Raw genomic sequence first — 130,876 nt, 5'->3', positions numbered from 1 at the left:
TCTGAAGGTAGATCGAGACCCGTGTCCCATGGCTTCTACTGGTAGATGATCGAATCGGTTCACTATGGTCGGTCCCTGCGGTCGGATCACGGCAAGATGTTAGCCGCAAGCGCAGTTGAGCAAGGGTGGTACGACAAGAGATGATTATCAGCGAGAGGTATCTTCAGCAAGCGGTATCTTCAGCAAGAGAGCGAGACCCGCCGCGTCCCTTATATAGGCACGCGGCGGCTCCCTTAACTGGCAACAAGGCATCGTCGTTGTTCCACTAATTCTTACACGAAGCGTCGAAGGAAAAATCTAGAGCCTTCGAGAGTGTTCGACGAGAGAAAAGTAGGAGTAATACCCTTGGGTGATCTTACAGTATATTATATTTCGGGTCGTAAACTTGCTCGGACTTAACGTGTTTTGTTTGTAAACATTCGCTCGAGTACCCGTCCCGGTCCGCACGTGCGGGTCAGTCTAGGCGCACATGCGGTACGTCGGACAGCGCGTATGACCTTTCTTTTGTTTGAAATTCATGGGACTGCATCAATCCCGAACACTGTTAAATAAATGATAAACTAATATTATTTAATTCAATACATTATAAAATGAATCATAAAATTAAGTACTTGTATTTATATTAGTTGTGACTTAGAAAATGAGTTATTTTTTAAAAGTCATTTCTTAATTATCATTTAATTAAAAAAATAAATATAAATGTATATATATACTCATGCTATTAAATTATATCTGATTCAAAATGGTTGATAAATTATGTTTAGGATTAAAGCAATTTCTAAGACCGTTGGATCTCGGAATTGTTGATCCCTCTAGCTTTCAAATTTCTGAAACATTTGTAATGTTTTGGTTTCAACGTCCTACAATGTTTTTTGAGCCTCCATATAGAAACGTAGATTGGAATTCTCCTATCTTGTACAACTTTGTTTTCCTAGCGTTCTCGAAACTTCTCGAGCGTTCGCGAGCTAGTCTAAACTCTGAATAGCAACATCTATCCATTGTTGCCATCTACCTAAATTATCACGTGGATACATAAGGCAAACACGCAACAATAGAACAAATAAATAAAAGAAATCTTCGGCGTGACTATTAAAATCAATATTAAAGACGTGTTGTGATTAGTTAAGGTACAAGAAGAAGCTCAGCGTAAAATGATTTTTATGACATTAAAAAGATATAAAATACGAATTGATAGTGATCAAAATAAGTAGTTCAATATTTAAGAAAACCTCTGCACATTAAACATTTTTTATAAAATCATTGTATTTTATTATTTACTAAACATACAATTAATAAACATTTTTTCAAATATATTCATTCAGATATATTTATTCTCGCATATCAAAAAACGTGCTCATTAATTTCTGGTGCAGTCAAACGAGCTTGTTGTTTACTGCCAAGAAGACGGAGATTCAGAAAGAGTATCAGATATAAGTAAACTATCGAGTACAAATTTATTTCCTAAATTTCACTTCAATCCAAAACCCTTCGACAAACACGTGCGACAACAAGCAATTGGCGTACGTGCGCATTCGGCATCTTAAGACAATGCGTACATTGTTCTCAACAACTCCGATCGCGTTAGCCAATCGATAGCGCTCCCAGAGGACCTCCCATATCGCTAAATCCCATAGAAGAGAGAGAGGACCAATTGTAGACGCCTCCGCTTCAGATACTTTCCCGATTTAGCATGTTCAAGCCTAAGCCCGGAAGGAAGTGGAAATGAAGGCGTGCATGATCGATCATGCTGCCTAATGGCGCGCTTTGATTGGAGACAAGAAAGAAGAAGGGATCCGTAGTGGAACCGGGTCAGAATGTACCAGCACTCTTTCTCACGAAGAGTCACGACTTATTCTCAAGAAGGAGAAACAGAGAAAAGTCGATCATCTGAGTCTTGTAAAATAGCTTTCTATTTTTGTGGTTCATTATCCAGTTACATTTAGTCTCCTCAAGCATTTATAGTCCAAGGAGCGAGATTCCCGTCATCTTATTAAGAGAGACAAAAGAAAGTTCAATCTACAGAAGTGGAAGCAGTTCGTGCATGGAAGCTTCTCATTCATGCCTGTGAGGAGAAACTACTGTGGAGATCACACTACAATTTCCAAGTAAGTCATATCATTAGTGTTTGGTTCTTCTCTTCACGGCCTACTCATATACGGATCGCAGGCAGTTAGTGTCCAGAAGTTTCCGCGTATGCTTACTTTGCAAGACCAGCAATTCGCGCCTATCAGTGCGCACAATTCCTCTAACCTCTATCTCAGGCTCGTGCTAACGCACACGGCTCAGTATATACGGGCAACTGCAACACGAAGGCTCACGTGTGCAGAAGATTGCTCGATGTCGCACGAGCTGGGTTTCAAGTTACAATAAATTATTGAAAATGTTTTTCTACTCGATTGTTTTCGTATATCTGACACTCTCGAAATGTTCTCGGATAAACATACTCGCCGAGTTCTTCCTAGATAAGAACAAAGGTCGTTCATTCCGCTTTCCGAAGTTCAATATTTTTCTTGAAATGATAGACTTGGAATTTTTTGACGTCACGTCAAATATCGGTATAGTAACAGACACCGGATCGCTACCGGCGCCGAAAAACTAGCTTGATAATATTTAAGGGCTGCGCTTGCCACGCGGTGCTCAGCCTTTGTCTCGATCCTTGTCTTAGTCGCAGTCTCAGTCTAGCATAATAACGATTACGCAGTAACACGATGAGCTCACTATTCAGTCTTCAAGCTTCTCTCTACAGTCATCACACACTGTAGCGATACACGTACGCAATACTCAAACAGTAAGCATTCTAACAATACAATAGTGAAGCGACATTATCAGAATTCGTTAATCAAGCTTAAACGAATAACGCGCTAATGCTAACATAATCGAGAGTGAATTATCGAATCATACTATATATATTAACGGATCAGACCGATACTAAGATAGCAGCAAAACGGTCCCCCTTTAGAAAGCTTCGGTACGACAGTGGCGGCTCTCACGGATACTACTACGGCGGCACTTCTCGGAAGGGAAGGAGTCACTCCTCACATCACGGAGAGTATACACACTGTCCTCAGCACGTAAACCAATTGAAGAAACTTCCCCAAATTATTTGCTCACACCATCATTCATACATTTTATGATCATTAACTATTTATTATATTATTACATTTAATAAAGGAAAGACAAGAAACACTGCATGTATTATTGAATAATTGTTTGCCCCTTCCACTTGCCAGCAACACCTCCACCCACTATCAAAGGGAGGTTTATTAGTCTGACCCAGGCACATACACTTAATACATATTTATAATAATAAATTATAATAATAAATAATAAATATTATTAATAAATTTATAATATTTTCCATTCATTTATAAAATATATTTTCAAATATCAATAGATTAATTTGTAAAATGAGATTTTCGTCATAAGACATAAATAATGTTCAATTAGTAGTGTCTGGGGTCAGGCTAAAAACCTACCTGCGATGTTGGGTGGCAAATGCAATTATTCAATACTGTCTTTAAAGTTTATTGTCTTTCCCTTCATTAAATATAATAAATATAACAATTAGATGATGGTCATAGGTGTCTGAATGAAGGTGTGAGTGAATAAATAGATGAAAGTTTCTTCAATTGGTGTAAGTGACGATGAAAGTGTATGTGTACTCTCGTTAGAATGAAGTGCAATTGCTTCTCCTTACAAGATGAATTGCTGCAATAGTAAACGCGCAACTGGAGGGGCGAGTAAGCCGATGCTGCCTTAGCCGCCGGTGCAGTGTGAGCGCCGTTGTTGTCGATGTGGTGGAGAAGATGTCCGTGTTGCGTCACTGCTTGCGTGAGCGGGAGGTTCACTCGTAATCGCAGGTGTAGTGTAAATGCCGGTAGTGTGTGTTACTTACGTGAGCGTTGGGCCGTCTTTATACTTGTGGCTGTGAGTAACGTCCGTGATGCGTTGCTGTTTACGTAGGCAATGAGAGCCGATATAGTTGTGGTCGTAAGGAACGTCTGTGATGCGTTGCTGCTTACGTTGGCGATGAGAGAAGTTCTTTAGATTGTTTGATGTTTGAGATGGCTATCGTAATGGCGATTGCAGGTAGAATGGCGAGCCCGTCGTAAAGAGTGCGTGATTAGTACTAGCAAGAGAGATGCGCGTCAAGCGCTGCTCTTAAATATTCTCGTACGAGCTTGCGACACCGGTAGCGACATTGTACTATAGTTTGTACTGCTATTTTATTAATAAAGTATTATTTGTATCAACATATAATATAAAATATAACAATTCTAGAATATATTTTACAACAAATGTTCATTTTGTTAAAGTATTATTGTCATTTAGTATGAAATATGATAAATTTTGTTCTCAATGTATTTGTTCAGGCGATATGATAATTAAGCCGTTGATTTATATAAAAAAATTTAGCTATTACAAAGTAAATCCTTTATAGATCGGCGATTCATTATTATAAATATTAGTAATAACATGTATTAAAGGTTATGTTAACTGTATGGTTAAAGTAGCGAATATCAGTTTAAACCAGATCATAATCAAAAAATTTCACAGCAATGAAAAGATAAAAAAGAAATTCAAACATGAATTTAATTAATTTAATTTATTCAATCAATAAATTTCAAAATCAATTCGGAATGACTAGTCCGCGTGACGTAACTTTTGCTGAGAATAGAATCAGTAACGACTATCATGAAATATATAATAATACTACAGTAAAAGTGGGATAATAATATTGAAATATTGAAAAGTATATTTAAATAAAAATTTGATTAGTTACAAAATTAAAGGAGGAAGTATATTTACAGTGAAAAAAATAAAAATAAATTTACTAAAATAATATCACAGGGCGGCTATTTTTATAAAATATAATTACAAATATTAATAACCCTGTAAATTCTAGTCTAGCTGGAAGCGTATTGTAGATAGCAGGGCCCCGTAGGAGGCTCCTCCCCTCGTAAGCTCCACCCAATATAAGGGAAGATTAGCCTTATTGGAGGAGCATGGCAAATGGCGGTGCTTGGTAGAGGTATTATCAAAGTCTGTATCGCTGAAGGCATACCGCGAGCGAAGTTGCGCTCCGTAGCAATAAAATGATAATTATCCTACTGGAGATGCATGGCAAATGGCGGCGCCCTGTAGCGGTATAATCAGTATCGCTAAAGGCTTACCGCGAGCGAATTTGCGCTCTTTAGCAAGAAAATGTTAATTAGTCTTGCTGGAGGCGCATGGCAAAATGGCGGCGCCCGTTAGCGGTATAAATGAGAATCAATATCGCTGAAGGTGTACCACAAATGATTTTGCGCCCAATGGCAATAAATGATAATTAATTATTAGCAGTGTACCTTGCACAGATCCTTTTTGACGGAGGCGTGTAGAAAGCATAGAACTTCACCAGATATGACTTGCACAATTTCTTCTAGACTCACTCAACAAAACTGGTGGTTCGGCACGCGCTACTCTTAATATATGCGAGCGCGTTGTCGTTATTCTGGCAGTAATGACTTAGTGTTACTATGCCGAAGTTCCCGTGTGACGGTAGAAATTTCACTTCCAGAAATTTCTTTCAAATTGTCGGAAGGCAAGCTTTTACCAGTTGGAGACTTCTACTATAGTTACTATGCGGATAATGGGTGAACATTACAGAACATTCTCAAGCAAAGGCTTTAATTTTATCGAGAATTTTCGTAGGCAACGTTTACGACATTGTGAGCTATAACTATTACAAATTTGTAGAATTGATATTTTAATGTTAGGTGCTCCAATCCTAAACAGCAACAAATATAAGAAGAGTGTTCAAATATATTATTAATTTTCTTAATCGATTAGGCAATAATATTTAAACTTAAACAATAAATATTTTAAAATACGGATTTTGATTTGTAAATATTCAACTTAAAGAATATCTTTTTAAAAAAATTAGAATAATGTTTTAATAAATAAACATTGGTTATAAGTAATATAAGTAATAATAATATATAATAAATAAATAAAAGCATTCGATTGAATATTTGATTTTTTCATATTTACTCTCAGATGTAAACTAAGTAGATATTTCTGATTATTCAAGCTATAAGTCACATTGATCCAATTAAGCAAAAGGTGTATCAGACAACAATAAAAATATAAAATATTACGATTGTATTCTAAAAAACATCTTCAGTTGACTTTTTAATCGCTATAGAAAAATATAATTACATATATTTAATTGAAACGTTAATATGTATAAAAACGTTAATATAAAATAATTTATACGTTAATATATAATTTATAAAGTAATTATTTGCAGTCATAGTTAATTTCTAAATAAATTAATTTGTTCATTAAAAATTTGAATAAATTATTTTTACAATAATTATTATAAACTACTATTAAAATCTAAATATATTTTTATATAGTATACTTCTAAACAATTATGTATAAAAATATTGCATTAGCGTGCAATAAAGATAAAAATTTAACATAAGTAAATTCATCAATAAAAATACAGATATTGGTAATAATAGTAGTACTTAATACGCAACATAATGCATTTAGAGGTCCCTTTTATAAATTTTTTTATCGTTCAGTATACAGTTTTTTATGATTATACAAAATTAAGATTTATAGAAAATTAAGGAAATTAAATTATTGAATTTTTGTTATTTTATATATGTTAAACGTAAGATTTAAAATGATTGGAAATATAAATTTTATATAATAATATATAATAATAATATAGATAACTGGATATACACACCTAGAATTATATAAAATATATTAAATATTATTGAATTCTTATTTCTGACTTCATACTAAAATTATATATTACAATAATACATAATAATACATAATAAACAAAAATGTAATTATAAAGAAATTTTTCAAATTATAATTTATTATTTATAAATTATATTCATTAATTTATTATTAGCATTTGGATTATATATATATATATATATATATGCACACCTACATATGCCTACTAATTTATTATTAGCATTTGGATTATATATATATATATATATATATGCACACCTACATATGCCTACATGCACATGCATATATACACATATTTTATGATAGCATAAATTTAACAATGGATATATAAATATTTCTAATAAAGTGCTGTTATATGAATACGAATAGTTTTAGTTGTGTTCAATATCGACTAACACGTGGGAAGTAACATATTATTATAGATCACATGTAGCTATTGTTTTATATATTTCTTTAATGTATTTGTTAAACATATTTTGTAAAAATGGCTACTCCCAATAAAAAACGTGGAATTCAACGTAAAAATAACGAAAAAAGTAATAAAATCGAGATTGAAGAAAGTGAAGTCGATTTTGTAGAAGAGGTTCGTTTAACTTGGTTCTTTTTTAATTCACGAAAATATGTGTTCGTGTAGTGATTTAAATTTGTTATCATGAAATATGTACAAATCAACGAATTGAAAAATACTAAATTGATAAGAATTTTATTTTACGCCAAATAAATATTTAATATTTTAAAAACATTTGGAAAAATATGTGATAAATAATAATAATTAATTAATTTATAATAATTATATTGATTAATAATAATTAATAATGTATTCTTCTTGTATTTGTCAAGTATCGTAACTTTCTCAAATATTTTTTAACGTTGGTTTAATCTAAAATTATTAAATATGTATGATTATTTATAATTTCATTACTTTTGGAATGAAACATACATTTCAAAGTTGCTCATTATTTAATGTTTTTGAATTATATATATATAATTCTAAACAAGATAACCTATAAAATAAAATTATTTAATTTTACATGCGTTATTGAATTATATATAATTTCTAATTTTGTTTAGGATACAGAAATTCAAGTAGATTTTGAAGGACATATTCCTCAGGATCCAGATTTTCATGGAATAAAAACTTTATTACAACAACTTTTTCTAAAAGCTCAGATAGATTTATGTAGTTTAACAAATTTGATAATATCTCAAAATTATATTGGATCGGTTGTTAAACAATCACCTGATTTTCAAGAATCTGATAATGAGGATATGAATGATGTATTTAGCATTACAACAGTTGTCAATCTTTCTGATAAACGGGTGAGTATTTTATATTATATATGATTGTTATTATTTTCTTCAATAATTCAATAATACTTTTCAATTATTAATTAAATTAATTTTTGTTTTCAGAATGATCTGTGCATTCAACAGTTAAGAAACTTATTAAAAAACCTTACTAATGAATATGCTATGTATCCAACAAATGCCATAATTCAAAATGTCCTTGAAAATGATTCTATAGTTGTGGGTTTACTAATCAATGAGCGCATTGTCAACATTCCAGTACAGATCTCTATACCACTTCTTGAAAATCTTATATCAGAAATTGAAAGTGCAATTAATAAAAATATGCCATTTCACTTTACGTATTATATACTGATTTGCAAACAATACAAAATAAATAAAGAAAATCAAACAAAACAAAATAAATTCAAAGGAAAAGATACAATACCAGAATCAAATATAATTTGGAGCAATCCAGAGGAAGAGATATTTGCTCAAGAAGCAACATGCAGTTTTGAATTCAATGTTCAGAAGGAAACGGATAGTGCTTTGTCAGGTAGATGGACGGAAAATGATTATGAAATGATACCTTACAGACAAGTATTATTAATTAAAGCTTCAAAATTGCAACAGATACTAGAGAAAATTAAGATACAGCTTTCATGAATTTATATGTACATATTCTGTTATATTTAAAATTATTTTTTTTTACAAAAAGTTTATTTTCCTTTTGATTGCATGTAATAGTAATAAATAAAACAATATGATAATATTTTGCATATATAATCAAGATGAACATTTATACTTTCCACAAAAAAATTTATATGTTTATAAAAAGAAAAGATATATACTTGTATTTTACAACATCAATATATAGTATTAATTTCTTAAAATTATTAAATGTTAATATTATTTTAAGTATATTGATTACAGCTGATGATCTAATTTTTGCTTCTGATTGTTTTTATTCTTTATGTTACACAATTGATTTTATTTTACAATAAAAATTATTTTTAAATATTATTAATCAGGTATAATTAACAGATCTAATTAACTTTTTTTCAGTTTTATAACAATTTATGTACAATTTTAGAAAGTATTTGACTAGACTTATTTTTAATGTAAACATAAATTAATCTACAAAAAAAATAAAGTAAAAATCCATAACAAATTCATATAATTTTATTTGAGTTTTCATAAATTATTTTATTTTACATTTTGTTATAAATGATTGTGCAAAATATTGTGAGATGAATTTAAATATTTTCATTATTTCATATTTTTACAAATAAATATCATTTAAGCGTGAAACAATTTATGTTTATAAACACGTTAAAAATGCTATTACATAATTTATTACCAGATTTAACTCGTCTTATATTTACTTCTGCTGGTGCCAGTATATTGTTCTAAGTATTGTTTGTTTTGTATTTATTTGTAATTTGAATTAATTGATTTGAAAAATGATTCTCTTTTTTTTTTATCTAAATAACAGTAACCGCAAATTTGTCGAATAATCAGCAAACTCTTCGTAATTCAACGGTACATACGGAATTTTATTTAAAATTTTAGTTATAATGTGTTTACCGAGATTTTTTTGAATAATTAACTTTTTTAGATAAATGATATTTTGCTTGACTTTTATTTAATAATGTATACATTTATCAAAAATTGAATGCCGTCATCTCTAGAATTGATTATTTTGTTAATTTTATTATTCAGTTTTTGACAATATTTATAATTTTTATTAGCAATCTTTTTTGAAGATAATTGATTCCGTTTACAGTTTTTTAAATATTCTTTATCAACATTTGAATCAGTATTGTGTACTGCATTTGTATACTTTTATTTTTTTAAACTATTTTTAATGATCCTATTAGATTGTCTTTTGTATTTCTTTTTATTTCAATTGCGGTTTATTTTTTATATTTATTTTTACTATAGAATTTAATGTTTAACAAACTATTTTATGTAGTTGTACTGAATTAAAAATCATTAAAAAAAATTAATCTATAACTATTGAACTATTTTTTGATTGATGATAAAAAAAATGTTGATGCTTCCTATTATATTCAAATCTTTTATATCACAAAATTCTTTCTATTAGAATTGAGACAAGTCGATTTTTCGAATCGAGTACTCTTAGTCCTCAGTACTTAAGCACTTCTACATGTAATTACCGTTTTACCGATACCAAAAGATACAGTCATATTGTCCGATAGATATACTACGAAAATTCCTTTGTTTATAGACTATTCTGTTGCATCACATCTTTTCTTTATGTATATAAATACATTTATATATATATATATTTAAATTTTTTTTTCGTAATAGAAACAGACAATAAATAATTGGTATTTAGCAACAACTTTAGAAATTTAAAAGTAAGTTATAGTAAGTCCTTGACATCGAAAGAATGTGCGATCCGAGACTAATAATTTAAATACAATTATTTACAAATTTTATTAAATAGTTTTTGAAAATTTAAATAGAAGATTTTACATTGAATTTATGCAACCTTTTGAATTATTATTATTAACTCGGTGAAATGAAAGATCAATTTATCTAAAATAAATCTTATTTTATACAAGAATTAATAAAGCATTTGCAATTACAGATTCTGAAAAAATGTGTTAGTTTTCGTAATTTTATATTAATTATATGCTATATAACAACAGAAAATTATATAGACTGTATCTGTAATTATTAAGTATTTAAATAGAACTATGTTTGAAGTTCTTTGTATATAGTTTAGTCTTCTTAAATATAGTTTTAATCAATTCAATTACTATTTATTATTAAAATTCATTGGAAATGTATTATCTATATAAAAGTGAATTGTTCAGGATTGGCGCATCCACCCAAAACAATTTATAATTCAATTAAAATTAAATAATTATAATCAGAAAAATTCGCTATGAAAATTCTCGGCAAACGTTAAAGCCTTTGCCTAATAAAGTCCTGAAATATATCCGCATAGCAACTACGCAAAAGCCTCGAGCCGGCTAAAGCTTACTTTCCGAGAATTGAACAGAATTTCCAAGAACTGAAACTCTAGCGACACGCGAGAAGGCTTCGGCGTAGTAATACCAAAGGTATTAGTGCCAGACTCTAAATCTACGCAACCATATAAAAAGAGCAGCACAAGTCGAAGCAAATCGGTCTTGTTGAGTAAGTTAAAGTGAAATAGTGCAAGTCATACCTAATAAAATTCTACACATCTGTCTACGGGAATCCGTGCAAGGTATACTCATTTGCTTACATTATTTATTGCTGGCCAGCTAGCGGTGCGTCCTCCGCAACTTGACTCTTGACAGACCACATTGAGGGCGCCGGTATAGCCGGGCATCACTAGTAAACTATTTATATAATTTATTATTATTGCAGCGCAGCGCCGACATTATCAGTAAGTCCTCTATATCTTGATTATTATCAGATCGCTAAAGAGGGCGCCGATACTGTCTGGTAGCCCCGTAATTCTTATCATTATTGCAGCAAAGCGCCCACATTATCGGTAAGTCCTCTGTAACTTGATTATTATCACACCGCTAAACAGGGCGCTGATACTGTCTGGTAGCCCCCGTAATTCATATCGCAAAAGACAGCGCCTATTGCTCACGCATCTCTCGAGAGCTTAACTCCCAGAATTACCGTTACGTTCCGCTAGTACAATAAAACGCCTGCAGTATAAAAAACCAGTCTCTCCTTGCACACTCGGACGACGTCCGGCAGTTTCTTTGCCAACTGTCAGGATCACGACGAGCTCAACAATTCTCATAACGATCAATAAAAACAACTATCAATTGTAACATAACCTTAAATAAAAGTCACTAAAACCAATTGTGCTTGTACTGAATTGATGCATTAACCTATCACTCATCCCTCTTTCCACCATTAAATCGGTGGTACGGTTTAATCCAACCACCTTGGTCTCCTGACCATCGGTGGCTGGAATTCCAAACATTAATTATTTGATTTATTTAAAAAAATACAATTCTTTAATTTACTTTTTTGTTAATAACTGCTTTTATTTATTAAATATTTTTTAACTCGAATAATTATAATTTTTCATATAATTTTTTTTCACTTAAAAGTGAACAATCAGTAGAATATAGAACAATGAAAATAAATATTTAATGACATTTACAAACGCACCACATTAATATAAACTTTTATTCTTGAAAGAATATTTTTTAAAATATTTTATAATATAAAATATTTAGAAATAAGATAAAATCTTAAAATAATATAATATTTATCCTAGGAATTGCCGTTATATGACAGTATGGATCGAACTACTAATCTTAAAATATTTCCAGATAAATATAACATTTGTCTCGCATTTAAAAGATTTAGAACTAGACATTTAAATACATCTGAATCCTTTATATTAAAGTAAGCTTATTAATAACAGCGAACCTGTTCCGCGGATATGTGATAATTTTTTTCCAACATTTGGTCCTTCGAACTGGATAGTAGAGCTAATGCATTACTTCAGTATTAACACAGGGATGGACGTGTCATTTATCTAAGAGTGCACCATTAAAACTTTTATTATTTCAAACTACTATTACCAACTGAGCTGTTCCGCTACAAGGCCAAGCGTCAACTCGCACCAAGGAATTATCTCGCTGGCAAGTAGTCAATTGGTTCTTCTTCTAGGACACTAAATCATTATCACAGAAAATGCCAAATCACAAGAATAAGGAACCCGAGAATTCCACGAGCCCTGACGCACGGATAACGACAGAAGCAGAACACCGCATGACTCGCAGCGCAATCGCAGTGCGATTATTCACCGTACTCACGTTGAAAGCTCAAGGGCAATGGAATCGGATCAGAGCAATTAAGGTGATAGGGGAAGAACTTCCAAAGCCCCATTTGAAATATTTCCATAGAAGAAGTCCAAGGCGCACGAAAACGAGTCAACGAGCTTCACAAGGCGTTTAATAAGGAACGAGCCTAGTTAAAGGATTCATGACCAACAACCCTGATACATCAGGAATATTTTGCAAAGAATGCGCAAGGAGAAGAATTCAGGAGCTACAACCACGTACAATCCGCACTCGACAAGCTGCGTTGGGAGATAAGGGAGGCAGCTCAAACACCATTTAGAGCCTCAAAATCATCCAAGGATGTTTCTTCCAATGAGTCTTGAGCCAAGAGCCGAGAGCCGAGAGGTATGAGAATTCGCGATTGTACGTGCAATCCCACTTGCAACAACTCCTTGCCAACACTACACAAGTAGAAGATGAGGCTGAATCACTAGAAGACCTCATTCGTGACGCAAAAGATCACTAAAGAGCTGCAATAACTAGAACTGGAAAGAAACTTCTGGAACTGCATAACTGTCCATCAACTAACGCAACGACTCACTCATCGTACAAGAGAACAATGGGAAGAATCACTAGGCGAGTCCAACATCTATCCCAAATTCGAGTAATTAAAAACATTTATAATGACAAGAGTGAGAGCGTTAAAAAATAAAAAACGAGTTGCTACAATGCAAAGCCGTACCCAGACACAACCATCCACAAAATGATCAAGGAGAACGTACTAATCACCTGTTGCAATGACTTTCCAAGGCAAACAAGGATGCCAAACGCAATAGAATATAGAAACAATCAATAGAATATAAAACAATGAAAATAGATATTTAATGACATTTACAAACGCACAAAATTAATATAAATTTTTATTCTTGAAAGAATTTTTTTTTAATGTTTTATAATATAAAATATTTAGAAATAAGATAAAATCTTAAAATAATATAATATTTATCCTAGGAATTGTCGTTGTATGACAGTGTTGATAGAACTACCAATCTTAAAATATTTCCAGATAAATATAACATTTGTCTCACATTTAAAAGATTTAGAACTAGACAATTAAATACATCTGAATCCTTTATATTAAAGTAAGCCTATTGATAATAGCGAACCTGTTTCGCGGATATGTGATAATTTGTTATTTATTTATTTAAATGCTGTATATAAAAAATATTGTGATTATATCTTACATAATGCAAGAAATAAGTTTTGATCTTTATTGTGAAACTTCTTAATAAATTCTATAATTCATCGTAGGCAAAACTTTAATAAAGATTAATCCATGTACTACTCTAAGTTTGTACAACTAATGACTTAACCTCACTTGTAATTATGTATCTCCCTATTGTTTTTTCCCCTCATTCGGAGAATCTAGTCTAATTTCCTGATCTTTGCGTAATAATCCTATTACTTCATTCATACTCTTTGTATAGATATTTATACAAATTTTTAATGTTATTTGTTTAAATTTTGAATGATTTCCTTTTATTTGAATAATTCGTGAGAAAGTATTTAGTTGCTTGAAGCAGCCAATGTTAATAATAGGATTAATTACTTTCAAATAAAACGTTTAAATTTTATAATAAACGTTTAGTTTTCGTCATACGCCATGGGTAATCAGCTGGTAGGAATAGCTCCAAGCCAAATTTTTCCAGTTGAACATTATTTGACAGATCACAGTGATCTTAGATTTGATATAAGGTAGGCAATAAATTAATTGAATTGTCAACCACTTACTGAAACTTAGCTGAAATCATACTCATGTATAAATAGTTAATTTACAAAAATTAGACAATTTTAAACAATTAATTAATATTAATGTATTTGAAAATTCATTTCATAAACAGTTTTTAATTCCTAATTGAAAGTTTTAGTTTGTTTTTATTATATTACTATAAATATATTGTTATACTTTTTAATTAAGTTTTAAATTTTATCAGTTTATTTTGCTGGTAATCTTTTGTTTATTTTAAAATTTTTGTAAATAAAAAATACATTTTGTTTATATATTTTATAATTTTTTTTATTAATGATATAAGGCTTTATCTTATAATAAATAGCTTGGGAAGTACAAGATTTTTTAAGGTAGCTAGAGCTCAAAGTCAAGAAGGTTTACTTGTAGTGAAAGTATTTGCAATACATGATCCTACTTTGCCTTTGCTATCCTATAAAGATAAATTAGAAGATATAAGATCAAAACTAGCCTCTGCTGTAAATTGTTTACCATTTCAGCGAATGATTGTAAATATTTTTTTCTATTTAATTATGTTTTATGTTATTAGAATTATTTAAAAATTATGTTAAAATAGTTGACAGAAAAAGCTGGCTTTATTATGAGAGAGTACATGAAGTATTCTCTATATGATCGCATTAGTACTAGACCTTTTTTATCAATTATAGAAAAAAAGTGGATTGCATTTCAAGTATTATATGCTTTGCATCAAGCACATAAATTTGGTATCTGTCATGGAGATATTAAACTTGAAAATATTATGATAACTAGTTGGAATTGGGTTCTTTTAACAGATTTTGCGAGTTTTAAACCAACATATTTACCAGAAGATAATCCTGCTGATTTTTCTTATTTTTTTGATACATCTAGAAGAAGGTAAATATATAAAATATATTAAATTTTATTTACTTTGTTTTTTATAATTGAATTATTAAATTTCAATTATATATTCAATTATATATTAATATATGTTTGATTATACTTTCATAAAAATTAATAATAAATGTAGAATATTCTTTTTAATTTTTTATTAAATTTTCCCATAGAACTTGCTACATTGCACCTGAACGTTTTGTTAAAACATTAACTACAGAGTTTAATAATACTTTACTTTTTCCTGAACAAGAGCTTAAAACAGGTGATTTACATCCAATGATGGATATTTTCTCAGCAGGTTGTGCTTTAACAGAATTATATAATGAAGGACATCCTCCATTTGATTTTTCCCAACTTTTGGGTGAGTTATTAAATAAATTTAAGAAACTGTCAATATTAATTTTTTTATGTTATTTATTAATTTATCTAATAACATTTTAAATGTATGATAACAATACATGGTTATTTCTAATAATGTTTTTATTACATGAATATTTTGATTAAAACTAGTTTTATAAATACAATAAAAATTATTAGAATAAATATATATTTGTATTATTTTAATTTTACTTAAATAAGAAAAAAACAATATTACTAAGATGGAGATTGAAATATTTAAATATTATCCAAATTTATATATTGATTTTTAGCTTATAGAAATGGTGAATATTCTGCAAATAAACATCTTGATAATGTAGACGATTTAGGGATTAGAGAGTTGTTAACTTCGATGATAGAAAAGAATCCAGTGAATCGCAAAAGTGCTGAACTTTACTTATCTCAAGCACGTGGAAAAGTATTTCCAGAATATTTTTATGGATTTTTACAATCATATATGCAGATTTTCTCAGCTGCCCCCATTCTGTCACCTGATGAGAAAATTAACAGATTGAAAAAAGATATTAACAATATTACTAATATGTTTAAAAAACAAAATAAAATAAAGGAACAAGTCTTAGAAAATTTTAAGTTAAGAAATGATAGAAACATAAACTTTGAAAAAGTTATTTTTGATCATAGTAAAAAAAATATTATTACAAAGAATGATAGTGAAAAGAATTTAGCGAAAATTAAAATAGAGATAAAAGATATTCCGAAATTAAATGCATCAAATTCTTTAATAAATGATAACTGGGACAATAGTGTAAAAACAAAAAATTGTAAAAACAATTTAGAATCAATTAATACCGAGGAAGGTTTAGTTATTATAACTCAACTTGTCACCTCTTGTATACGAGGATTACATCATTCACAGTCTAAACTTCAAAGTCTTGAAATATTACTTGAGTTAGCTGATAATACATTTGAAGAAACAATTTTAGATAGAATTTTACCTTTCATTGTCAGTATATTGTTACGAATAATTAATTCTAATTAATTTTAATGTACCAAATAATACAATGTAAATAAGTATACAAATGCAATATATATTTTTAATACACTTTTACTTTAAATAATAATTAGCTATTATAATTTTTTTATTTAATAATTATATTTCTGTTTTAAATTTATATTTTTACCTCAGTTTCATTTAGTTCACGACCCATCACCAAGAGTCAGAGTATCAGCTATTCATACATTAACAAAATGTCTTTATCTTGTGAAAACGATTCCACCATCAGATATAAATATTTTCCCAGAATACATATTCCCTGGATTAGCTCACCTTACCCAAGATGAGGCAGTAATTGTCAGAGCTTCATATGCAGAAAACATTGCCCATTTAGCTCATATTGCCCTTCAATACTTGGAAAAATCTCACGTTTCAACAATAGAAAATAAAGAAATATTGAGATCAAGTTATGATATTGAACTTCAGACTTTGCATGAAATGGTAATGTACATTGATTGTGTGATAATTTATAAATTTGTAATTAATGGATAATTTAAAAAAATTAAATAACAGGTACAACAATCAGTGTCAATGCTATTAACAGACCAGCAAAATTTAGTAAAACAAACTTTGATGGAAAATGGTATAAATAAGTTATGTGTTTTCTTTGGTAAACAAAAAGCAAATGATGTTTTATTAAGTCATATTATTACATTTTTAAATGACAAAGATGATAAGCAATTAAGAGGATCTTTTTTTGAATGCATTATTGACGTAGCTGCTTATGTTGGGTGGCATTGCAGTCCAATATTGATGCCTTTACTTCAACAAGGATTGACAGATCCAGAAGAATTTGTAACAACTAAAGCTATTAATGCAATGGCTACATTAACAGAACTTGGACTTTTACACAAATCAGCTTTATATCAATTACTTCTGGAAACTGTAGTTTTTTTAGTAAGTTATTTTAATTTTTAGTATTAAATAATAAAAAAGAAAGACTATAAGAATAGAAAACTTATTAATATTTAAATTTTTAATGATATAATTTATTTACATTAGTAATAAAATTATTTAAAAAGTTGATAATTATTTATTTATCAAGAGACTTAGAACGTTATTGTATATTTTTAAAATGAAATCTTGTTTTTATAAATTAATTTGTGAACTTTTCACACCGTAAATAATATAATTAGAAATAATTTTTCTTATAAAAGCAACAAGGTTTTAATTTAATTTTATAGGTGCATCCTAATTTATGGATTAGACATGCAACTGTTGGATTTATATCAGCTGCAGCACGAACTCTCAATATAGTTGATGTACAATGTAAAGTTCAGCCAATGATACAGCCATATTTAAAGAATCATCTTATACAAATAGAAACAGAAGTTTTACTATTAGAAGCATTAATCAGTCCAATACCTCACATAGTTTTTGATTCTGTAATAAAATACCATGATATCGAAGAACTTTTTCATGTTTTTGAACAAAGACAAGCTGCCAGAGCTAAAGCTATCACTGGTATAGTTCCACAATACAATGATATGAGTACAGCCTTACGTAATGTAAGTACAAGTTAAAATATTAAATTATTATAAATATTATATAAATATATAAATAATAAATAATTAGATATGCATAAATTTTATATAATTGATTGGTATACGTTTCGTACACAACAAATTTTGTTAAATTTTTACAGGATTTATAATTTAGCTTAATTTTAATTTATGTCGTAGGAATGTTATTTTGAGGTTTTTATTTATTTAAATTATGTATACATAGTACTATTTAATTATTAGTAAAAATGTTCAATGTTAAATAAATTTGAAGTATTGTAATATATGTAAAGTAGTATTAAATTATGAAAGCTGCGAAGTAAAAATTTGAAAATTATTCATTTAATAAAGATAAATAAACAAAAAAGTACAAATATAAAATAACAGAAAGAAAGATGTATGTATTTGTCAATTATTTATAATATATAAAATTATAGCTGTTTAGGCGTCTAAATTCTGAACCCATGACTGAAACTGTTGAAGATCAATTAATAATGATGAAATCTCATTTGCTGAAAATTAATAAATACCGTAATTTAGTAGATGCTAAGTTTCAACTCTCACCTTCAGATGGCAAAATAGAGCTTGGATCAATGAAACATAAAATTAGTCACCATATTCTTATACTTTATCCTGATATCAAAGGAGACATAAGTCTTCCATCAATAAAAAAATTAGATCGCAAAACATCTGACAGTACTGCTACTTATGCAACAATGAATCAGGAATGGCGCACAATGTTTGCTGCTCATAATATGCAGGTAAACTTTTATTTAAATGGCTATTTAATTTATTATAATCTGAATGTGTAATTAAATTATTATTAATTTTTTAGAAAAAATTTACTTACATAAACATGTGGTATAGAAAGACCATTTTAGATATTAAACATTAATATATTTACTTTATATATCTTGAATTTTTAAAAAAGATATATATTTGTATTTGTACATCATAATTGTACAAAACTCAAGATATATAAAGTAAATATATTAATGTATAATATTTAAAATTGGTCTTTCTAAACCATTTATTTATGTAAGAATATTGAATTTATAAGATTTTATGTATTTTTTTGTCACATAAGTTATATGTGTAAAACTAATGAAATATATTTTTACAAATATAATTTTTAGTTTATTACATTTATCCTTATTTTGAATAAAAATAGTCAACAAATACTAGCACATATCTAAAATGTACGTATTAATTAAAAGTACATTTATTATTATTATAACTAACAATATTAATATTTTATTATTATTTATGAATAAAATATTTCGCTAAAATTAATATTTAATTAATTTATTTATTTTATAATGCAATAATTATGTTCGTTTAGCATTCTGTTGTAAAAATTTCTGATATGTCTACAAACAGTGGTAGCCCATGTCAAAGTATTCATAGTAGTGAAATTTATCTGTCTCCACAACATAGTTTAACAGAAACTATGACTAGTATCAATGATCACTCACTTCATGAACGTTCTTATATACAATGTAAGTAGGTCGTAATGACTTTAATTTGTAGTAGCATTTCTGTATAGGTATATATTTATAATGTTCAAATCTCTGTGTACTATATTCTTAAGTTTGCATGATAGAATTATAAACAATTCATAAGTTGTGTTAGTTATAACACTTTATGATCTTGTAGACAGATGTGCACCTTGCCGATTAGAACTTAGACAACTTATATACAGAAAGCAAGAACAACATGCGTCAGGCATAAGAGCTCAACATTGGGCTGACAATATTGCTTGGCAAGCGGGTATATACTTTTATAATACTTTTACATTTTTTACAAATTATTATAGTTATTTAAATCAAATAAAATGATATTTATAAGAAAAATAATTATAAAGATTGTTATAATATTTTGTTATTTTCATAAGTAAATAATGTATTTAATTGTGATCATAATTTTATGACAATACTCAGTTTTATTATTAGCCTTGATAATAATAGTATATTATTTTATATACAGAAATAAAATAAAATAATACAGGTAGCATACGCTAAATAGTTTAGACTATACATAAAACATTTATTTTATAAATAAATTTATATCTTAATTAAAAATTTAAATAAAATTAGTAAATGTTTATGGTTATTTTTGGAATAACTTTTTTTAGAAACTTTACTTATATTAATTTTTTTATTTATAAGCTTAATAAATTTTTAATATGATTTATATAATGTATCAAAATTAGTATTTTTTAAAATACATTAAATAAAATAGTAGATTTCACAAATTCTAAATGAAATCATATATATTTTTAAAGGTTGTAGGTTACTGCCTAGTGGTTGGCGGCCACGTGGAGCTCTTATAGCTTATCTTCACGAGCATAGAGCAGCTATAAACCGATTAATTTCAGTGCCAGATACTAGCCTCTTTGCAAGTAGTTCATCAGATGGTTGCATTAAAATTTGGGATGCTAGTAAAATGGAAGGACGAAACATAGCTAATCGTTCACGGTAGCTAATTATCATTAACTTTATTTAAAATTTGTGTTTGAGTTTTTATCATGAGAAAAAATATTTGTAAATCATTTAATAATTACAGATATACAAAACATATTTTTTTTAAATCAAAAGCTGATAATGGTTTATATAATTCAATTAAAATTATCTGTGCTCTTTTATTATTGTGTACATTAAATAAATTCTATTAATATAAATTGTAAATTAGAAATCTAATAAATCTTTAGTTAGGAATTTAAATTGAATTTTAATAAAATTAAAAAAAAGAACATGATTCTTCACAGGCAAACTTATGTGCACAGAAGTGGACCTTTGATCGGCCTTGTTGTTTGTGAACAGGGCCAATCAATAGCAAGTACTGCTAGCCAGTCAGGCACTATTTTCGTACTAAGAATTGAATCTAATTCTAGTAAAATGAATGTTACATACTCTAGACAACTTGATTTACAAGAAGAAGGCTGTGCTGTAGATCTTCAATATCTAGATTCAGGATCACAATCAGTATTAGTTTATGCAACTCTTTACGGTTCACTGATAGGTTGGGACTTGAGATGTCCTGGAACTGCTTGGAGATTGGAAAATGACTTGAAACATGGTGTTATTACTTCTTTCTGCATAAATAATTATCAGCAATGGTTGACACTGGGCACAAGTTCTGGAGTACATATTTGTTGGGATTTAAGATTTCAATTACCAATTAGTAATATTAAACATCCCACTGGTAAATAGATTATTTTTGGTAGATTATATTTATTTGATGTATACTCAATATTTAAAAATATATAATATATTGAAATATTTTGTATACATTGTCTATAAATTATAGGAGCACGAGTTAGAAGAGTCATAACCCATCCGATAGAACATTCCTGGATAATATCCGCAGTTCAAGGAAATAATGAAATATCTATGTGGAATTTAGAGACAGGTTTCCGTCAAATGGTTCTATGGGCATCAAGTGCACCTCCTTTGAGTCACTCACAAGGTGGACACAGCGTTTGTGCTATGCATTCTGCATGCATAGATCGTTCAGGATTTTTACTGGCTAGCGGTACCGATATGAGATTACGATTTTGGAATTTACAAACACCAAATGAATCCTACGTTGTTCTACCTGCAGCTAACGATTCCCTTGCGTCAAACTCTTTAGCATATGAGTAAGCATTACATTTTTATTACATTACACTATATATTGAAAAATTATCAATGTAATTGAAATATGACATTTATGTGTCCTAACTGTGATGACAACATACTTTTTATATATATAACATTTTATATTTTTAACTACCTCATTTTAATGTCGTTTTTGATAGTAATAATGTAAGACAGAAGAGTAAGTAAATTCTTTACAATAATCTGTATAAATCATGATAATCACAAGATAATTCTACAAATAGTATTAAATGATTATTCTGTTGAGTAACTGACTCAATTATATCAATTGAATAAAGTTGTAATAAATCTTTTCTCAGTTATTTATATGTAAGTTTTAATTAGTGGACTGAAATAGCATGAAAAATTATGACTGTTACTTTTTAATTTATTTTATTGTCTGATATGTAAATAATTTTTTTTGTTATCTTATAATATTCATTCTTAATAAGTATTCTTACAATATACAAAAATGCTCTGCTAATACATTCTAGAGCAATTATAATGCAAAAACAGATAACTAATATCTATGTGATAATGTAGATACAAAATTAGCTGTAATGAATTTGAAAATTTATTTATAGTAATTTTGACACTATGTACATATAACTTATCTTATCTATTTCATAGTTATTTTATCATATTTCTATTAAATATTTTCAAACGATGACAATAATTCCATACTGCTTTATAATAAAATGAATATTATTTTCAAATATATTTTATTTAATGATATTTTGGTTACATCATTTAATTATCTAATACTTTAGATGTTTTCATTTCTGTAATAAAATAAAAGGTATTTTGCTACTCATCTTGACAGAATTGATATTGTGTTATTTAAATTTTCAAAAATAAATATTTATATTAAAAACGTTTTTTGATTTTTTTTAATTTTAATTTAATTAGTTATATTCGTGAAAATCATAAATTATGTACCTTATTTATTTTCTTCTATTTTAGCAGTTGTAATTCATAATCACTAATTTCAGTATTTGAGTTTAAGTTTTATTTGATTATTTCTTTTTACACATATGTATATGTATAATTAATGATCTTAATTTATTTAGGAATTAAGAACTTAAAATTGGCTAAATTTAGTTTTTTGTAATAAAGTTAGTCATAATCATAAGCAACATAAACAGATGATACTATTATAATCTTAGTGAATTAGAGAGTCTGAATAATATCAATTAATAGTTTATACATCAGTTGGAATGTAAAATTGACTATTAAGGTATTACATCAATGTCTGTATCAAGAATATTTCTTATTAACACAATGAATCTTTATGAGAAAATATTTATTGTCACATGTTAAAAACAAAAAAATATTTGCACTAATTTCTATAACAATTTCTCACACTATTTTTTCATAAATAATGAAGACAATACTAATCTGCTGCACTTCAATTAATGTATAAGATTACATGTAACTTAAATCTTAACCTTTTGACAATATTATGTTTTTAAAGGTTGAGATATTTGATGAGATATTACTTTCTTATGGAAAGAATTAAATGAGTAACTATAATAAAATATAATTGTTTATGATTGAAAACATAGTTTGTTAGACTTAATCTCCCTATTTTCAAAAGTCCAGAAAAAAAATGAATAAGAGCACAAGTGAAGAGATTTTTTGAAATGTACATAAAGCATCTTTGCAGTGTTTACAAGTATCTTAAAAAAGTAAACCTATAAAAATGCACTTAGAAGAAATTTTTACTATTAATAATATGTATAGTAAAATTGTAATTGTCTTATTTATAATATTTATTTGCTTAAATAGTGAGATAGATTGATGTATCGAGATTAAATTGAATATTTCATCTAAATCAAACCCTAAAATTAGCTTCTTATTCTCAAATATTTTGTCAAACTTATTCCAAGCAATTGCAATTAGTTATTAGTACTTTGAAATAAGTTCTGTTGTGTTATGACTTAATAAATCCTTAATATATTCAAATGTTTTTAATCTGATCTGTTGACACTCTCAATCACAATTTACATAGACTTAACTCAGAATATAAAATGACTTTTTTTAATAACCCCTAGAGCCAACTAAGTGGATACTGTATGAAAAAACTAATAAAACTAGACTTGTAAATAGTTTAAATGGTGCCCAATACACATTATAATTTTATTTTTATCGACATTTAACTTATTTGGTTAAAATAATATTGACTTGAAACAGTATGACATTATTAATAATTACAAATTTGTAAAGCAGGTAGTAAAATTATCAATGTACTTTTTATTATTGTTAACAGGCAAAGGCTGATAGATGGAACAAATGTAGTACAAGAAGTGCTAGCAAGTGGAATAAATGGCCAAAATTCTAATAGTACTTCAGGTATTCGTAGTCGAAATATTGAAGAAGGCGGTCCTGGCCCAGAGACACTTCATCCTGGTCATCATGATACTATTTCAGCAATCACTATGTCAAATACATGTATACTTACCGGTAGTACAGATGGTCTGATACAAGTGTGGAAGTGATTTTAAGTAATAAAAAAAAATTATTTATATTCTGAGCAAAAATCATATAAGACTACAAAAAATATAGGTATATTGTATTTAGATATAATAAATATGTTATATAAATTGCTAATTTCATATAATTCAAATATAATTATATAAATGAAATCCATAAGCTTACTGATTTCAAGTACAAAATGTTTTAAAATTAATAAGTTAATAATAAATTTTTTGCATAATTTTTTTTGATAAAACATTTTTACTCTACAAATATGGACAGATTAGATATTTTTATTTTTATTTATAGTCTTAAGTCATTGGTTTTTATAAATTTTTAAAAAGTAAAATTTCAAATACTGATTATAATTCGTTTTTTTTAATAAATAATAATAAATTAATTTTTAATATTTGTTTTTTATAGTCTTTCCAATTAAATTTGTATAGAATATTAAAATTTATATTATTAAAATTGATAAAAATGAAAAATATAATTTATAAATATAATAATAAATAAAACAACAAATTATGCAATTGAATCAATTAAAGTTAATTTCAATATCTCGTGTTTATTACATAAAAAAGTATATAGGAAAATGTACTCATAAAAATTGGATTTAATCATAATATACTGAAAATTTTATGTCAAAATTTTATTTAATTTAATAATATATTTCATTATATACTATGTATACATATACTTTTTAAAAATGGTAAATATATTACAAGATTTTATGAAAATTTTAATTCTATTTTGTAAATGACTATATTACAGATGAAAGCAGTTTTTAAAATATAAATAATATTTAATATAATAGTTTTGATCAAATAATATAGTAATACTTTTTATTTATATATTGATTACGAATAAAAGCAAATAATTATGTGATATATTTATTCAAAGTGTTTTATATCAAACAAATTTTCAATTACTAACTTTAAACAGTATAAAAATCAAGATACTATCAAAACGAAAAAAGAAATTCTACACATTTTATAAATGAGCTTTGGTCAAATAAGTTATAAAATAAATTGGATTAAATTATGTGGTTTTTTACTTTCAAAGAGGTAAGAAAACTAAGTTTTAACATTTTAAATTTAAAAAATAATAAATTTAGTAATTTCAGTTAGTTAATCAACCATATTTTTCCAAATTTTTGATGAAAAAGATTGTTCATTAATTAATGTGAATAATCATAGCTGGAAATTAAGGGAATTTGTTTAGTATTTTCAATTTAATAGATAGAAGATGCAGAGTTTCACCCATAATTATACCTTTTACTATGATATAGTATTTTTAAGTTAACAATTTTATTTTAAATAGAATTAATAATCTAGTTTGTAAATGGAAAATTTTTTGTGATACTCATCATAAAAGTTAGACTATTGTATTATATTATTAGATTTAGTATATTCTGTAATATCATATGTTTAAATTTTCGTATCCATCAATATTGACATTTTACAAATATCTATGCATATTTATCAATGATTTTTATGGATTACGATATATTAAAAAAATTATTATCCCAATTACTTTTAATAAAATTCAGGCATTTTAATGAAAATGCATAAAATTCATTAGTATGATTAGTACATGCAAAATAAAAGCAATAAATAAATATTAAATTATTTTTAATATTTACCATAAATTAAGGCATTTTATAAAATAAATATACTATATAAGTCAGCGTTTATTCTTGAGAGAAAATTTTAAGCCAAGACTTTATTGATAAATGATGAGTTTCATGCATAAATTTTTTATAAGAAAATTGCTAAATAAACCGATTTTAGTGGAAGATTAGGAAATATCTGTTGTATTCTATTACTGCTTGAATTGTTTTCGTGTCTTGAAGTTCATAGATATTTTTTGTCTCTTGAAAATGATTAAAAAGTATAATTACAAATATTATATTTATTTTTTATATTTTAATTTAAAAATAAGCGTTAATTTTTATAATACAAAATAAATAAAATAAATATTGACAAGATACAAATGAAACACATTTGACTGAAAATAAAAAAAAGATATAAAATATTTTATAAAAAATAAATTATTGTAAAAAAATTGTATTTTATGATGCAATCTTTTATTTACAAATAATTAAAATATATTATAAATTTTGATACATAAAAAGTGAAGTAAAAATAACCATGAAATATTATTGACCATATAATACTGTCGGTATTAGTATATAATATTAAAAATATATGATATAGTCATTATCAATATATAATATTATCTATATGGTGATTGTATTAATGAAAATATTTTTATTTTGAAATAATTTCACATACATTACATAAAATTTGAATATTACACTCAGTAAAATTTAACTATTACCTGTGTACAAATCAAAAACCAAGGTGGAACAATTGGAAGAATGACTGCATAAGAAGATCTTTGTAATTTCAAATCATTTTTCTACAGTACAGAATACACCAATTAAATAAATTTTTGTTAATCCTTTAAATGTTAATAATATGTAATATACAATATAAAATTAATACACGACAAAAAAGTAGTAATTTCCAAAATTTGTTAAATCTTTACAAATTAAAAATTATAATATATAATTTTTCCATAGACATATAATTATTGTGAAAACTATTATGTTAATAAAAAAATAATAAATACTCATGGTAGCACAGTTATAACATTTTTATTCTTGTTGTTTATAATGTTATTATAATGCATTAAAAAGTTGGAATATAGAAGCAATGTAAAAAGTATTTAAAAATTCAATATCATTTATGTTATCAAAAAAACATTCATCTTATTAGACAATTTTTTGCGCTTTTATAATAATATTAATTTTAAAAATTGGTGAAAATCATACTATTAATATATTAATTAATTTTTCTATTCAAATTAATATATTAATTTGGAAAGAACCATATTTATTTTAAAAAATTGATAATTTAGATTTATTAAGGAAACTAATGTTAACTTCTATAAATCTAATAAATGTTTTGATATTTGTTAAATTTAACGTTGATTAAAAAAAAATCTGTTTATTTATGAATTTAAAAAATTAAGAAGTTTCATATATATTTTACTTATGTAATAAAATAATATATTTTAGCTTTCTAATATTAATCGATATATTTAGAAATATATTAAATAATATATTTTTAAAACACAATGAAAATTTTTTAAATATATATATTAAAATTAAAATTATAATAATAACACAATTTAAACATTATTCTAAGAATAAACATGTTAAAATAAAAAATTATTAAATAAAATGAAAGAAACATGTCTATAAATACATAAATTAAAAAATGTTATAATTAAATATTTGAAATACAAAAATGCACATATATATATGTTACAATAAATTATTTTAATATTGTAATTGTTTTCTAGTTTATAAAAAATGCCTGTAATTTTTTATAATAATATAAACAGCAAAAATTTACTTTCCAAAAGATTATATACTACAATATATCTATTTATTTATTTTAACAATTAAATATTATAATTTATATTGGATAACTAATGAACATAATTATAGAACCTTTTCTAATTTTTCTATTTTATTGAAATCTAATAATTTGGGTTGAATAAGATATTTACAAATGCATTTGTCAATAACCATATTTTTCCATAAATTCGAATTTATATACAACAAAAAGAAACATATTTTGCATGTAGAATTTAAAACAGAAAAAACAATTGATAGCCATTTAATTACTTTAATACCTGAGTCTTAAAAAAATAATGAGTAATAATATATAATAGAAAATTTCAAATAAAGTTGAAAAAAAGAAAAAAGACAATTAAAATAATAAAAAAATATTTAAAGAAAATCTTATAATAAATTATATAAAATAATTTATAAAAACAAGCAGTTAAATAATGAAATTTAAAATACAAATTAAAACTTACTCTAAAGAACTAATGTCTTAATAGATACATAACAAATAAATAAAATAATATTTAGAAAAAATAGAATAAAATGAATAGAAAGTAAGAAAACTTGTAAATTTATTTTAATTAAATGAAAAAAAAAACAAATAAAAATATATATAGAAAAAAATAGAAAATAAGGATATGAATAATAAGTATTCCTTATATTTATTTCATATAATTTTTTTTTTTTGCTTGATAAGATAATCAACAGTAATTTAGAATAGAGTATTAAAATTTGTAGTTTTATTTATTAGTATTTATATAAAATTAATTCATTTGATAAAAATTTCATGCTTAATATTTTTTTATGTACTATATATATTATGATATAAATATCATATTTAACTATATTGATAATTAATTTTGTTAATGTAAACAAATAAAATAATGTTTATAATGAGAACAATCAATAATAATATAAACATCTTTATCTCTTCAACAGCTAGTTTGTCTCTACTTAATGAGAGTATTTTCTTCTGATTAATAAAACATTTAAAATCTTATTAAAACTTAAATTTCTATTGCTTAATGTGCACTGTAAACCAATTAAGTAAAATACCAACATAATTGATATTAAATATAATTATTTTAAAGTCATTTGTATGAAATTTGTAATATTACATATTAGTTTTTTAATTATATGAATAAAATTGAATCATTTCAACAATTGTCATTTATATTCGCTAATTTTAAATAGGAAAATTTATAATAATTATAATAAAATGTATAACTATAAGTCAATTATATTTAATTGTATATAAAGGCTATTTATTCAGAATTAATTAAAAAAAAATATTACAAATTTTCCCTCAACTCCCTCTAATTTATTCTTATTTTCTTTTTAAAATTGAGAAATAAATTATACGATTTGGGAACCGATACTTAATATAAAAAAATTATATAGATATTAATGAATTCAAGTATATATTCAATTCTTATAAATTGGTCTTTTTGTGTTCCTTATTTTGAAATAAGATAAAGTTAATATTGCAGATAAACCTAAAACCAATAGTTACGAACATATTATAGACCACTTAATTTATTAATAGTAAACATTACATTTTTAAGATTTTATTGATAATTCTTACTTAATTTCCATTTACATTATTCATTAATTATCTTACTGTGAATATCTTTTATTAAAGAATTGATTATCAAATGTAATTGATTAATCCGTAACTGAAGTTATGTTACATATATTCCATATATCAAGATACAAAATTCCTTTTGTTTACCAACTTTTCTTACCGTACTACGTATAGATTATTGTCACCTTTATTAGACGAACACACACAAAGGCGTATATATATATATATATATATATACATACATAAATGTAAATAAATTTTTCTTAAATATAGCATTTTATAATTTTATTCTTTAATCTTCATATTTCTAAATGCTATAAGCACATCTCTTTTTGTGCATGTAAAGTTTATTTAATACTTTATTACAATTTATATTTTGTTAATACTACATGTATTGCCAATTTTTATTTTCTATCGTATAATAAAGTAATATATGATATTTTAGTATTATAAAATATATTCCAATATTCTTTTTTTTTTTACTTTCATTCTATGCAAATATATAACTACTAATTTGGTATTTACATTATGATAATTATTTTCTTATTCTGCTTTATACCTTATTTAATACTTTATAATATATTCAGTTTTTTTAATTTTGATATTGTTAAATATTGTTAAATTGCTGCTGTATCCTCTTTCTTTTTTTTTGAAATATTTTTTATATTTTTATAAAAATTGAATAATAAAATATAATTCTATTAAATATTAAAATTAAATTCTATAAAATAAATTCTATTTGAATTACATTATGAAACTTTACATATATATTTATTTTTCTATATTTATAATTTATATATGAAAAATACTGTTTTTTAATATTATTTATAACTAATATATATTGATAATTATACAATGAATATAAATAACTGCATAAGTTTTAAATTTACCCCTTTTTTCGTTCTAATGTTAATACAAATCAGAATAAACAATATTTGTATATATTCTTAGAATATAAATATGAACATTTACTAAACGTATGCATGCATTGTTGTTATAAAATTTGAAACTTTAAATAAAGAAAAATACATGTAGAACTTAAGCCAAATTTAACAGTACTTACTAAAAGTATTTACATTACTGTCTGAAAGTAGTTATTTTTTATGAAAAATTAAAAAAAAATATATTTAAGGCAGTAATGTGGATGCAATAACGAGCTTCGACTATGAATCAAAACAAAATATACAAATAGTGCTGAAAGATGTGTGAATAATTTAAATCGTGTATATATAAAACTTTCTTTTAATTGCCTTAAATAGTGATAAATTGATTTAATCCACAATAAATATACAATCTCACTCAAGGTTTTCTTATAAATGTTTGCTGATAAGTAAAATCATTTTTTATCTTTAACGCTAATACAATATTAAATTTAAAAGAGTGTTCTAGTAGTTTATAGACTTACAATAAAAAATAAGGAAAAACAAAATCTACCATTTAATTTGTAATTCGATTATTAAATATATTTTCAACGTTTCACATCACAGACAACAAATGCGATTATTGAATAGATTTTCGAATAATTACAATAAAATAGTTATACATTATAGTGAATTAAAATAATTATATTTAGTTTTATATTTAATAACATTATTATGTTAAATAAATTATAATATAATATCGCCGCTGTTCCCGCAGTAATGAGAATTTGGCGGGGACTACCAGGCAGTATCGGCGCCCTCTTTAGCGGTTTGATAAGAATCAAGTTGCAGGGGCCTAACCGATTATGTTGACGCGGGGCTGCAAGAAATTATGTGTAGTATTAATAAATTGTTGGAGATGCCAGTCTATGTCGTTGCCCTCAAAGCGGTCTGACTATCATCACGTTGAGGAGGACGCATCGATAGCTGGTCAGCAATATAGAATAATCTATATAAACAAATGAGTATACCTTGCACGGATTCCCTTAGACGAGTCCAACTTTCACTGGTATGACTGGCACTAATTTCACTTGAATTACTCAATAAGACTAATTTCCTTCATCGTTCGATGCTCCTTATATATGATTGCGTACATTTAGATGGAATGATACTTCCCCGTTGTCGTCAATCCACAGAATCCGTTGTAGGTTCCAGTAGTCCTTATGAACCTTGATTTGCCTGTACATCTTTGTAATGTCTGTTGAATATAAGTACTAGTGTGGGCGTTTCCAAATTAACACATCGGAGATTTCGGGATTTAAGTTGGGTCCAGTGTGCATAATGTCGTTGAGTGATACGCCTGAGCTGGTTTTACTGGATCCATTAAACATTACCCTTAATTTCGTTGTAGCCCTGTCTGGTTTGAGCACACCACGATGTGGCAAATAGTAGTGAACCTTGTTAGAATGGGACAAGGGCGGAGCTCGCTTCATATGATGGAGGTCCTTATATTCCGTCATGAACTGTTGGTACAATTGACGATGGTTATCATCTTTCGCCAAGCGCATCAGTAGGCTTCGTAGGCAGTGATTGGCTGTGCTGAGGGAATTTCCAAGGGCTTCAGTTGATTCCTTAAGTGTTATATGAAACGTATAGAGTCCCATGCGGTCCCTTGAATGACTTCAATTGTACTGGTCCTCACACCACTGCTCATCAGGTGTGTATAGATGATCTGGGTCCGTTGTTACCTCTTCCTGCACCCAAAATCGGGTCAATAGTTCAAACAATTGTTCGTCGATGTTGATGATCGCATGTAATGCCAGTGGTGTTCCGCTGGAGGTTGAATTCACCGGACCAACCACTGACCACCCGAATATGGACGGTTGTGCAATAGGCATTGACGGAGAGACAGAGATGATAGATGTCTGCTCCGAGCACAATGTCTACTGGTCTTGATATGAGATATTGTGGGTCGGCTAGTGCTAAGTCCCTAAGGTGTGGCCACTCTAGGCTGGTGACTACGTAATTTGAATGAATGGACTGCAGGTTGAAGGATACCACGCCCTTTGTTTTTGATGATGGAATGCCTCCAATTCCTTGCACGCTGATGACGGAATACTGTAGTCGTAGTCTTAACCTCTTGATTAACTCCTCAGTAACAAACGTGATTTCAGAGCTTGTGTCGATAAGAAGTCGAGCTTGAAGTGTGGTCGTTGTTAACGTTCTCCTAACCAACGCCGTGGCGAGCAGGGTTTTCGCAGCCTGTGGAGTGGTTGATTTGACGATTGCATTTTCTTGTCAACTTGGGAGCGCAGTAATGCTCGACGGTGCCCTTGTGCTTCGGTTCGGAATTGAGTGTAATAGTGTATGGTGTCACTCTTGATACTTACCGCATGTCCTTTTGGATCCGCATGAGTGAATTGGGTGATGCCCCAAGCATCTGTAGCATAGTTGATGTGTTCTTCTGACCTGGAGCTTGTTCTTAAGTGACAATTTCTGGATATCTGGACATGCAGTTATGATGTGTTGCTGCTGGCAGTATGAGCACTTGTCGTTTCGTGAAGAAAGATGTCGATTTTGTTTTGTGTGTACCGACTGATGAGTGAAACACTTGGACTGACTCTTTTCTCCTTAGTTTGGATGCTGAATGGGTTTCTCGTGGTGCTATACGACTCTAGTTTGTAAACGCTCTCACCTTTGTCATCATGAACGCATAAAGTTGTTCATTCTTGGGATAATTGGTAGATCTCCCTAATGATTCCCCCCATTGTTCTCTAATGTGTTGAGTGAATCTCTGCGTTGCTTGATGGACCATAATGCAATCCCACGTGTCTTCCTCTAGTTTTAGCTGCCGCAATCTTGTCAGTAAATCACTGAACGAAACCTCCATTGCATCGGCTTCATCTTGAACGCGTGACGTATTGGCCAGCAGTTGATTTAGATGTGATTCGATGTATAGTCTTCAATCCTCATACTTTTCTACTAGGCTGTTCCACGCTGTTGCAAAGGAGCCATTTGTTTTCTGGATCGTTTGATGCTCCTTATATATGATTGCGTACATTTAGCGTTATAATTCTTGGAAACGCTGGTGAATTCTCTGAAAGCAAGCTTTAGTACGTTCGAGAAGCTTTCTTTGTTGCTATGCGAACATAGCACGCGGCTTAAATGTCCAGCGAAATTTTCGTAACGTATAATTCAAATATTACGCCTTAATATAAATATAATGTATCGGAATCGTATTGTACCAAACGATAAATTATTTTTTTTGTTAGGTAGTTCAATCCTTAACATATACTAATAAGTTTAAATCTTCTTGAAAAATCTGTTATGCTGCTATTCAATATGCACAATAATTGTTGTTTTTTACTTAAAATTTTAAATAAGAAAGAATTGAAAAGAACCTATTGTTATTTTTTGTTTAATATTCAAATTTTTTTACAATATAAAAAGACATAATTTCAAAATATTTAATTAGAAATATGTATATATTAATAACTTTAATATTTATATATAAAAATAAATGAAATTAGTAAATATATATGCAAAACAATATCATTTTAATTTTACGTTAATGAAGTCACGCATGAAAAAATATATTTAGAAACTATTGATTAAAATATTAAATTTAAAACAATAAATATATAAGCAAGTTATGTCAAATTTGCTATTGTTGATAAATTGAAAAAACTTTATATTTTTTTTCAAGCAAAAAAATATTGATACTTAGTGTAATATTGAATAGGACACATTAAAAAGGCCGATAAGCTTGAGCCTCAACTATGCATATCTCAAACAATTGTATAACTCGGTAATTTCCTTTGTAGCTTCGTCAACGAACCAATAAAATCACATTACTGTGATATGACATTAATGTGATAACTTAATATGTATTTTTAAATATATACCATTAAAACATGTAATTATATCAATAATTTATATAAATTTTTTAAAATTGTATATTAAAATAATGATTTATAAAGACAAATCATTTGAACAAGTTTCTCAAGAAATTATCAAAAACCATCTTAAATTGACAGCTTTAATTCAGGTTAAATTAAGTAAATTATAAACATTAAATTTCCTTTTACTAAATATATTATAAATTTATAGGATATACAACAATGTACAGGCCCATTAGAATATTTAAATGAGCTTAATGCAATTGGTAGAGACAAAATTACAATTCTTAGGCATCACATCGAACAACTAACAAATCTAACTAAATTTGAACATGATAAAAAAAAAAAAGCTGAATTATTATCAGATATTGATAATCACAGAGGACAATTATCTACAGCAATAATTGCTTTTCGAAAAGCAAATATAAATACTGCTTGGGCAATAAATAAACTGTCACGAGAACATTTGTTATCAATGCCAGTTAAACAACAAATTTTAATGCGAAGAAAGAAAGATCAAACTAGTGTATCAAAAGTATCTAGGCAGACAACAGATCAGCTTTTAGACATTTCAAAATATTTATTACAAACAACACAAAAAAGTGGAGAAACTTTAGACACTTTAGGTCTATATTTATGTAAATTATTGTTATATTATTTATTATATTCTATATAATTTTAATAATATTTGTTTTAGTTGTTTCATCAGACAAGGTTTTTAGTACAAGAAAAGAACTAGAAGATCAACAACAAGTTATAGTACAATCAGGAAAATTATTAGGCAAATATGGTAGACGAGAAATTACAGACAAAGCACTAGTAATATTAGCCTTTATATTTTTTCTTGCTTGTGTATTTTATATTATACAAAAAAGATTATTTTAAGATAAAGTTTCTATTTTATTACAAATGATTAAAGATTTATTATTAAACTGTCGCTTAATTTTTATAATGCCTGATATTATTTAATGTGTAATAAGAAAATTAAATTTTTTATGAATTTTTACAAAGGACTATAATAAATAACTCATAATTTATTTATAGTTATTTTATGTATAGTTCATAAGTCTTTCTTTTATCAACAATTATAATTTTGCAATTTTAATAGAACATCAAATATTTTGATAATTTTATATTCATTTTATATACAATTTAAACATGATATAATATATATTAAATAATTTTTATCTGAAATATTTAAAAATAATGTTATCTTAAATTAATTATCAAGTAAAAAAATAGTATTGTAACTTAATAAAACCGATAATTAATTTTAAGATAAGTAAATTATTAAATATTACAATTATTTATTGTCAGAAATGCAAAATTTCTTTTACAAAAGTATATTCAAATGAAAATACATAAAATATCAAGTTAAAATACAGAAGGCAATGAAGTATAAAGTATTAATAGAATTATTTTATTAAACAATAAAATTTGTATATTTTTAAAGATATTGAATATTCTAAAATATCAATTTCATTAAGTTATTAATATCATTAAATTAATGAAATAAATATATGAAGCAAATAAAACATTTTCAATAACTCAATTGCATAAATTAAAAAAAAAATTAAATTTCTTGTTTAAAACAATATTTTATTTATCTTATACTTTTCACATCTTAGAAGAAATTATCAAATTAATAATTCTTAGATCACTCATTAAATTTAACAAACTCTAAAATCCAGTAAATAAACTTTTTAACCAAAAATGAATTTTATATATTTATACCCAAATACATTTTATTTCTTAATTTTAATTCTATATTTATTAATTAGACTTAATTATATATATATATAAAATATTAGAAGAAAAGTATTTTTGAAACCCCAAAGAATTGATCAATTATTAACATAAAACAAAAAGAAATTCAGTTATTTCAATTAAATACTTTTATATATATAGATATATACTTAAATTTGTTCGTGTATCTTTTAGCATAAACATGTATATTTTATGAATTTCTTAAATTTAAATGAATAAAAATTATTTAAAATATTTAATGGTTTCATTTATTTACTAATATATCTTTTATTCAAATATAATAAAATTTGTATTAATAATTTTTTATATTATTACTATGAACATATTATGTGAGCATAGACATCATAGATAAAAATTTTCTTTTGACCACAAAAATATAATATAGAAGTCTTTTAATCAATTTTTCGTTCTTTAAAATTTCTAGAGTTTTATTTTATATGTTGTAGATAAATGTTATCAGTATTTTATATTATTATATTTTCAGTAATTAAAAACAAATTTGTAGATAAAAAATATATCGCTTTGTCATTTCTTAAACACGAATAAATGAATAAATAATTTTCTTCAAATTATTAAGATTTTATTCTTCTATCTTTCAAATTCATAGTTCTAAAACTGGCATTGAATAGTTTTGCCAATGCTGTGAAAGCTATCAAATGTTTGATAATGGCGTCAATTCATTAATCTATAAATAAAGATTTCAAATTGTAAGTTTATCAAGTACTATTGATTCTCGAAAAAACTAATTATTTAAAATGAAACTTATTTAGAAAAAATTATTGGAAGACATTAGATTTATAAAAAACCAAATAATTAAATTATTTTGCTATTGAAAAAATATTAATTTCATTCTTTGCACTTTTGAATAAGACAGACGTGCATTATTTTTATTAATAAACTCTGATTATAAAGTTTCTAATTTGAATACAAATTATAAATATAAGTATAAAACATTATTAAAAAAAAAATAAAATATAGATAATATAATATAATTTGATAAAAATGGTATAGAATGCTCATGTAAATTTCATTGTAAAAATTCTTTTACTTAACCATATATTAGCTATTACCTAATGATGGTAAGTTTTCAATAAGAATTTCAACGCATGCGCGTCATGTAGTAAATGTGTGGTAAATCATTATAACTAATTTTAAAAATTCTAAGGAGAATAGAAATAGAAACAATTAAACTGTAATATTTAAAAAAATGTGTTCTACATTTCTAAAGATAAATTTAAAAATTGAAACAGTATGCATATTTGGATATAAAAGATAAAATAAATATGTATGCATGCATATGCGTATTTTATTATTCGAAAATTTATAGACAGCTATTAAAGTTGTAATATGAGTAACATTTTAGAGCTCTCATATTTAATACAAATTCATGTTATCTAACAAGGTATTTTCCATGTTTATTTTTCATTAGAATTAAATTAAATAAATTAAGAAAAGTCATATTTTTAATATTATCAGTAGTCTGTTTTTATTTTTACTGACAATAATAATTATAAATAACTGGTTATTAATACAGTTTGTAATATATATTAATTTTTTAATAGTGAACATAATGCTATGTTGATTATATAAAAGAATATTTGAATTTAAAGTTATAAATTTTGGCAGTTATACTAGTTTTTTTCCATTTACAGATTTATTTATATAAAATTATAAAGTTATGAGTGCAAGAACACATTTACATTCACGATGGAAAAAGAGACATAGCAAACAAAATAATACAAATTTAAATATGAAGAATTGCAGTATTTCTAATAATACATGTTTATCAGATATTGTTACAAATCCTTTCAAAACTCAAAGTAACGATAAACAAGAAGATGTATACATTGGTTGGGATTTATTTTTTTTTAATGAAAAATATAATTCTTCGATACTTCAAAAAGTTCAAGCAATGCAAATGTTTTTTAAATCTAACCCAGAGTTAATTGATCTAAAGAATTTAAAAAGTATTTTTAAAATTGACATAAATTTATTGTATAACAGTCCAATATTATTAAAAAATTGGTTTGACTTCAAATCTGAATTAAAAAATAAACCAGAATATTGTTTAAATTGTATAAAATTGGCAATATATAAGAATAAAGTTAATGAGCTTAGGACAATAACTAAAATTATTGATAATGAAATTAAAAATTCAAATGTTATAGTCAGAATTTTAAACTATGAACCAATAGTATCTTTAAAAAATATTAAAATAAATTACTATGGAAAATTAATAACAGTTAGAGGTTGTATTATAAGAGCTAATAGGTCTTATCATATGCCTTTATTAGTAATATTTAAATGTAATAAATGTAATTTTTCATATGCAATTAAACAAAAGAGTGGTATTTATGTACCAAAATATAAATGTGATTTCTGTGGAAATATGAAATTTGAAGCAGATTTAAGTTCATCTTATATAAAAACTATTCCAATTCAAATTATTCGTCTACAAGATCATTTTCATGAAGAAAGTGATCAAGGACAAATACCTAGAGTAATGGATATAGAACTTTGTGAAGATTTAATAGATACTTGTATGCCTGGAGATGATGTGACTATAACTGGTATTATTAAAATGCAAGGTATAGATAATGGTAAAACAAAGTTTAGTACAATATGTTCTCTTTATATAGAGGCAATTTCAGTTGTCAATAATAGTAGTAAAATGCAGATGAATGGATCTTTAAATATTGAACTAAATACTTATGACTATAAATTAATTAAAGATATTTACCAAAATACAGATGCATTAAATCTATTAGTCCATTCATTATGTCCAGATATATATGGACATGAAATGATTAAAATGGCATATCTTTTAAGTTTATTTGGTGGTAGTTCCAATCATGTCAAAATACGAAGTAATATACATATATTGGTTATTGGTGATCCTGGCTTAGGTAAATCTCAAATGTTACAAACTTGTGCTCATGTTGCTCCTAAAGGTATATATATATCTGGAAATTGCAGTACTTCATCAGGATTAACAGTTACTTTAATTAAAGAAAGTGGGCAAAATGATTTTGCTTTGGAGCCTGGTGCTTTAGTTCTAGCTGACGGAGGATGTTGTTGTATAGATGAATTTGATAAAATGTCAAGTCAGCATCAAGCTCTTCTTGAAGCTATGGAACAACAATGTGTAAGTGTTGCTAAATCAGGTGTTATGTGGTCTTTACCATCTAGGACTTCAATTCTCGCTGCTGCTAATCCTGTTGATGGATGTTATAATAAATCCAAAACATTAAGTAATAATTTAAATATGAGTCAATCCCTTTTGTCAAGATTTGATCTTATATTTCTTTTGTTAGATGAACCAAATAAGGAAATGGATAATTTTTTATCTGGACATATTATGCTAATGCACAATAATAATGAAGAAATAATAAATCAAAAATATAAAAGTAATAGTAAAGAACAACATAATCAAATGAATTCATTAAGAAATAGATTGATTACAAAATCACAATTTTCATCTCACACTGTGCCATCTTCTCTTTTACGTAAGTACATTTTATATGCACGACAGTATGTAAAACCTACATTATCAAGTGCATCTGCTACAGTGTTACAAAAGTTTTATCTAAATCTACGTAAGAATATAAATTTATCAAAAAGCATTACTTCGTGTAATAGACAGTTAGAAGCACTTATTAGATTAACTGAGGCTAGAGCAAAGCTAGATTTACGTGAAGAAACAACAGAACAAGATGCAATGGATGTTATTGAATTGATGCAGAATACTATACTTCCTTTAAATTATAAAAATCAAGATTATACATTTTTACAATTTACTAAAACTTGTAAAAGTCCTACAAAAACATTTTTTAAGCTTTTGGTTAACAATACTAATAAAAGAAATAATAGCTTATATTCTATAGATGAATTAAAGAATCTTGGAGTAAAAGAAGGACTAGTTGAAATTGATGTATCACTTGCAATTGAGAAATTAAATGATCAGGGATACCTAATTAAGAAAGCTAAGAATTTATATCATTTTTGTACTAATTAATATAAATATATTACCATTCATTATGTATATATATATATATATATATATTGTTTTTTTAATTTTTTTAATTTATTGTAAACGACAGATAAATTAATTAATATTTTAAATTATATTTTGCACACATTTTTATTAAAGAATTAAATCATTTGTAAAAAATTAAACAAATATTTATTTGTAAAGTAATATCAATATCTAATATGATTACAGTAAAAACAGAATTACATTAAATTCTTTAAAAAAAAGTTTTTAGTTAAATTAGTTTTTAAAATAAACATTTTAAAAACGTGATAGTTTTAATAATTTTAATATATGAATTAATATTTATTTCTATTATTCAACACTATAAATAGTTTTTAAGAATACTTTAAATTGAAAAATAATAAATTTCCATTCCAATTTATAAAATAATATATCGAAAGACATAAAAAGTAGTTATTGAGTATTAATTTTTATACTAATTCAATTTATACAACTAACAAACATTTATTCATTATTATTCATATAATCATTAATTTTATGACAATTTACCAGTTATTGTTAGTATAAATTCAAGTCTGTACATTTAAAATGTATTCAATGTTGTAATGATGCAATAAATAAGCAAAATTTTACTATCATTGAACTGATCTTGACAGTGCACTATAGAGTAAAATTTATTAAAAACTATTTTAAAAATAAGAATAATTAGTTAACGCAAATTATTAATCACAGCTGTTGTGAATTCAGTTGTTGAACTTTGCCCACCCAAATCCTTTGTGAGATATTTTCCATCATTAAGAACGCGATTTAATGCATCTTTTATTTGTTCTGCATAAGGTCTCAAATTAAGATGGCTCAAAAGTTTAACAGAACATAATATCATGGCAGTAGGATTGGCAACATTCTTGCCTACAGCCTCAGAATAAGTGTGTCTTGCACCCTGAAATAAATCAGTTTTAAAATTAAAAAATTTTATATATTTTTTGAAATTTATTATTAATACTTAATTTTTAATTTTATAAAAAGCATACAAATTAAAATATATAAGCATAAAATACGTAATGAACAAATACCTCACATTCTATCTTTATAAGCTGATACAATGTCTCGCATAATTCATGATAAATAAATAATTACTTAATTAATTAAAAAAAATTAACTGAAAATGTATTAAATTTGATTTTACCGGTTCAAATACGACACACTCAGCACTATAACTAGCTCCAGCAACAACACCAGCACCACCAACTAATCCTGATGCTAAATTGTCAACTATATTACCATATAAATTTGGTGTAACCATTACATCAAATTGATGTGGATTAGAAACCATTTGCATTGTACAATTATCAACGATCATAGTTTCAAATTGAATTCTAGTTTTAAAAAAAATATAAAATTACATACAATAATAATACAAATTTTAATAATGAATTAGAATTGTTATTAACATTTTACATACCTAGGATAAAGCTTAGCGATTTCTTGACATGATTTTAAAAACAAACCATCACCAAGTTTCATTATATTAGCTTTATGAACGCATGTGACTTTTTTACGCCCATTTTTGACTGCGTAATCAAAAGCAAATTTTGCAATTCTCTGACTTTTAGTGGCAGTAACAATTTTTAAGCATTCTACAACTCCAGGAACAGATTCATGCTCTAAAGCAGAATATTCACCTTCTGTCTGTTCTCGAATAATTACGCAGTCTACATTTTGGTGTCTTGACTTTATTCCTGGTAATGATTTAACATGGACTACATTAGAATAAAGATCAAGTTCTTTACGTAATTTCATATTCAAGGTTTGTAGTTCTCCACTATGAGAATGATCAGGACTAGCCAAGATTCCCTGGAAAATGCTCAATAATAATTAAACTTGTTTACTATTAATTACTACATATAAGTATAAATTTTAATTTATATATGATTATATTAATAAAAATTATAAAATATATTTAACAATTATTTTAATTACATTTTCTAATTAAATAAGAAAAATACTAACTTTTAAGCACACTCCATTTTTAGTAATACTGCTAGATACTTTTTCTAATGGTGCACTAAGCGTAGGATTTACTTCGGAGAGAAAATATGGTTCAAATTCAACTGGAACATTTGCAGCTTTAAATACATTTTGTATACATAAAACTAATTCAGGTCCTACACCATCGCCTGGAATTAGTGTACATTTTGTTTTATATTCTGGTTCAATAACCTGAGAATAAAAAAAATATAAGGATTTTTAATTCTAATTTGAATTTTGAATATCTTATATTAATTTTTATATTTTTCAAAATAATATTACAATATCTTACAGATTCTAGAAACTTTGCAGAACCAATTTGAATTGTCCTAACTGGATTTATTAAGGAAATCTATAAAAATTATATTACATTAATTTTGTTAAGTAATGTTGCTATTAACATGAATTTTACTGAATTAAAGTATTATATCTGATGTCTAATTATCTTAATAAAAATTGGTTAGTACATAATATACATAAATTCAGTATATATAGTAACTTATTAATATATTTATTTTATGACTCTTAGATACAAAAATGCATAAATCCACAAAATAATAAAATGTAATATTTACAATTGGAATTATTATAACCCCAAATTAAAATTAACCATACTTAATATCTTGAAAAGCCATGAAATATCTTATTGTTAAAATTTATAGTTATAATAAATTTCAAAGCCTTCAGGTAATGACAAGTACGCTTTATTTACCTGAGATAATATTTTAAAACTACTCTTTATTAACAAAGTCATTTTTTCCGGGAAATCTCAGATGAAATAGCAGAAATCTACCTATTCCTATTATTTATTTACGAAGTAAGCAATTCGTATTTCTACACTCGTAAAGTTTATGAAAAATTTTCGTTGTTGACAAAAATAAAAATATTCTTATTCTCTAAATGTACGGTAAAAAAAAAGGTCTTCAGTGTTGTACCAAATTAAAAATAGTATGTATTTTTATTTATAATTTTAATATTCATGGTTGCATTTGTTATTTTTCTCTTGTTATTAATGTAGTAAGAAAAATGAAGATCTCGAATGGAGGATACTTAATAAATTATATGATTAGTTTGTTGGCTTGGTTACGAGAGATTTTTATCATCACTAAATAGAAAAGTAGATGTTCAAATAAGAAGGATCTTCTTTAAAAGAAAAACAGCAACAAAAGGATTAAATTCGTATCTTACAAAATATATTTTGTGCAAAATATTAATAATATAATTTGAAAATTGAATATTTTTAAATTTTAAAGCCAAACAAATTTAATAAATAAATCAAATATCAAATATAAGATATTTGATAATAAGAAAGTAAATTTTATTTCAAAGCTTTAAAATGTCACAAGAAAGACAATGTGAGTATATATCTAAAAAATAATCTAATAAACGCTTGTTTAATATTATAATTTTCTTTAATATTTAATATGATTAAATATTATTTAATTTTTTCTTATGTTTATACTTTTTATTTTATTTTCAAACAAATTATATATAAATTTATAATGATAAATTACCAGAAAGTATCTTAAATATTATTTTTTATTAAGTTAATTAAATAATACATTACTGATACTATTTCATTTATTTTATAAAATATGAAACAGTAGACTTATTAATTAGTAATTATAAAAAATTTAGTATTGAATATGTAAATTAAAAAAAGTTTAAATGAAATAAATATTAAGTGTATCATACAAAAGAATTTTACTTTTTCAACTTTTATGAAATTGAGACAAAAATAAGATGAACCTGTTTATTTGGAAATAAATTTTTATTATAAAAAATGGTTATAAAATTGAAGATAGTCAAGATTTTTATAAAAGCCCATATATAATTTTAATGTTTTTGTTTAAAAAAATAATTGATGAAAATATAATTAATACAATTCTAATGCATTAGTTTTTTTATTTAGCTATATATTAGGTATAATTGTTTGGATTTATATAAATATATAGTACTTATGTGCATTGTAATAGTTTACGTTATTGTTTGCAAATTACTATTTATGGTTATTATATAATAAATGCTTTATATAACATTGCTATATCATTTAGATAACATTAAAACAAAACAAAGTTTAAGAGAAAAAATATGGATTCATATGGTAAAAGAAGATCTAACAATGTCGTCTCGTAATTTATGTAATAGAATCCCATATTTTAAAGGAGCTATGGAAGCTACTCAACGTCTTAGTGAATTAGATGCATTTAAGAAAGCAAAGTTACTAATGATTAGTCCAGGCAAATCTCAAGAATCTACGATAGTATTATCTTTACAGAAAGGAAAAGAAATATTGATTCCTAGACCAAGATTAATGGATGGCTTATTTCTTCTTGTTAAAAATGCTGATGTTACATCAGAGGAGACCCAAAATGTTGTTATTAGACGTAGTATGAAACAGATAGAAAGTCCTATTGGATTTGATAAATTAAATCTCAAGGCATGTAAATGATATTACATTATATATTAAATGAAAATGCTCTTTATTATTTAAAATTTATAGTTTTCATTAAGTTTTTTAATAAATTAAGGTGGATATGCTTGTTTTGGGATCAGTTTGTGTTAATAAAACTGGTTGCAGAATTGGAGATGGTGAAGGTTTTGCTGATTTAGAATATGCAATATTATCAAAAATGAAAGCCGTAAATGAGCATACTATTATTATAACAACAGTACATGATTGTCAAATACTTGATAATGTTCCAGATGATATTTTTAATCAATATGATGTACCTGTAGATATAATCATAACACCAACACAGACTATAGTTGTTAATCCTAAATTTAAGAAACCCACTGAAATTATTTGGTCTGCAATTAGTAAAAGAAGACTTGCAGCAATACCTATTCTTAATGAAATCAAGCAATTAGAAGAAATGTTAGTTCTGCTTTATACATTTTTATATTAAATATTTGTTGTACACAAATAATAATTTGATTCTAACTTGAATATTATTAAATATCATTTAAATTATAATTAACAATTTTTTATTATGTAATGTAAAACTTAACAAAATTTATTTGTATTTATGCTTTAGGGAACGAAAAACGTTGGATGTTAAGGAAATAAATTTAGATTTAGAAACTCATAAGCAAGAGAAACTTCATATTAAAAAAATAATTAATAAAATACAACCAAGACTAAGCCATAGAAAATTAATTTCTGATTCTATAATTAAAGAAAATCAAAATGACAAGGATATTAGAAAAAAATCTTTTCTGAGAAAAAGGAAGTTACAAAAATCTAAAGATAATGATAATGATGATTTTGGAAACAAAGTAAGCTGTTTTAAGATTTATTAATATGTATTCTTGTATTTATTTTTCAACGGTATTTTCCGATTGAATATTTTAATTACTTACATGAAATTTTTATTTTAGTGTATTTTCAAATATATCAATATTATTAGTTCATTATACCAATTTTACAATAAGTAATAATTTTAAATTTATAGTAAATAACTATTTTTTTACACAAGTGAGAAAAAAGTTATTTGATAATACATAACATTAATTTTGCTTTCAAAATACTTAAAATAAATTCTTTATATTTTATAATCATTTCAAATAATAGTTCTATTCCATATAAAACGTTAATTATTGGTTCGTATGTTTTGATAATTTATAGCTTTATACATGACTGGATGTTACAGAAATGAAAAACTAAATTAGTAATTAAATAAATTATAGGTATAGACAATTTATCCTATGATTTCTGTCCGAGTATTTATACAATTCTTTTAGACAGTAAAAAAGCAATCAGGATCGAAATCAAAGGTACGTCATCGATCTGGAGGGGATCGAAATCAATCAAACTTTTCGTTACGCCTGTCGAATATTGCATCCACAGTGCGGGTACGCGATCTGAAATGTGCTCTGCAAGAACGTGGCGTTAAGCCTAATAATATAGCGTGGTACGGACAACGTGGCTTTTGCTACTTGCAGTTCGGCAAGTTACGCAAAAATACAAGTATTGACGATCAATCTGTTCAAGTCGATTCAATCATTGCGAGCCTCCAGCAACTCAAAGTCAGTGAGAACGCCTTCATTCTTGTTGAGCCAGCAAAACCTGTTACACGAATCGAAGTCACGAACGTTAGTACTATTTAGTTTATTTTCAAACCTTTTTTATTTGCCAATCTTTGTATCTGAATATTATGTATATCTTTGAATTATAATATAATCATTCGTTTTTACACCGTAAATTTTCTGTAATAAAACTGATTGTGTCAGCTCTGAAAAATAACTTTAATTTTTCAAAATAATTTAATTTTATTAACTATTAAATTAAATTAAATTAAATTAATTTATAATGTATTATATACTTGCAATGCTTGCTACGTAATTGTCAGATTTAGTTATAAGTTTAGTTATAGTTATATATATTTATAATTATTTAAGTTGTATATTTCCTGAAGAATAATTTATTATTAAATAAATGGAGTAATCGTTGTAGTTATTGTTATTACATTTATTTTATAAATGTATTATTTCTCATTAATTTATTTTTTTTTATCATCAGTTTGATGTGTTGATTAATAATAAATATCGTAATAATAAATATTTTTTCTGTTTGTGAATGCAACTTCTCATGATATTAAAAGTTTCCAATTTACCTTAACAATAAAATATATTTTCATATTTATATATATCATTAGTAACTTCAACTTCATTCTTTTCTACTCTGTTTCACAAAATTAATTTTTTTTGTTTTTAACAAATAAACTAATTTAGATTTTTGCTTTAATATATTCTTTATATACTGATATTATTTTATTGAACATTGCAACAAAATTTTGTAAATTATAAAATTAATTAACCCTTTCACGTTTTTATATTCTCAGATCTGTCATTGAACTACTTGTAATAGTTAGTCGATCAGTCGCTTAACTATGGTATAATTATATTGATTTCACTATACGCAATATTTGAAACCTGAAAGGGATAAATGTCGAATAAAAAATGAAAAAAGATTAACTAAAAAAATGCTATTTCTTAATGTCTCGATGTATAGTTGTAAACAAAATGACAATAAAATTTATATATACAGACACTTGTTACTGATTTTGATTTGATCATGACATTCAAGTAGAAGCCTGCAGATATATATATATATATGTATACACTTTTTTTAAAATAATTACTATATAAACGACTTTGAAATTATTAATATACTTTTTGTATGAATGGAAATGCACTTCGACTTATAAAAGCTCTGAAAAAACCTCTTATTATAATGTATAAACTACAGTCAATCCACTCTTCGGAAAATAATTGAATAACTACTTTAATACCAATGTGAGTTTTATTTTATTCTCTTCTCATACCCTATCCATTTATAGAAATTATTAATATTTTATCATTTTTATTATACATGAAGACAAAATCAAGTTTTCCTAAGATATTTCAATTAAATTTAGTACTCTAAGTATTTAGAACATTTTTTTAAATAATTGAAATAAATGCATATTAGCAAAATATTTTTATATACCAAATATTAATTTGCATTTAACGAGTTGAATTATTTTAAAAAATTATAATTTTCAAATTATTTTTTACCATTTTATTATTTTTTTTCATGTGTTATTTAAAATATAATGAATTAAAAATAAATAAATATTAAATTTAAATTCATCGAGAATAATAAGTTACGCATATACAATATGATATAGTATTATTTATTTTATCTGAGAAATCTAATATTTTCGGTTATATATTATATATATATGTATTCTTTAATATATAATAAAAAACTTGTAAGTACTCCTAATTATAAATGTTTTATTTATTAATTTTGAATTTATTTATATAGACAAATATTTTTAATCTAGGCAATAATAATTTTAAAGATTTCATTATTACAATATCATATATTTATGTATTAACTATATAAATTAAAAGATTTATAAATTTTTTAATGTTTATAAGAAATAAAAAAAATAATGAAGAATATTGTATATGTAAAAATAATTAACTATAAGGCATCTAATATAAAAGAAATTCAATACTTCTTAAAATACTTCGAAATGGATTTGACTATTTAGACTTTATATATAATACTGTATCACTACATTCTTATTAAGTGAATGATATAATTTATCATTTTCATTTAAAAAAAATTTGTTTAATATATATTATTTATTTTTCATTATACAGTTTTATAAAACTAGAGTAGCTCATCAACGATTTTATAGAAATAAGTTATCTAAATAAAACAAGTTAAAATAATTATATAAAATAAATTAAATTTATAAATAGCATAAAAATATTTAAAAACTGAAAGGTTAATGTTTGAAAATTGTTCGGGATTGGATCAATTTCGAAGAAAAAAACGAGCTCTTGGACTCATGTTTGTAAACATTGATTCTGCGAATTTTCGTATAGTCTACGCCTTATTTTCTAGTGTCCAACAATATTTCCGTATAGCAGCGTAGATTGAAAATTCCCGAACTTTCCAACTTTCCCTTCTGGACGTCTCGAATATTCTTGAGCTTCGTTCTGACATCATCAAGACTTTCGGCTAGCAATAACATGTATAAGCACTGTTGTCAGCGTTTTAAGCTGCCACGCGAATATTTAAGGGCAGCCACGACTCACCGAGGCTCACTGTATTTTTAACGATCATTCACTCGTCAGTTATTTCTCATAGTATATCTCAATCAATCAGTCATCAATTAATACAAACAGCCACTAAACTCCGCCGCACAAGAGTCAATCAATTTACAATATATACGCACATAATTCTGTCAGACCCTGCAATAATAAGCCAGTAACCCAACAGTGAAGCCATAATAATTTATAACCATTTAAATGCGCCATAGTTGAGCAGTCAAGAGCGCTGATTGCATTTCATTAGTGCATATTAAACTAGAAGCCCACCACCTACAAACTCATCACATAATTAGGTAAGACATGAATTTCTGTGAATTTAATTAAAAGGGCAAATAGTCGATCACAAAGCTCGTGCGAACGGCTGAAGGTGTACGGTAAATTTTTGAATACGTTACCATCACGTGGCACTACACGAAGAAGTACCAGAGATGTATGACCTCTTACTTTCAGTGTAACCATTTAGTACCAAACACAATATAGAATCAGGAGATTTACACCTATCGCGTCATGTAGTGCATACCAACGCCATGTGACAACTACCATCAAGATCTCATAGATTCTCAGTACCATCTTAGAATCATATTTATGTGTAGTCTGCAAATAAATAAAGAAAAAAACGCCACGATATGCTATGTGCTAATATTATATAAATACGCCTTCCTCTTCCACTTGCCAGCAATCCTCCTACCGAACATCACTGGGAGGTTTTAGTCTAATCCTAGACAAAAATAGTTTAATAAAGGACATACTGAAATATATTAGCACAAAAAATATTACAAATTTTAACAGTATTTACAAGTGTTTTACTGATACGCAATTATGCAAATTTGTAAAGGAATTTGATAATAAATGAACATATCTTCATATATTAGTGAAATAAAAGTTCTTTCCATTCATTTTTCATACTAACAGTGAACTGAATTACTTTTATATAGAAAAACTTTCATTTTACTAAATAAATTATGCTAATTAATTGGGATATTATATTCTACAAATGTTGATATCGTATATTTCCTAATATAATTTAAAAATAGTAATATTTAAAATTTCAAAAAAAATTATAAAAAAGTATATTTGGGTATATAATAATTGGTTTATTATATATTTTTGTCTTTTTTGATCGTGAAATTGAATATTGCTGATTGGTTAAAAAATATAAAGGAACGTTCGAAATGCGAGGACAGTTATTTGTGTTATTTTTATTATTTATTTATTTGTTATTTCCTAAAAAAATGTTTGCATACGCGTATGCGTAGTACTTTCTTCCCCCCAAATATATATATATATATATATATATATATATATATATATATATAGAAGTACGCTCTTGACCTAAGTTTGATCTGCTTTTCTAATATTACAAAATAACCACGTTAATGGGAATGACTAATAATGACTGAGATTTTATTTAATACATTCCATTTTTTTTTCTCATCTTTTTTTTATAAAATTATTAATCGTGCGTTTTTAGTTAAACTCTTAATGTCAATAAAGGATAGGAATAGGATAGAAAATTTTTATATAATGCAGGAGAAATTACTATAAGAAAAAGGGAATACGTTGAATATAGAAGGAAACAATATAAATGTTTGATCCAATGATGATCCACTGGTCGAAATTCCTTTTGTATGTGAAAGGCTGTTAGAAAAAGGCAGGTGTCGGATTTGGTTTTGATTGAAAACAAGAAGACGATCAAATCTAAGTAAGATTTTCAAGTTATCTTCTTTTTTTATGCTGCACGTACAATAAAAGCTGCTTTTACACAAGTTGTAACAAGTTTACACAAATATTTTAATAATAATATAATTTGTGTATGTTGGTGCATTAATAAATTAGAACATAATGTTTTTTTGTGCAGAAGAATTACTATATTAGAAATATAATTATTAACTAATTTATAAAATATAATTTATATAATATAAAATATAATTTATAAAATATAAAATATAATTATACACAATGAATATTCTTAGTTCAACGATTTCAATCATTTTATAAATGATTATAAAGTTTTTCAATAATAAATTTTCAACTATATAAATGAATATCAATATTAGAATATTTTCCATTGTTCATGAATAATATTTTTTGATGTCTTATTGCTTGAAACTTTTGTAAACAAATGAAATATAAGATTTCCCTATGATAATGACATTCTGTATTTGCATAAGCCATGACTTATCGTCTTACGGGAATAGTACGTTATTCTGTTTTATGTAGCAATATGAAATTTATAGATTTTATAACAACAAATTTTTATTAACAATTCTTAAGTTCCAAACCTGGGAAATAGTGTTTCTAATTAAAACTGTAGAAACCAATATTATTATGGGACCAAAGTGTATAATTATAAAGATCAAGGATTTTTAATATTTTAAGTAATTAATTTCAAATGAAAATTATTTCTTTTCTGTTTACATATTTTTGTATATTAAATGTATTGATGCCAGCATTATAATTTAAAAATATTTAATTACGCTAATGAAGAAAATATAAATATTGCAAATATTGTATATAAATTCTAACTATGAATTATTTATTTCTAATAAAATTTTTCTATACAATTTTATTTAAAAAAATATATAAATTGTATATTTTTATAGTACTTTTTATCATCTAAAATAGAAATTCAAAATGTGTTTGTTGGATAGTTTTTATAATAATAAAATTATTTTTATATTAGAATATTTATTGTTGTATTCCTCAATTGTATTCTACAATTTATTTATATATACTACTTCGCCTAATATCAATTAATTTTATTTGTTTTAAATTTAAATTGGTAAACCAACATTTACATTTATTTTGCAATATTTCTCCACTTTAATAAAAAGATGTGTTAATAATATGTCCATTACATATTCTAATTTCCTTTATATCTTTTGTATTACTATATATTTCTGAATAATATTAAAAGTTTTTATGGTCCTTTATAAATTTTTTCATTTTTGTCAAAAGTATAATTTCAGAATTTCGAGTAAATAGTGCTTTATTATTAATAATGGCGCCCTTTAAAAAGAAATTTAAATGTATATTTATAAATCAGTTACTAGAATTCTATTGTTAAGACAATTTTATAACTTTAACTTTTTTGTTATTGTTAATCTACTTATCTTGATAACTATGATATGATTAATTAGTTTTTTTTTACAGTGCAATACTTTATTTATTAATTGTGTATTTGTCAGTAATAATTTACAATAAATATATCGATTACATACCTTTTTCTGTAGTAAATACCGCCATAGTTTTGTATCATTATTTTTAAAAACAATGTTATCTTATTATATTTGTTATATTTATTGCACTGAATTAGGTAAGATTATTACATACTGAAGATATTCTTGACAAAATTCACCAAATTGAAATGTTAACTTTCAATGTATAATAGTTAATAAATTAAAACATTAAGAAATTTTTAAGATTCAAATTTACTAGTATAAATTATAGATAAATCAAAGATTTTTCATTGTTTAGGTTTATTTAATAATTATAAAAATATCTAATTTAGAAATTAAACACTATTTTGGAAACTTTTGGTTTTATACTTGTGTATAAATGTACGTACAATAAAAATAAAATTCATCTTACAGAAACAAACTTTTCAACAAAATATAGTTTTTATATTTTATCTAATATAATATTAAATTTTTTAATTAATTTCATATTTAATCTGAATAATTTAATATGTATAAATTCGTATTTTTTAGAATGCCTAATGTAGATAATGCCGCATTAGGTAAACGAACGTTTAATATGCGTCCAGACATAAAACTAGCGACCGCGGATGTAACATCAACCATAACAGCGCCATCAATCAGCAATCGAAATGATGATATGTTGATAACAAAAAAACCGTGCTGCCGACGAAGGACTGTCCACTTTACCGTTTTCCTAGCCGTTTTTTCTACGATACTCAGTCTTCTATGGATATATACGTTGACAGCCGAGCTTAGGTGAGTTAATAGCAGTACATTTGTATCGCTTGCATCTTATTGATTATAATAAATAAACTATTTTTTGTTATTTCCGGAACACAAATATCTTAATTTGTTTTAAAAAAATATTTTTTGGACAGTAAAGTAGGAGTACAAATATGCGTTTTTCTTTAAAAAGGTGTATGGTAGGGTATAAATCAAAGAATCAACATCTTGTATAGAGTAATCTTATTTAAATTGATTAAAGTATTATTGCATTCTCTAATAAAATTTTATTCTTATACTTTGATTTTAATTAGCTTTAAAAATTTATGAAAATCTATGAAGTGTCTTAAAACAGAAATACAGAGGGATAGCCACATAATATGGATAAAACCATTCATGGATTATAAGGATTGTAATATATCATCATGAATTTATCAAACAAAAATATTAGAATTTTTGTTTAATAAAAAACATCTCTCTTTCATGCATAAGAATGTAATACATAATCTATGTAATAAATATCTAAGTAAAAAAAAAAAGGGTTAATGCATATAAGGTAACTACAGTGCAAATCAAGTTAACATTGAATGATTTATTTTGAAAACAGAACTATATATAAAAAAAATGCTTGAAACAACATTATAAATGTTAAAACTTTTAAAATTGATAATAATAATACATCATCTTTTGCTATTATTTTAAATTTCATTTTCATATCTGGCAAAATATACATTAATTAGAAAAAATAATCGTAAAAAAAAAATCTTTTCTATAAAAGGAATGTAAATATATTGTCATAAATTATTTAAAAAAAAATTTAATTTATGAAAGATAAATAATTTCATTTTATAAACTTTATTTCCTTTATTTGCATGAGTACAACTATAGTATAAAATTACATTTTATACTAAAAAAGATATTGAAAATTAATATTTTTCTATATAATAAATATATTATTTTATTTATTGCAGCATTTTTATTTATTTATGATACATATACAGTAAATTTTGTACCTATGTCAAAAATTGTTCGTGGGAAGGTATATTCCGATACCAGAAGAGAAACGTTGCGTGTACACTTTTATCAATTCGTGTGGATTATCAATGACTATTGTAAATTATATATTGAAGTATCGTTACTAAGCAAAACCTCATCGTTTAAATCCTTACGCTAGATTTGCAATAAGAAGACAAGGAAGGAAGGTATCTTGCCTTGTACCAGCTATAATTGCAAATGATAATTAATGTTAAAATTGAATAGATTAATAATATAATAAGATTCACTTGAATATTGCAAAGCATTATTTCCATAAAATAAAACAATGAAATTTGATTTCACATTGATTAATATATACGTTACTATAAATTATATGTAATTTAAAATTATAAATAAAATCTAAAAATAGACAAAATATGAAATATTTTTTTAACTATAAATCATACTATTTTATAATTATCTTAATCCATTAAATTTTATTATAATATCGCATAAATGTAAAATAGTAATAAATTAACACAATAAGGAGAAAGAAAATGATTTTTATATTTACGAAAATGTTATAATAAAAATTGAAAGATTTCTTTGTATTTAAATTGATTATTTTATTTAAGTATTGAAGCAAGATTTATTAGATGAATATTTTATCATTAGGATGATATGTTCTATTATTTCTATACATATTTTACATAAACTTAGAAATGATTGAAGTTTAAGTATTACATAAATCTTTTTAATAAAAATATAATTTACATATAAGTGTATGCTAAAAAATCTTATTTAACCAAAGCTTGTATAATTTATTAATAAATATAAGTAATACATGTTTAATAATAAAAATTAATAATATTTAATCATTATATATTCTTATTCTAAAATATTTATAAGTTATTTTATATATACATTGTAATAATTATATATTATTTAATTTAAATTAAAGAATCTTTCTTTTTGTAATACTGTTATAGCTTAATGGATCATGGCCAAATTAGTGCTTTTATCTAAAAGAAACGAATTTTATGAAAAAAATTACATAGCTATGACAATTAGAATAGCAATATTTAGCTATTAAAAAACTTGACACTGCTTGAACCACCAAAAGTAAAGTAGTTACATCTAAATATTTAGTTTTAACAGTGTTCTCAAGTATTCTGAGGAATGTAGTACAGTAATTTTGTAATATGAAATAATATATTCTTTCTTAATTTCTAATTTTCCATTATATTCTCTCTCTTCATTTTTACATTCTTTTACAATTATATATATATATATATATATATATATATATAACGTTACTAAATAGGAAATCGATAATTAAGATTTAAATAAAAAAACTAATAATAATTTTTTTTTTTAATATCGTTTTTTATATATTAATTGTATTAAAACTGCCAAAAACTACATTTAATTTAAAACATAATAACATTTAAATGTATATTGAGGAAAAATAAAAATATTTTATTTATTAATAGTTAACAGAATATTTCATTACCTATACACTTAGAGGCTATTGTTTTCAAATTAATTATAATATTTAATTATAAAATGCTTTTTCAAAATATAAAAGTATTAGTAAACTGAAACAAAGTTTGTTTTATTTTTTGTAGAAGAAAGGCATTCGACGTGAATATGACGAAAGATTATGTGCTTTATAATATCTCTATAGACAACCCAGATTTAGTAGCATACATAAGGAACATTCGATTAAAGACATCTCATCAAGACTTGTTAAACGCTACTCGAACGCCAGAAGAGCAGTTTGTCGTCAGTCAACTACAGGACAAACGTGAGGGAGTTTACTTTGAGTACCTAAGCAGGGTAAATGCGCGCGCGCACGCACACACACACACACACACACACATATATATATAATATTTTTGTTAAGAATTTCTATTAACTATTGTTTAAAAAGTTTTGCAAGAGTTGATATAAAATTGATAGGAATACAAAAAATAATTCTATATTACAAATTATAAAATATAAAATATTGCTTTTTCCTTTATATTCATAAAGGCTGGTGCCATTTCAACAACAGCATGGCTTGAATGGAATTTAAATTGGCGAGGAGTTATTGTCTTTACTGATCCACGAAATAGAAGTAGAAGAAATCCAAAAACAATTGTGTTTCATGCTTGCCTTAGCACTGATAAATACATCAAAGAGGTATGAGTTAATATTATAATATAATAATTTTCTTCCATTTACTCTATTTTTAGTTTGTCACCCCTCCTCTATATATATATATATATATATATATATTTACTTATATATTAATCTATTAATCTAATCTATTTAATCTTCAAAACAATTTTATTAAATATTAAATAAATTATCTTCTATAATCTTAATATAAAGTTTAAGATAATTATTAAATTTACTGTAGATATATTTAATAAATTACATTAAAAATTTGTTCAATACAAAAGCTTATTAAACATATGTTTTACTATATAAGCAGTTCCATTATTTTTATTGGAAATATAATGTGGAATTTCTATTTTGTAATTATACATGAGTTATGTACGAAAATGAACAATACTTGTAGGAATAATTTAATTTTTAAAATATATTATATTTAAGTAATCAAGTTGTAAGTGGTTATTAAATTGTGAAGAGATAAGATACAGAGAACCTGCTTATATTTACTACAATAAATTAACGTGATTTGTGCAAGATTTGTAATATTCCGTACAGGCTTGTGTATAGTTATCCATTATTTAATTTGAAATGTAATTAAACATTAATATTTTATATCATTTAGTCTATTTAAAATATACCAGAATTATTTTATTCAATTTTATTTTATATGTTCCACTAATAGTGAAAGTAATATTACAGAATTGTACCTCTATCTATCTTATTTTATAATAAAGAAATTTATATATTATATATTTTGCATTAAAGATAAACTTACTGAGTATCATTCATTTTAATTTGAATTCAAAAATTCGTCTATTTGTGCAATAACATAAAAAATGTGTTTGTAATATATATTAAGTAGTTTTTATCTGCTAGGAAAGAATTCTGTTATTTAAAATTGCTTAATAATATAAAACCATACTGTACCATTAATCATAGCTTATGATAGGTACATACTGTTTAAGTTAATAATATTTCTAAATGCAGATAACATATCATCAAGAAGCTGATGTACAGGTCATGAAGTTGGGAGAGGGTCATAATAGCCTTGTTCTTTCTAAAGAGAGTCTACCAGCAACAAGATTAATGTGCTTTCCATTATACTCCATTTTATTAGCTTATAATACAACCAACCTCGATTATTTGAGTTTGGACAGCACTGAAGTTCAGGATGGATTGGTAAATTTTTTAATGAAAATTCCTTTTCATTTCATTATTTTGAGTTGATTTTAGGTTCAGTTTTTGTTTTTATCCTCTCTCAAAGTACGCATCAGAAGGTTAAAGATTATAAATCTTAATAATCATATAAAATTAAGTTTCTAACTTACAGATTTTAATAAAAACAAAATTTATTAGTCCATTAAATTAAAAGTTTTATTTTAAATTTGATATAAATATATATTTTAGAAAGAAAAAGTCAATTGTAAATGTTTAGATAGCTTCATTTTATATAATTAATTTATAGTTGTTATAACATTTTCTAATATTTATTTAATATTTCAATTAATAAATTGATGTACATTATATTCCTTTTTATTATTTTTCATTCACTGAATATTATACATAACTGTAAGTTAGAATTCAGTTTTATTTATTACAAATACATTATAATAAATGAAAATATATTAATAAAAAAAAATTAATAAAAAAACTGGAATTATTTTTTTAAATATTATATATATGTACAAAAAATTGATTTGCAAACTTGTCTGTTTTAAAATTAATATATTTAATGCTATATTTTAGAATTTCAAATTGAAAAAGATATTTCTTGTAATTCATTTTTGTTTCATAAATTTTTATGTAAAATCTAAAATTATCTTTTTTAATGTAGTAAAACCTTTATATACCTCATTATATATACATATATTAAATATAATTTAAGAAACATAATCTATAATATATAATTCAGTTGATTATATTTATCAATATTTGCAAATATAAAATCCAGTTAAAATGTTAGAACAAATATTTTTACAATAATTTTATATTCCTGAATAATTAATTGAAAATTACTGCTAATTATCAGAAAATATGCATGTGCATACTGTATATTTTATTTTTGTTATTGATGCCTTAACTTTATGTTATTTTAAAATTAAGAAATTTATGATGAGCTTCATCTTATTCTTTATTGATCTGTAGGTATTGGATACAGTTCCGTGGGATCTCATAAAGATATCAGTGTTATCAATTCATTGGGGTGCTCACCATACTGATACTGAGACAAAAAGCATCATTAACAAGCTTGGTAGTCATAATTACAAACATGTTAAAAGCCTTGTAACGGGTAAACTTCTTTTCGTTTACAATCGTCAACTTAAAATATGAAAGCAACTGAAGTCTGTACTCTCTTTATTGCTATACTTTGAAAAAGCAATCATAACAGCAATAGAAATTATAAGTAATCCTGAGACTGAATAGTGTGCTATCTAATTTTGATCAATTTAATTTGAATTGGATTATTAACATCTCAACGATTCGATTATTTTTAAATTGCAAAAAGTAAAATAACAAAAATATGCAAAGAAATTAAAAAATATACTTATGATACTGACATACATGCATATTTTTTTAAAGTAGCAATACGAAATATAACTGATTTAAAATTTTAAATCAATAATTTAGTATTAACATTTATGAATATTTATATAATTTTAGTATGAATATATAAAAGCCGATCAACTTTATATAAAAAGGAAATATTAATATAATTTAATTTAGAAAAATAACAAGTTTATCGGTTTATTTCAATTTCTTATAAATTGTAAAAAACTGACTTATAGAAAGAGAATAAAAATTTGGATTTTAATTTTAATTTTACATATGTAAAAAACACATTATATATAAAAATTAATCTAATAATCAATAATTTTTCTGATTAAAATAATTAATTGTGATAGCTGTATAATTCTTAAGAATTTTGCACATTGTTTATTCTATTTGAATTATAAAAATCATGTTTTGTGTAGTAATTTGAAGAAAGCTTATTTTCTATAATTTATTCAAAAATGAAATTTTTTATAACAAGGCTGCATAAAAATGAAATTTATTAACTTATTTTTATATTCTTTAAATATTTCTTATGAATTCAGACCGTGCGTTACCGCAAAAATTATTTATAACACTTCAAATATTCAGTATTTTCTTAATCAAATAGTATCACATGTAAGTAACGAATTATAATTAAAAAATAACATATTTGTATTGATTTGCAATAAGATTCTAAATTTTACATGAAATAATTAATGATATTGTTAAAATCTATTTTGTGTAAAAAGTAAAGTCTTATGTAATTATTGCTTATATATTTGAAATTGTAAATGTATCCATGGTTATTCGATACTTATCTACATCAAAGTAATGATTACTGATACATTAATAAAAATATATCAATAAAAGCGTTACCAAATAAAAAAGATTATTATAATATGTTAAATAAATAGAAAATTCTGTAACATCCATATTGATCATAAAAAGTACATAATGCATTTAAATTAATTGTACAAAAAATACAATTTTCAATACAAGGTATGAAATTGAAATTTGAGAATAGTAATAATTTTCATTGATTTTTATTTAAGGTACATAATAAACTTAAATAATCTCGATTGTATTAAAATTGAAGCTATCTGCAAAATAAGTTAAACTAGTACTTATTTATTGATGCTTGCAAGATGGCTAATAATTTCTTTAACTCAAATGATGTGTTAAGTTGATAGTGCCCTCAAAATACTGTAATGTTTAATTTTTTATTATTTAGTAGTTTGGTTTTATTAATATTTAGTGAAATTCATTAAATTATATTAAATATTAACAAATTTAATTTAATCCACCAAATTGATATAGTATTTCTGCTATAATAACAATAGGATATGCTTCTTATTGGCTTTACAATGCAATTCTTTTAAATCCGTCAGATGTGGTTTTTATTGTCATTTGTTGATTTATCTTTCACTTTCCGAAATATATTGTAAGAAGAGTTGTATCTAATTTAATCATGTATTTATCAAGTTATAAAAATGTTTAAATTGTAAATCTTATTTACTTTTGATTTTATTTTTGTTATATATGTATATATATATATATATTTTTTTTTTTGATACTTAAACAAGGTATAGCAAAGGAAAATGGGTTAGCACTTTCATTTATTATACTATTATACCACTACAGCATACTATGGATTTCATATTTATTAAAGACATACATCAAGAATATAACAAGTGGCCTGTAACCCATAAAATAAACAACTAAACAAATTTTGTGTATTACTATATTTAATTGATTCAGTTTTCAATATTATCTTGGTTGTAGCATTGATATTATTGTCTTGATTTTCAACTTACTAAGATTTATTAGCTTTTATTTTCTTCTAAATTCATTCTTTTCTCATCTTTTTTACGCTGTAATTTAACTTTTGATAACATCTTTACTAATCATTTGTATTATTTATATTTATATAATTAATACTAATAATACATAACATCATTACTAATTTTACCAAATGTAAATTTGTTTATCTTTTATTATTTCTGACACTAATCATTTCTATAAATTTATCAATATTAATTTTTATTATTGTTAAGTATATATTTCCAATATTGCTGCTATTTATTTTATAATTCATCTCTGCAGGTTTTAACTCATTGGTATTTGTTATTCATTATAATTTTTCTTATATTAACTAAACCATCTATTTTTACATTACAGTAATCAAGTTTCATCAAGTTACCATGTGGAATAAATTATTATTGGTATTATAACTTAATCATCACTATAGCATAGTTCCATTATAACTTTACTTATGTAATTAAGAACAGAACTTGAATATATGTAAAAATACATCTGGTATTAATCTTACATTACAAATGTTTGTATATATAGATTATTCATTTTACAGATTTTCTAACGCATACATTTTTTCATTGCAAAATTTTATGTAATACCAATGAGATAAATATGATTAATCACTACTCTATGATTCACCTATAACTCTGATCTGATCAATGTGTTAAGCTATATTTAAAATTTTTTTCCTCACTATAGCTTATAGCACCCAAACGTTTATTTTATTTCATAGTGATTTTTTTAATATCCAATTTTTAGTCACATTCTTTACTAACTCAAGGATTCAATAATTTACTTAAATATAATATATTTATTATGCTAGTTAATTATTTATTTACAAGTCAACCATAATTGCAATTTTATCATCTAATCTTGTAACTATTTTAAGTACTAGAATTTCTTTTAACAAATTCATAATATTAAAGTATCTCCTATCATTATTAGTAATTGTTGTTCATGCAGCTGTAACTCATCCCTCGAATATTTCTCTTGATTAGTTTATTAAGTAAGTTTTTAATTTAAGACTTCTATTAAAGTTATATTCTCAATTTCCTTTGTATTTTCATTTTATTATTCTACATTCAAGTTGATCGTTTTATCATGCCTTAGATATAACACATACATCCTCAAATTTATCCAATTGGATTATATACTGTAGTTTGATAGCAAATTCCGAAAGATACATTTATAAATGTTTTTTCTTTTATTAGACTATTTCTGTTTCAGCTCTACATAAGTATCTTTAGTGAGACTCACATATGTGTTCGGAATTGAGACAGTTTTAATTCAAATTTTAAAATTGGGAGCGATTCCAGGAATTCTTGTCACTCCATAGTGTCTAATATGCGACAATATTTTCGCATAGCAACATCGCAACGGATTTCGGCATAGCAACAGGCTATGGCGCTTTTGTCGGCGTCGCAACTATGCCGCAAATATTTAAGAGCAATGCACCACTGCTCACGGTGTTTTTTACTATCAATTCGTTAGGGTTCATTGAAAATCTACCTCGCGTTCACTCAACTGTTATTATCACTCAGTATTTTAATATACTGTGACGACGACACGTGGCTGCAAATTCGGCAATCAATTTAAAAACACACCTGGATTATCAAAAGGAAATCAGCAAGATTATGAGTGACTTTACAGTGAGGCCTGTTGGAATCGTAATCAAAGGGGGCACGCCAGTTACGCAGAAAATCAACATGCCTTGTCGGTAACTTACAAGGTATCAGCTACTTATCAGCTAATCGCACACGAGCAAATTGAGTTTCATAAAACTCGTCTTCAAGAAGTCGACAGGTGATAGGGTACGCTCTCTCGAATTAATACTTCGTCATCGTGCAGTCCCTTAAACAATCGACCAATTGACGCAACACGTTAATTTCATTGTTAATTACAGACAATTCATAGAAGAATCGACTAAATGCATCTTCAAGCCTTCAATGCTCGAATGCTTGTAATCATGACTCGTGCGTGTAACTAACCTTTCTACTGCTCCCATAAATAACTAAAGACATAATTGATTATGTACCAACCTCCATCAAGATTTTACAATTAGTATTGTCATTATTTCATCAAATATACTTTATTTTAAACACCATCTTCTCATGCTACCTCATGAGCATGATCGACTACACATGATGCTGATATTTACAACATCAGCATAACCTCAACTTTCAAGAAAGAGTAATATCCATAGAATCTACGATAATCAAGAACACAAGGAAACACCCTCATCACTACAATCTCTCTCAACAACAGTGCAATTGTACAAAATGTATTCGCCGTTCCAACTTGTTTTACCAAGGCCGGTTCGAAGGATACAAATTGATGCCGTTGACAAATCAGAGACCATGGGTGTTGTGTGGTAGCGATGAAAGGTCACAAGTGGAAGGGATAATATAATAATACAATATAAATATGGCTGATGTATATGCTGTTTATTCCGTTATTTATTGATGACAAGGTTGACTAGTATTACTATTATTAATTATGGAAATAATTCTTATGGTGGATTAATGTACTCTCATCTATGAAGCGTGATGATTGAATTTGACCGCAGAATGGCGCGAAGTTTAATTCGTCGACACTCGCGCTGTTTGTTGCTTAAGTCCATAAGCGTCCAAACTTGAACTAAGGTGAGAGTTGCCGACAAGACACCCTTTAGCGGGCGCGAACTTGGCGACGCTTACTGGAATCTATTCCGCACTGTTGCTCTGGGGAGAGCCTCTTCGTCCTTACTTGCTTTTCGATGTCATAATCTCTGAATCTCAGAGTATGCAATTATTGTAGTAATAATATTACTTAGGAAGACTGCTCGTACATTTGAAATTGGGACCTCCTTGGTCTTTCTTCAAGGGAGCTTGTCACTAGATCCTTGTCGTTGGAATGCGTCGCCCGCCAATAGGACTTGTAAGTATAATTGTATTGAACTACGTTAATAGGAAACTTCCAGTGTATTCGGACTTCGATAAGGTAATGCGTCTCCCGCCAATAGGACTTGTAACGATAGCTGTGGTGAATTACATTTATAGAAGACTACCAGCGTCTTAGGACTCCGATAAGGGAATGTGTCTCCCTCCAATCGGACTTGTAACTATAGTTGTCTTGAACTACGCTAATAGAAGACTTTCCACTTATTAACTGAACAGTACTGTATTGAGAGTGAGAATATTGAAAAGTGCGCCCCTTAAATACATTCGCTAACCATGAATTTAACTTGAACCCCTTCCCTCATTTTCCGTCCAATCAGGGACTTCTCCCTTCTCCCGGGCAGCGCCTCTTGTGGCTTCATGGTTAATTAAGGGTCTAGTCGTCTCTTGGTCTTCATGGCAAGAAGAGCTCCCGTTGTCGCTGACGCATCTGGCACAGCATGACAACTTGTGTGCAGCGGGAAGGGGGGTGGTCCGCTATTACATACTGCTTGAAGTAGTTACCGAGCGGAGCAAATTCGTACATATGCCTAACTGAGTGGGTTTTCCCGTGTTTATTGTATTGTTTTTCTAGATGTTTTATGACACTATTGCTTGATAGTTGCGAGCAATAAAGTTTTAAAATCTAAACACAAATTTTACGATGTTATGTTGCCAGATGTTATATTGCATTGAAAAAAGGTCTCGCATTCTCGAACAGCAATATTATTACAATATTTAACAAATAATAAACATTGTTTTACTAAAATACATAACATTTTTCAGCCCTTCCACTTATTTCCTTTTAAGCTATCCTGACGAGAGACTAATCCACTTAAATATTGAATTGGCAGTTCAGGCCATAAAATAAATCCTTAAATTCGAACAATATGTTTGCTTTTCTTAAATCCACAAGACAATTGCAGCGTGTACATTTAATAATTGATACATCTATTATTTTCTTATGTTCATGGAAAATTTATGTTGTTTTTGCAGACATTTTTCTTAATCATTATGTGTATATAAAATACGTAGTCTAATTTCAAGCTAGTCCTTTATTTATTTTAAATTTTACTTGTTCTATAAAAACCAACTGGATTCTAACATTTTACTAACTATAAACTTTTAACTTACAAATTAATACTTATATAAAAAAAGGTTCGTTTCATATGAGAGGTATTTAAATCTAAAAAAGAAATTCTAATAAAATTAAACGTTGAACAAAGAAAATCATTCAAATGAAATGTTTATAATATTTAAATAAATTTATTTAATTTATAAAAATCAAATAATTTAAAATTAAATTTAAAACAAAATAATTAATTTTTTTAATAATATTTAACAAAATTTTATTTTATTAAATTTGCATATAACTATTATTAATTTCTATCATTCACGGCAGTTAGTTTAGAAATTTACATCGTGAATTTTTCGATTTACTGAAGATACATAGTTGTTTAACCAATAATAAAACATATTTTGAATCATTATTGTTATTGTACTTTGATAAATATTATATTTGGATTTTTGTATTTAAAGGTAAGTTAATATGAACAAATTATAAAATAAATTATTTTTAATAATTACATATATTAAAATAGCAAAATTATTCAAATTCAATCAAAAATATAAAATGCGAAAATATTACATGCGAGTCACTTGTGTTGAAATTTTACATATGTTGTATTAAAAAAAAATTGTAAGTTAGGAAAAGTCATCTTGGAACAACTACAATAGAGAAAATGTAATATACGAAACAGTTTATTATGCATTGACAATAATAAGAATGAAAATTATTATTCGCAGTTATATTTTCTTAATTATTATTATAACTAATATAAAAAGTATAAAATGCGAATTTGTAACATAGGCAGTAAATACGTCAAAATACCTATTTTTTAAACGTTTTATTACTTATTTTATATACTTTAGTATTATACACTAACAATTGATTTTGTAATTCTTAAACTTCTAAGAAATAATTAATATAAAATACAAAAGTATTACTCTTTATATTATAAAAAAATTTTAATTAAGTTAAAATTTATTTCTATAAACTAGAAGAAGGTCAATAAATTATTCGATATATTAATTTTATAACGTCTTTAATAAAAAAAAAGTTTAATTATAACCACTAAAATGAAACAATGTTAATCCTGAAAAACTTATATAATTAAGCAGACATAATAAAATTATCAGTTAAAATATATATTTAATTAATATTTTATTTATGAGTTCAAAAATATGCGATATACTAAAAATAAGTTCCCTTTAATTTTGATATTTAAAAATTCATACTTTCTGGGGTTTATACAATTTATTACATATTGTATACCTACTATGAAAATATATATTAGTTTTGTTCAAAATTAGTTAATTTATATAATAATTGTTGATTACATGTATATAATTAAATTAACTAAAGTACTAAATTATATATAAATTCAAAAATATATATATCAATAATTAAAATTCTTGTAGAAAAAAACAAAATTCAAAGTATAAAATACTATAAATATTGAAATAGAAAATACATTATTTTTAAATTATAGACAAAACATTATACAACTAAAAATAAAAATTTAAATAATAAATCTAATATAAATAGTATATTTTAATTAATTTATGCTGATATCATTTGTGATTACGTTTGTTTCATTTTATGTATTACTACGGCATAAAATAGATTCTCTTCCGTTATAAAGAAAAAAAGAAGGAATTCTGTATAAATAGAGTGGGAGAAAAACAAGAATAAATTGAGACAAAAATATCAATTCAGAAAAAAGTTGGAGGATTTAATTTTTCAGAGATTATTAATGTTTCTATTAGAATGTTTTAACCGAAATATAATATATTCTATAATTATATTATATTATATAATATATATTTGTCATTCACAGGTCAACTACGTTAGTCATTGTGAATGAATAAGAGTAAATCGATCGGTCATCATAAAAAAATATAGATTACTAAATTTTACTTTATTATTAATAAATTTTAGATTATATTTAACAACCACTTTATGTCGATACGAAATGTTTCAGTTTACTGCTTTAATAAGGTAAAGCTAAAGCTCTTTCATTTAATAAAGGATTAATTTTACAGTAAACATGAAATTGATAAAATATTGTTTTAAAAAAATTTTTATTATTATAATTGTTTTGATAGTAAACGTAAATTTATGTTTTCTTTTAGCCTGATAGATATTTATTATAATTGTTCTGAAGTTTGTTTGTAATAAATCCAAGCTCTAATAAAAAAAAGTATTGAAGGAAATAGTTTTTAACTAATTTCCTTATTTTTTTATTTTATTAAATTCGAAAAAAAATTAAAATATGTCTTGAAATCATTGATGATGAAATTTATTATAAGATTATTTAGATGAGAATAATTATTTAAGATTGTTTGTATCCTGTAGTTCTGATGATTATCCATTTATTATTCTAATGCAGTACAATGTTCAATGTGAACTAAATATTATTTTCTAAGTTTTAATAATTATTTTATCTATGAAAAAGGGTCTAATTTTCTTATTAATCGTCGTTATGTTAAAAGATTAATCTGAATATAAATATCTGTCTGGGATCAGACTAAAAACCTCCTTTTGATGGTGGGTGGAGGTGTTGCTGGCAAGTGGAAGGGGCAATGCAATTGATTCAATACTACTTGTAATGTTTCTTGTCTTTCCTTTTATTAAATATAACAAGAACATGAAGGTATGAGTGAATAAATAGGGTGAGTTCCTTCAATTGGTTTACGTGATCGTGAGAGTGTGTATACTCTCAGTGGAGTGATGTGAGTTTCCTTCCTTTTACGAGACGAGTCGCTGTAGTGGCAGTGAGGAACGTCCGTGTTGCGTCACTACTTACGTGGGCGTTGGGTTCGCCGGTATAGTTGTGGTTGTACGGAACGGTCATGTGTGTTGTTTACGTGGACGTTGGGTCCGTCGCAGTCGTAGTTTGCGTCAGAGCCACCGCTATTGTACCGAAGTCGTCTAAGCGAAAGTGGGTCGTTACTGCTTTAGTGTCGGTGCGTAAAATCTGATTCTATCGTATCGAAGTTTTCTAAAGGGGACCGGTTTTCTGCTGCCTTAGTCGTCGGTATGTACGTGAGATCCGCCGCAGTCGTAGTATGCGTCAGAGCCGCCGCTGTTATACCGAAGTCGTCTAAGCGAAAGTGGGTTGCTCCTGCTTTAGTGTAAATGCTTTCTTCTTAAAGGTTTTCTTCTCCCTTAGTCGTCGGTGTGATCCGTTAATATCTGTAGTATGATTTCGATATTTTCACTCTTAATTTATGTTAGCACTAGCGCATTATTAATTTAAGTTTAGTTAACGGATTTTGATAATGTGGCGTTACTATTGGCTTGTTAGATTGGTTATTAGTTGAGCATTACGTATGTGTACTACTGCAGTGAGTGATGACTGTAGAGAACAGCTTGAAGATTGAATAGTGCACCCGTTATAATGACTGCGTAATTGTTACTATACTAGACTGAGACAAAGACTGACTGCTGCACGACTATGCCGATTATTATCGTGACGTCACTAGGATATAGCCTTGGAGAGTTCATCGGCATTGCTAGTTGAAATTATAATATAATATTTGAGCATTCTGCGTACTGAGATCTTCCGAATTCGCTGACGTGTTTACAACGTAATGTATATATGTTGATACCTCTCCCACTTTTGTATTCCGCTTTTCAACTTATCAATTCGTAACAATATCAAATATGAATTTTAATAAGGATTGTTAATACGTTTAAAATTTCTTGAATAGTTTTGTATAAAAGCATTTGTTAATAATTGTTCATAAAAATTCTTCACTATCATCTCCATTGATTCTCGCACCACAGCCACAGATTCTCGCAGCCATTGTTTCTAGCGCCATGGTCGGCTCCTTTATTGTCAGCTTACAAAGCTGACGCGTGGATATTTAAGACAAGTGCATCACGAAGCGCATTAGTAGACTTTCAGTCATTGACGGAGCAGTTATACTATTCATCTATGAAGACTAGTCGTCCAGCGAGATAATCACGAATGTTGCAGATAAAAAGTGCTGGCGCTAACTCAATCATATCAAGAAAACACTAGACGATACAAGACATACTCCTTAATCCAGGAGCGTGCATAATAATTGCTGATCCTTGCAAAATCAGCAATAAATCAACATCATAAACAAAGAGCATTCGTATTAGTGAACTACTCATTACAGGATCAGATCAAGGTTACTGCATCACTGTGCGTAAACAAAGTCTGTGCACATAATTGCTAATCCTTACAAGATTAGCAAGGCTAATATTACATAGCGTAAAACATACTCCCTAACATGGAGTGTGCACTCTCGGTTGTCGATCCTTACAAAATCAACATCATCATCAAGGAGCATCTCGTGTAGAAAAACTATTCACCACAGGAGCAGTTCCAAGCTAATGCATCTACGCGATTGAATATAGGATGCACCTTTCCATCGCACAAATCCAACACATCAATAATGTAATTGTAAATAAGCCATAATAAGCCATGTTAATAGAAGAAGCACTGTTACGGATTGAAGCAGTTAAAGGCGGAATACAAAAGTGGGAGAGGTATCAACATATATACATTACGTTGTAAACACGTCAGCGAATTCGGAAGATCTCAGTACGCAGAATGCTCAAATATTATATTATAATTTCAACTAGCAATGCCGATGAACTCTCCAAGGCTATATCCTAGTGACGTCACGATAATAATCGGCATAGTAACAGACACCGGTGCGCTACCAGTGTCGCAAGCTCGTATGAGAATATTTAAGAGCAGCGCTTGATGCGCATCTTCATTGTGCTAGTACTAACCACTCTATCTTCAAGCGTCACCACTACACTATCGTTCTCCATAACTACTCACGTACGTAAGCATCAAACAGTCCAAAGAACTAATAGTGAAGCCATATCTATAAAGGCGACCCAACGGCCACGTAAGCAATGCACACGACCGTTCCTTACAACCACAATTATAAAGATGACCCAACGCCCACGTAAGTAACGCACACTACCGGTACTTACACTACACCTATACGAGCGAACATCCCGCTCACGTAAGCAGTGACGCAACACGAACATCCTGCCCACCACACAAACAGCAGCGGCACGCACGCTACACCGGCAGCTAAGGCAGTATCGGCTCACTCGCCCCTCCAGTGCCTGTCTACTACTACAGCGAGTCGTCTTGTCAGGGGAAGCAATCGCGCCTCACTCTACCGAGAGTACACACACTCTCATCATCACGTACAATTGAAGAAACTTCATCACATAATACACTCACGCTATCCATTCATACTCCTATGACCATTAATTAATTGTTATATTTATTACATTTAATAAAGGGAAAGACATTAAACTCTACAAGTAGTATTGAATAATTGCACTGACTCTTCCACTTGCCAGTAACACGTCCACCCACCATCAAAGGGAGGTTTTTTAGTCTGATCCCAAACAAACACACACTGTATTTCTATAGCCCTTCCACTTGATTCCTTCCCAAGCATCTGCTAGGGCGGATGGCAATTATTATAAAGCTATCGAAACATTGGCAGTTCGAGCCAGGAAATCAAACTGTTTCGAACACATAAGTTTTCAGTTCTTACCAGTGTAAGAATTCAGCACATGTAATTAGAATGTAGGTAGTCTAAAATCGTGTAATCCCAGTAAAAAAACTTCAGTATTGATAAAACCCATACAAAAAAAAAATAAATTAGTGAATAATGATTAATACAAACCATTTATAAATTCTATAAAGGATTCTATTATATTAATAAAGTGATCTGCTTAAGTAAAATTATATTTCCAAAATATATTAATAAATAAAGATATGACAAATTAAATCATGGCTGCAAGCAATATACTATAAGCAGATTCATTATAATTATTTATAAAAAGACAAAAGAAGACTGACTGTAAGTTATAAAAATTGATCTTTGAGGAGGAAAAAAATTAGAAAATATACTTTATTATGTTGTCTTTTTATTACAATGTGACTAGCAGAAGCAATATGCTTTATGCAATAAGTAGCTCTGATAATAGCAAAAATGAATATACAATTCATGATATAATTGTGCAGGCATATGATATATTTTTTTACTTGAATGCCCATCTCTTTTTATTATTTTTTGTATATATAATTTAAAATGCGAAAATATTTTTTCTTTTAATAAACAATATAATTATTTTAATTGATATTAATGCAAAATATAAAGGATATTTTTAAACAATGATATTTCCGCAATATTAATTTTCGGCTTTAATATTTTACATAAAAATCATATAATTAAATATAAATAACATTATTCTTTTAAATAATGTTTTCTCATAAGTAAATGTGATTCATATAGTATAATTTATTTCCCAATATACTGGAACGCAGTACAACAGACACACGGGCGCACACGCACAGAGACCAAGCGTACGCCCGCATATTATATATAAGTGACAAGAATAAACTAATACCGAAATAAAACTATTATATTTAATATAATAATTCATAAGGGTAATCGACTTTACTTTTAATTGGCTTTTAGATAGTTTTATTGTAATTAATGCACTTTTACATTTTTAATATTTTAATACATTTTATTTAACTCTTTCTTTTCTCTCCCTAGCCTATTAACAATTTTTTATATACAGTAAATTACTGACAAATAACGTGAATAGTGTGTATTCGTTTATATTTTTTATTTTTACAGTTTCAAACTTCCTTACTTACAAAAGCATGATAAAAAAAACAATAAAATCAATGTTGTATTGATTAAAAAACAATGTTTACATGCACGTTTAACTCTATCTTCTACTCACTTTTGGTGATCTTAGTCGCTTTAATTTTTATACTCTTACATAATATTTTTAAACTTTCTATGAAATAATAATCATATCATAACGATATATGTTCAAGGGGTTTTTTTTAATTGATTGATTTAATTTAATTTAATTGATGTCGGGAGTAGATACATAATAGTGCGAAGTAGCACAGTCGTAAGATATAATAAAAACCAAATAAAAAGTAAACAACGATGACAATAATTTACACGGAAGATAACGATAACGGCGACATATTTTTTCTTTCTTTTAGAAAGATTTTTTCAATTATTTTTTTATTTAGAATAATCGAGCACGTCTCTTTATATCGTTACGACGCCATTGAGGAAGTCTGTAAAAATCGGTTCGTGTGCAGTGAAGAACAGCTTCAAATTCTGTGTCAGATAAATGGCGCTGAAACAAGAAGTAATGATAGATAAATTATGTTGTATTTTAATAAGGTAATAATTAGGTTTTATTCTAATGATTACTTACTTAAATAATTATCGAAAGTATGATAAGTATAAGAATTATATTTTATATGAGTGATGAATGTATTAATTCAAAGTATTATTCAATATTTCAATAAGAACTGGTAATCGAAATAGAATTTACCACAACTTGCAAAACTTTAGAAAATTAAAATTATAATTAAATAACTTCATTAAGGTTTCTGCACATTTTCTCGTCTTACCTCGAGATTGCAGCGATCGACATCAGCTGGCAATCTATAGTTCGTAATAATGAGCAAGTGATAGGGATAAAGTTTCGGTGGTTCAGTTGGAGCTGCGCCCATGTCTGGTAGTGAACGCCTCACATGTTGTCCATGCCCAACAATCGCTGACTCCAGACCGCCAGTATACGTCGTTGAAGATGGCAATATTCCACCATCATTCTAAATTCATAATAACAAACTTTAAAATTAAAACATGAATAAAGTAAATATAATAATAACTAACGTATTTTAATATTTATTAATTATGTAGAATGTGTAATGGTTTATAAAATATTTAAATAAAAGAATTGAAAAGAAAACATTAAAAATGCATTATTTCAGATTTTATTGTAAGAGACAAAGAAGTGGTACTATAAAATAAAAAATATTAAATATTAACAATCTAAAAATTTTTCTTAGGTTAGGTTTTACCTATATATTTTTATTTATCTAATGCAAATTAAAATTAACAAACAAATATTAATTTAATGATTTATAAAGATGTTCTGATGAACAATAACAGAAAATCTTTATTTCCAAATAAAAGTTTTTAAAATTAGGATATAAGTATTTTTCTAGAACAGTTTAATTGATAATTATTGGAAATTATCTAATACAATAAAAATATAAAATATTCTTACAATCTAGGCACATTTTATTGTAATATGCAATGTATTATATTTCAAGAAAATATGTGGTAATATTTTGTAAATGTATCATAATAATTTTGGATTCGATAAAAATTAATTAGAATAAAACATTTTTAATAATAATTTAATGAAATATTTAAATAATAAATAACAAGAAAGATAAAAATTAATAATTCAAATATTACGATTTATTACAAGTTTTTCACTTACAAATTTTGTATAATTACAAAAGATTAAATTAAGAAATTAAATATTAACAACTATCGTATTTCATAGTTTCAATTTACTTCTACTTATGAAAGTTGATTTTTAATCAATCAAAGAATATTTTTCTTAATTAAATTTTATTTTTTTAAATGTAAAAAAAATATAAAACACGAATTTAAGTGAACTTAATTCAATTCTGTATAATTAAAAGTATAAAATATGTAATAAAAATTTATCATGGTGTACTTCATTAATATAGAGTTAGTAAAATAAAACTATTGAGCGATAAATAATAATAAATAAAATATTAAAATTATTTAAAATTGCGCGTATCCATTATTACAAATACGTGTACTTACATACATGCATTTAATCCAGCAAACTAAATATTATTAATTGAAATATTTTCAATACTATTAATGAAAGATAATTCTGATTGTAATAAATATTTTGCTTTTGATTGTTACTGCAATTAATACTGCTAAAGCTAAGTAATAACAAAAAATTGGATTTATATATATTTAATATTTGGATTATCATTCTGATATAAAATTTTTAATTTAAAATTAATTGTAGTGAGTATTTCAAAGCTTACACAATAATCATTGTTATTTAAAAAAAATATTCATAATGAATTACTCAACTTTTAAATTTACAATTTTAACATTGGTATTTAGTATTTATACATTATTTTACATTATTATCTGAATTCCTGATAATTAAATACAAGAGACAATGTTTTCTTGTTTAAGTATATAAGACATTGACTATATTATTACTGTAATAAATAGATTTATTTGAAAGAGATTGACTAAGAATTATTTTTACACTTAAATTTTATTCTTATCATAGTATTTTAATTTCAAATATTAAGTTATGATTATAAACTTATTGATTGTCAATCAATTTTATTTAAAAGCAGTAATCAAAACAATATCATGATTTTTTAATACACTAAATATTTTTACAAAAAAGTTTATGAAAAATCGTTTGATAAATTAATGCAATTAAAAATGACAGCAATATAATTTATAAAGTCATTTTACAAGAACAAATATTGAAATGAGAATTTATATTTGTGTATAGTAAAATTTCAAGTTTATATTAATATGTTAAAGCAATGCCTTTATTATCAGTCCAAAATTAACGAAATTACTTTATGTATAAAAATTTAATAAAAATAAATATTGTATTATAGGTATTGCTTCATTTGTACATATGAAGTCATGTAAACCTAAACTTTTCTAAATAGAATATGTAATTATTTGTAAAAATTTAATTCTTATAGATTTAATAATGGAAATATATTTTTAAGCAAAACGTCAGAAATATTTGCATTCAACACTTCATTTTTTGGTTTAAAATTGAAAAAAATGAATGTTATTAATAAATTTTATTATTTTTTACAAATATTTTTAATAATAAGTTTCTACATTTTTTAAACTAAATATAAAGAAATATAATGAAATTATTACATTAATAATTAAATAACAATAAAATAGATTATTAGTATTAAAAGAATTTTAAACTTATATTTTAAATTAATTTTAGAATTTGAAGAACTAGAAATATTTTATACATTACCATACATGTTGATTTTAAAATATTACAACACTAATCATTTTTTAAATAAAAATTAGGCAATGTAAAAAAATAACTCTACATATTTTTGTTTTAAAAAGAATTTTTGAAATTAGTATTAAAAGTTGCATGATTATATAGTTCGAAATGAATATTCTACACTATATAAAGGTAAGTGATTTTTTCTTGTAAAAATGTAGAAGCAAATGAAAATGCATTCTACATTTGAATAGTAAATCAAGGAAACATTTTAAAGATGCAAAAAGTGCATTCTACGAACCATGCTAAACCGCTGGGAGTAGTAGGAGGCAGTTGTACATACCAGTGCCCGTCGATCTACATCCGTTATGCTGCCTGTTGATACTGGATAAAAAAAAAGAATTTTTTTTATTATATCAAATACCATACTTTGAATTAAACACAAGAAAAATATTATTTAGTCATTTATCGTTTTATTCATTTCCGTAAAACAATTCGATCAGATGTATATGATATGTGAATATTAGTTTTTAGTATATACAAATTAGAAACATATTGTTTTATTATTTTCAACATATTTTCAATATAATTATATTTTCAAAAATTAACTATATTAGTTATAAAATGATATATATATATATAAGTTATAAATATCTGTATTTTTTTATGCTTTTATAATAAATAATAATTTTATATTGATTTGAAAGAATTAAATTAAATTATACGTTCATTGTAAAAATTATTTTAAATTATTTCTTAAAACTAATAAAATGTTCATTAATATTTTTTTAAATAAAAAATCACTTTTCACTATCTGTATACAATATAAACTTCGATTTTTTCTGCCAGTTCAGTTTGCTTACTCAATTTAAAAAAAAAAATTTTAATTTTACTATTTATAACGATGATTATTATTTGTAATCTTTGATGATTTCAATTAAGTGTATAAGTAATTAAAATAACTTCATTACTGTAATCAGAGAATGACAACCTCGAAACTAGAAATTGGTAGATATATTTCAACGGATATGAAATTTACCACGATTTTTTTTTCAGTTGCGAGTATATAAATACATGGTGTATGTTTAATTGTATAACAGTTTATCCCGACTTAAATTCTTAAAATTTAACAATTATATATTTTATTTTTGTATTTTTTTTATAAACTACGTGATATATTTTGATCTTATCAATTTTAAATTGAAATCACTAAAATAATTTAATGAAATTTATGTTGTTTACAATTATTGTAATAAATTATTATTTAACTTTAACAATGCAACAGAATGAAAATTCTCTAATTAAAATATCAATTTACATATTCTTTATTTGAAATTTAGCTAATAATTTAGATGTATTAAATATTGATTTTTACTTTTATTAAATTTATATAATTATATATACAATTAATATAACTATAAATTATTTAATATTAATATGATTAAATTATGCTTATTTACTTAAAATTTTGAATATAAATAAAGCTATTAAGAAATATTATAATTTGTGTATATGCTTAGATCTAATAAATAATCCAATAATAAATTAATACTTTTTTAGTATACGACCTTATATATGTAAAGATTCATGTAATTTTTAATCATTGCAATTCTATATAGGACATTTAATTACTTACTATCTGATTTTCCTGATGAAAAGTCGGTACTGTGTGTTTTGTCACCCATTCCACTAAATGAGTAGTCTCCCTATTTAACAAAAAAAAAATGTATAAATTAAATGTTTATAACTTTAAACATTATAAAGAATTATTCTATTTATGCAACTTTGACAAAATATGAAAAAGCAAAAATATAAATAAATGTATCGAAATGGCTTTTCAACGCGAATTATACTTTTATCGAGCAAAATTGATCTAAATTTTTTTTTAATAAATTATTTATAAAAGTTGAAAAATATTTTTTAAATTATCTTAAATTTATAACATATTTTGTCTTTCAAACAATTCCAAATAAATATTTGTATTTCCAATAATTAAAATGAATTTTTTTTTTAAATGCATTGTTTTTATTTTTTCATTTGTATCTTGTTTATTTTTAATTATACTATAAATATATTTTGTAAGATTAAACAACACTTAAATTTATCATTGATGAATAATGTGTACTACGGATACAAATTATGTTAAAAATATTTAGAGTATATAAAAATAAAAAGAAGTTAACTACTATGAAATAGTAATCTGTGGGTTAATTGTTCTTAAACTTACAGGCAGGGCAGAAATAGAACCACCCGTTGAAGAGAAAGTATGACTTCGGGGTGCAAGACCGTATCCCGGCTTTGGGATGTATCGTAGTGAGCTCACAACTGTGTGATTCGTAAGGTCAATTGAACAATTTTATTTTTATTAGTTATTCTTTTCTATATTTAGTTTTTACTTTGTTAACAACATACGAATTCAGCTCATACGAGTGTCCAAGGTTCGCAATATTTTATGAGACACATTGATTTATTCTTTATGTTATCATTTCACGCATATACTAATTACAAAAACATGTTAATCGTGAAATAATATTGTGTAATAAATAAAAATGAAATAAGCTGACTATTTGTGTTATTAATTAATTAGTATTTAACATCAAATTGTTTCTTTTACTGCACATTACATTGGTTTTATTTAAATAATTAATTTTAAAATTATGCTCATCTCAGTCTTTAATATAAGAAAATATAATTTGGCATTTATTTCTTATAAAATTGAACTGTTGTTTTACTATAATGAAACGAAACCTGTAGTATTTTTCATAGTTTAAAACCTTCAGTTGTTTTACATACCTAATAGTGTCAATAATAGCTTGCTTTATTTTTTAACGTAAAAAATATTTAGTTAAAAATAATATTTACAACCAAACTCAATTAAAACATCAACAAAATTATATTTTTCAAATCTGTATGTATCAATTAACAATTGCGTTTAATCATTTTTAGCTGTAATTAAATATTTATGTGAAAGCCTCTACTTTGTTTTAAAGCAAACTTATGAGTATATAAAAATATAAATAACCAATGATTGATAAATGAAACTTTAATATTGTAACTCAATTTTCAAAATGTTATAATTTTAATACTGCTCAAAATACATTCAATTATAGAAATCTATAAAATATTAGAAAAAATACGATGCTTTATAATTTAAATATAGAATAAGAAATCAGCTGATATATACGAGTGAAATATTTTTGTAGAAAAATTTTAATTTTAAGTCATCACAATTAAAATATTTTTATCATAGTACGGAGGTTTACATAAATTAAGAAATAAATTATTAAAATCATATTATTAGGGATACAATTAATTTTTAAACACTATAAACATGGCTTAAAAATACTATGATATGATATTATAAATTAAAAAATACTAAAAAATGTTATACTTAATTGATATATAGATTATACCTAAATTCTTATTATATATATATATATATCTCATAAACCCTTACTATATTTAGTATCAAAATTAAATTAATGAGAAATTCCGGCACACCTAATATAGTTGTATTTTTACAATCTAAAAAATTATCTTTCGTAATGATGATGTAAGTCTTTTAAATATTATATGTATTCAATGAATTAATAGAAACCTATAAGTAAAATATATATGCTGATTTGATTAATTTGTCTAAAATAAAATAAAATCACAACAATGAAATAAAATATATTTGAATATTTTATATTCAATATATATAAAATAATACTTATAAAATTCACAGCATGTATTTATAATATATTTATTATAAATAATTAATGAATAGTGTATAAAAAATTCTAACTGAAATTATTATTTTTAAAATATATGTAAATTTTTTAATTTCTAAAATAAAATATTTAATTAAATATATTGAGCTTACAATAGGTTTTTAAATTATTCATCATGTAAAATAATTATATGGAATTAAAGATTTATGACTTATTAAATAATAGTGTGTAATGGAGTTTGGAAGAGTACAGGCACCTTAAAAGCCTAGAGGCGGATCATCTTTCAATACCAGAAAACAAATCGATGACCTGCCTCCGACTATGTATGTAGTATTACGAAAGGTTACACAAATTGAGGTAAATATATCGAAATAAATATACAGAAGCTGGTATAGTAAGGATCTTTAGAAAATACATACGATTATCAAAATAATTATAAATATGTATATTTCTCTGCTTAAAAAAATATTTTTATTGGTAATATATAATAAGTCGGTCGTGAATATTAAATCGGGAAACATAAAAATATTGCATAAAAATTTATAAATGAAGTACTTTAAATTCACATACTGACCAGGTAATTTATGATTGGATTTTGCTGAATATTTCTGTTTATAATAAAACTGAATGTTTAATCAATTTTTAAATAAAGCTAGACTTAATGTTAAAATTAATAAATACTGATGAGGAAAATTGATCACGTATTATCAAAAGTTTATTATATATAGCATTAAGTATTAATCTAATAATAACTTCATCTAATATGCTAAAAACCAGTGAATTTAACACAGAAGTTAGATAATTCAATCAATCGTATTATTCTTGAAATTATATTTAATAAAATATTTACTTGCTTATTTATATTATTTTATAATAATACATTTGACTGAAATATTACTTTAGTAATCCATAAATACATTATAAGCATAATATAAGATATTTAAAAAATAAGAAGTTCGTTATACTTTATACTAAATATCCAAGAAATATATTTGAAATAAAAACAGTATGTACAAGATAATATTTTTCTGATATCTATATAGAACTGTTTTCATCTAACACTTCAAGTTTTCCTTAAATATTTATTTTTTAAGAGCTTTATAACTTTCAAGAACAATACATTACTTTGCATTTAATTATTACTATTTGTTTCATTAAAATTGATAATCATTTAGACATTTTATAAAATTTTTCATTATGAACCAAGTATTATTTCTTATTATAATTGCTTTTTATAAATTTCTAACTACAGAAAATATAACTAGTATAGAAGCATTTTTAATAATTTGTGGAATATAAGTGTCATGTGCGAACATGTAGACATGTATGAGATAAATAGCGTTCATAAATCATAATTTAATTAAACATGATAAACTTACCGTTATAGCTCGGTCCTACGCTTGATTTGTAACTTATTCCATCTTCTTCTTCCCAAGGCCTTGCGTGGTCAATATTTCTCGATGGCGCTGTAAAATTTAATTTATGCATTTCTCTATTAATTTTATTTTATATTTATTTTATACTTATTTTATATGATTTTAAGAATATGTAATCAATTATTTTTCCACACAGCTGTAGTGTTAGTAAAATTTTAATTTTTTTGGTTAATGAATTTTACCAACTGCAGTAGCCCCTGAACATCATAATTGTTTTATTTTTGTTCCCAATTGTGTATTCAGGTATCTTTTAGTCAATTGTTTATTCATGTATGTATATGGACTTTCTTAACTTATTTTGTATATTAAATTGTGACAATTTTCATCTGTGATGGCAATAGTAAAAACAAAATCAGAAAATTGCTTTTAAATGTAATTTTTAAAAAGTAGCATTTTTGCGTAGAAATCTATGAATTAATTTTGGCTAAAAAGCAGCTTAAATTAATTATTTTTTAAATTTTCGAGACATTAAAAATGCTTAAATAAAATTTCTTTGAAATCCTTTATATACAATATTTTTTATTATATAACGAGGAATATATTTATTTTCTACCAATAGACTTTTCCCAGAATGATATCAAATATTGATAAATAACTATTATAATACATATCAGAACACAAAATTATTAACATAATTGAAAAATTTAAAATATTAATAAATTACATACAGGCACCAATAGGACTTTCATAACGTAGCCTGTAAGCTGGTTCACGATTAGCAGATGGAGTTCTAGAAGCATTTCTAGGATCAACAATGGCTGCTCTATGTCTGAGATTTTCCCGATCTTTTTCACGATCTTGAAGAAACACTTTTGCAATACCTGTATCTATTTTACTTAATTCGTCTTGCTCTTTCTGCAATTTTTCTTCCACTTCTTTGATAGATTTTTTATTAACCTCATTTTCATCATCTGAATCTGGCATACCCTAATGAAATAAAAAATATAAAATGTTTTCGCATTAAAGCAATGTGACTAAGATCATAATATTTTTAACATTTATGAAAGTATATGGAAATAATATGGATGGTAGAAAAATAAATAAAGGAGTTTTTAAAAGGTGTCTTTTAAATTAAAAAAAATGTGTACCTTATAGGTATCGGACCATCGCCTACGTCTTTCGGGATCTGTATATGGATAAGGTGGAGCGGGAAAATCGTCTCTTTCGATCGGTAACTGCATTCCTGGCGGAGGCTTCATTGCATCTGGATAATGTGCAAGTTCGATTGGCTCTTCGTTATCGATCTGACAATCAGCCGCAGGTGATTTTGGCCTCATTTCAGTAAGTGCATCGACCAAAGCTCGCATGCCTGAACGACTGCTACGTCCGCCGCTGCTTCTTATCGAACGTGATGCTAGATGAAACAATTAAATTTTTTTTTTAAATATATTAATATATTATCTATATATTATTTATAATGTTTACTTGATTAATAATAAATGTTTTGAACACAGAATTATAAAAAAAAAAAAAAACAATGACATAGACATGCACAATTTTATCAGGAAAGAAAACTTATTTTTAAAATAAATGCATTGTAAAGATATTTTACCTAATTTACACAGATATATATCATTTTATGTCAATTCATTTTATTTCAAATCAAAATTTATGAAATTATACACAAATAAATAATTTAAAACGAAGGAAATTTTTTTTTTAATTTATACACGTTAGATATTTCTTCAAAACTTCTACATACAAATTATTTTTAATACTTTTGTAGATTTTTAATTCACGCGATCCCTAAATTTTCTTTAATAAATAATAACTTGTATTTAAAATTATTTAAGGACACTGAAAATATTAAAATAATTTAAATTATTCGTAACTTACAACTTGGTCTATGAAAATGTGGACTAGTGGGTGGCTTATCGTACGGTTGAATCGGTCGCTTTAAGTATCCCTGACTCGGTGTTTCAGTTAAATATGAATACGTGTAAATTCTTGAAACATTTTCATGTCCCCCGCGAATATACTCTCTCAAAATTAGTCCTGGACTTCCGGTTCTTACTGGATAATACTAAATGTCAAAGAAATAAAAATCAAAATATTAGTCGAATAAAATCATATTATTGAATAGAAATTTACAAAATTATACTGTTTTATATTTACGTGATTGAATGGTAGTTGAGGTAATAAAGTAAAAAAAACGTAGCGTACCTTGCGATTTAAACTGCTATAAGGGCTGCATAAGGATCCATTCAAACTTGGAGTACGAGACCGCAATGAAAACTACACCAATAATCGTGCAAAAATAATATAAAATATAATTAATAAAAGCAAAAATTAAATTTGTATGAATAAGGAAAGAACATGATCTGTATTTGAGTACAAAATTGCTAGTATTAAAATACGATAATAATATAACAAAATAGGGCACTAATATAATATAAATACTACTTAATCAATGAAAAAATATAAACTCTACCGAGCAAAAATTTTATAAATAAATTTTATTAAAATTACTAATTTTATCAAATATTAATTATTACCATGCGGAGACTATTATCATATATCATAATAAAACAAAATTGTGCTCGTGTGCGTGTGCGTCTGTGTGTGTATAATTCAATATTCTACAATATGTACTTAATATTAGCACTCATAATAATCTGTAGAGCATCAATTGAAAAATAAGCAGATATTTATAATTCCTCTAAATTCATTATCAAATTAAGCAACATCAAATACTTGCTTTCTCGATATGATAAATTCAACAACAAAATGCATTCGATCAACTTTATGTAAAAAAAACTGAAAAAATATTATAAATATAAATTTTTGATATTTAATTTCACGTAATTTGTCAATTTATATTAAGGTGATTTGAATAATTTCATTTTTTTATAAAACCGATCAATTTTAAAAATTACTCATTATGTAATATATGTTAATACTTTTTTAATACTAAATGATTTGGTATTTATAAAATGATGATAGTTTACTAACTAATGGAAATATTAATTTTCGTTTGAAGTGAACAGATACTTAGCCATCAAATGAATTTTATAAGAGCCTAATAAGTAATGATTGAAAAATACCAATCTAGTGTTTTTATAATTAATAAAATTTTAACTTTTGTTTTCGATCATAAATAGATTGTAAAACATCACCATGAAAAATTATTCAAACGCCTAATACTACACTACAACTTAATAAAATATTTAATTTGTTTAATTTATTATAGTAAAATATAATGAAATTAAAATAAAATTAATTATAAACTAAATTATCTAATAGAACTTGTAAAAGAACCAATACTTTAAAACTTTATAATTTAAAAAGTATTTTATTACAAATATCGACATTCAATCTTTTTCGGTTATTAGCTAATTTTGCATTCATTTACAATTAATATTATTTTGAACAATTCGTTCTTTATCGTCAATATGATATTGTTCGAGAGTGAAAAGAAAATCTCTCGAATTATATTCATTAGGAAAGTTTCAAAGGCTATTATAAAAAAGAATTATCGAACAGACATAAAATCTAAAAAAGTCTCGCCAAGGTTGCTGGAGACTAGAAAAGGTTTGTACATCTGGAATACGCGTAAATAGTCACTTTATTGCTCGTCGTACTACAGACGTAATAACTGTTTTGAATGCAATAAACGACCCTTGCGACTTAACATCAAAACCCGACTAGACTGTTTATACGAGTATATTGAGGATTAAAATATTTGAAAATAATTGAGTGAAAAACATTTTTTGAATTTCATTGCAACCCGAAACTCGGCATGTACGACGCCCGACAATCTACGTCGCACGTGTGCCTACAATCTTACTAGAATATCATGCTTTGTTGTCAAGTACGCCAAATGTTGCCGCTTGCATTAACTAGGCGAAGACGCTTGATCAAGAATCAACCTCCACCACGCTGGGGCCCGGAAAGGGCCAATTTTCGATAATATCCGCTGCCGCCAGAGATACTCTTTCTATATTCTCATTGTCTAAGCCTAATTTCTTCTGAAGGGGGAAAAAGGCGTGCACATTCATCATGCCGCCGAAAAACGGCGCGCCCTGATTTGAAAACTAAGACCAGAAGCTCCTTGAGTGGGGACTCATGGCAAGAGGCCTGAAAGGTGGGGACAAGACAGTAGAGATTGCTGTCCGCAGGAAGAATTCGAAAAAAGGCTCGCGTGGGCAGCCAAGGGCTATCTCATTCATAATATTAAAGTATCTCCTATCATTATTAGTAATTGTTGTTCATGCAGCTGTAACTCATCCCTCGAATATTTCTCTTGATTAGTTTATTAAGTAAGTTTTTAATTTAAGACTTCTATTAAAGTTATATTCTCAATTTCCTTTGTATTTTCATTTTATTATTCTACATTCAAGTTGATCGTTTTATCATGCCTTAGATATAACACATACATCCTCAAATTTATCCAATTGGATTATATACTGTAGTTTGATAGCAAATTCCGAAAGATACATTTATAAATGTTTTTTCTTTTATTAGACTATTTCTGTTTCAGCTCTACATAAGTATCTTTAGTGAGACTCACATATGTGTTCGGAATTGAGACAGTTTTAATTCAAATTTTAAAATTGGGAGCGATTCCAGGAATTCTTGTCACTCCATAGTGTCTAATATGCGACAATATTTTCGCATAGCAACATCGCAACGGATTTCGGCATAGCAACAGGCTATGGCGCTTTTGTCGGCGTCGCAACTATGCCGCAAATATTTAAGAGCAATGCACCACTGCTCACGGTGTTTTTTACTATCAATTCGTTAGGGTTCATTGAAAATCTACCTCGCGTTCACTCAACTGTTATTATCACTCAGTATTTTAATATACTGTGACGACGACACGTGGCTGCAAATTCGGCAATCAATTTAAAAACACACCTGGATTATCAAAAGGAAATCAGCAAGATTATGAGTGACTTTACAGTGAGGCCTGTTGGAATCGTAATCAAAGGGGGCACGCCAGTTACGCAGAAAATCAACATGCCTTGTCGGTAACTTACAAGGTATCAGCTACTTATCAGCTAATCGCACACGAGCAAATTGAGTTTCATAAAACTCGTCTTCAAGAAGTCGACAGGTGATAGGGTACGCTCTCTCGAATTAATACTTCGTCATCGTGCAGTCCCTTAAACAATCGACCAATTGACGCAACACGTTAATTTCATTGTTAATTACAGACAATTCATAGAAGAATCGACTAAATGCATCTTCAAGCCTTCAATGCTCGAATGCTTGTAATCATGACTCGTGCGTGTAACTAACCTTTCTACTGCTCCCATAAATAACTAAAGACATAATTGATTATGTACCAACCTCCATCAAGATTTTACAATTAGTATTGTCATTATTTCATCAAATATACTTTATTTTAAACACCATCTTCTCATGCTACCTCATGAGCATGATCGACTACACATGATGCTGATATTTACAACATCAGCATAACCTCAACTTTCAAGAAAGAGTAATATCCATAGAATCTACGATAATCAAGAACACAAGGAAACACCCTCATCACTACAATCTCTCTCAACAACAGTGCAATTGTACAAAATGTATTCGCCGTTCCAACTTGTTTTACCAAGGCCGGTTCGAAGGATACAAATTGATGCCGTTGACAAATCAGAGACCATGGGTGTTGTGTGGTAGCGATGAAAGGTCACAAGTGGAAGGGATAATATAATAATACAATATAAATATGGCTGATGTATATGCTGTTTATTCCGTTATTTATTGATGACAAGGTTGACTAGTATTACTATTATTAATTATGGAAATAATTCTTATGGTGGATTAATGTACTCTCATCTATGAAGCGTGATGATTGAATTTGACCGCAGAATGGCGCGAAGTTTAATTCGTCGACACTCGCGCTGTTTGTTGCTTAAGTCCATAAGCGTCCAAACTTGAACTAAGGTGAGAGTTGCCGACAAGACACCCTTTAGCGGGCGCGAACTTGGCGACGCTTACTGGAATCTATTCCGCACTGTTGCTCTGGGGAGAGCCTCTTCGTCCTTACTTGCTTTTCGATGTCATAATCTCTGAATCTCAGAGTATGCAATTATTGTAGTAATAATATTACTTAGGAAGACTGCTCGTACATTTGAAATTGGGACCTCCTTGGTCTTTCTTCAAGGGAGCTTGTCACTAGATCCTTGTCGTTGGAATGCGTCGCCCGCCAATAGGACTTGTAAGTATAATTGTATTGAACTACGTTAATAGGAAACTTCCAGTGTATTCGGACTTCGATAAGGTAATGCGTCTCCCGCCAATAGGACTTGTAACGATAGCTGTGGTGAATTACATTTATAGAAGACTACCAGCGTCTTAGGACTCCGATAAGGGAATGTGTCTCCCTCCAATCGGACTTGTAACTATAGTTGTCTTGAACTACGCTAATAGAAGACTTTCCACTTATTAACTGAACAGTACTGTATTGAGAGTGAGAATATTGAAAAGTGCGCCCCTTAAATACATTCGCTAACCATGAATTTAACTTGAACCCCTTCCCTCATTTTCCGTCCAATCAGGGACTTCTCCCTTCTCCCGGGCAGCGCCTCTTGTGGCTTCATGGTTAATTAAGGGTCTAGTCGTCTCTTGGTCTTCATGGCAAGAAGAGCTCCCGTTGTCGCTGACGCATCTGGCACAGCATGACAACTTGTGTGCAGCGGGAAGGGGGGTGGTCCGCTATTACATACTGCTTGAAGTAGTTACCGAGCGGAGCAAATTCGTACATATGCCTAACTGAGTGGGTTTTCCCGTGTTTATTGTATTGTTTTTCTAGATGTTTTATGACACTATTGCTTGATAGTTGCGAGCAATAAAGTTTTAAAATCTAAACACAAATTTTACGATGTTATGTTGCCAGATGTTATATTGCATTGAAAAAAGGTCTCGCATTCTCGAACAGCAATATTATTACAATATTTAACAAATAATAAACATTGTTTTACTAAAATACATAACATTTTTCAGCCCTTCCACTTATTTCCTTTTAAGCTATCCTGACGAGAGACTAATCCACTTAAATATTGAATTGGCAGTTCAGGCCATAAAATAAATCCTTAAATTCGAACAATATGTTTGCTTTTCTTAAATCCACAAGACAATTGCAGCGTGTACATTTAATAATTGATACATCTATTATTTTCTTATGTTCATGGAAAATTTATGTTGTTTTTGCAGACATTTTTCTTAATCATTATGTGTATATAAAATACGTAGTCTAATTTCAAGCTAGTCCTTTATTTATTTTAAATTTTACTTGTTCTATAAAAACCAACTGGATTCTAACATTTTACTAACTATAAACTTTTAACTTACAAATTAATACTTATATAAAAAAAGGTTCGTTTCATATGAGAGGTATTTAAATCTAAAAAAGAAATTCTAATAAAATTAAACGTTGAACAAAGAAAATCATTCAAATGAAATGTTTATAATATTTAAATAAATTTATTTAATTTATAAAAATCAAATAATTTAAAATTAAATTTAAAACAAAATAATTAATTTTTTTAATAATATTTAACAAAATTTTATTTTATTAAATTTGCATATAACTATTATTAATTTCTATCATTCACGGCAGTTAGTTTAGAAATTTACATCGTGAATTTTTCGATTTACTGAAGATACATAGTTGTTTAACCAATAATAAAACATATTTTGAATCATTATTGTTATTGTACTTTGATAAATATTATATTTGGATTTTTGTATTTAAAGGTAAGTTAATATGAACAAATTATAAAATAAATTATTTTTAATAATTACATATATTAAAATAGCAAAATTATTCAAATTCAATCAAAAATATAAAATGCGAAAATATTACATGCGAGTCACTTGTGTTGAAATTTTACATATGTTGTATTAAAAAAAAATTGTAAGTTAGGAAAAGTCATCTTGGAACAACTACAATAGAGAAAATGTAATATACGAAACAGTTTATTATGCATTGACAATAATAAGAATGAAAATTATTATTCGCAGTTATATTTTCTTAATTATTATTATAACTAATATAAAAAGTATAAAATGCGAATTTGTAACATAGGCAGTAAATACGTCAAAATACCTATTTTTTAAACGTTTTATTACTTATTTTATATACTTTAGTATTATACACTAACAATTGATTTTGTAATTCTTAAACTTCTAAGAAATAATTAATATAAAATACAAAAGTATTACTCTTTATATTATAAAAAAATTTTAATTAAGTTAAAATTTATTTCTATAAACTAGAAGAAGGTCAATAAATTATTCGATATATTAATTTTATAACGTCTTTAATAAAAAAAAAGTCTGAATATGATTGAATAAATTGAATTTAAGTAAATTCATAGAAAAAAGGTGGTGTGAAACGGATTTATATCATAACCCTAAAGTTTTCAATATTAGGGTTGAATTGGAAATTGTGAAATCGGAATGAATATATATATATATATATTTAAAATATGAATTTTCTAAATTTTCATAATTTTATGAATTTTTTAAAGGTTATATTACATTACAATTCGTAAAGGATCGTATTATACATACTAATTCTAATGGTATGCAATTTTAATATTATAATCCTGATTTAAAAACATAAAAATGAAAATAAAATTATATTTTAAGAAATATATGAAAATTTTCCAAAATATGTTTCAAAAATGTATATTATATTATAATTTATCAACATTTAAGGAAGAACAAATCTTTTTACGCACTTACAACCATAATAAATTTTACAATTTTGATAAAACTTTTTAATTTATATAAACCCACTTTTTACTGCTTTATATTGCTAATAATAATTATGAATATATTATTAAAAAGACTCCAGTATCTAATTTTTGCATTTTATATTATCTACGATACAGATCAGACAATCAAATACTCGTATTAAATTGTCTATTTTGCTTTAATTTTTGTCATTTTATATGTTATTTTGTATGAAAATGTATATGTAATTATCTATATTTTATAATTCATTGTTTGTCCCTGACTCGCAATTATTGCTGACTCCGCCCTCCTGATTTTTCTACTTTATCCCTTATCCTTTTTTTCAATGAATCAAGTATTCTGTAGTTATAATTTTATAACTTATAATATTGTTAAAATGATTTTTTTTACAATAATTGATTGGAAAAGATAATAACTTCATTAGATTTGAAAGGAATGTTTTTATAACTAAATTAATTAAACTAATTTTTTATTTCATTGCTAAATTGACAAAATAACGATTTCGCTAAAATTAACGCTAAACATGTAATATTCATTATTACATTTAATATTATTAAAACTCTGAAGAAAAACAAACTATACACAATTGATTCTTTCACTCTCATAGTTCTTACCTGCATTTCTGATGCACTGCTGGATATATGTTCGGATTCACCTCCACCGACGCCACGATGTTGAGGAGTATGATTTTCGGAATGTCCATTAACCATACCATTCACTCCTACAGGTCCAGGCCCGCAACGTGGGTGCCATATCGCTGCTCCTTGTAAAAACATCTCCTCTCCATCTCCGAATGGATCACCACACTTCGTACAACGAGCACACGTTGGGTGAAAATGATGGTTTTCACCAGCTTGCAGTACCTTGCCACTTATGTAACGATTACAGTAGGCACACTTAACACCAAATTGTTTTTGATAATCTTTCTCACAATAGGGCACCCCATTTCTAAAAAGTTACAAATTATCATTTATATATTTGTTGATTTTGTTATTATTTGAATAATTTTTTCTCTTATTATTATTAATATATTTCTATCAAATGCTCTAGTTAATATGTCATTTAGTGAATATAAAATTAACTGGAAGATAAATAAGTTTGTATGACATGTGATATTGAAAATGAATTTTCAAGAATTAAAATTTATGATATATTTAGTCCAAAGATCATTTAGAATATACTGTATGTAGTAATTATATAATATACATTTAATTAATACATATTAATTAAAAGAATATTCTAGTATCTATGAATCGTTAAGAAATTAAACAAATATTTTTAATACTAATGTAAAATTTTTACTAAAATTAATTTTTTATTCTAATTATTTAATTTATAAAAATTTATTTAAAACTTAATATATATTATATTATACATTATCATTCATTAACAAATAAAATTAATAGAACACTCTGCTTAAAATAACAAAATATTTATCTATTTAATTAGCGAATTTAAATATATTTAAGTTAATCATTTCTTAAATTTCTAATATACGTCAATTTAAAATACATTCATATACAAAATATTATAGCAATCGCTTATTAAATTTTGCATGTAATTTGTCTTTATAATTAGTGAAAGCAATATTTTCTAAAAATAAAAAAATAAATAATGCTTAATTAAAATAAAGGTGTGTCAAGGTTTATTTTTATGGAAAGTTAAGCAATATTTAAAAAACTGTTAGTTTATTATACATATTCCTTCAATTAATGATATAAAGCATTCAAGTCGATGACTCAAAGTATGTTACATGACTTCTGAAAATATATTTTAGATTTAATTTTTGTTATCAATTTTTAATTTATAACTTTTATAACAAAAACTATTTTTATACAATATTTAAATTTTTAATAATTTTTCAATATGCCGATTTTATCGGTTCATTACTTTTTGAAATATCATTCCAATAAGTGATAATAATGATTTTGAACATTTAATATTGTTCGAGAATGTAAGAAAACTCCCAGCTCATTAAACATCTGGAAATTTCGAGATAAGAGTTCCGGAAAAAGCAAACTCTCGACTACTCGAGAAATAACATTCAAACGCGCCTCGGATTAACTAAATCTAAACAATTCAGCAAAACTTCGAATATCTAAAGAAAATACAATTCATAAACACATCTGGCGAGAACAAGGGTCCAAGTGTCCAGCAAAACAAGTCATAAAACTAATGCTACGAGACATTTGACACGGCCTCGCCATAAAGCATCTATCGAAGACAAGTCATAAAACATCTGGCGTACACAAGTCATAAAAATGAGTCTGAAAAACACAAGCCAGATGATACACTCAAAACAATGCTAAACCTAGCCTTCACAACACTAAACGATTTCAACGCGCATGATTACAAGAAATGCATGCGACAATGCTAGGATGGAGAGGGAAAAGCGCGGCATCAAGACGCCCCCATCGTGGAAGGGAGTTGAGCAAGACCCGCTCTCATTGGAGCCTCCATCTTGGAAAGACTCACTGGTGGGAGACCCCACCACTCAAAAAGGCGCCGTGATTAGAATTACCATAAACTAAAGAAGAATTCTGATTGGACACACTAATACGGCTAAATCTCATTGGCGACGCCATGATCAACAAGACAGCTCTGATTGGCGACACCAAAAGAGAGGGAATTCTCACCGACCACCACGTGGTCGAGAGAAGGCTTTAAAAAAGGTAACACCGGCACGGCACAATCACTTATCTTATCTTATCTAACAGAAAAAAAATAAGTCAATTAAACGCAAAAGTCCAAGATTAATCTATTCAACACAAGTGCTAGATAATAAAATCATACACTCGCAGCAGTGCAATAAAGTAAAAAGGGGAATCTAGAATTACGAATATCAGTTCGCACAGTATACACAATCAAACTGCAAGGAGCCACACGAGGCAACTCAAAGAACAAGACAAAACATACACAGCTATACACAACGTGCAGAACTACGAGGTAACGTTCCATTCCTAATTAATACATAACTATATCAAGCTATACGCGCCAATCTGCAGATACGTAAAGCTATCTGCAAAACATAATACAAGCAATTCGAGCGACGCCACGTGCTCATATACAAGGAAGCGCGGGGGTTTACGACCTCGCTCTTCTGTGTGTATTATTCCATCTACACGTGTGTTACATATAGAGGACCAGCAAGGCATCAACTTCTTCCTGTGTATGCAACGTACATGATAGCTCAGTAACAATAAACATACAAATCAAGAAAAGCTAAACTCAATTATAAAAATAAAACTAATTATAATTCAATTAGTGCAATAAAACAAAAATAAAAAAAACTAAATAACTAAACTACTCTTTATTGAATACATGCACTATCTTGTCCACTAGCCTACAATCCTCCTATTAAAATCGGGAGCTCACACCTAATCTTAGTTACTTGGCCCTCCTCGCCCGGTACTCTATTTTTAGACAAATATTTTCAACAACTTTTAATGTTTTCATTGTGTTTAATAAACAATTATACTTACAATTTTGATATATCGAACCTGTACTAAGTACTTTTTGATTCTATTCAATAGTTTCACTATATAACAAATCATCTTTTCTGATCGAATTCAGTTGGTGAATTTATATTAACAGATGTTTTTTGCATTATGAATAGTCTCATTATCGATTTTTATTGCTTGCTCTAACTCAGAGATTTCTTATTGTACACATTAGAAATATCACAAATTTGCTGTTTTATTTACTTGCTTAACCTGTTATATTAAAATACTACCTTAATTCCTAACCATAAAAGTTAAATTTATTAATCAAAACTTAATTATTTAAATAAAAAATAACCATACTGCAAAGACGAAAATATTAGTACTGAATGATTGGAAAGATGATAAAATATATTTATATTCTGTATTCATAACAAGCTAAGAATTTATTTTTAAGTTAATCGAAAGATATTGTTGAATATTGAGTGAAATAAATTTTGTTTTTTTTTACCAATAAATTTAGAAAAATTAGTTACTTTATAAATTTATTATTTATTAAAAATAATATAATTTTTTTTATAATTTTTTTAAAAACATGATTAATACACTATCAACAGCATAGTAAATACTTACTTTCCCATGTACTCGCCATGAAGAACAATATCACAGCTGTGGCACTTAAAGCACCAAACGTGCCATTGTCTGTCAAGTGCTACCAGAGCTTGGCCTTCGCGTAGCTGTTGCCTACAACCTGCACATTCGGCAGGATCTTGACTTCCCGAGCCATCAACTGAATCACTAACACCTTCATTGGTACTACAGCAATCTATAGGCATTGTGGCTTCTCTTACAGGTATGCTCACACACCGGTAACATAATGCTTGACCTATTTATAAAAGACAAAAGAAATTAAATTAATTTTCAGTTTATAATAAATTGAACTGGCTCTCAGATTCTTATTAAATTTTTCTTAGATTTCAAATGATATCTTATGTCTGGCAGTCTCAGCATAAAAAAAATTGGATATTTGTTAATTTATTTTGTTATAACACGATTAATTTAATTACAATCTTTCTTAATCTTAATAGTTACGCTATTACTTTATTTGAATAAATAAAATTGTTTAACTATTTCCATTTAATAAATTACAAATAATAAAAGTATTAAGTTTAGCTTCAGTTTTCTATGAAGTTCATATACTTATGAAATTTTTACATTAAGTTATATATTATTAAAAATGTGAAAATATTTATTCAAAGCTACATATAAAAAAAAGTAATAGATATTACTTTGAACTAAAGTCACTTTAGTTCCTTGTCCAAGCAGGGGCTGTCTACATCTTTGACAATGAAAACAATTTGGATGAAATGCATGTTTATCGCCGGCAGTAACGACATCACCCTCAACGTACTGTCTACATCCAGCACATTTGGTTCCCCATCTTTGTCGATAATCCTACATAATGAAATAATTATTCAAATATTCTTTTGATTATTATTCTGAGTATTCAAAATATAGAAAAAATTATTTATATATTTTTTACTTTTTCTACATTTTCTTATTACATTAGAAATAACTGTACAAGTATAACACAAAAACTAATTTCAAATTATTTATTAATATATTTTCTATATTTCTTTTATCAACTACACTAAATTATTTTAATTATATAAAATAATTATTAAGCAAGAAAAGTTTTATCTGGAATATTACAATTAAATAAATATGAATTTCTAGAATAAAAATTTATTCATTACATGTTCTTAGATTTTATATAGAATACGAATATAATAAAAGTTTAATACGCAGTACTTGTATGTTTTGTAAATATCAACTTAAGCTTAAAATACCAAACGATACTTTTTCAAAGTTTATAAAGATTATATAAAATCCTGAATATTCAAAAGATATTTAATTAGATTCAACTATTTGAAAAAGAAAAATACTTCCTCACAGATAAATATACTTAAACATATTTAAATAATACAATCAACTGTTTAAATTAATATGAAAACTAAATAATATATAAGTATTGCCTTAAAAACATAATATTTTCATTAAATACAATCTTTTATTGCTGCTGATCTAAAAAATTTAAATATTAAAATTAGAATTCACATATAATTATTGGGTTTAACGAAAAAATAATAATATTGAGACAAAAATGTGGTTTTCTTTCCATAAAAAAGTTCTAACATTTTTATCAATTATTTATCTTAAAAAATCTATATATGGAATTTCATAAATCCATTTTAATGGTAGTTGGAAATAAAATATAGCTTAAACTTGTAAGTCTGATGATTTGAGAAAAATGAACATAAAATTTTAAGAAAATACTTTTAAAGGTTTTAGTAAAAAATTAATTACTGATAATTTATAGCAAGCTTAGACAACTTTTTTCATAATTCACAATATAATCTAATCTAAATTACTTGAAAAATTTAGATTCCTCCATTTTTTCGAAAATACAATTAAAATAAATGTTTCATGCAACATTTATTCTAAAAATTGTCTTTTATGCTAATCTATTCGAATGCTTTATTAAAAAATGTATGTATATGTTAAAAAAAGTTTGTGTATTTGATCCAATTCAAAGGATCAAATTTACTTAGTTGTCTGGCTCGAACTGCCAAGTTGAACGGTTCAGTTTATTTGTCGACCCCCTTAGCGATGTTTAGGAAAGGACATAAAAAAAGGGATGTAAATATATACAATGTGAGTAAACTTCGTTAGGACATCGTTTATTTGGTTTCATTGCCAACTACGCTATTGTTGTTCTGTATTCTCTTCTCATGACAGAGAGTGAATTATGTTCTACCACAATGATGTAGTTGCTCCTTGGTGATGATGACCATGTTGTCGACGACGTTATGGGGGTCGGGAATGGATTTTGTATATTCCTTGTAGGGGAATATGGCTTGAAGTGAGGTCTATTTTAACGTTGTCAAGATTAGCGAGAAGAGTCGACCATAATCACGAAGGGGAGTATGGGATTATTTACGCAGTAGTTATTCTCTACAATACCATACAATACCATGCTTTGTGTTGTTAACTATTTTTCAAAACTGCAATCATCCCTTGACTGGTTGTTAACCATTGTGCATTGGAGAATTAAACGTGTATTCCTTACAATCGCTGCACTGAGACAGCGTGTGTTGCGTGACTTTCTCTCTGCTGTAGACTCCGTTTAATGGCGTGGTTAGGGCGCAGATAACTGACTCAGAAGAATAACTGGCACTGTCTACCGAGTGACTGCTGTGTGATAACTACGAGGAGTCTTGGTGCGCGCTTCCTTAAGTATCAGCGCGGCAGCTGCAATGCGGAGAATAGCCGCCTTGCGGAAGGTTCGAGAATCTCAGTTTTGAGCTATTCGAGAATTCGGCGAAAGCAAAATCTTGGAAGATTTGAGTATTCAATCGACGTTGCTATGTGAAGATGAAGCAGCCTTGCAGAACATTCCAGGGCTAGCCGGCTTGGTGAATTTCCGAGAACCGAAAGCCTCGAAAAAATACTCCAATTCCGGTCAGTATATAACAAAAACATAAAAATGATGAAAATATATTTTCTAATTTCCGATTGTTTAAGATGAGAATACACAAGAAAAGATTACTTAAAATTTGAACTATGTATCATTAATACTAAATCTAAATGCGCAATGAATAGTTTTTGTTTTGAAGTAATGTCAAGTTTTTGTTTGAACATAGTATACAACACATGTTCTAACTAAGCATAAGAAATGCTTTTAGTCCTTCTATTAGATTTTCTTCCATCTTATATAAGCCATTGTTAATTGTCGCTTTTCATTTTTTGAATGTGGTTATATCAATCTTCTAGACTTTTATTTTTCTACGCGAGCGCAAATTACATACTGTATCATTTACAATTATGGAGCTTTATTATTGGTTTTAGATTTACAATGCAGTGGAGTAAATATATTGTATAAATGTAAAAAAATAGAAGCAATTTTTATAGTAAAATAACTGTGAATAATAATTTGTACAAAAAACAATATTTATATAATCATAAATTTAATAATTTAATCATACTCGTAATAGTGAATTGGTGCTTTACAAAATGCTTATGATATTCAACTATATTTGTCATAGCTCTGGTAATATCAACCATATTACGTGTTAAAAAATTCCATATACCCAGTTTTATATCTGAAAAGATATACGAAACAAGCTTCAAAACTTTGAAAAATAATTAAATTTTATATTCATTTTTAAATTATTACATGGTTGATTATTTTTACTAAAAAAATTAATGTTAATATATTAATTTATAAATTTAAAGATATATAAGAATACAATTTGTAATAAAAAATTATATTTCAGATATTTAATACTTTTTGTTTTCCCTGTAGAACAAAGTAAGACATATTTTACAAATATTTTTCTTTCATTTTATAGCCACATATTTGCCCTAAATGTTTAATATAATATTAAAATACAGCTGAAATATCTTATTTTTATTTTATGTTTTAAGATTAAAATTTAAATTAAATTTCAACTTTTAGAAGAAATTGATTTTTCAATTTTTTGAAATCGACGTACCTTTGTGCAGTAATATGCACCTTCACGAGGAAAAAAGCCTCCTTGTGCTAAACTGATATTACATTGGGCACATTTGAAACATCCGATATGAAAGTATTTGTCCTGCACTCGTAATACCTCACCGCTACATTTTTTTTTGCAAGCCTGACAAAAAGTCTTCACTGAAATGTAAAAATAAAACAATAATAATTAAGCTTGCATATATTAAAGCAGTTACTGTTTTATATTGGTAATTGTCTAAAATATGTTGGTAATTTAATAACATAAAAATGATTTAAATTCACGTAAAATGCTTATAGTTAATCAGGATAAGTAAAGAACCCCTTTTTAATTATAACATGTAATTTTAAAAAATTGTAAAAATGAAATTATTTCATTGTAAATATAATTAATTTACTAATGAAAAATATTATTTTAATGCTTCATTTATAATTAATTAGTTATTAAAATAAGTCTTTTGGTTAACGGTTTTTAATGAAATTTACATACCATAAATTTCATAAACATTAATCATATTGACATAAATCTCTTAAAAGTATTCAACACAGTTTAAGCTATAGTAAGCCTAAATTAAAATAAATAAATAATAAAAAATCAAGCGAAAAATTTAAATTAAAAATTAAATTTCAGAATACTTATTTGTCGTTATACTCTGAAAATTACTCATCAATAATTTAGTAATTGTCTGGAATCAGACTTTAAATCTTCTTATGATGGTGGGGGAGGCTTGCTGGCAGGTGGAAGGGGCAATGCAATTGACTTTATTAAATGCAATAAGTAATGAGTAGTTAATAATCTATTAATATTTGAATGAGTGTGTGTTCGAGATCTTGAATTTCAAACAAAAGAAAGGTAATACGCGCTGTCCGGCGTACCGTATGTGCGCCTAGACTGACCGCATGTGCGCCTAGACTGGCCCGCACGTGCGCCTAGACTGGCCCGCATGTGCGGACCGGGACGAGTACTCGAGCGAATATTTACAAACAAAACTCGGCAAGTCCGAACAAGTTTACGACCCGAAATATAATATACTGTAAGATCACCCAAGGGTATTAGTCCTACTTTTCTCCGCGTCGAACATTCTCGAAGGTTCTAGAATTTTCCATCGACGCCTCGTGTAAGAATTAGTGCAACAACGACAATGCCTTGTTGCCAGCTAAGTGAGCCGCCGCGTGCCTATATAAGGGATGCACGCGGCGCGTCTCGTCCTCTTGCTGAAAGTACTTCTCTTGCTGGAGATACCTCTCGCTGAAAATCATCTCTTGTACCACCCTCGCTCAACTGCGCTTGCGGCTAACATCTTGCCGTGACCGACCATAGTGAACCGATTCAATCACCTACCAGTAGAAGCCATGGCACACGGGTCTCGATCTGCCCTCAGCAGGACCGCCATGGAACGGTCGGTATTTTCAGCAGAGCCGCCACGGAACGATCAAGCCTTCGGTTTGTGCGCGTATTGAAAAGGTTCATATGCTCATTTGTAATATCACTTCGCGCTCACTCAAGCGTAACTGCCGCTCAGTGTATAGTGTACTGTGAAGACGACACGTGGCCATATAATCGGTATCATAGTTAAAATTACGCGCGTGCATACGAAATAAAAAATCAGCAGATTAGATCATAGTTAAGAATACTCTTTCGAAGAAAACTTTGGAGCCACTCAGGCCTTTGGCAGATACAGGGCAAACTTACGCTCTTTCGAAGAACACTTCGGAACCGTACAGGCCATCAACAGCTGACGCAGGAGTCGCTATGCCTTCAAGCACATTGTCACACAAGGACAACAGATCGAATAATAAACTATAAATACAGATTATTAAATACTTCACGAGTTAGAAATCTCACCATTAATTACTCTTACCTTTGACTAAATTCTTCTACTGTCCCCTTACATAATTAAAGATACAATTGATTACTTAATATATTCCATTAAACATCTTACACCATATCAAGTATAGTTACTCATACTTCAAACATACTTGATTCAACTACCATCTTCTCATACTACCTCAAAAGCATGATTGACTGACATCAGCTGATATTTACAACATCAGCATTACTTCAACTTCAAGATACTTAGTCATATCCATAGCATCTACAATAATTCAAAAATACAAGAATACACCCTCACTACTTCAATAGAATTATTTCTCTCTACATCAAAGTGCAATATTGTTATAATTATTTACATTAATATACATTGTTTTACTAAATACACGATATTTTTCAGCCTTGTCTGTTATTGTTTCCTTTGAAGTTATTCTGCCGAGAGACTAATCCACTGAACTATTGAATTGGCAGTTCGAGCCATAAACTAACCCTTTAAAATCGAACATGTATTATAAAAATTTTAAATATTTTTTCTTAGTCTTACTAGATTTTCATAATTAAAAGATATAATGTATAAAATAAATATATAAAATTATTTAAAAAGTAAACAATAATCAAAATAATAGATATAGTTTACATTGAAATATACGTGTATATTCATATAATCAATTTATTGACAATATTGGCATTAGAACGTATATATGTCGATATTTATACTGCCCAATATATGTATTTTTTGTCAGTATAAATTTCGAACAGGCTCGTACGTTTTTCGGATATTAATCGATTTTACAACATTTTGTTTTATACGTTTAATAAAAAGTTAAAAAATTTTAATATATATCCAAATGCCTAAATATGAATAGAAACATACGATCTGCAATTGTAATAGTTGTATGCAGCACTATATCAATCGTGCTAATCGATGATACACGTTTAAATTTTTAATATAAAGATAGATATGTACTATTTTTATTATTTCGCAATTGATTCTGCATTCTTTGTTAATATTAGAGAAATAATATAATATGATTTATAGTTTAAATACGTGATAATGTATGCATGCATATTCATTTCTACGAAAGATTCATTATGTCATATTTACGTTATCATTATGTTTTATTTTAAGAACAATTCTAATAGATAAATATAAATAAATTTTAATATTTTCTTAAATGTTCTCTATTATTATTTTAATTAAATTTCATATTTAAATAATTTTTACAAATAATAATGATTTTATTGATAATTTAATAGGTTGATTTCTAAATTGAATATTAATGAATATATATTGAAAGTTTGTAAATTAAGAATTCATTTAAAAATTAAGATAGAAAATTAAAATGTTTACATCGCCTCATATAAATAAATTATGAAATTTATGTAACATTCATTCGTTATGAATAAAATTTATAAGATATGTTTATGTTATATGTTTATAACATTTGTTTATGTTAGTTTCTGCGCATTGACAGCATTTATATACTTTGTGTTAAAATATTGGCCTCCACTAAAAGCTACTTTCTACAGTGCGTAAATATAAATTATATATTCTTTCTCCTTCTTTCTTTATGATTACTCATCTCTGTCGCTCTTTCCTAAGGTACACATTTTTCTACTTAGATTACAACGCTTTTATGAGCATCTATAAAATAAGCTGATTATTTTGTTAGACTTTTAAGTATATACATAAATATTTTCAGTTTCTCTGAGAGGATCTGGAAATACGTTTTTTTTGGTTACCCAGACAACTTCCTAGCTACCATCCTGAAGTCGTATTTTTCTCTTGAGACTCTGAAATTGTACTTTTAACCGTATAATTTTAATATCTACTGTTCGTAGGTTGATCTTTGCTACGATATTCCTTTGGAACTTTGTTGTGTCTCTGTCTAGGCATTAGTTTAACTATGTATTCAGTTACAAATCATGTATTCATCATAAGTGTCTAAATTTTTAATAAAAATAAATATTTACTTATTTATAATAAACAAAAACAATTCTCAATATTCTTCGATTACTTTATATGAGATATTTTATATATACATTGTAGAATAAATTGATTAGCTTTTAAATTCTTATTATAAATAGAGAATTTAAAAATAAATATTTAATTAACTCCATATGGTCACTTCATGTTTGTTCTATAACTCAGCATTAAACCTTATAACAAAATCAAATAAAAAATTTAAATTACGCAATAGAGAGTTAATGACAATTTTTTCCTTTTTTCTTCTCCAAGAAGAATTCAAATGACTGATTATATGCAACAAACAATTACTAGATTCAGATTTTATTATTAGGTTAATCATTATATTAGAAATTTATCGTATGTTACTATGATAATGAATTTATATCTAAAATAGGTATGAAATTGATGTTTGAAAATCAGCAGTGCTACATAACAATTTTATAAATCATATTAGGATCGTGTAAAAATTACATATTTAATTATCATAAGGATTGATACATAAAAATATTCATGTAAATAACAAAAATAGATTAGATATTAAATAGAAAAATAGGAATTTTATATGAAATTAATATGTTTGTTTGTTTGGTTGTGTGTGTGTGTGTGTGTGTTGGAATATCCGATAAATCATAAGTTAAACAGTACATAATAATGTGTTATATTAGAATTATAAAAATAATCTACACAATCAATAATTTCGGTCAAACAATAAATGACAGGCGAATATCATGTACGTTATAAACAAATTATAATAGATAGTTTTTTTAGACATTTTGGATGCTGTCTAAATTTTTGAATTCTTTAGAGAATAGATGTAGAAAAGTTACAGAATAAAGAATTTCTAAATTATAAACTGAAGAACATGATTCTACTATGTAATAAAATCATATAATTTTTTTTAACATACGATTCAATTAAATTAAAGTAACCCGAGAAGAAATGAATTTCACTCATAACATTAAACTTGCACGCAAATACTAATATTATAGATTAAATTTATTCCACATTAAAATTTCTGAATACAAATAAGAAAATCAATATTGTCACTGTTATTCTATTACAAAATACAGATAAAATATTCAATTAAATTCGATACGACAATAAAGTTTCTATAATAATTTCAATATTGTATGGCTTTTGTGACTATTTTTCAACGAAAAAGATGTGTGTGATTAAAATAAACATAAAATTAATTTGTGATGTTCTGTTATATTATAAGTAATATTAACTATTATATGTGTTTGGAGTAGGCCGCACCACGGATGCGTTTAATGATGGAAGGGGGGATGTTCGATACAGGCATCGGCGTTGCTGTCGGCGTCGCAAGCTGCTACGTGAATATTCAAGAGCAGCTCATCACGCGCCGCGTACTGTACTATTAACATCTACTCAGTCACCACGACGGGTTCACTGTATTCCTTTTCTAACATTCAACCTACAGTTATCACTCACTGTAGCTATACCACGTACTTTATCATCAATTAACAATCAATCTAATAAACCAACAGTCACGCCACAACAATCATAATCCGTTAAGTGTTATATTCAAGGAGCACTAGTTTCAGCGTAATTAAAGAGTGAAATTGACGAAGTTATAATATCAACATATATTAACGTATCTCAACATAGATACACAAGGGACAGCTCATCACGTACACGTAAAATTAGCAACGGCTACTCAAGCGACGGCTCATCACATGCATCTGAACAGTTACGGTTTCCCACAGCTACATCTAAACAATAACAGCTGTTACGCACATTCCTTACGACCAAAACATGACACTGCTCAAAGAAGTAGAGACTCACGCCTCATGCTACTGAGAGTACACAATCTCATCAGCACGTAAATTTACTCAAGAAACTTCATAAACTTAAAACACTTATAACTACCATCCATATATATCTATAACCATTAATAATAATTATAATATTATTGTTTTTAATAAAAGGAAAACAAATACACACTGTGTGTTGCATTGAATAATTGCATCTTCCTCCTCCACTTGTCAGCAAAACATCCCCATCTAACATCACCAGGAGGTTTTGAAGTCTAATCCCAGACAGGGGGGATGAGTGAGAGGTTAATGCATCAATTCAGTATAAGCACAATTAGTTTTAGTGCCTTTTATTTACGGTTATGTTACAGTAATTCTTGTCTGCATCGGTAGTGTAAGAATTGTTGAGCTTGTCGTGATCCTGACAGTTGGCAGAGAACTGCAGGGCGTCGTTTGGATGTGCAAGGCAAGACTGGTCTTTTTGTACTGTAAGCGCTTTATTGTACCAGCGAAACGTAACAGTAATTCTGGGAGTTAAATTCACGAGAGACGCGTAGCCAATAAGGCGCTCTCATTAGCCATCTAATTACTAATTCCTGTAGACGTTTTATCGTAGCAGCGATAATCTACAGTAATTCAAGGAGTTTAGTTCACGAGAATTGCGTGGCCAATAGGCCACTTCAGCGGTCTGATAATAAACAAGTTGCAGAGATTACCGATAATGTCGACGCTGTGCCGCAATAAATTATATAAATAATTTGCTAGAGATACTAGACTATCCCAGCGCCCTCAATGCGGAGGGCGCACCGCTAGTTGGCCAGCAATAAATAATGTAAACAAATGAGTATACCTTGCAAGGATTCCCGTAGACAGACGTGTAGAACTGTACTAGGTGTATCTTGCACTATTTCACTTTGACTCACTAAACAAGACTGATTTTCTTCGACGTGCACTGTTCTTTATATATGGTTGCGTAGATTTAGAGTCTGGCACTAATACCTTTGGTATTACTATGCCGAAGCTTTCTCGCATGTTAAAATATTAGTTTTAAGAGTACGATATAATTTACAAATTTATACTCAAGCAGGCTTCATTGCGTAGCAATATCAATTCATTTTATTAGATAGGTAGATAAATGTTTCAAAGATTATTTTCAAACGAGTAATTTTTTTAGTATTTTTTTTCTGATTATAAAGATGACATTGTAATCGATTCTATAAAGTGAAAATTAGTGAAATTGTAAATCAATAGTTTCGAAGAAGAGTTTTAATACAGAATTATAATATGGGCGTTTGGGATATTTTAATAAAGTATTAAAGAGAAACCGAAATATTACTTTTAGAGAATAAATTAGGAGTTTTCAGTTTCCATCAATCAAATGCAACTTTCAAATATATGTCTAGCTAAACATTTTGAATATTTAGAATACGAAGCCAAGAAAATGAAAACCAGGTAATTTAAACTTAATTTTTAAAAAATATTACATTCTGTTCGGAAAATAATTCTACAATCTGACTCGTCAGCCAGACGTGCAAAAATCAACTTAGAACAAAAAACCCACTAGATGTTGTGTGGGGTTGCCGGGCAAGTAAAGGATTAATGCATCGATTCAATAATTAACACAGGTCTTTATTATTGCTGTTTAATTCATTTATTTTACTTCATTTCCAATGGGAATTATTAACCTTGGTGAAATTACAAATGATCTTTATATTTCTTAATAATCTTGTGGTGTTGATATATCTGATTATTGGAGAATTAGAGGATAATCAATTTCTTATTCTCTACATGTCACTGGTGAGATTATGATTTACTGTAACCAGAAGTAGGTTATAATCTATTGAATATTATCACTTAGAAATTATGGTCATTCTAGTGCTCGGATCTAACATTACAATATCATTGTGTTTTATCTCAACACGTGTGCAGTTGCCTCTAAATATCGGTCGTAAGAGAGCCTAAATAGAGATTATGCGAAGCTGTGCGCCATTGTGGCGTGTGTAGCTGGTCTTGTTCTAGAGTATGTCCGGGAAGCTTCCGTATTTGGACCTTAATCCGTCCGTCTTCTACTTAAGCCGAGAAATCAAGAATCTGTACTAGCTGTAAGGACTTACTTGCAGAGTATCGTGATTTTCCAGTCTCTCTTCGGTGGCTTGTTATGACGTTCCCTTGCAATGTTGCAACTCTTTAGTTCTTCCTTATCTCCAAGTGAGATTACAAGTGGTCAGATCCTATGCAATCCAGTCTTGATGAGATCAATTCAACTGTACACTAATTCACAATCGTAGAAAGAACTTCTTATTAAAACTCCACTCCGTGAGAGTAGGTCGTGACTTATCCTTCAATTGAAAGAAGTATTTGGAAAGAGTAAGTGAAGGTACATTACGTTGTCCCTTCTTAAATGGTTCACTGGTTCACTCCACTTGGGATCCCTTCTTCCTTTATTAATTAACCAATCAGCGGTTGATCTTGGGCCGCACAATAGATTATGCACGCCTTCATTTCCACTTCCTTCCGGGCTCAGTTCCGAATTTGCTAATCGGGAAAGTGTCGGAAGGTGGCGAACCTTTTCCATTGGTTACCTCATCCCTCTCTGGAACTTGGCTAGAAGAAGGGTTCGCTTGATCGTGGTCAATTTTTCAATGCGATCGATCAGATATGGCATAGCCAAGAACAATGCAAGCATTGTCTTAAAGGCCGAGTGCGCACGTATGGTCATTGCATGTTGTCGCACGTGCGGGTTTTGGGTTGCAGTGAATTAAGTAAATGTTTTGTACTCAATGCTTTACGCATATCTGATATTCGTTCTGAATCTACTTTGGGGTTCTCCCGGCAATAAACCCATTAAGTTCTACTGCACTGGGAGTATGAGCACGTTTCACTAGAGTTTTCCAGATGTTTTATGATACAATTTTTAAAAATTTAAATTCGTGCTCTAGAAAATGTAGCTATGTAGAGTAAAATTACAAAAAGGAAGAGTACAGTCTAATTCCTAACCAGTTTTCTGAAAAACAGGCACAGTCTAACCCTACTATGAAAATAATTCTTCTATCCCTTAAAAATTTATTCTTAATTTATAGCTATGACAAATATTTAAATATTAAAAATTATGTAAATTAGAACCAGCAAACAAATTAGCTATTAAAATTCCACTGCTTATACAACGCAGAGAAATAAATATAATTAATACATATAAAAGTTTACTACAATATTAGCAAGAATTTGAATTTATAACCTGATATATAATGATCATTGTTCTATTTTTTAGAAAGACCTTAAATTATAATTTTAAACTTTTTATATACTTAAAGTATAAAAAAAGAGTAAAATAAGTATTAAGGAAAGTTTGAATTCATAGCAGACTACATAACGATTTATTGAACCGTCATTTATGTATATCTTAAACATACATGCTAAATTTGAAATTACTACAAAAGTCAACCTCTCAATTATTTTTAATATATTATAAATGTATGTACTTTTTCACTTGATGGCACACTACATAAAAATTTACCAGACCCGATATCCACCGAGTTTAACGTATATACAAGACAATTTTTAATTTTCTAATATTATTTTCTTATATTATTTTAATATTATTTATTCAAAAAATATTTGCTTTGTGGCGAGGCCGTGTCAAATGTCTCGTAGCATTAGTTTTATGACTTGTTTTGCTGGACACTTGTTTTGATGTTATTTCTTGAGTAGTTGAGAGTTTGCCTTTTTCGGAACTCTTATCTCGAATTTTCCAGATGTTTAATGAGCAGGAAGTTTTCTTACATTCTCGAACATTTATATATATGTCTGTCGATTTCATTTTAACTCAATCACATTGCGACTTTCATCTGAATTTAAATCATTTCAGAATAAATGGAAAATAGTGTTTTGTATTAGATCTCATAACACATATATATATAAGATTTTAATTGTTTTTCGCTTATATATATTTCAAACAATATCTCATTATCATTATTTAACAATTAATTTTTATGTTTAATTTCCAAATTTAAATACATATAAATTATTAGATATAAGTGAAACAAAGTTTCTAAAGATAAAATGATTACTTATAAAATACATAACTACACTTTTAAAAATTTAAATATTAAAAAATTCGATATAGATAATCAAGTTATAGTTATTTATTGGTTACAAAAATACTGATTTAATTAGATAGAAATATTTGTCAATTACATATTTTTAAAGCGTACAAGTACACCTATATTTATTGTGATGATGAATTCAATATCAGATCAAATATATTTATATTTTCGAAAGTGACAGGAGTGACGGCATCAAGTATACATAACTTCCTGCATCTTCAAATATAAAATATATTAATAAAAAATATGTTAATATAATATTCATTATAATTATAATTAATTGTATATCGCCTGTGAAGAATTAGTAACGTGTTTGAATATGTATCTATAGATATTATTAATAGACCTTATTTACAAGATTATAGATATTAAATCGCATGTAATAACTGTTTTTATTTAAAAATAAATAGTTAATTAGACTACCATCTTTTTGAAATACATTGAAATACAATGGAAAAATATTAAATAGAATTTAAAAAGATTTCAAAGAAGCATCAGAAATGAATTCAAGTGAGATCATCTATGAGATACAATGTGAATAATTTAAATCATTTAAATAATCTAAATAATTAAAATGAAAAGCTTATACCGAATTTTGAGATTTATTTATATTAATGCATATAGTACTACTTGAGAAATTGATAATTAAAAAATAAATCTACATATATACTTTATTGAAAATAATTGCATATTTAGACTCATATATAATTTGGTATGATTTACTACTTGCAATGAAAATTTTAATAAGACAATATTTTTGTGTTCTTTTTGGTGGTGCTTAAAAATTACATCATTATTCAATACAATTATTTGATGCTCAAGAATAATAATCAAATAAAAAATAAATATTTATCTATAATAAAATTATAAATTATTGAAATCTATATATGTTAGATATATGTTAGATTTTTTTATTTTAATTAACAAGATAAATTTTCAAAGATCTGTTGAAATTATAATATTGTCTTTATAATGAATGTATATATATTTACTTTATATACTTTTTTTAGGGTGATTAAAATCTTCTGTATATATTTTATTATTTTACTATTATTTTACTATTATTATTATATATTAATCTTCAATATAAAAAGGTTTAAAATTTAAAAAAATAATGTTTTTTAGCACTTATTTCATTAAAACATTTCATGTATTGCTGAGAAATTACATCTACAAAAATATAATCTGTTATAATGGATAATATTTTTTCTATGGTCAAAATATATGTCAACATTATTTGAATCTAAATCTAAACCTATTAATATTGCCAATTAAAAAATATAAGTATATTCTTTATTACGTAATGCAATCATTATATTATAATTAAAACTTCATCAGATAATATGAATAAAATTAGATTTATAAAATGTAACAAAAATATTAAACAAATAAAAATATATTAATTTTTGCACCTATTTATACATTTTGTAAATAGAATATTTATTCAAATATTATTATAGTAATCACACATTTTCATTATGTACTAGAAAAATTATATTTTTAATTTTGTAAAAACAAAAAATAATTAAATCAATAATAATTAAATAATTAAATATCAAGTAATATAAGAATGTACAACATTTTTTAAACATATATAGCTTTTTTTAGTATATAAACATCTGATAAAATAAATATGTATCATGATAAATAAGAATATAAAAGAATGCATTATAAATGATCAGATTTCCCCAAATAATAAATTATAATATTTACATATATATAATAAAGGAAATCTAGGTTTAATAAAGAATCTTCAACTCGATTCATAAAATAAAAATGCAGTGTCGTTTAGAAATTATAAAAGGACTGAATTAATGAAGTTTGTCTAATTATAGACGAGAGATAAAACCATACATGAAGACGTGGAATAGCATTATTACGCCATTGTAAAAACATCGACTCACCGGTGTTCGTAGATTATCTTGCGTACTCTTTTGCTACACGTAAAATACACATTTTCAAATAAAAAAACTTCAAGATACACATAAACTAACATAATAAAAAATAAGTATATAATTAAATTAAATTTAAAAGTCACAAAAATGGCGGTAAAAGCGACTATATAACATTCGTTAAATATTTTAAAAACTTGAACGTTCCGATTTAAAAAGGGCGTTGTTCTTCAACTCTTCTCCAATTCTCAATTTTTTTACTTGCTTAATAAGTCTTTTACAGTGGAATTAAATAGTTATATCCTAGTTTTATAAATTTCTCTCTTACACCCACTTTTTATGTATTTTTAAAACAAATGTAAAACAAAATAAAGTAATAAAGTCAAAGTAGAGTTATTACCTACAATCAAACAATCATTTAGCACGAGTATAGACTTACCCATTTTTCTGCCTGTAAGGATAACGAATAAAGAAAACTCACAAGATGGACCAATCCTAGAAGCGTTTGTTCGTTCCGTTTATTTTGTTGCAATAGAGATAAACTGCACTAACACTTACAGACGTATGGAAGGATAATTTTAGAAAACAAATCTATTTTAATTAGCCATCATTCATTGAAATTAATTTTTTATTCGTAAAAGAAATAAAGTTGATTAAAAATCCGTTTTTTAACTTGCACTATATGTCTTTCTTTATAGCTTTATATTTTTCCTATGGCATGCGTATTTACTATTTAGTGTAGTTTTTGTGTAAATGTATTACTAATATTAATGGGTAATGAATATGATGTAAAAAATGCATCGATAGTACACACAATTATCTTTACACTAGAACTTGTTCGATTACTAGTTACGACTGAACAAGATACGAGGAAGTGAGGAACTAGTTTTAAAAGCGGCTTGAGTAAGCGATCAAGAGAAAGAGAGAGAGAGAGAATATGACAAAAATTAGAGAAGCGTGTATAGTATGCTGTTCTTTCTATAGTACATTCTATATCTCTAAGGTTAGCAGACGATCGACGATAATATTTATAAAATTGTGTATATGAGTTTGTATAAACTAAAAATGTTTGATACAATAATACAAAATCGTAGAAAATGTTTAATTTTACATTATTATTAGTCAAATTGAGAAAAATTAAATGCAAGATACTTGAAAATAAGTATATGTAATTTATAACAATTATTGGTATATTTTAATTAAAAATTTAGTGTATTTCATTCTACACCAGTGCGTGATATAAAAATGAAGTCTACCTATTTAAATACGTAAAACGATAGAATTACAAATTCAAAATTATGCAACAATATATATGTGCTATGTTAAGATATTACAAAATAAAAACATATAAGATAGTTTTTGTTTGACAGTGATTGTACTTTATAAAAATTAAAAACTACTAATTACCGACATAATTTTAATTAATGGGAATTTAAAGGTTATTGTGTGGTCTTTAATTTAAATACTTCTAATTAATGGAAAAAGTTAAATTTCAAAGTTTATTAAGGTTAACGCGAAAATATATACGTATTAATTTCTTATTTTATTTTATATTAAAGATTTATCATTGATTAAAATTTACAATTGAACTAATTTAAAACAAATATTAATGTTAATAAAATTCCATATTCATATGGAAAATAATAGTTAGACTTGTGATTTTCTTTTTTTAACTTTAAATTAGTTAAATAGACAAAAACTTTTTGCCTTTTTCATTTATGTATAAAATATAATGTATTAAATAATGAATAACAATGAAATTTTTTATTTTATTTTTAATTAAAAAATAATTACGATAATATTTAACCTATTTCACTGTGAGAAATGTACAGTGATTTAGTTAATATATTACATGATAACTGTAAAATTAAAATTCATTTATTTTAAGCATATAAATATTGAAATTTTAAAGAAAATATATATATCATCTGATATTTAGTAATTAATTGTTAGTTGTAAAGATTAATTAAAAAATATAGAATTACTAATTTTAAAGAGTATATTATTTATATAAAAATGTTACCATACATTAAAATTGTTTATAATTATTTAAAACAACATCATTGAAGTTCTGTAAACTATCTGAAATACCTTATTTATTTTGGATTAAAATTTATAATTTTATAAAAAAAATTTATAATGTTAATTTAATATTAATCGTATTCATAATTATTAATTAATATACATTGTTTTTATTAATATATTTGATTTGAAATTATATATCTTATTTGTAAACGAACTATCACTTATAATTTAATACATTGTTGAATTACGTTAATAGTTATCAAACAAATATAAATTATTCTCTTTACCAATAGAGAGAGTCTTTCAATATTCTTTCAATATTCTTTCAATAGTCTTTCAAAATAACTTACTTTCTTTGTATATTCTTATAATCACTGATTTTTTATTTTTGTAAATACCATCATGTTTGATTTCAAATTGAATGACTTATTTAATAACAAGTAAGATTACCAATATATATTTATAAGTCATCAAGTTATTCATTAATTATAAATGTACTAAATTTAAAAATTTGTGTTTAATATAAATAAATTTTATTTTTAATTTAAATTTAAAGAAATTTAAAGTAAACAACAAATAATAATATAAATTATGGAAATCAATAATATATGAAAATGATTAAAATTAATGTAAAAGATACTATAAATGTTTGATTCTCTATATTGGGTTAGATATAATATTTAATATAAAACGTCATTCTTAGATTTGTAATGAAAGTTTAATATTCTTAATCTAAAATAAGTATTAATTTGTAGTACGAGTATGAGTTTTATTGCAAGTATAAGATATTTAAAAATTAATGTATATGTATTTATAATATATAACGTGACAGTCTTGATAAAATCAACTACATTCCATTGTCAATAAAATCAATAATTCAATAAATAAGGCTGTGAAAATAAAGTTTCTTTATATTTATTCATTTAATAAATTAATTTAAAATGCTTTTCTTTTAATTGTTAATTATAAGTATACTCAATAACATTTGCTAGACGTACATTTTAATGTACAAGGTTGAGAAAATTCGTGAAATGTCATTTCCAAAATACAATTTTCTAATATAAAATATATTTGCAGTTCCTAGATTTTCATTGGCTTATTATTCCCTTTAATAATTTTTCTTTTAATTTCGTATTTTTATTTAAAACCTTTTGATATTGTAAGATGATTGATAATCTAATCTAATAGTTATCCAAATTAAAAAGCTATTTTTCATTAGTTTCAATACTTTGATCATTTATTTACATATAAATTGTTTACATGATATATGGATAATGTACAGCCTATGTGAAATGCTATACTCTTTTATTTTTTAAGAAAGTTTTTAATAACTCTATTATATACTTTTTTAATAAAAATATTTTATTTCCAAAAATATTAAAAATGTGCAAATTATTTGTTTATATTCAACTGACTATTAATTTAAATTAAAATTAATTGCTAAAAGTACTAAAAATAATTAGAGATAAAATTGAAAAATTTCATTTATTAAAAAGCAAAATTTCTATAATATATTAATTGTATCACAAAACAAACTTGTTTTGCTCTTTTTTCTTTTTTTTAATTATTAACTAAATACAGATACAATAAAAATGTTCTTATAACAACATTATTAAATTATTTAAGATTTTTCGTTTTTAATAAATTTTAAGAGTAGATTTGGATTAAAGTTTTCAATTGCAGTTTTAAGTTTTAATTTTCAGTATGTTACTGTATTTAAGTATATATACTTTTATTACGTTTAAAATAAATTTATAAAAAATTACTTCTCAACATTCTAAAAATAAAAGTTCATTGAGTATTCACTATTTTGCATTTAATACAACATAAGTTAATATAATATAAATTAATGTAGAACTGTATATTTATATAGCTTCTACTATTTAAATGCTAAATTAACGAATGTCATTACTACTTGCCAAAAGTTATTAATCAAGGATATTTTGATATATCGGTAAGTGTATTCGGGTTTTGATCGTTTTCATGGTATGTACATAATAACATATATTTCTACAAAATAAAGTTTATCGTGTGCATAATTAAATATTTATGTTTTTGCAAGTATTTTGTTTTTTTTCATTTAAAATGGTTTAGACAATATTATCTCGTTTTAAATTAATGAAAGGTGTATAGAAATTTAACAATAATTTATTATTAAGTAATCTAGGTTCTATAATTCTTAATTTTAATTTATCAAAAAATTAGATACTGAATTCTATACTTTCTTTAATTATTATTTAAATATAATAGCTATAATTAAATATGCAAATATCTGGTCAATCAATTATTATACACAATTGTTGTGAAAGTATTAATAATTGGTTACATATATTATATTTATCATATTTAAATATTCATTCCTTTTTTATAAAAAATTTTTTATTTATAGAAAATACTTCAAATAAATAATCAGAAAATAATGGAGTTTTATTATTATAAATTAGTCATATATTTTAATATGTTCAAATTAAATTTTAATGTATGAATAATATTATATTGAATTAATTTGAATTTTAATTAAAATGTATTAAAAATTTGTATCTACAAAGTATTATATTTATTGTAATTAATTTCCATTAATTTATTTTAAATAAAATTTTTAAATTCTTTTATAATTTTTAGTTAATTTTATTAATTCAATAGTTATGAATTAATAGTGAATAAAATAAATGATTAAATTTAAAAATTATTTTTTCTGTATATTTGACGTTTCAATTTGTTTTTAGATTTGTCCAAATTAAAAATTTGGAAATCCAATTACAAATGTAAAACAAGCGCGTATTTATTTCGATTAAAAATGATTTGAAAATATGTTTCATGACATTTTCTTATACAATTATTATTAAACTATATTTTATATTCATTGAAGGATACATTATATTGAAAAAAAATCAATTGTCAACTGAATGGAAATTTGTAATAGATATCATTATTGTTCAGATAACTATTATTATGATTTTTTCTATTAAGATCTATATCGGCAATAAATTAAAATCAAATGAATCCAATATAACATTAAACATGTACAATATATTTATATATATAATATTATAATAGTATATTAAACTATATAGTTGTATATAAATTGTTAAAAAAATATGCATAGACCATAATAATGTATTCATTACTAACAAGCAATTATGGATATTTGTACAAGGATATAAAGGAATTATAGTGATTAAAGGAGTTAAGATGTCAACTATTAAGATGTTTATTTTTGTACACTTTATTATCACATTTAGCCATTTTGACATACACATTGTTTTGTTATATTCATAATGTACGTAATGAACACTGTGTAATCTTATTATGTATTCTCAAGATTCACTGTTAAAACTATAAAATCTTTTCAATACTATTATATGTTATCTTGTTCTGCTATATAATAATTATATAAATTTTTTAAGTTATTACTTAGCATTGATTACATAAATAGATCTATATGAGAATGATAATTTAATATTTACATTCAATTTATTAAATATTTTTAATATTTTACATTGTAATATTTTAATTTTATAATATCATTAATGTTACGTTGAGCATATAAAATTAAGTTATTCTAACATAAATTAATATATAGATATTGTTCTTGTTTTAATGCTAACAAAATATTCTGTATAAATATAAATTAATATCAATTCATTCATGTATTTTAATTGTTCATATACAATATTATCAATTAATCTCATTTTCAATATGATTGTTTCTATCATATAACAAAATAAGTATAATTATAATACACTACTTAAAATTATCATTAATTAAAATTATTAATAGAAATTTAATTATTTTTAAAATTATGCATTTTGACTCAAGAATAACTCGAATTAAAATGAATTATAGATAGATGTAGATAGATATATATGATTGGAAGGTTATTTTTTTTGTAAATAGTAGTTTTGAAGATCTGTTAAAATTGATATACTGAACAACTTAAAATTTTCGTACAAAAAACTAGATTTAATATATTTCAAATGATAACTGAATTAAGTTATAAATAACTAATTAGAAAAATATATTTGTGTTATTTAAACTGAAATTTATTAACTTTTTTTCGTATATATAATTTTTAAATATTGATTAATTAAAATACTATTAAAGCCTGTTATTTATTAACTATATAAAAATCATTATTTAATGGATATTGAAGTTATAAAGAATCAATTATAGAGATTTGTAATAATTAGAATAGCACGTGTAGTCATTATAAATTACAATTATTTGAAATTATAAGTAATTACTGCTAAAATAGATGCCTTCAATTTTATTTTCATAAAATTGTATACAAGAAAATGACTATTTTTAAAATTTTTATTTGTTGTATTTTACATTTTACACAAATAAAAATTATAAAAAAATCATATATTAAAATATAACAATTTATTTCTTATAATTAGTATTTTTTGTATATTATTTTTCCATTCCTAGAAATGATTTTAATATTTACATAATTAAGAATTAATTTTTTTTTATATTAAGTTATTGTTTTTTAAAATATTTTAATTCATTTGGATATCCTTATGTATGTTAATCGATTAGTGGATCTGAATATGTACTATCTGAATGTCCAAACAAATCATAAATATGGCAAACGAATTTTAATTGTATTTTATAAAATAATAACTATCAATAATTTAAATTTGTAAACTATTATTTATTTTTGTTATTTTTTGAAATTAAAATATATTTGAAACATTTTTAAAAAATTTTAAATATTTAAAAATATGTTAAAAAATTTAATAACATAAAAAAATTATTTTTCATTCAAATATTTTATATTTTTATTTTGTACTTTTATGAACTATTAGCGTTAAATTAGATTTACATTGAAGTATAAGAAATTCACCATTAAGTGATGGTTATTAACAATAAATTTATAAATTTTAAAATGAGTCTTTAACTGTAGCTATTAAAGCATGGTTTTATGAAGTTACCTTTTTTTAATAATTTTTAAAAGAAGCACTATCGTGGTATATTTGAATGAATTTCAAATTCTTAATTATATATATAAAAATGTTTAATAGTTTGAATTAATTTGAAATCTAGTATAATTAATATATAAAATAATTGAAACAAAAAATGGAACGATTAATTATAGAAAGTAAAAAAATATCTATTATAGATATTCAATCATCAATGTTAAAAATCTATTAAAATATAAAACTTGTGTTTGTAATATATCACTCACATCGAAATTTTTTATATTTGTCTGTATAAATGATGTTCTATACATATCAAAATTACTGTATTTTAAAAAAAGTCGATAAATTATAAGTAAGATAATAATATAAAAAGAAAATCTTTATAAAGCTATCAACCTCGATTTGCATTTGACCCATTTTTTCTGCAGTTTGTGCATTTCTGCAGAATGATGATCTGTCAAATCTTTTGCAATTTCTGCCATGCCAACTTGACCTGTTGATTTCAGCTTACGTAGATCAAGATTAGCACCAAAAATTTGCACACCCTTAGCCAATTTTGAAAAGGGTGATAATATATCCTTAGCAGTAGCAGCTGTCGGTAAAGATGTATTACCAACATTAGATTTTATGGATTTCAAAGCAGATTCGCTTTGAGAAGTGCTCATTGATAATATGAGATCTTGTTCCGATGATGGCCGATGTTGTAAGATACCAATGTTAGTAGTTTTAAGGATGTTATTCTATAATACAATATTAAACAATTACGGTTTAATTAATAATCGATATTAAATAAAAGTTTTAATAAATTTATAAAAAAGTGTATATGAAATTAGAAATATTGTTTTAAATTTTGCATGTTACATCTCTGAATATAAGTATTTTTCTATTTTTATATTTTTATATTTTTATAATTATATATTACAAATATATTTTTATATTTTTATATTTTTATTAGCAATAGTAAATACATATTTTAGTAATATATACAAAATAAACCTTCATTATACAAATTTAATTTAAATTTTAAAACTCTATATATAATATTTTATTACATTTATTGATATTTTAAATTATCACTATTTTCATAATTTATGCATTAAAATATCTCATAAAAATTTGTTAAAAATATATTTATATAATTTTGATATAAAAATATTATTTACATTAAATAAATCTGTATGTTTAATAAATCTCTTACAATACTTAACACGTAATGATTTCTTATTTAACTTATTGTTCTATTAATAAATATCATAATAATACAAAAATTGTTATAGTTACAATTAATAGTGAAAAATATTATCTTAAATATATAATAAAATAAATTAATACTTATATTTTTAAAAAGGTGCACATTGAATAATTAAATAAAATAATATTGATAAATCCCTATTTACCTGAGATAAAGTGGCATTAGTAAATATATAATGACTGTTCACCTCATCTGATGAATGACTAATATTTTTTGATAAATTTAACGAAGAAATAAAATTCTTATTGGAAACATTACTAAAATTCTCAACAATATTCTGTATTGTAATTTCAGGCATTCCACGTACATTTTTCTGTGATCAATAATCAAAATCATTTAATCTTGTATTTGATGTTTAGATATAAATGTCATAGACATCTAAATAGAATGTCAAAAATAGTTTATATTTCATTGATATATCATTGAATCTGATTAAACAAAATTATATTAGTGTATATAAAAATAATTCAAATAATATAGAACAGTACATAAAATAAACACTTATAATTTTTTCACCGACCTAAATAAAAATAATATTAAATAATCACAAATTTTTTCATTATTATATGCAAATCATAAAATGCAATTATTTATAATTTTATTAGTTTAAATCTAAATACAAATAGTAATTTTAAAGTCATAATTTTATAATTATATCATTGAATGATGAACTTTTACACTAAGATTATTAAAAATATATTTATTTGTTGTGATATAAAATTTAAATACTTAATTATTAAATACATTTTAGTAAGAAAACATAAAGTAAGAAATATATTTTAATAATATCTTTAAATATTACTAATTCTAAGTTTTCTAAATAAATAGTTTTTATATTACTATACTCATAGTGTTACTTTATAAATATTTATACATCAATACTAAATATAATAAAAATACTATAATACATAGATATAATATATATTTTACCTCATAATTTATTATATTGATTTCTAAATTAGAGACAGGCATATTTAATTGACCTTTCACCATTGATTCCTTACTCACTTTGTCTATATTATTGTTTTGTACACCCATAATTATTCCTATACTTGGTATATATCCTTCCATTAGATTCTTATTGTAATAGAAAATGTTTTTTTTTTCTTTTTCAATTTCAACACAGTTACTGCTGTTACTATTGTTAGTACCACTATCTGACTTATGTACTGTAGCAGATAGCTTGTATTTGCTACTCATAAAAATCGGCTTGATATTATGAATAATTTCAGATTTCGTACTATTTTTAGTGAGTTCCATCGGTCGTTTTGTCGCTAAACTCTGACTTAATTTATTTAATTTACTGAATTGTTCTGACATATTACTTAATGCTTTTGTACCTACATAAAATTTTGTTTTAAAAATTCATTATAATTTATAAACTGATTTTATATAATTTTATCTTTTAAATAAATGAAGAGTAATTAATTAATTATATTCTCTTTTAGCGTTGCTTTAAAACATTAAATTTTATTTTTAAACGTAGGTTGTTCTTCGTGTGTAAAAGAAATAAAATATTTCAAAACTTAACATATAATTTCAATTATAATATATATTAATTTTAAATATTCTTTATCCATATTCGTTATATAGAAAAAAATTATTAGATGTTTTTAATAATTCTTTTATTATTGATATAACTTAAATAACTTGATATAAATTAAATTGATATAATTAAAAGTGATATCATTGATATAATGTTATACTTAATTTATTAAAAATGTTCGTATAATATTATGGTTCAAAAGCGAAAATAGAAATAGTAATTATAAAATATACTCACCCACACTTTTAAGTGCATTAAGTTGTGTTTCAGAAATATTTTTCGTTATTGCAGGAAATGACGATATATCTAAAAGACCAGCATGAGTTTTTATATCAACTGTTTTACTCTTTCGTTTATCAAGAACTGCATTCTTGATGGTTAGTATTTTAGGTAAACTTGCAATTTCCATTGCTACATATATGGCTTCAACTATAGCTTTTAAAGATTCTTTAACAGAAGTAATGAATAAGCAAATTATTAATAAACTTTCTTTAATATGTATTTTTGGAAATAAAATAATTCAATAATTCACCTATGCGCTCCTCGTCTGTTTTAATAACTATTGCCATATTATTGAAAAATCGTAAATTTGTACTCCGAAACATATGAAAATAGCCACAGTCGTCATTTATTTTATAATTTATTCTAATACAATAGTGATTTTTATTTTTAAACAAACATACTGTGTTTTCAATTTGTCCACATTCAATTAAAACAATATCTTTTAACAATACTCTTTGATAATTTGTTACTTTATCGATTTGTTCATCATAATCAGCTACATAATAACTATCGTGGGTCAAAATTAAAATACTATCCATTTCTGTTTCAGTGGAATCACCTGTTCTGGAAATTAATTAGAAATTTATTAATTCATATTATAGTTATTCCATCATTTTTTATTAATTTAGTAATCATGATTAATCATGATTAATTAATTAATCATGTTTTATTAATTATACCTAAGTATGTTTGTATATGCGAATACACATATTTACATACAATGAATATGCTTATAATTTTCAACTAAATTATAATATAATAAAAAAATTAATAACTTACATGGGATCAGCATCAATTAATCCCCAACAATTGAGAATTAATTCAGAATTTGGAATAAGTAACTTTTTACAGTCTTCAATTAACAATTTTACATGAATAGCTGTTGAAACATTATCTTCCTCCTCTGTTCTTTCATAAAACAATTCATCACTTACCAGATTACCCAACATCATATCAATAGTAGCTTGTCGATAAACATCTTTAAATCGATTTAAATAATATCTATAATTAAAATTATTACACAATCAATTTAAAAAGGAATAAATATGATATAAATCTAAATCAAATATAATCGATGCAATCTGAAATAGTGTGTAAAAAATAAATTATGTGAGTATGCAGTATATTTATATATTCATTATACCACTTTAATAAAATTAAATCGTGTCTTCAAATTCGTAAATATAAATTTATTTTTTAATAGAAAAGTTATTTATAATTATATCAATTTTCATTAAAATAAGTGTTTAAAAAAAAATGAATGAAATTGCAATAAAATTTCATAAGCTGAAAAGAAGCGATAAAATCTTACTAAAACATACGCAAAATTGACGTAAAGATGTTTGATATGTTATAAGATGGAACGATTTTGATAAATATAATAAATTCTTGCTGAGTTTTTCAAAGTGCATTAAATATCATAAAAATATATTTATCGTCATCTAAAGAATATTATTTAAAATAATTTGTATATACAGTAAATAAGAATATTTTCATTAATTTTTGAGAAAAAATTATAAAAATTATGTTTACTAATTAAAGAATAAAAAATTTATAATTTTAATTATATACTATATATTTATATTTTAATGCATATTAATAAAGAGACGATTCTAATTTAAAAAGCATTTTTGTTTGTATGGTGTATGTAGTTGTACATAAACATTTGATGCAGTGCCATGAAATATTTAATAATTATTTTACCTATTAGCAGAATTCATTCCATCTTTCATTAATCCTGTAAATTTTCTTTCTCCTGTTCTTGTATAATCTCCCTATTAAATTGAAAAATAATAATTATTGAAATCTTACTTATTATGAATTTTTACAAATAGATTCAAGTATTTTATGAAAATGACATTAAAACAATTAATTTATATTTTTATTATTCATAAAAAGAATTAAAACATTCGTTACGTTTCAATGTATAAAAATTAAGTATAATAGCAAAAGATTTAATGAGGATTTAAAATAGTAAGAAAAAAAAATTAATTGCTTTTTTTAATCCAATAAAAAAAATAATAACTTTCAAAGCATTAGTCCCTGCATACTGTTTACTAATAATATCGCCATTATTTGCCCACAATAATTGAAAGGTCTGACGAATATTCGTTGGTAGACTTCCATCAGGTGGTATAAGTCCTAGTTTAGAAAATTGTATTTCCATCATAGCTTTTCCAAGAGCTGTTTGCACAACATTTGTTCTATCCAAGCAATCAATGCAATTTACACGAAATGCACCCTTTTGCATACAAATTGTACCCTGCTTGTCATGCCAACAATACCCCATTTCTGACAGAACAATCGCTAATGATGAAACGAGCAGTGAGACATTCTCAAAATGCATTCCACGACTACAAATTAATTAAAAAAACTATTAATTTATTAAAAAGTTTTCTTTATTCCATTTTATTATGATTTTACTTTAATATAAAGTTACTTTTAGAAATATTTATAATATAATTATTATATATTATTAACAAAAACAATTGTTAGATAAAGATTTTTTTATTTTCTCATTCATAAATCAATCATATATTATATGAAAAATTAAAATTATAAATTTTTTCACTAAAAAACTTACCAATACTCATGAAAATCAAATGTAGTATAAGTAATCTCTTCGTGGTTATAATTTAAAATATGATTACTATAAGCTTCCCAAATGATACTTTCTTTGCCATTTTGTTCTATGAGATTGACAATACATATAGGGCCATAACAATTCAATTCTTCAGTAAAATGTTTTTCAAATGCTACTTTTGTTTCAGTTTTATCTATGCGATTAAATATTAATTAAAGTAATTATATAATAAAATTTTAATTTGAAATAAATTTAAAACAAATCATCTTATTATTATATTAATAAAAAAATTCATATTTATTACTACTAACGATTTTTTTTCATCCATCTTTTAAATATTTATTTAAATATAAAATTTTCCTTCATTGTTTAAAATTTCTTCGATCAATAATACAGTTGCAAATGTTAGTTTTTGAAAATAAACAATATTCACCTCTGTCGATTCTAGGTGGTGGTTTATATTTATAACCACGCTGAGACCAATAAATGGGTACACTTCCACGAACTTGAACAAAAGATACTTGATGATCGTTATACCAAATTAACTGTTCTGTTTCAACATAATTAGCACACTTCCCATTTTCATCAACACCCCGTCTCTTATATCTGAAATAATATTTGAATATATCATTTAAATACAATGTTTAATTTTAAATATTTAAAAGCAACATTTATAGAATAATACCTAGTTCCTGCGCGAAATTTACTTCGTCTTGATATAATAGCTAAATTAAATATCTCATATAATGGCTGTCGATCATATCCTACTTCTACTTGACATTTTTCAATTTGGATATACCCTTGTATTATCGGTAATATCCAACAGTCTGCTTTTTCTGTCTACAAAAGGTACAGTAAATAAATAATAAACGGAACGTTCACAATATAATATAAATTTTGCAATAGCTTACATTTAAATTAATAATATCTTGTAACATAAATTTATTCCAAAAAAATCTATCGTCAACTATACGCCAATTTTGGTTCTTTTCATCTTTTTGATTTTGTTGTTCACAAAGCCTCTGCAAACTATTCGTAATATCTCTGGTTTCACAAAAAAAAAAAGAGTCTGTTTCTGTAAAAATTTTAATTAACTCTTCTAAAATACGTTTTTCAAATTTTTCTTTATCCTTGATACCTGTTTTTTTCATAACGGTTAATTTAACTTGAGATGTAGCAAGTGCAGCTGCCTGTTGCGTTGTATTTTTAATAGTATTTGTTGCATTTTTTATGGTATCCCATGTTTTCACAAAGCTAGTTTTTTGCGTGTCAAATAAGCCACTGCTTATTTGTTTATTCTTATGTACATTTTGATGTTTCGAACAAGGAAACAAATCTATATCAAAGTTTTCTGAACCAAGATGTAAAAATGCAACTGACTTTATTTTATAAACTGCATGACCACCTTGCAATTCTCCAACTGCTGTTATTTCTTTAATTAACACCAAACGAGTTTGCAAGACATTTGCCTGGTCAATTTTCCCAATAATTCCATAAAATAAACCGATGCATTCTAAATCATTCGCGTTTGCCCATTCCCAATCTGTAATTATTCAATAGGTTGGATTAAATAGTTTTGAAGTTTGTAAAATTAAAATTCTAAAGAAATTTTCAAACTTTATAACATCTTTTATTTAAAAAAAAAAAAAAAATTAAAATATTTGCATGCATTTAAGTCTAAGATGTATCCTTGAAGGAAATTAAAAACTTATTACATCATAAGAGATAAATTTGTTTTCATATTAAATTGTATAAGAAAAGTTTATATATGAAAATTAGATATAATGAATTTAAAGTTTACAGAACTGACGTTCTTGACAAGAATTTCCTACATTATTCGTCGACAAATTATGTACAATTTTTGTTACTGATTAAAATTTATTTATATTTTTTTAATAAATCTTTTCTTATATATTTATTTCCAAATTACATATATTGAGATGTAATTTGGAGTTTAATAGATTTAAACATTACAAGTAGATAAACATGTAGGTAGAATTATAACGCACAAGGTGGTTAATAAATGTAGTCAAAAAGTAGCATTTTATTTTCAGACTCTAATAGATGAATTAATTTTAAATAATCATATAAATATTTAATATTAACATTAGTATGGAATTTTCAATTCAATATTTTAAAAGTTACGATATTCTTGAGTGTTTATAGTATTAAATTCAGAAAAAAGCTTCTTCAATTTACTGGTCAAGGGATTGCATACAATTTTCTATGAAATCGAATTTATTGACTAATATTTAATAACAATATAGTATCACCATTAAAATCGGTGGTGACTTAAGAACTTTATTATTATGTACCTTCGAAAAATTTCAAACAACTAAAATACAAGAGATAAAATATAAAAGATTGTATATTTATTTTTAATATTCTAATTAATTTATTAATTTAAATCTATTATATAATGTTTCAGTATAAAAATTCACATAAGACTTAGACTTCAATAGGCTATTGTATCTCCTATTTTATTTAATGTTAAATTAAATAAAACATTTAAGAAAAAAGAGTAAAACAAATATTTTCTTTATATATTTCAAATACTTTTTATTTTTAGTTTAAATATATATTATAAAATTTTTAAATTAAAGATATTAATTTACTTATTTTTTGTAATCTATTTCATTGTATATATTACACTGAGTATATTATATTTATACTACAAATTTTTGTATTTACTTCTTTGACGTTTCTTCACATATATATACATATCTCAGATTATATATTGTGACACATTATTAAGACAATAAACCTAAACTTAGATAATTTTGTAATGAAGGTATTATCTACTTTGATTCAGCACTGTCTTGAGGTAACAGAGTGCTATACTTTAATTACTTTACTTTACTCGAAACAATGTTTTCCTTCTCGATCAATTTATGATGAATTTAGGCCTCTAGCATTGATTGTAATAAGTGCCCTATACAGGATAGAATAAAAAATTGCAGATTTCAATTTTTTTAAACAATAATTTATTCTTTTCACATAAGAGTAACTAGTTGCCGATTGGAGGCAATAAAAATAACTGTTATTAAGGCGATATAAATAAGCTCTCTTTTAACCTCATCCGATCTACTTTTAATATAAAAAATTCTTTTTTATATAAAATAAAAATATTCTGAAATTGAAATTCTTTTGAGGATTACTATATAAAAAAACAATACTAATGTACTTAAAAACTAAATAATATTACGTATTTAAAAACAAGTTATATACATATTATATATTCTACATAAATTACGCTTGGCTTTCTTATTTCAAATTATAAGCTTATTAAATACCATATTTGTTAAAATCAAAAGAAATTCAAATATTTTACGAATAACAGTATTTAAATTACGAATTACTTTAAATAAAAATATTTGTTATTACACAAATTAATAATTAAACTATTTTTCAAATTATTTATAATTTTTTAACTATAGCTGTAAAATATATTTTCTATATAATTTTATACTTAATACATTATTCAAACTATTTCTTTTAAAGCCATATTATAACACCTCTTATCTAACGAATTAAAAATATATATTTATTATTATACAAAATATACCTGGAACATTAATTAATATTTTTTAGTAATGAATTCTTAATTTGTATATTTCAATCATTTAGATAATAAAATGAGTTATATAAACAATATATTAAATGGTTGCTAATTATTAAACAAATACTTTTATTAGTTTAATGTAGCATGCATTTAATGAAATTTTTTATCAGAAAATAAGAAATATCATTATTTACAGCTAAAATTTATAAGGTACTTTGTTTATGGAATCAATTAATTTGCAAATTGACAAATAGAAACAAATTGTGGTGTTTTAATACCATATTTGATATTTTTAATTATATAATAACTTTATTATAAATTTTCAATACATACAAGTTTAATAATAGAAAATACTATAAATATAAATTTAAATTAAATTTTAGGTCTTATAATATTATTTTTAAATAATAAAATGTATTGGATCTTTATAAGCAAAGTTTTTATTTTTAAAATGTATAAGTGAAAAATAAATTTACTTAATAATTATGATTGGTAATACATACATATCAATTTAATATTAAAATACGTGAGCAAATTAATTTTTTTGAATAATTGTTATTAAAAACACATACATACGAGACTACATATAATCAAAATTTATATCATTTTAATATAATCAAGTTTATTGTTAATTTATTGTTGTTACATTAAATATAAATTAAGTTAATATATATATTATATAAATACAAGATTGATCAGAATAAGGGCATAATATATGAATATAAAAATACATAACTAATTATAATGTTTATTTAGTTTTATTTTAATAAATTTTATTGCCAAATAAGTTATATAAAAAAATACAAAAAGGAATTCAAATATTTATATTTTCATTAAAATAATAAAGCATAAATGATTATTCCAAATTAATAATTATAAATAAATTTAATAAAATGATTTTTAAAGTAAATTTTTAATACTTTTTAAATGATTCAAATGTGAAATAAAATACCAAAATATTTAAATATCGTTGAAGATTTTATTATTTATTAAATTATCAAGTGTATTTAAATGTAATTTTATAAAATATTTTTGTAAATATACAATTTATTGAATCATTAATTTATGAAAGTATTATAAATAACATATAGAACATAAATATATTGTAGAAGTATAATTATTTACATTTATTTAATATCATAATGAAATATATAATGCAGTGTTGGAATAAAATCATGTAGTTGACTGTATTTTTTACTACTTTACCTGATTCAGCAGAAAATTTGCCTGTTTGCTTATCCCACCAGAGACTGTAATTTTCCTTTACAAAGATAAAATGCTTATCACTTCGAAAGAGCTCCATTTGGTCGTAAGTAAATTTGACTTAGCGATTAAAATTTTTATTGTCTTTAAATTAAAAGTTTTATTGTCTTATTATTTGATGATTTTTTTCATAGCAAAAATATCTTCGTTTTTTTGTCTGATTCCACTTACTTAAGTTCAATCGATTCAATTTTGTTTGAGAGCCCATTTGTAATTTGTTTGTTGAATAACAATGGTAACAAAATATTTAAGAGGGGGAAAAACAAAAGAATCTGGGGGAAGTAAATGTTACTACAAATGAAGCAAGGTGCCATTTTGAGGTAATACTTGTATTGATTTTTGTAATAGTTAGAAATTAAATATAAACACATCCTATATAAATTACGTAAAAGCATAGTTAGGTCGTAAAATTTAGTTACAGAAAGTGTCAAAAATTTTTTTAATAAAAATAACTTTATATGTAGAACGTTTTTTAAATTTATAAATTCTTTTCGCTAGTATTTTTACGTAAATATAGAAGTATTGTACTCTTGATTACTTTCATTAGTAAATTATTTATATAGTATATTATATAGAGCGCTTTTACTAAGTGATACTTTCGTTTTCAATTACTTTCCTCTCCATCGTTTCTTATTATTATACACGTGTTTTAATCACTGATATGTTGAATAAGATAACAAAAAAAACTACTTTTTTCGAACATAAATATTGCACTATATTAGACCTGCGAATTCCGTTTTCTAGATTATGTACACGATGATAATTTTTTTTTTTACATTTGCATTCACTTCAAGTTTGCTTTGAAAGATGGAAGAAATAAGTAATAGAATAGTAATAAATCACGAAGTGTAATTGAAATTGCTAAATATATATTAATGATAAAAATACAGTATAAGTATTATAAAATCATAAAATATAAAATAGTAATAAATTTTTATAAAGTATATATCATTTATTAATACCCATTATTAAAAAGCACCTGCAAATTTTATATGCACTAAATATTATTTAAAAAGTTAATATTTTATTTATATTCATATCTAATAATGGATAAGTTTTTGTTGTATGCATAAAGTACAGCATTGATTGAAAAATTGATAGCTAAATTTTAAAAGTCTTTAATTGAATCATTTTTTTATGAACCACTAATTTTTATATAGTATATTGTAGTAATTTTTACTGCTTAAAAATAAATTTTTTTATTCTTATTAAACTTCTGAATTAAATTATTAAATTTATATTAATAAACTTTATTCTTTCTTAATATGTGTGTAAAGTTATATGCTTTTATTTCAATTACATTTAAAATTACAAATTCAAATTAACAGTTTACATTGATGTATGGTCTTTAAATTTAAAAAGTCTTTAATTTAAAAATCATTAACTTTATAATCAATAATTAAGCTCGTATCATTTTAGTTTAACTTGTATGATATCAACAAATTATTTTTAAATGCCCATATAAACTTTATAATTATTTTTAGTTTTATAATTATTTTCTAATTTTTTTATATTTATATTCATGTCTATATTCATATAATATTTCATTAAACTTCATTTTTATAATTGTAATATTAGGAATTTTTAATATTTCAATCAAAAGTATTTCATTCGAAATAGTTATTTTGTTATAATTTAGTCTTAGTTAGGATTTTATGTTTGAAATTTAAATAAATTTTAAAACTAATTGGGTTCTTTTGGATATATTATTTATTTTTATTTTATTAATAAGTATTTCTCAAATAGTTCTATTTTAATCAGATTGTTTTAATTTAATAACGCAAATGAAAATGTCATTTTATCTCATTGTGTAAGACATTTTTAATTCATTCACTTTCGTATTTTCAATCCTAAAAATATCTTACTTCTTAAATTCTTGCTAATTTCTTAGAAATTGATTTCATTTTATATATATATATAATTAATTAAATATCAAATATATTAAGTATTTCATTTATACAAACATACTGTTTAATTAAAAAAATATAAATAATTAAATAATATTAACTAATACTTTGATTTATTTTTAACTACTTTACTTCAAGACAATTGATATAATAATTAATAAGTTTTTTAATATGACTGTATTATGTAAATGAACTATACTGGATAAACAATAAATTAATTAATGACTATTTTGAGAGATTTCGTAATCATTTCAGATAGCAGTATATATGCATTATATAAGAAGATGTGAACTTCTGGATGCATGTAAAGTATTCTCTTTATGTTATAGGTATGTTCTTTATGTTATATAATTTTTAAGATTAACAGTAATATCAAAGCCATTACCTCTTAATCGAAAATTATAAGATCATTGATTTTTAAGTTTTCCAAAATTTATCAACATTGAGAAGTATTAATTTATTTTCTAAAACTAAAAGGAAAATATAGCAAATTATATTTTGCTGGAGTAATACAATTTAAACTACCATTATAAATTGTAAAAATAGTTTAAGATTTATTTTGAAATGAGTATCCTTATGTATTTTTTATCATGCAAACTCGTAAGAAATGAATCTGAAACGGCAATGTTAAGTTATACAAAAATTTGAGAAAAGGATTTAGAGATCAGTTAAGTAAGCAGTTACCTAACTTAGAGATTTACTACAGCACATATAGAGTGCTCTAAATGATTTTTGTTATCGAATTTTTTAAAAAGATTTTAGGAGATTAGGAGTTTCTTATCAATATGGAGCAATATGTTTTTTTTTATTTACAAAAAGAATAACGACAATTATGTTTCTAATAATAATTATTCTATTATATTTTGCAATTTCGAATTTTCTGCTAATATGTTAAAGATGAAAAAAATATTGTGTAAACTGTTTTGCTTATGTAATTTTAAATACAGAAATGGTAATTAACACATTTTAGGAAAGTAATGGTACACCTTCAATGTAGAAAAGCGCAATCAGTTCTTATTAGTTTTCAATGTCCAATAATGATTGTAATTAATTATAATTACATTAATTACATTTACATTATTTATTCCAAACTATATTTTAATCAGAGTTTAATACAATTTTGTAATAAGTTTATGAAACAAAAACATATTTTTAATAAATAACATGGAATATTATATTTTATTTGTTTAAACAGTGTATTGGAATACACTCACGTATTCATATAGAAAATACACACACCTGTATACAAATATATATAATAATAATTGATTATATCAGTTTTACAGTAGAAAATGTAGAAATAAATGAATCGAATAAATTTAATGTAAGCATTTATCATTTTTTTTTATTTTATTTATAAACATATACATATTAAATATTTTTAAAATAAGGATTAGAATATAAAACCTCAGCAATAAATTCTTCAAATGTACTATTGTAAGTAAATAAAACAATATTTTATTATATTTTCTTGGAGTAATTTTTCACTCTAATATTGTTAAGTATTTAAACATATTATAGAATTACATTTTTAAATCATAAGAATCAATCTTAAATTTCGATCTTCATTGCGCATGCGTTGGACAAACATTTACGTCATTCGGTGCATTCACATTTTGCTGATGTGATCTAATAAAATAAATATCCATTAAATATAAACGTCTATATATAAATATTTATGAGAGCTAATTTTATTTATTTTATTTGACTGTTATTTTTTATAGGAAGTTTGATTAAGTGCATCGTGCATTAAATTAATATAAAATTTTTGTTACAAAAGTGTTAATCTAGATATTTAGTCTAAAAAAGTATATAATGCGTTATTATTTATATTATTAAGTATTTCATTTATACATACTGCATTTTTTTACAGATAACATGACCAAAGATTTAGATATTCCGCCTGATTCTGTAAGTATTCTGTAAAATTATTATAATTTTAAATACAAAGAATGTAGAAATAAAATCAGAAGTATAGGTTATATTGAAAAATATACATTTTGTTTCTAAAATTTTATTTTAAATTATAATTATTGTAAATAAAATTGTTTAAAATTTAAAATTATTATATATTTTATGAAATTATTCAAGTAAATAAATTTATTACAAAATTTTTATGATGAATTAATAATTTAAGACAAATTAAAAAGTATACCTCATTTATCCTATAACTAATAACTAGGAAAATTATATTTAAAAATGAATATTATTTGGTTAAAGATAATATTTTTTATAGTTGTGTTGTTAAAAATTTATTTAAAATTTAAAACAATAGTTTCTATTACTTGAAAAAATAATTAATAATTAGATAAATATTATGATAATTTGAATGTTTTGTAATAAAAAAGAAAACATTACATTTTCATTGTTAGAATCTTATTATAAATAGTTTGATAAATATTTAATATTTGATAAATATTATTAATATAAATTAAAATATTTATTTTAGTCAAAGCTAGATGTATCATTGGATTCTTTAAAAAAGACAATAAAATCAACTGCTATAGTTAAATATTCTACTGTGTTAACCCCAGCAAGTTTTGCTCAATTACAGTGCAATACAGATTTAAATCTTCCCCCTAGTAATTGGTTAAGTACATCAGTAGAAAGTTATGGATTACAGAATGTTTGGTCTCATAGCACTGGATTTTCAAGCTTTCGTATGGCTCACATGTTCCCTGATTGTGTAGGAGAAGTAGATGTTATATCAGATGCAGAGAATATAAAAAAACTTTTAAAATTACCTTATAGCCATAGTTTAATATCTATGATTGTACATAGAGTAGAAAATACTTTATTACTTGATGATTTTGACATTCATAAATATCTTTTGCGACAAGCAGAAAATGATTGGGAATGGTTAAAAAAATTTTTTTATGATCATGTCTTTCAAAGTTTAGGTGATAAAGAAAAAAGATTTTTTCCTAAAGCAAATAGTAGAAATGCTATTCAGCAAAAAAATTTGATTTCAAAATTTTTGTATCATTCATTGGTACCTGCTGATGACAAAAAACCCAATAATGAAAAACCTACTCTACCAGTGAATCCACTTCAACCCTCATTACCTGAACCTTCTAGAGAAGAAAAATTACCTGATCCTAATTATAATCATAACTTTTCAAGAAATGTTGTTTGGACATTTGAAAATATACAAATGTTAATTGGTACAGATATGCCTATTTTTGGTGGCCAAACACATCCATGTATAAGTTTAAGACTACGTGATGCTACAAAACCAATTAATGTTTTAACAGGTATAGATTATTGGTTAGATAATTTAATGTGTAATGTGCCAGAGGTGGTTATGTGTTATCATCTAGATGGAATAGTACAGAAATATGAATTAATAAAAACTGAAGATCTACCTAATTTAGATGATGCTAAATTTAGTTCAAAAGTTATAAGAGATATTGCTCAAAATATCTTAAGTTTTCTTAAGAATAATGCTACAAAAGCTGGACATACATATTGGTTATTTAAAGGTAGTTCATATTATTGTAATTAAAAAAATTTAAATAAATTATTTAAATATAAAAGTGAATGAATATAATATTGCACTTTAATATTATTAAGTTTAATCTCATATTAAATCAAATATTTTCATATATATACATTTTCATAATCATGATTAAAATGATATAATTTTAAATATTTCAGATATTTACATATTTATATATAAATACCATGTAAACATTTTGTTTATTTTTATGTAGTAACTTAAGACTGATTTTTAAATAAATACAAATATTTTGTTTATATATACAAGTATTTTATTTTTGTTAAAATTCTCATTAGGTTATATGGTGTAAAAATTATTAAAATTATTTTATAAAATTAATCAGATTATACAGATTAACATTGATAAAGTTAATTTATTATAATGGTTATATTTGTATATAGGTAAAGATGATGATGTAGTAAAGCTTTATGACTTGACCTCACTTTGCAGTGATATGTCAGATGATAAAAGTCAAAATCCTTTTACTGTACCTGTTGCTATGTTGCTATATCGAGTCGCTAGAAATATGAAATATTCATTGGATTATAAACGAAATCGAGGGACGATTCGTATGTTACTAAAAAATTGTATTCAATTATTATCTAAAGAAAAATACCCACAGATAGTCACATCAGCTCATTTTATGTTGGCTGATTTGTACATTC

General features: G+C 25.4%; 10 protein-coding genes across 13 annotated transcripts in view; 7 read left to right on the top strand and 3 right to left on the bottom strand.

Annotated features, from left to right (window-relative positions):
• The first annotated feature begins 7,246 nt into the window (after positions 1-7,246).
• On the top strand, positions 7,247-8,762 carry LOC105361703 (protein BCCIP homolog). The gene is made up of 3 exons (XM_011498954.1): positions 7,247-7,345; positions 7,834-8,082; positions 8,176-8,762. The coding sequence occupies exons 1-3, from the start codon at positions 7,247-7,249 to the stop codon at positions 8,713-8,715; spliced, it is 888 nt and encodes a 295-aa protein (XP_011497256.1). The 3' UTR covers positions 8,716-8,762.
• A 5,618-nt stretch (positions 8,763-14,380) lies between these two features.
• Vps15 (vacuolar protein sorting 15) lies at positions 14,381-24,570 on the top strand. Its single transcript, XM_011498740.1, has 15 exons — positions 14,381-14,579; positions 14,939-15,119; positions 15,188-15,486; positions 15,657-15,847; positions 16,137-16,828; positions 17,012-17,320; positions 17,393-17,776; positions 18,064-18,387; positions 18,819-19,142; positions 19,724-19,880; positions 20,038-20,151; positions 20,666-20,858; positions 21,149-21,585; positions 21,691-22,021; positions 24,289-24,570. Exons 1-15 carry the CDS (start codon positions 14,488-14,490, stop codon positions 24,515-24,517), a joined length of 4,257 nt encoding a protein of 1,418 aa, XP_011497042.1. The 5' UTR covers positions 14,381-14,487; the 3' UTR covers positions 24,518-24,570.
• A 9,653-nt stretch (positions 24,571-34,223) lies between these two features.
• Sec20 (vesicle transport protein Sec20) lies at positions 34,224-35,153 on the top strand. The gene is made up of 3 exons (XM_011498738.1): positions 34,224-34,408; positions 34,471-34,885; positions 34,957-35,153. The coding sequence occupies exons 1-3, from the start codon at positions 34,328-34,330 to the stop codon at positions 35,142-35,144; spliced, it is 684 nt and encodes a 227-aa protein (XP_011497040.1). The 5' UTR covers positions 34,224-34,327; the 3' UTR covers positions 35,145-35,153.
• Positions 35,154-38,415: 3,262 nt separating this feature from the next.
• LOC105361702 (DNA helicase MCM8-like) lies at positions 38,416-40,268 on the top strand. Its single transcript, XM_011498953.1, has 5 exons — positions 38,416-39,277; positions 39,341-39,392; positions 39,666-39,832; positions 39,911-40,030; positions 40,249-40,268. Exons 1-5 carry the CDS (start codon positions 38,416-38,418, stop codon positions 40,266-40,268), a joined length of 1,221 nt encoding a protein of 406 aa, XP_011497255.1.
• Positions 40,269-40,683: 415 nt separating this feature from the next.
• On the bottom strand, positions 40,684-42,802 carry Idh3b (isocitrate dehydrogenase [NAD] subunit beta, mitochondrial). Its single transcript, XM_011498952.1, has 6 exons — positions 42,761-42,802; positions 42,341-42,400; positions 42,031-42,240; positions 41,483-41,874; positions 41,207-41,396; positions 40,684-40,960 (listed from the first exon to the last, which is right to left on the bottom strand). The coding sequence occupies exons 1-6, from the start codon at positions 42,800-42,802 to the stop codon at positions 40,730-40,732; spliced, it is 1,125 nt and encodes a 374-aa protein (XP_011497254.1). The 3' UTR covers positions 40,684-40,729.
• Positions 42,803-43,322: 520 nt separating this feature from the next.
• lost (methenyltetrahydrofolate synthase domain-containing protein lost) lies at positions 43,323-47,153 on the top strand. Its single transcript, XM_011498736.1, has 6 exons — positions 43,323-43,403; positions 44,103-44,488; positions 44,580-44,926; positions 45,087-45,327; positions 45,793-46,143; positions 47,099-47,153. Exons 1-6 carry the CDS (start codon positions 43,385-43,387, stop codon positions 47,138-47,140), a joined length of 1,386 nt encoding a protein of 461 aa, XP_011497038.1. The 5' UTR covers positions 43,323-43,384; the 3' UTR covers positions 47,141-47,153.
• Positions 47,154-50,165: 3,012 nt separating this feature from the next.
• On the top strand, positions 50,166-58,264 carry LOC105361527 (EGF receptor activation regulator Star). Its single transcript, XM_011498737.1, has 6 exons — positions 50,166-50,362; positions 52,371-52,616; positions 55,187-55,397; positions 55,593-55,742; positions 56,706-56,897; positions 57,864-58,264. The coding sequence occupies exons 2-6, from the start codon at positions 52,372-52,374 to the stop codon at positions 58,047-58,049; spliced, it is 984 nt and encodes a 327-aa protein (XP_011497039.1). The 5' UTR covers positions 50,166-50,362; position 52,371; the 3' UTR covers positions 58,050-58,264.
• A 12,683-nt stretch (positions 58,265-70,947) lies between these two features.
• On the bottom strand, positions 70,948-96,311 carry Unc-115a (actin binding LIM protein Uncoordinated 115a). The gene is made up of 15 exons (XM_011498951.1): positions 96,287-96,311; positions 95,798-95,958; positions 92,531-92,696; positions 91,875-92,127; positions 88,416-88,749; positions 81,253-81,324; positions 80,926-81,112; positions 80,178-80,443; positions 79,758-80,016; positions 79,033-79,119; positions 76,168-76,265; positions 75,577-75,646; positions 74,284-74,324; positions 71,503-71,703; positions 70,948-71,222 (listed from the first exon to the last, which is right to left on the bottom strand). Exons 1-15 carry the CDS (start codon positions 96,309-96,311, stop codon positions 71,109-71,111), a joined length of 2,334 nt encoding a protein of 777 aa, XP_011497253.1. The 3' UTR covers positions 70,948-71,108.
• An 18,328-nt stretch (positions 96,312-114,639) lies between these two features.
• On the bottom strand, positions 114,640-125,477 carry sp3 (phosphatidylinositide phosphatase spermathreecae). Of its 4 annotated transcripts, none has more exons than XM_011498733.1 (14): positions 124,749-125,477; positions 121,119-121,523; positions 120,892-121,055; positions 120,666-120,820; positions 120,414-120,586; positions 119,981-120,173; positions 119,423-119,750; positions 119,101-119,171; positions 118,177-118,398; positions 117,647-117,960; positions 117,352-117,561; positions 116,499-116,908; positions 115,714-115,881; positions 114,640-115,056 (listed from the first exon to the last, which is right to left on the bottom strand). In XM_011498733.1, the coding sequence occupies exons 1-14, from the start codon at positions 124,843-124,845 to the stop codon at positions 114,697-114,699; spliced, it is 3,270 nt and encodes a 1,089-aa protein (XP_011497035.1). In that variant the 5' UTR covers positions 124,846-125,477; the 3' UTR covers positions 114,640-114,696. The 4 variants fall into 4 exon arrangements, with proteins under 4 accessions (XP_011497035.1, XP_011497036.1, XP_011497034.1 ...); XM_011498734.1 differs by having other exon boundaries at positions 120,892-121,049; XM_011498732.1 differs by having other exon boundaries at positions 120,892-121,523.
• Positions 125,478-128,423: 2,946 nt separating this feature from the next.
• Positions 128,424-130,876, top strand: part of LOC105361523 (erythroid differentiation-related factor 1) — a 7,783-nt gene continuing 5,330 nt past the window's right edge. Inside the window, exons 1-4 of the mRNA XM_011498731.1 lie at positions 128,424-128,520; positions 128,586-128,623; positions 129,162-130,194; positions 130,613-130,876. The exon at positions 130,613-130,876 is cut by the window's right edge and continues 144 nt beyond it. Coding sequence (XP_011497033.1) covers positions 128,591-128,623; positions 129,162-130,194; positions 130,613-130,876 — 1,330 coding nt within the window. The 5' untranslated portion in view covers positions 128,424-128,520; positions 128,586-128,590. The remainder of the gene's footprint in view (positions 128,521-128,585; positions 128,624-129,161; positions 130,195-130,612) is intronic.

This window comes from Ceratosolen solmsi, unplaced genomic scaffold (genome assembly GCF_000503995.2).
Source record: "Ceratosolen solmsi marchali unplaced genomic scaffold, CerSol_1.0 scaffold30, whole genome shotgun sequence".
Lineage (NCBI taxonomy): Eukaryota > Metazoa > Arthropoda > Insecta > Hymenoptera > Agaonidae > Ceratosolen > Ceratosolen solmsi.
Note: the sequence above shows the minus strand (reverse complement) of the source record. Positions and strands in the feature narration are given on the sequence as shown.

What these genes read in the sequence shown, in the direction of transcription:
- Unc-115a (XM_011498951.1), bottom strand. Translation starts at nt 96,311, where the DNA reads ATGATTAATGTTTATGAAATTTATG. An exon ending in GCAGTGCATCAGAAATGCAG is followed by an intron (nt 81,325 to 88,415) that starts GTAAGAACTATG and finishes TTATTGGTGTAG; the next exon opens with TTTTCATTGCGGTCTCGTAC. An exon ending in ATGTAGATCGACGGGCACTG is followed by an intron (nt 71,704 to 74,283) that starts GTATGTACAACT and finishes TTATGAATTTAG; the next exon opens with AATGATGGTGGAATATTGCC.
- Sec20 (XM_011498738.1), top strand. Translation starts at nt 34,328, where the DNA reads ATGATTTATAAAGACAAATCATTTGAACAAGTTTCTCAAGAAATTATC. An exon ending in AATTGACAGCTTTAATTCAG is followed by an intron (nt 34,409 to 34,470) that starts GTTAAATTAAGT and finishes ATAAATTTATAG; the next exon opens with GATATACAACAATGTACAGG. An exon ending in AGAAACTTTAGACACTTTAG is followed by an intron (nt 34,886 to 34,956) that starts GTCTATATTTAT and finishes TATTTGTTTTAG; the next exon opens with TTGTTTCATCAGACAAGGTT.
- lost (XM_011498736.1), top strand. An exon ending in TTGATAAATTAAATCTCAAG is followed by an intron (nt 44,489 to 44,579) that starts GCATGTAAATGA and finishes TAATAAATTAAG; the next exon opens with GTGGATATGCTTGTTTTGGG. An exon ending in CACGAATCGAAGTCACGAAC is followed by an intron (nt 46,144 to 47,098) that starts GTTAGTACTATT and finishes TTATATATACAG; the next exon opens with ACACTTGTTACTGATTTTGA.
- LOC105361527 (XM_011498737.1), top strand. Translation starts at nt 52,372, where the DNA reads ATGCCTAATGTAGATAATGCCGCATTAGGTAAACGAACGTTTAATATG. An exon ending in ACTTTGAGTACCTAAGCAGG is followed by an intron (nt 55,398 to 55,592) that starts GTAAATGCGCGC and finishes ATATTCATAAAG; the next exon opens with GCTGGTGCCATTTCAACAAC. An exon ending in CTGATAAATACATCAAAGAG is followed by an intron (nt 55,743 to 56,705) that starts GTATGAGTTAAT and finishes TTCTAAATGCAG; the next exon opens with ATAACATATCATCAAGAAGC.
- Vps15 (XM_011498740.1), top strand. Translation starts at nt 14,488, where the DNA reads ATGGGTAATCAGCTGGTAGGAATAGCTCCAAGCCAAATTTTTCCAGTT. An exon ending in TACCATTTCAGCGAATGATT is followed by an intron (nt 15,120 to 15,187) that starts GTAAATATTTTT and finishes ATGTTAAAATAG; the next exon opens with TTGACAGAAAAAGCTGGCTT. An exon ending in TTTGATACATCTAGAAGAAG is followed by an intron (nt 15,487 to 15,656) that starts GTAAATATATAA and finishes ATTTTCCCATAG; the next exon opens with AACTTGCTACATTGCACCTG.
- LOC105361703 (XM_011498954.1), top strand. Translation starts at nt 7,247, where the DNA reads ATGGCTACTCCCAATAAAAAACGTGGAATTCAACGTAAAAATAACGAA. An exon ending in AAGTCGATTTTGTAGAAGAG is followed by an intron (nt 7,346 to 7,833) that starts GTTCGTTTAACT and finishes AATTTTGTTTAG; the next exon opens with GATACAGAAATTCAAGTAGA. An exon ending in TCAATCTTTCTGATAAACGG is followed by an intron (nt 8,083 to 8,175) that starts GTGAGTATTTTA and finishes TTTTGTTTTCAG; the next exon opens with AATGATCTGTGCATTCAACA.
- LOC105361702 (XM_011498953.1), top strand. Translation starts at nt 38,416, where the DNA reads ATGAAATTTGAAGCAGATTTAAGTTCATCTTATATAAAAACTATTCCA. An exon ending in TCTGGACATATTATGCTAAT is followed by an intron (nt 39,393 to 39,665) that starts GCACAATAATAA and finishes TTCGTGTAATAG; the next exon opens with ACAGTTAGAAGCACTTATTA. An exon ending in TAAGAATTTATATCATTTTT is followed by an intron (nt 40,031 to 40,248) that starts GTACTAATTAAT and finishes ATATGATTACAG; the next exon opens with TAAAAACAGAATTACATTAA.
- Idh3b (XM_011498952.1), bottom strand. Translation starts at nt 42,802, where the DNA reads ATGACTTTGTTAATAAAGAGTAGTTTTAAAATATTATCTCAG. An exon ending in GTTTTAAAATATTATCTCAG is followed by an intron (nt 42,401 to 42,760) that starts GTAAATAAAGCG and finishes TAATTTTTATAG; the next exon opens with ATTTCCTTAATAAATCCAGT. An exon ending in AGTGTGTCGTATTTGAACCG is followed by an intron (nt 40,961 to 41,206) that starts GTAAAATCAAAT and finishes GATTTATTTCAG; the next exon opens with GGTGCAAGACACACTTATTC.
- sp3 (XM_011498732.1), bottom strand. Translation starts at nt 124,845, where the DNA reads ATGGAGCTCTTTCGAAGTGATAAGCATTTTATCTTTGTAAAGGAAAAT. An exon ending in CAAATTTTCTGCTGAATCAG is followed by an intron (nt 121,524 to 124,748) that starts GTAAAGTAGTAA and finishes GAATAATTACAG; the next exon opens with ATTGGGAATGGGCAAACGCG. An exon ending in TTTGATTTTCATGAGTATTG is followed by an intron (nt 119,751 to 119,980) that starts GTAAGTTTTTTA and finishes ATTAATTTGTAG; the next exon opens with TCGTGGAATGCATTTTGAGA.